The sequence below is a fragment of the Sylvia atricapilla genome, chromosome 3 (assembly GCF_009819655.1).
Source record: "Sylvia atricapilla isolate bSylAtr1 chromosome 3, bSylAtr1.pri, whole genome shotgun sequence".
Taxonomy (NCBI): Eukaryota; Metazoa; Chordata; class Aves; order Passeriformes; family Sylviidae; genus Sylvia; species Sylvia atricapilla.
In genome coordinates, this window is record NC_089142.1 from 6,124,984 (window position 1) to 6,269,162 (window position 144,179).

General features: G+C 40.6%; 1 protein-coding gene across 3 annotated transcripts; it reads right to left on the reverse strand.

Moving 5' to 3' along the window:
* Positions 1-2,647: 2,647 nt before the first annotated feature.
* PTCHD4 (patched domain containing 4) lies at positions 2,648-84,028 on the reverse strand. 3 transcript variants are annotated; one of them, XM_066314295.1, is made up of 4 exons: positions 84,018-84,028; positions 83,039-83,588; positions 58,602-59,082; positions 2,648-4,281 (listed from the first exon to the last, which is right to left on the reverse strand). In XM_066314295.1, the coding sequence occupies exons 2-4, from the start codon at positions 83,585-83,587 to the stop codon at positions 2,648-2,650; spliced, it is 2,664 nt and encodes an 887-aa protein (XP_066170392.1). In that variant the 5' UTR covers position 83,588; positions 84,018-84,028. The 3 variants fall into 3 exon arrangements, with proteins under 3 accessions (XP_066170392.1, XP_066170391.1, XP_066170390.1); XM_066314294.1 differs by lacking the exon at positions 84,018-84,028 and having other exon boundaries at positions 83,213-83,684; XM_066314293.1 differs by lacking the exon at positions 84,018-84,028 and having other exon boundaries at positions 83,039-83,684.
* Between the last annotated feature and the right edge of the window lie 60,151 nt (positions 84,029-144,179).

Consider the following 144,179-nt stretch of genomic DNA (forward strand, 5'->3'; position numbering starts at 1 on the left):
TCTCTCATGGCCATAAAGGAAGTTCAGATAAAAATATCTACATTGCTAATATCTGCTAATATCTGAAGTTAGATGAGATGAATCCTGGCTTTGATGGCTTTGGAAAGTGCTATTTCCCTCAACAAAATGCATGACTGACATCCCTGGGATATATCTGGGCAGTAAAAGAGAAGACCAGGAATTTCCCGGGTGACACCTCCAGAAGTGATAACCAAGGGTCATAGTGCTACAATGATCCAGGTTTTGTGTGGGCAGTGGAGGAAATCTAAAAAGAGGCTTGGGAAGCTTGATATTCACAATGGACTGTTAAAAATAAGATGGATATTGCACTATGTCATCATGATGCAAATCAAGGTCGATAAAAGCTTCCCAACTAGAGACACATCTGAGCCATAACTCAACATTAAAACATCTTCTGGTTCCAAACCTTAGTGAACTATTTAGATCTCAGTTCTGTGTCTGGCCCTTGAATATTTTGGGTCAAACCAGTAACCTTGATCAAGCTACCCCTGAAGTTTAGATCGAGATTCAAACTTAGGAAATTTTGGCTGTCTAGAAAATTTCTCTTTCTCTATGACATGCTGCACTCAAAAGTTTCCTCAAACAACCAAGAGCTTTGACCACTCCTAAAACACAGAGGTCATTTTTGGCAAATGATAATGGCAAAGTACAGAAAAATATAAAGAGGTGAAATCGCATTCCTTGGAAACAGAAGCAGCCCATGAATATTAGAACTGGCATTCAAATGGCTTTTTTTTTTTTTTTTTTTTTTTTTTTTTGTACTGCAGGTGATTTTTTTCTGGCTCTCCCTAACCATGAAAGAGTAGGGAGAGGTGAGACATGTCACACAGCAAAGAATTAACATCTTGCAGAGAGCTCTTTAGTAAAACATATGTACACACCCACGTCAGCAAACTCTGCAGGTTTGAGACTGAGTTATCAGCCACAAATAGACACGTATACACATTTTGGAAGGCAAACAGCTTCCAGATTATCTTTTAAAGGTACCCACAAGTAATACAAAGTAGACATAGACACTTCATATAGTGATATCTTTACATAGTGTCCTCATGGATACTATAGGTTCAGGAAGACATTGCTCATGGAGGTGATGCTATACCATATTCCAGGAAGTAGAAAGCAAGCCCTTTTAAAATGCTGAAAGGAGAGATCAACATGGCAAGTTCCAGTGCAGAACTGGGCTGAGAGCAAACTGAAATGGCTGATGTGTTTTCATCCCTTCCCTTGGGCTACTAAGCTGAATAGTTTACAAAGCAGAGAAAGTAATTCATAGTCCTTTACAGTACAATTTCTAGTGCCACATAGTAACGGAGGATTTACTGCACTCTCCTGTGAAATTTCAACTGCCATAACAAAGCTTTATGTTGCAGATGATCAACACGCAAATATTTAGGAATAATAATAACAGTAAAAAAGACATTTCACCCTCCCCTCCCCTTCCCACAGGGGACCAATCTGTCTTCTTACAACTAGGGGTTGATCTGGCCCCATGCAAACCTTTGCAAGGTGTTTTTTTTTAGTGTGTGGCAAGTTTTTTGAACAATGTTTTGCTTAAAGAAGGGGAAATTCCCACTTCCTGCAGCATATTGCAGGGACCAGCAAACATATCCCTCGGTCCCTTGGACCAAATATATAATGATAATACTGTGCAGGTGCTCCAGAGCTGACTCAGCTGCTCCACGGTCACATTGTGCCTGTGAAATGCAATCCATCATTACGTTCAATGCGCCTGCTTGATTAATATTCAGTATTTAATGTCAACACCGATAAATTAGAATTCAGAAGTGTTACACTGCAGGAACTACAAACAGTGCTGCAGTGACAATGGCCTGGGTTAGTTTTGTGAGATCTCCTAATTCAAGGGGAAATTCATAATTCATAAATATATGTATGGTATTAACTACCAGCTGTGACCTTCTGGAAAAACAGTGATACGTCACATTTAAAGGAACTAAGTGTTAGTTTTCCAAATGGCTATGTTTATTTCTTCTCCCATATAAATAGTACCTCTATCCTTTTGCCATCCATATTTGCAATAATGCTCTAATTGTGGTGTTATGGATATACAAGGTATACTAGATTTGGGAAGTACTTTGGCTTACATTGTTTTAAACATTTACTTCCCAAGTGCATAGGTTTCATCTTGACTAACTTGCTCAAGAAAATAAAAAATTACCATGGCATTTTCAATTTCTCTTGGTCTTATAACATTTTCTCATTTGAAATATTGTTTAGTTCTCTTCCATAGAATTTTTTTTCAAACAAATCTGCCTTTTTCCCTAGTGCTTACTTAACGGTAACTCTTTTTTTCACCTTAGCTTTAGTCCTACATGTTAAGCAATTCCCATTAGAGCTACAGCTTGAGACTCAGGAACACTTAATGGCCAACAGATTCTTCCCTGGTGGAGAATGAGGATTCAAAGGAAACATTTGAGATTATTTCACTTTCATTATTTTTGTTAAAAAAAGTTTGCACCTGGAGGTGTCATGAATACCCCTTCTTGATCTTCTTTGCCTTGTCAGACTTGGCCAGCACAAGCAGCTGAGATCTTTGCTCTATTTTCCCTGCATCTCTGTGCAACGCTTTTTTAAAAAGAGAATATACTATTATATTTTTCTAAGCCTTTCAGACTGCTGTAACATGATCAGGATTCTCCTGAATCTCTATGCACTCGATCTCTTCTCGTTCCTTCCTTTTGGCCCGTTTCTTTTTCTTGTGGTGCTTTTTGGAAGGTGGGAAAAAGGTTAGAAAGACGGGCAAAATAACAAAACAGTGCAGAAGTGTGCAACTGCCGGCAAGCAGCAAGCATTTGAACAGTGTGAAGGTCAAGTTTGAAGGCACAAAGAGAAGGGGGACCAACCCGATAAGAAAGGAAGAAACGTTCTGCAAAATGGCTGTCCCATGCTCTTGGAGGGAGTTCTTTATACACTGAGTTCGGGTGTGCTCAGTAGCTAATACAAATGTATAAAGCAGGGGTGCACAGTGATCTATGGCAAAATTCAAGGTGTAGATAAGGCACAGTATAGAAATGCAATCCATGTCTACATTCCATAAGGTCATCAAGCCAAGGACACCCAGCTCTATTGAGGTGACACTGAGAATTAACCAGAAATTTCCCAGAGGGTGGATAACCAGGAAAAAGGTCAGTATTAACACCAGCAGGATGCCAAAACCAGAAATCAGGACAGGCATAGTTACTGATAAACCATAGTGGTCCATGAAAACAAAAGTAGGGTTGAACACAATGAACTTGATGCTCTGTATAAGAGAAAGTGGCCTCAGCTTCTCCAGCAATTCCACCGCTTCCCTCTGTGTGTTTTCACTAGTCCTGGCCACAAGGTACAAACGAGAAGCAATTATATTGTTCTCATCTCCAGCTTTGGAGAAAATGATGTCATTTTTGAAGTGCTGGAACTCTGGCTTTTTTAAAAAGGAGCTCTGGAGGATGCTGATAAAGTCACTTTTGTTGGTTGCACTGATGTTACCCACTCGAAGGTATTGGTAATACTGTTCAATCCAGGACACGGTGTTGAACCCCTGACTGAGTGTTTTTAGGTCTTCCTGCACAGTACCATTCCAGTACTCCAGAGGCTCATAGATGTAGAAGCCTATGACAGGGCTGTAGTTGCTGAAATACTTTTGCTGTATGAGGGCATAGGAGACACTTGGGGACTCACTGGCAAGAAGGTTGATGATGTTGGCTCCGTCGTTAATCTGTAAGCACCCCATAAAGGAGAAAGAGGCATAGATGAGATACAGTATCACCACAAATGGCTTGACGTAGATGTTGGTAATCCACTCATTGTAGTGCTCTCGGAGGAAATGCTGGATAAAGTGGTGCTGGTACGGGTTGGTCTCGTGGTGGGAAGTGTGCTTATGGCCATCGTTCATCATGGTCTGGAACCACACGGGTTTCCTGTCCAGGTATTCTGCCGAGGGGATTTTACAGCAGAAGATGCTGTGGTACCGGTTCTGCTCCAGCTGGCCAGCGAAGACCAGGCAGGAGCCAAAGAAAGAGAAGATGTAGAAGTAGTTCAACAGGATGGAGACACACATGTTCTGGCAGAAGACTTTCACAGCTTCGATGTTGGTGAAAGGGCTTGCCCCCATGCCAAAGGCAATGAAGTACAAGGAGCTTGTCATCGTGTAGGAGACCATGACATCTGAGTAGGCATCTGCTACCCGGTCCTTGAATGGCAGATTCTCCCTGGTCCGGCGCCATCCTGAAAGAAGTTCGAACACTCCTTTGGTTCCATGACCTGGAATGAGGAAACAAAGTTTATACGTGTGCATATACATATGGGGTCCAGTCATCCCCCAGGTGTTTCATCCTCCAGCAGTGCAAAAAAAATTGTCAGCTAAATTTTTGTTATGTTTTTTTTCACCATTTAAACAAATGGAAACTCTTAAATGTCTGTCTAAATCTAAATGCCACATTCACCTGCAGGTGCTTAAATTAACAGCATTGATATACTAAGACTCTCCATGCTCAAAAAAAAAAAAAATGAAGACACTAGTTGATTTTAATGGACATTGAATTAGTTCCCAAATGGACGGCAAATACAGAACATGAAGCTTGGTTCAAGTGTGAGGTTCATTCTAAAAATTCTTTTTGTCATCCTACTACATCTTTCAATGTTTAAGGGATTCAACTTGAAACACTTAAAAATGTAAGTAATATTTTCTTCAAAAGAGTATAAATAAGAGGGATTATTTGAGAAATAAGTGGTTGTGACCAAGAATGGGACACCTGGATTCTTCGTACATGATAAAGAAAAAATCATGCTGTAATTTGTAATTTGTAATCTTGATTCTCTGCCTACTGAGTGAAATTGGAACTTTTCAATGATAGAACACAAGTTTGCACACTATGAAAATTGACATGCTGGTAGTAACGATGGAGAGGAGAATACTGGCTAAGCCATTGATCCACATTAGTTGCTTAGAAAATGTATGGGTTTATTTTCTATGATTATATCTGTGTCTCTTTCCCGAGCTTCTCTTGGTGACAAGGAGTTCTCTTAGCTCATGTGGGAGCACATTCAGAAATGCCAGATGTGGTCAATGTTCTGTGATAGGTTCTGACTTTGAATTCCATTCCTAAGTGTTTTAGGGGTATGATATATTAATAACTAAAATTTAATACAGACTTATTTTCATTTTACTTGTCATAATTGCAGTCTAGGAAGTCTACAGCTATTACATTTTTTAATTTAATGGTAAAATTGAAGCTGATCTTAATGGATGACAAATAACAAATAAAAGTTATGTATCATGCATGCATATTCATATTATGTGCATTTTGAAAAGAATATATGCACACATATGCATTCTCTTCTTTTACCATTAGAAAATTTCAACTTGCAGGAAAATAAAAAAGCTAACATTAAAAAGAAATTTAAAAAAGCTAACATTTAAAAAAACCAAAGCCATTTTTTTGGCTTTCAAATAATTATTAAAACAATTAAAACAATTAAAATCACAAATTTGAATTTGATTTAGAAAGTGTTAAGTTCTCTGCACTTTGGATCTAGCCCTGAGAAAATTCTGGCCAATGTAAGCAGACAAACTATTGAGCAGAAAAAGAAGTAAGAGTAGATTGCAGATGTTTCTGCCTCTGTTTGTGGGCCTTCACTCTCTATAGGAGAAGAATTGCATGAACCAAAGCAGGCACAAAGCAAATTTTCTCAGATCAAACCCAGAAATATGACAACAGGAGATTCACAAATAATCAAGTGTGTGCAACGAGAGATCTGTTGAGTTTGTCTTTAGATTTGTTTGGATTCATACAGCTGCTTATGTTGCCCAAAGCAGACTCCAGACAGCCGTTCCAGACAGGGAAAATTACAGCATAAACTGTCAGGTTCTGTGAATGTTACCTGCTCTACTGCAGATTAGTGTCCCCGGTGAAAGATAAACATGCCGTAGTACAGAAGTCTTGCAGTTAGCAAAAAGACTGTGTGGAAATGCTGCTCTCTTTTGAACCAACATCTCAGTTCAGGAGGGACCTTGAATTCCCTGGTAAGTTTAGGGTAAGTTGTTCAAATCCTCACGGCACAGCTGTCTTGCACACTGTCATTTTTGGGCCATCAAGCAGAAAGGATTGTCTCTTTCAGCTGAGTAAATCTGCAGAATCAAGTGACTTGAATGCAATTTTTATGTGTTTAGAGCAAGTGTTTAAGTCTCCTGCAGAGTGTGGACCAGGCTGGTTGATCACCACTTCAAGGGCCCATGGCCTGGCATAGCTTAATTTATTGGTACAGACATCACAATACCATTTATGTTGGAAGTGACCTTTAAGATCATGGAGTCCAACCATTAATCCAGCACTGCGAAGCCCACCACTAAAATATTGCCCTCAGTCCTACATTTACACTTCTTTTAAATGCCTTCAGAGATGATGACTCCACCACTGCTCCAGAACCAGTCAGTTGCAGTGACTGACAAACTTTTCTGTGAAGAAAATTTTCCTAATATCCAATCTAAACCTTCCCTGGAGCAACTTGAGGCCATTTCCTCTGGTTCTATTGCTTGTTACCTGAGGGAAGAGCCCAACCCCATCTGGCTGTCCCCTCCTGTGTCAGGGAGTTGTAGAGAGCCAGAAGGTTCCTCCTGAGACTCCTTTTCTCCAGGCTGAGCCCCCCCAGCTCCCTCAGCTGCTCCTCCTCAGACTTGTGCTCCAGACCCTTCCCCAGATCCATTTCCTTCTCTGGATGTGCTCCAGCACTGGAATGGGTGAAGCAATGCTCTACCAGCTCTGTCAACAATTAACAATAACATGGACAATTCTCGCCTTATTCCAAAATCTCACTTATCTGCCCTCCTGTGATTTTATGCTCACAGTTGTACCTTTGCCATGTTTCTATTGTTATTAATTTATAGCTGTTAATATATCACATTCTCAGTGATGAATACCTGGGTGCATTTAATCTTGGGTTAGCTACACACTAATTAATAGATAGGGTTTTTTTTGTCAAACATATGTGTGAAGAGCTACGCAAGAGAATGCACTAATGTGTGTGCCCAAACTTGTGATGATGTTCAAAATTAATATACTCTAATTAAATTCAAAGTTTTTTTGCAAATGGAACAAATACTCTCTTAAGGAAAATATTGAAATTTGCAGCTTCTTTGAGTATCAAACTTGGCAGTGATTTTCCTATGATTGTTATTATATAAAAGTAAAATTTCCACTTATTCCCCTTTTACAAGCAACTTCAGTTCTATCACACAAACACAGGTATTGAGGAATACAGTGCAGTAATTCCCTTGTTGACACAAGAGAAAATCTTTGCCTGACTGGTGTTCCCATGTCATTACTCTGATACCAAGTTTTCCAGTCATCCTCTGTTGCTCTCCCCAGATAGCAGGTATTCCCTTCTCCCAACAAGGATAAAAATCCATCTTTCCTGAACATTTTCTGACAGTTCTCAAGATTCAGACAGCATAGTCGCTCTATAAAATTCCGTTTCTTCAGCTTCATTCCCAATGCCACAACAACACTGACAGTGGAGTTAAGTTCACTGAGCAGTTCCAGAAGGATCAGAAGGTCTTTGGCTTTGGGTCAAAACTGCCAAGTTTCTCTGGTACTAACATGACATGAATGAAGTACAGCAATTTTTTATTTGCTGGACAGGAAATGGCCTATGACTACTTTAAAGGAAAGGAGACAAGAAATTTTTATTCCATTATTTGTAAGGGTAGGAGAGCAAGTAAGGTAGGCTGCAGTGAAGATGGAAATAAATAATATACTTCCTGCCTCAAATCTCAAAAAAATTAATTGTGTGGAGATATTTAAAATCGGAAGAGGATAGTGGATAGAAACAAAAAAGAGTGAAATGAGAGATTAAAGACCACTTGATTGAGTTAAATTCAATCAGCCTTGGAGAAATTAATCAATTAAAAGTTAAGCCACAGCAATCTCTGAACAATTAGACATCATCTCAGGGGATAAATGTAGGTGGCATGGTCCAAGAAGAATGGAAAGAAGCAGCAAAGTATCTATCTTCAAAAAGAAGGACTGGAGCACTGTTTTGAAATGAGGCATGATTTTTTTATTGAATCATAGAAAGTTTTGGTTCAGAAAGGACCTTTAAAATCACCTAGTTCTAGACCTCTGCTGTGGATGGCATTTTAAAAAAATGAAAAAATAGGCTGAATGCCCTGGAGAACATATCCAGCAAACAATAGCCTCTTATTAGTACAAGAAAATCAAAGAGCAGCCAAGTGAGTTGGATTTTTTCCCCCTCACAGGCTGGAATGCCAGTGAGAATTCAAGAACATTTAATATAAAAAAGGTATAATAAAGACAGCTATCAAGTCTTTATCATTTCTACTTGGAGAAGGAGAAGAAGCCATTGATTTCATTTGGAAAAATGTCCCCAAATCCCATTACATTAGATATTAGAAAAAAACAAAGCTTGCTTTCTTTCTTTGAGCTTCATTAAACTCTGAAAAACATAATCTAAGGAGGTGATAAAGCCTTCTTTATTGCAAGTCTAAAGGTTAGATTAATAAATGTTAATGTAGGTGCTGGGTACATCCTGTCAGTGCTGGGAGACAGATTATATTCACATTCCAGAGATCTCTTACTTTTGTACCATCATACCTTCCTCTCTCTTGTGGTGCTTAAGATATTTTTTAAGCATGAAAAACTGTCTTCAGTGTTTTCTTAACCAAAGCACGCCCATTCAGCATTTAGCTGTGGCTTCTGCCACAGTCAGTCAGCTCCTTTGGACAGGAGTTTGGTCTGCATTTATCACTCCTCATAGCAGCCACTGCTACCCAAGTCTGAAGCCATGAGGCTCTGCTGGAAGGGGAGCTGCTGGCTGCTGCCAGCTTTTGTAAACTTTCTAGGAAGGAAGATCAGGATGACTCTGCACATTCTTTTTTTTTTTTTTCACCAAGACATGAAGAAGATTATTTGCTGCAATAGGTGATAGCAGTCAATGTGGTGATAACCTTGGTGCCTACATCATATTTCAAACAAAGAAACAAACAAACAAAAAAATCTTAGAAGTGCCATAGCACAAATTACTCAGCATTTCTGCTCTGAGAAATCCAGGTATTGTACTCAGTTTTCACTAATAGCCAGACATGTAACTTGTAATGTGTACAAAGGATGAGGAAGCAGCTTTCTTTCAAATCATAGTGGTGGACAGGAAGTATATTTTTACATTATAATTCTTTGCTGTGAGTCTAATGGAAATGAACTTTATTTTATCTAGGGGAAAACACCTTTTTTTTTTTTTTTCTTCTTCTTTTTCTCTGGGCAATAGGTAATTCATGTTCTAGAAAAACTTGTCTAGTTTTATCTAATAAATGCCCCATAATAGCATTAATAATGATCATTAGGAGCATATTGAAGCCCAGAATCATGGAATCATAGAACACCTTGTGTTAAAGGGTACATTAAAGACCATTTAATTAGAACTCTATGCCATGGACAGGGACACTTTCCACTAGACCAGGTTGCTGGCTCTTTGGACTCTCTTACCCAGGTTTATTGATCTGAAAATACACCCTATTTTGGAGAGTTTAGTTTCACATCATAACTTTTTTTTTTTTTTTACAGAGAAACAACTTTATATCTCAACACACACTGCAGTGTAGGATGCATTTGTTCTTCTGCAAAATCACTAATATTAGTATCATTAATATTGGTATCCCCACTTACATTTAAAAACCTAAGCACAGAGATTAAGCAAATTGATCACAGTCACCAAGGACTCTGCATCTCAGGGAGCGAAGAAGCAATAGAAAAAATTATTAAACCACTTCTTTATGAAGAGTCAGTAAATACTTAGGGATTTTGTTGCAGAAGGCAAAGAAAATTTGAAGCTTGGTCATACTTTAGGTAGCAGTAGGAAATGTGTACCTTAATCCAGATCCCATTCCATAAAAGTAAATCTCAGAATAATGCAAGTGGACCCTAACCACAACGCTAAGCAAAGTAATTTCCAGCTTGATTAAGGAGAAGGAAAAGATAGAGAACATTTTTTTTCAAACCTATCTAAAATGTAGGTAGGAAAAAATGCTTTTAATTTTACATTTCTCTAGATACTTGTAAAGTGATTGTAATTGAATTGGTCACATAGTTGGGTTGTTGACCATTTCTTCTTTACTTAGTTTTGCCTTGGCTATTGTTCTGCTTTAGTGGTAACTGGGAGGGTCTGATAAAGCAGCTGAGGAACTAAACCACTTACTGTGGTTACTGGTTTACGCTTTCTCCAGAATCTCAGTACTAGAGGTGAAGTCAGACCTCATCCTGCCAGTGAAATGCCTGGGATGGTTCAGACCTTGGGGATAAAGGGTCTAACTGTGGCAGTGATGCACTGATGAGTAGCATTGTCCAAAGGGAGAAATGTCCTTGAGCCATAGGAATTTTCAGTGGTATCACAGTATTTACATCTTCTGAATGTCACAGAGATTACAGCAACAGCAGCAAAAAATGAAGCCCAGTCAAGATCTTCTGCTGAAGCTCCTGCAGAAATTTTGTTTTCACTAACCCTATACTTCTTTATTTCATTTGGTACATGACATTTGATGATATTTAAAAGCATTTAAACAGAGAAGCTAAATCTTTTCTACGCCCATTCTCCTGTAAGGTGACTACATGCACAATTTCTTCTCTAACCAGGTTATGTAGAAATGCTGACAGAAGGGTTCACATCCTGCTGTGCCTTTCTGTCTTGAAAAGTATTCAGGGTAGAATTCTCCTTCTAAGTAACAGATCTCTATCATAATACATTGTATAATTTAAAAAGCTGGGGTTTATAGAAAGAATATTTAACCAAGTGCAATGAAACTTCAGCCAGCTGAGCCATCATCCTTAGTGACAGGGACCTCAGGGAAATCTCCAGTGCTGCACCAGAGATTTCATAATTGCTAGATTTTAGCACTTCTGATAAACACAGAAAATGCACTTAAATCCATCACAAATACCATATTAAAAATCTATTATATATAATAGATATTTTGATTTCCTTATAAAGGCTTCTGTTAGACTATGGCCACTTTGCCATAGGCCTGAACACGTCAATATTTCCAGTTTCCAAGTTTTGGTGTATCCCCATTAGAACATGAACCTCATTTAAAAAGTAGCAATGCAGCATGGGGCACTCCTGTTAAATATACAGACTATTCCTTCATGTGTACTCTGAGTAATTGCATTTATTTCTGCTTACATGAGCACTTCTGAAAGCCTTTTAAATAATTCTGGGAATTTCCAATGAGACCAAAACATAAAAGCATTGGTCTCCTCACAGGCATTTCAGTGGAGCCTGGCAGAGAGCAACCCCAGATTTTTTGAGTCTGAGGAGCAGTGAGGAGAGAGGCAAACATTTGATTCTGTCTGGAGTTGGCTGGATAACTGCATTTCAGAAAATCTCAGTATCAGCTTAATGCTGCGCCCATGAAATTCTGCCAACTCCTCAACCACAGCCACAGCTGCACACACCTGTACAAGAAGAAAATGGTGTAAGGATGTAACACTCACAGGTGTAGCTCCTCCCTTGCCTTCCAGGCTCCTAAGAAACACCGGCCTATAAATTAGATTAACACTAATCTGTCGGGAACACAGATTAAAAGTGGTGGTTCATGATCTTTGAGTCTCCTTTCTGATATGTTCCCTCTTCAGGTAATTTGTTCCACAGACCTTGACAGCCCCCTCATTCTACCCTTTCCAATCGACCTCAAAATAAATGTTCCAGACTACACACAGAAGTCCAAACATAAGCAAGCAACTAAGAGAACTGAGCTAAATCACATGGAGATCATTTACTTACACATCACATCCCTTTGGCACATCCCTGATCTTTCATCAGTTTCTGTCTCTCATTTTGCAGGTTCCCAAGGCAAACACTGCTATCCTTGTTTATACAGAGACCACCATAGTGGGACCTTGATCTTGATTTAAATTAAAAATAATTAATGCTAACAAGATTTTGGCATCTCTGATTTTGAATCTTATCCAGTTTTGGATCTTTCATATTGAAAAGACCTTTCCAGAGCTTCCCCATAAGCATCCCTGGGTAGAAGCCCAGAATGAGCCCTGGAGATGAGCCAATGACCTAGCTAGCCCAGACACAAACATGCTCCTTACTGAACTGTAATGACACCTCCTTATATTCAAAGTTCACTTGCTACAGTTCACTTTAAGGTCGAACTTTACAATTTTTCATGCCTAGAAACTCTTCTTCTTGTTTGTAAGGAACAGAAATATTACATAGCAACCCCCCCTGTATTGAAATAGAGCTGAACATGGAGAATGTTTCAATGGATGTGATTAATAACCAGGCTGCATACCTCATTAAAGGAGATTTATGTTTAAGCTAATGTATATGGCTTGCAAATTGTACATAAAGTTGGAATCCTGCTTAGTTTTCTGCTGTGCCTAGCAACGAATTAAAATGCTTTTCACTGTTTCTCATTTAAGCCTTTTAATGAACAATGTAAGCAAGAACTGCACATATGGAAACTGTTATTTATTGAAGACAGTTTAAGTGACATATAGAAGAAAAGATAATGAATTTAGATCAAGTCTTAAATGTATTTATTATATACTCATTCATGCTAAAAGCATGGGATGGATTTGTGACACTGATCAGAGGGTTTTATCACCTGCATTTGATAATCTACTAACATGCAAAAGAATAGGGTACTAGAGAAACTTAAGGAAGGAAAATGTTTCAATCAAATGTAGATTCTGGTATCCAGCAAAAATAATCTGTACTTGAATCATTATAGAAACAGTACATTTGGTCATTTGCAGCTTTCTGGCAAAGATGGAGCAATAATAAATTCTTCAAAGAAAAGCAAAGAATGGTTAAACAGTTAGGGAAGGAAATAGGTGTGAAAGAATTCATGTCAAAAGCTGACCAACGCATCTGTACGTTTGAGGGAAGGAAGAGAATGTTTGAAGGGAGTGGGACAAATTTCTGGAGTTTTATGTACGAGATAAGTATAAAATGTTATCAGTGGTGGGACCCAATTGTGAGAGGAGAAATTTTTTTACCTTTCAGTGAAAAGATATATCTTTCTGCATAATCTGAAGTTTCTGAAGTCTAAGATTGCAGACATATCAAGCAATAAGCAGAAAAAGTTCATTTGTCACTTTTCCCAGTGAAATTATTCATTGTAACAACAAACATCCCCTTTCTGGAACAGATGGAAAATCACCTGAGAAAGGCTTTGTGGGGATTAATCTCCCTTTGAAAGGGATATAGTCACTCTGATCATGAATATTTTTCATACACCTCCAAAGTCTAATGGGGCACCATTTTCTCACTGTGTCTGCAGAGCTGCTGCTGGGGTTAACTTGGTTTGAAACACCAGAGAGTAAGTGCTGCATCTTGGCTGAAGAAGCTCATTTTCAGTTGCTACTCCAGGGACAAATTCCAGCTGAGTAAAGCAGGGCTAGCCTCTACCTTGATAGTTACCGGGTCAAATCCTGTCAAATTCCTACACTGATAATTCCTATTTGGAAATTCCTCCTGCTGGTGACACTGTGGTGCAGAGCACAGCGCCTCTGTTCTTCCCCTGGGCACTGAGATTTCCACCTAGACTGCTTATCTTGATGTAGCAGCACACCTTTACTGCAATGAGGAGAGAGCTTCAGAGCAAAGGGAATGAACCTGTCTGCTGACAGGGTGATATTTTTAACAGTGTTGTTAGTGCAGGATTTGCTGACATTTGTTTACTTCAGGAAAGGGATGGGAAGGCAGAGAGGGAGGCGACATTGGCCTTTTGCTTCTCTTTGCTGGGAGTGAAGGAAATACAGGGACTGACTCAGCAATTTGAGAAATAGGTATTAAATCTCCCTTTCCCTCCCCAAAAATCCCCATTCCTGCACTGCACAGGAACGTGGAGGAGGGCTGCTCCAATGCCCTTGCCAAGCCTGGGACAGCATTGGGATCACTGCAGCACCAGGGCTCTGGCTTAGGCTATCCCACCAGTGGGGCTGCTCAGGCTAGGAAACATCCTCACATCCCCACATCCCCACATCCCCACATCCTCACATCTGACTGCTCCAGATCACAGAGACCTGCCATGCAGCAGATGCAGCCCCGTGGCTGCTGCCCTGCTCTGTGAAACACAAACTGAGCTGCTCACACAGCAATGCTCCAGGGCAGCAGCAGCCCTCTCCCATATTTCCCTATACACGTGTCCCTATAAATTTAGCCAGGCTGCCAACTCAGGATGTGTAGATTACTTATATATTATTTGTCAGACAGCAGTGACAGAATGCTGTGGATGAAGGAATTCATTCAGAAAAACTATAAATGATTATGAAGGTGCTCAGCACGCCTCTTCACAGCCAAAAACCTTTCCTTGAACCTGAGGGTTTCCTCTCATTAGACAAGGGGTTAAAAGCAAAACGAACCAAAGAGAGAAGGAATGACTTGTCTGATGACTGGAATAAAATAATTCTCCTTAAATTTCTTCATGCAGTTTTATTGAGAAATGAAAACTGCAAAACATATTGATGTTCTGCCTGCTGCTCCACAGCTTGCAGCTACACTTGTATCAAATTGGTTCAAAACCCTGTAACACTAATATGGACCATTCAGCAAGCTAAAAGAACTTGCATGCATTCATGGAGGAAAATTGCATGGAAATGGTCATTAAGGTCAGAGATAATGTATTTGGACACACAGGTCAATGAGCCAAGAAGCAGCAGGAGCCTGGGGGAGTGTTTTGGGAGAGACTTGACTTGATGCTTGACGTATTGAAATCCCCATTTTTAAAGCACTTGCCATTGGTTGCTATCAGAAATAGGATGCTGAGCTAGATAAACCCTTTGGCCTGAGTCGGTCTGAATGCTTTTATGTTCCTCTGTATCCATGAGGCTGACTGCATTAAAATTCAAATGCACAAGAAGTATGAATTAAAGTTGTGCAGCTCTTCACGCCCTTAAATCTGACTATTAAGTTTTTTACTTTACTAATTTTTAGTATTGTAGCAATACAATTTAGAAACCTAGCTTTGAATTGATACAAATACTTGCCACTTTCACTGCCTGGTCTCAGATCCCATTTACCCTTGGCATCTGTGCATGGGAGTGATTAAAAATTGATTATTTTGCCCTGGGATGATATAGCAGTGCATGCATCAATTCCCTTATGCACTATATATATGAATGAATATCATGACCTCTGTGAGAGTGTTGCAGGTATTACACCAATTTTATGGCAGGGAAATTGAGGCAAAAAGAAATCTAGTTTTAATCTATCTAGCTTTAAATTGTCTAGTTTTGAACTATCAGAAAGATCCACCAGAAAGCCTGTGGCATTGACCAGCCTTGCTGTTCTCATGTAGCACAGGATTTTTATTGCTATTTATATGCTCAAAACCTGATATCTATCAATCAATCGATCAATCAATATATGTATATGTCTTACTTTGGAAATTCATACCTTGGATGTTGGACCAAGACACAGAAAAAGTAGGCCATGCAAACTCATAGACATTTATTAAAATATGTTGCTTTGACTTCTGCTTTTCCTGCAAGCCCTTGACTCCTTCCCACATTGTTTTTCACCCTTTCCAAGAGTCAGGGCTGTCACCAATGAAGGACTCCTGCCCCACATGGCTCTGATTCACTCCCCAAATCACTGACCAGAGGACTCCATGATGAGATGGAATTAGACCAAAAAGCTCTTTCTCAGTTTTGTAGGACATGGCCTCACCTTCAAGCTGCTTCTCATAAACTCTGCTGAAATGGTTGTAAATAAAGCTCAAGAGGAGCTTTTGTTTCATGGCAAAACTCCCACAGCCATCTGATATGCCCAGTGTTGCCACCAAAAACATGAGTGGGTTGGCATGTGCAGGACTTAAAAAAAGCCTCTTCCAGTCAGCAGCATTTAGCAGCTCATTAACGTATCTGTAACCTGACCTTTAACAGTCCATCCCACGGGAAGAAGAGCTCTTCACTTAATTATTATTTCGGCTAAACCCAGCCTGAAAATTTAAGGCTAGAACTGTAGCTTGGAACAATATATGAGACACATTTTGTTTTGGGGAGAGTTGTTTTTGCTTGGAATACTAGGAGCAGTGAGTCAGCTGTCTGCCCTCCCTTTTCCCGTTATTATTTTGAATATCTATATTTTCAGATGGGAAAAATTTTAAACATGAAAATAGTTTGAACATGTGTTCTCCTGGCACATCAAGGAGTCTGGAGAAGTTGTGCTTTCTCTGATGAATCTTTTGTTGTGCATACATCCCTATAGAGGTCATTGGAGATTCCTAATCTGCATCCATTCTAATGAATTAATTATTTCTAGGGTTAATTTTCTGTCACAGAGGCCAGCTGGTGCAATCTATGCATATAAACTATGATATGTTACTGCTTTAGCCTTTAGAACAGAGTGATCATGCACAAACCTTAATTTGCACTTGGGAATTATTTGGGAAAGTGCCATGGACAAAATAAAAGCATGCCAGGGAGCACTCAAAAATTTTAATATTGTATAGAAAGTCACAGCCCTGGCTCTGTTTTGTTTTCTAGTAAAGGCTGCTTTCCTTTATAGGGTGACTGACACAACCATGTGTCCCTATTGCTTTAGGACCAAACCCTCTGCTGTTTTGAGCCCATCACTCCCACTTGCCTTTCCTGCATGAATTCATTAATTTCACTGACCATTAAAACCAGCATGGTAACAGGAACTGGGGAGATGATCTCTGCCTCTCTTTCCATCTGATACACTGCTCCGGCTATCCTTCCTCCTAAAAAGGTCTGATTATCCCTAATAAGAAGCCCAACACTGTGAAAGAAAAAGGGGGAAATGAAGAAACTGCTGGAACAAAGTACTTCAAACCCTTAGTTTTTACTGCTCTTGATAGACTTTAAAATGTTGCATTGTCAGTTGTTGCAATGAGGGTAAGGCAGAGATAACCCAAACCAAGACCAGAGATCTCACTTAATAGCTTGATGCATGTAACTGAGAGATGTATAAAATCTGTAAAGAAGCAGCCTCCTAAGTTTTTTACCAAAAGAAGGTTTTGCTTGTGAAGCTCAGAAGAAAGAAAATTATAATCTATGCCAGGAGCAAGGTGCTGACTGTTCCCAATGAATCACTGATCTCATGGAATGCTTCGTTTTATTACTTTTATGTCAGCAGAGCTTTGTGAGAAGCACTTCACAATGTGCTCTCAGTACCCTGAATTTACTCAGAAAGGCAAATAACAATAAATATAAATGAACTATATTTGTAAATCACTGCAATTTAAGTGTGGGACAGAATGCAAAGTTAGGCTTTGTTTTAGAACGAGATTTTAAGATTGCTTGCCTCCTACAGGAACCTATATAACAGTTTATTTTAGTTGATTGCTTCTGAGAACGTTGCCCATTCATCCCAGAGGTGACATAGCAAATTGCTCTTTCCCTTCAGTTTTAAAGAAGTAAAAATGATTTTAGATATTGTCATGAGTTATCATTATAAGACCGAGCCAGAAATTTGTACTGTTTCAGTCTATATCTCTCAAGCTGATAAATGGTTGTATAATGGTGTTTTCATTCATAAGGCTCCAACTGCACAGTACAAGATTGAAAGATTGCTAAATACAAACCAGAACACTGGCAAAATATAAAAATGTTTCAGCAAGGAATATTAAAATTCTTTTTCTTACAACAGTTCATCTGTCCATGAAATATCCCTTGTGTGGAAAATGGAAGGTGCCCCTGCCAACGGCAGGGGGTTAGAACTAGGTGATCTTTAAGGTCTCTTCCAACCCAAACTATTCTATGTTTCAATGATTTTGAAATTTATTCTTTCAAGAAAAGCAGTAATGAAAACAGAAATGTTCCCATTAAAAAATTGCTACATAATCTGCATGTTTGTAACCTCATTTTAGATTTAATGTTGCTATTTCGTATGAAATGCTAATGATAAGTGTCTTTTCACTTTAAATGTGAAGATGAAAGCTTCACATAGCCATGGACGTGAAGATCTGCTGCTCTAGCAGCACTGCAGTCCTGTGCTGTTTTCTCAGGCAGAAATGTTGCTGAACACCTCAGCCTGCTCCAGGCCTGGTATTACCAGTTTGCCAGTACTTTTTATCAGGGGTTATACCTTCCCTGACCTTCCTTTTCTGGCCAACAGGTCTGTAGAAGCCCTTCCTCTTAGTCTTTGTGTCTCTAGCCAAGTTCACCTCAGGTGTGCCTTCATTCACCCAATCCTCATATAACTGAGTGTGTCCTTTTATCTTTCCAGGATACCTGTCCCTGCTTCCGCTGCCTGTACGTTTTCTTCTTGCCTTTTAGTTTGACCCTACTTGGCCATGCTGGTTTCCTGCCTTCCTTTCCTGATTTCTTGCTCCTGGGCATTGTTAGGTCTTGTGCTCTGTGGAAGATATCTTTAAAGAGCCTCTAGTTCTGTTCTGCTTCCTAAGAACTGTTTTCTGTGGGGTTGTATGGACTATCTCCTCCAAGAGCTGGAAGTTTATTTTCCTAAACTTCAGGGGCTTATCTTGACTCTTCATCTGACTTACATCCCCTCCATCTCTGCTTCCTCCTCTGTCTCTTCTGTGCAGCCTTTGGCCATTGATAGCCATGCTCTGGTCATGAGATTCACCCCACCAAGTTTCAGGAATGGCTTCTAGGCCACAGTGTTCTGACAGCACGGTGGCTTCCAATTTCTCCATTTTATTGCTTGTGGTGGGTGTAGAGGCACTTCAGCTGGGCTTCCTAAAGGAACACCTCTTAATTCCCTAGAGATATTTCCCTGATGTTCCCCTTTTGGCTTCTGTTACCTTTTGGCTTGCTTCTGTAAGATTTCAGATTTCCTGTAAGTGGTCTCTGGTGTTCTCAGCTTATGTCAGAGCAACAAGCTGAGGGTCTTGGATAGCTCTGAATCCCTCTACCCCTGGTGTGCCATCCTACAGCTTGCCACGTGCAGGGCAGATTTTATCCCCTTGCCCTTCAAATCTCTTCTGGAAATCTACAGGTGTCTCTCTCCTTCCTTCGACCCAGAGGAAGCTCAAGGAGACAGAGCTTCAGATGTCAACAGCTCAGTTATGCCAGGTGGTATCAGTCCAGGTGCATGTGAATAAAGGCCACAATTATCTCTGAGGAACTGGCTCCTTTGGTGAGGTAGAGATTTGTACTGGATCCAAGGAGGTGGCTGGCAAAGCTGAATTTCCACATCATGAAGTGATCAAGCAGATGCTCACATTTTGGCTCGGTTTGTTGGGGTTGTTTCCATGGAGTATTGTGAGACAATATGTGCCCATATAGATGGAAAGATGTTGTGGAATTATTACTGTTACGAAGTCTGCCTTCTGCATGCCAACAACAGCTACAAGAGATGCCCTTGCACAGTAAAGGGAGCAATATCTGATTAGCAGGGAATGAAACTGTGGCATCAGCAGATCATACAAATGTTATGGATGCAAACTGCCAAGAAGCCTGCTGTCAATTAATTTTCTCATAAACAATCCTGCAGAACATTTTTCTTTGCCTTTGTCACTAACAGAACGATGATGATGGCAGATTTCATTACTTCTGGAACAGCAGACTGGGAGGTGGTGTGTCCAGGCAGACTTGTCAGCAGCCCATAGGAAGGCAGGATGGGTTCACATATTTCCCCTTTGTCTGTTTTCTGAGCTCTTCGGTATGAACTCAATAGAACAAGACCCAAAATATTAATTTTCCTATACTGACTTTTTTTTTTTTTTTTTTTTTTTTCTTTCAGCATAGGTGGTTGACACTCTTTTCTTGATTTAGTTTTTCAGATTTGTTTGTTCGGGTGTAATTGTCTTCTTCTCCAGGGTCCAATCCCTAGTTGAAGGGTGTCCCTTGACACTTGATAACTTCCCCTGATTCTTGCAGCTTGTAAGAAAACCCAAACCTTGTTGTGAATGATCTCACTTCTGTGATTCCTATTTGTCTCTAAGAGCAAAATAATTAATGCTGGTCAGTTAGCCCAGAGCTTGCCTTAAACAGAAGGCAAACTTCTGGTGGAAATCACAAATTTTCATCCAAAGAAATCAGGAACTTTAAGCTCTTGCACCACAAGAATGAAGAATCTAAAGTAAAAAATTATGGTATAGAAGATAGTTAAGGGTCCTGTTTAGCCTATATTCTCAGGTTTCCTAGCCAGAGTACTTGTTCAGACTTTCAAACCACAAACACTATCCCTTGAAAAAGGACTTTGGAGAGAGTCTAACCTGCACAGGTACAATTTGACTTGAATATTGACTTAAAGAAGAAGGTAATTAAAATTATGTAACTGCAAATTTTTATTGTGGTTGTAAGCATCAGTTTTTACCATTGCTCTTCATATCACCTTCCCACCTACCTCTCATTTTATTTTAAAGTGAAAGAATTTCTTTAGCCTTGTTGCTAAGTATTCAGCATTGAAAAGAATGTCTTAGTCTTATTTGAGAGTAGGTAACAGAACAATGAGGAATCTTGGTGGGATTTTCTTTTATCTTTGTTTCAGGACTCAATTGTTGCCATTACATTTCAGTCTAGAATAACAGAATTGTTAAGGTTGAGAAAGACTTCTCAGATGGTCCAACTACCACATCAGCACTGCAATGTCTACCACTAAACTGCCTCTAATACCACATCCACACACTTTTGTATGCTTTTGGGGATTGTGACCCCATCATTTCCTTTGGCAGCCTGTTTCAATGCCTGACAATCCTTTCACTGAAGAAATTTTTTCCTAATATCCAATCCAAACTTTCCCAGATGAAACTTGAAGCTGTTTTATCTTGCCTTATTTCTGACCCCCACCTGGCTGTCCCCTCCTGTCAGGAGTTGTGCAGAGCCAGAAGGTTCCCCTGAGCCTCCTTTTCTCCAGGCTGAGCCCCCCCAGCTCCCTCAGCTGCTCCTCCTCAGACTTGTGCTCCAGACCCTTCCCCAGCTCCGTGCCCTTCTCTGGACACGCTCCAGCCCCTCAATGTCCTTCCTGACCTGAGGGGCCCAGAACTGAACACAGGATTTAAGGTGTGGCCTCACCAGTGCCCAGTACAGGGGACAGTCACAGTCCTCGTCATGCTGGCCTTGCAATTGCTGGTACAAGTTGCTGTCTTGCACCATAAAGTTTGGTTTTGGTTTGCAATAAATTTACAGAGTCCGAATGTGCCAGGTAGATGTTTTGTTTTGAAGGAACACATAATTCTTTCCTTTCTTGTTCTTAAGAGTTGGCTTTAAATGCCTAAATCAAGTGAGATGAGACAAAGCGAGAGAGCAGAGAATGTCTTATTTGAGGATTATGTCACTCCTCTGGGACTAAATCCAGTGACATCTCAAATCAATCACTGATTTAAGGAATATTGCCAGGATAGAATAACAGTGCCTGGATAGGCACTGCCTCCCCCAGAATGCTTCTGCTGCATGGTGATGAAGGAACTGTGCTGGACTGTGAATCAAGTGGGCACTAATTCTCCGAGGTAGACAGGGAATTAACCCTGGAACTGGATCTAAGCAAGGGTAGGTCCTCTTTCCATTGATCTACTGACAGGAAGGAGATACTTTTCATAATTTGTTAATGTAGGGCTTTTTTTCATTTCCTTCGTTGTCTTTTTTGCTAAGACTCTAAAAAGGGGATTTGGGCCAAATGGAACATTTTAAGTCAAAGCCATTCTCTTTTTTTTCTTGTCTTTTTCTGGCAAGAAAAAAAATGGAGAGTTGAGTGCAAGTTTTTCAAACTTGAGATGCTCCAAACTGAGCCTGAATTTTACAAATGGATGAAGAACTTCTATAGAAAATCCCATGATGATTAAATGCAAGTTGGTAGACTTCATAAAATGAAAACAACTCCAAAGAAACATATAGAGAACTGTGAGAAGAACCTGGATTTTTTTTTGTAAGAGAATATCCTCAATAAACTCTTCCAAATGAATTCTAGGTGCTTTATTACACACACTCCTACTCCAGCATCATGCTCACCTTTTTCATGTTCATTTTTCAGTTCATAATGAAGTAAAACAGGAAGGAACCAGCTCGATGGTCCCTCAGTTCCTACCACCAGCTGATTTCTCTGCAGGGCTGAACATGGAATCCTGATATTTGTTGTTTAGTCTTCAAAGGCACTGAGACAAGGATAGGCACCCGAGCTTCTTCTTTATACAAAGAAATGAATAATTGGATCTTAAAAGAGGTGGGATGGATTGTTCTCTGGGGAGATGTGAAATTCCATTTCACATCACTAACTATTGAGGGAGTCTAGCAGTTTAATTTTCAGGCTGATAACTCTAGGTTAGATGACATTTTAGTCACTATTAACTTTAAAGAGGTAATTAAAAATGTATGTAGACGTCTAAACTGACTGATAGACATCTAAGTAATTTCTCCTTCTACCTCAAAGACAATTTTGAAAATTCCACTATGTAAGCATGTGCAGACATATTTGACAGCTTTCCCTTAGAAACTTTTGAAAATTTATTACACTCAACTTCACAAATGTCACCTTAACAATTTTCTTGAGAATTTTTTTCAACCAAAACTGCTGAAGAAGCACTGACAGGCCATATGCAGAGAAAGATGAGTGCACCAAGCTAATTTAGTACTGAAGCATCTTTTTATCTGCTTAAAAGTTTACTGCAAGCCATCCTATAATTTCCTGCAGGTTTCATGTAATAGAATATGATGAGAAGTCCAGACCGAAAAGTCCACCATGATAATTCTGTGGTGAGAAAATACATTGAACATTGTAGGCATTTATCTTATAATAATACCTTTAACAGAAAAGCACTAAGAGTGAGGTTTTGGGCTTCCATGAATTCTAGTCAATAACTTTCATATTAAATCCTCAAGATTTTGGTTCCATATGGATCATTTTTCTGAACAGTCCTTTTTGCTCTAAATGGGGCTTTTGAATGTTGTTGATTTTTTCTGTAAATCAAGAAATTTTGTGGGTTTTTTCCCTACATTTTTGACATCAGTGTAGTTTAATGACCACAGCATTCTGAATACCAGTGTAGACACTGGGGAAATCAGGCTGATAACATCAGTGATTGACTGCAGCAGTTTATTATTAATTGGGAAATATTACCCATGAGAGACACAGGTGTAGAACTGTGATTCAAAAAGGGGGAATGCCTCAAGGACATGAGCAATTTCTCACGGTGGCAATACTTCCATCACTAGTTCTGGTATGACTGTTTAATTTTGTTCTTGCCAAGGTATGGCAATTACTGCAGGGTGTCAATTAAAAATATGACATTTTCCTGGGAAATGTGCCACACATTAAATAGAGTCATATGACACATGCAAGACATAAAAAGCACATGAAGATGGACTACTGATCTGGCATCTATTATTTATGGGAAAATGAAAATATAAGAATCACTTAAATAATTCACCTTGTATGTCTTTACAGTCAACTTTGTGTTTCTTCATCAGGGAAGGATATCAAACTTATCTGGTGTGACCTGTTCTTGACAAATTCATGTTAACTCTTTCTTATCACTTGATTATCCTGCCAGTGCCTGCAAACTGATTGTTCAACAGCCTTCTTCTCTGTCTTTGTGGCTTTCACAGCTAGGATGGCCAGTCTATAAGTTTCTGTATCCTTCTGCTTATGCTGCTATTTAAAGCTAAATATTATGTTTCCTTAGTCCCATCCTCTGGGCCTTGTCTCCAAAGTTCTAAGGGAATAATTGATAAAGTTTAGAAGATCATCTGAGGTAGTCTCTCAAATTTTTGGAAATAATTTTCATCAGCCTCTGCTGGGTTGGAGACATTTTCTTACTTGACAACGTACAGTTACACAAAATCAGCAGGGATTCCATTCAGATGCTCAGTCATAGGTGTGCAGGACTGCAGTATTCAAGGTAGCCAAACACAACTCTTAGATTCACATTCTTAGAAAATTCTTGGAAAATTGTACTGAGTCCTGAAAGTGGATTGCATTTGTGGAAAAGTGGAATACATTTGATCGACCTTAAAGCTGTGTTTGACTGTGTTTGTTTACTAGTGATGAAATCCATTGGTGGAAATGCAGATGTTCACTAATATTTTAGATACTTTGATGTATGTTTCTTCATGTCCTTTTTTTTTGGCAGCTGGAGGCCAGACAGAATATATCCCAGGGCTTCTTAAACTGCACAAGATACCTGCAATAGCAGCTGAATCCCAGCTTTGACCTCTGCTGATACAAGGGGAACCAAAAAAGCCTTAGCTTGAATCAAGTTTAAGGAGCTGAATCAAATTCTGCCACACAAGATATACATACACCTACAGTTCCAGAGTAAAACTAATTTTCCTTTTTCTTTCATTTTCAATTCTAATTTCTACTCTAATGCTATTTCTCTATAAAGCAAGCTTATATTTTGCAATAATCCTACTGTATGATTAAAAATCATGGTGATGTCAGGGTGGTAACAATGCAGGTCTTGTTCATTGTTCCCCAATCTGGATTTTAATCTCCTTGGCACTCTCCTTGAAAGTCTGTATCTCCAGATTGATCAAGATATTTAGTTTGTGCTATGGTTGGTGACATTCTTATTCCACCTATTTCCAGCGAGACTGGGCCTGAGTTGTCAGGACACACCCCTTGCTAGACTGGACCCTTCACTGCTCATCTACCCATGTGCAATACTGTATAACTCCAGATTTATCCTCTTCTTGACTTCAAAAATAAACTATAAATGTAGGTCTGTGTTGTGATTGATTCATGTCTTATATAAAGAGATCAGAAATATATCATATAGTCATTTTCTGTTCTCCCATCCTGCTCTGATTTCAGTTTTTTGACAGTAATCACTTTAATGCCTGTTTCCCACTGATTGTATCTCCTATATTCATATATACTTGGGTTATCCAGCAATATTCCCCTTTATCAGCACCAGCTGTCAGTCATTCTCCCCATATTATCACCTTCCTTTGTAGCTCCCAACTATCTTCTTATATTTTATTGAAAATGGAGACAAGATAACTCAGAGCTGAATCCAACATGCACCAAAGTATTTTTTTGCCTCTGTCTCTAGTGAAATCTGCTGCAGGTTATTGTGACCCGGGTTCTCAAAGCTGTTCTATGCAGTCATTTTCAGTGGGTTCCTCTATATCATTACATTAAAAAATGTCCTGGAATGAACACCCTAAAATTGTTTGCCACATTTCTGATTGGCAGAGAGGTTTCATCTGGGCCAAGTACCATTCTCTTAAATCATTCCCAGGCACAGCTGATGATGTATTATAGGCGAGGAACTGCTCCCAATAGGAAATTTGGATATGGCCACACTCTTTTGAAGGCTAGGAGAATTGAAACATATGGATGTTGTCAGATAATGCCAGCTGGCTTCCAGGATAAAGAATAAACAGTGGCACAGTCTTGCTAACTGCTATGGATACAGCCATTGCTTCCAGAGATGGAAGATAAATAAAACTACAAATTATTGGGGTTTGGTGGGGATTTTTCTGGTTGTGGTTTTGGTTTTTTTTTTTTGTTTGTTTTGTTTTGGGTTTTGTTGTTGTTGTTGTTTTGGGGTTTGTTTTTGTTTTTTTTCTTCCTTGTTACATATAGATTCTACTTAGGTTTTAATGGACTCTATTACTCTGTTTTCTTCCCTGGAATTTCATTCATTTACAAAACATGTAGAGTGAGGTCATCTGAACACAGGTAACTGTGAGCTATTTAGACACTTTTTTATCCACAAAAGAGAAATGCTTTCATTTCAGTCGGGTAAGGTTCCTAAATCAGGACAGATGAATTATGAGTTAACAGTGCATATTTCATCCCATTGACTACAAAGAGGACCTGCAATGACCTGCTGAGGGAACCATCTCAGACTGCTGCACTGTGTATAGCTCGCCCTTTTTTTCTTCAGGCTTCTGTAAATTTCAGATTTTCAATTTTTCCTACTAATTTTTTTTAAAAGCTTTTGCTGCTCAGCAAGAGTTAGTTGACATCATAATACTGAAACCAAGAGACGAAAGCAGAATTAAAGAAGCCCAGGATAAGTCTGCTGTCTTTCAGGTTTTCTGTGATAATAAATTAGTTATGCTGTGTAATAATTTTTTAGTCTTCATTAAAAAATTCCTTTACCCAGTTGTCTTATTTCCTTCCTGTTTTTTCTAGTTTGCACTTTGTATAGGAATTATGATCAATGTACATCTTGTCTATTCCCATTCAGGAGCTTCCCATTAACTTCTTACTATCTTAATATTTTTATGTTTCAGAGCCTGCCTAACAATTATAAGGCTTTCCCAAATTATTCTTTTCTGTAGATGAGAACCAAAGAGCTATAACATAACCTTCTCCTTGGAGTAGTAAATTCAATCATGTATTAATAAACATTTACTCTCAATTCACTCCTTGCCTTTAAACTCTGGAATATTTCTCCCCTATTAGTCAACAGAGACACCCAAGCTATCTCAACTCAATTGTATGTTCAGACTGTCAGAATAAATAATTAAGGCAGTTCAGTAATCCTATGCTTTTTTCTCCCCGTAACTGATTGCTAGAGGTGTCTTAGGAATAAAAAAACCCCTCTGATTTTTCCTAAACCTTCTAAGTGCAGAGAAACTTAACCCTCACCTATCAGTAGGCTAAGATATTCAAAAACATTTGAGGTTTTGTGTTTTTCTTATATCCAATTACCTTTCCTGGGCTGAGAGTCGTTTCCTCTCTGAGTTGAAGGTTTAGAGATGTTTGTTTTATTCATGGGGTTTGATTTCATGTTGCTGGATGGGCAAACCATAAATGTCTTTGCTGATACACTACCCCTTGGCAGAATAAAAAAATAAAGAAAAATGAAATCTTCTTCTGGGAAGCTTCAATATCCTGCAATGGATGGAGTTGTCTGTTACCCTTTTTAACAGAGAGGAGAGATGCAATTCCCATTTAATACCACACTTTCTTTCCTCTAGTTCATTAATCAAATTTTCTCATGTTTTTCTCCTCCCTTGTCAGTCGTGATTCGTTCTCATTGCTTGCAAATGGACTCTGTCAATTGTTTCGTACAGATATCATGGTCTGGCAATGATGTCCTGGGTAACTATTGCGTGAGGTGCCAGACAGTCCCACAGGCCCTCTCCAGTTCTCCTGCATCAGGTACTCTTCTGGAGCAGAAGCCCTATATGAAGTTCTGTCCCTGTCAGGTGAAATTTCCAATTTATGCTCATGTGTTCCAACTCTTATCAGCTCTGCATTGAGAGTCATGGAATGTTTTCATTCCCAGACCTGGCACCAGGCTGAATAGTTTCAAATTGTTGAAAACTGTTTGGATTGTTCAACCATTGGAAACCATTCATAGAAATGAAAGCCTTCCTCCTGGAAGAGCCTACCCGGAGTTTGAGCTTCTTTGTCAGGGCCATTGTGGCAGATTTGACATAGGACAGAGACTTAGGTGCTCTCCATGTGTAGATTCGGAAGAGGAAAATATACAAGATGAATATTTGACAATGACTAGGGAAAGTTCCAGGAGCAGAAACAGATAAAGTAGATAAGAAGTTAATATTGACAGCCGGAGCTGTTAAGAAGGAAATATAAGTAACTGTGGTTGGGTTTTTCATCTTGTCGTGTTCTCTTTTGTGCCACATTACAAAGTTGTGGAAGCAAGAACTGAATCTTCTGTTCTCGAAGACTGGAATGATCCAAAGGTTCACAAGTTTGTAGAACTACCTGGACACGTTTGGAAGTCACTCTTAGCAGCATGAGAAGGCACCCGGTTCCATAAGAGGTGTTTCTTCAGCCTATCCACTCATGGATGATGTTTCCCTCTGCTGCCTGCCTCTCTCCACAGCTGCAGTCCAGAGAAAATTAATATATTCAGCCTTTGCCTTGAAAGGCAAGAAGGTTCTCCACCTCCTTCCTCCTGCATCTTGCACATCACATTCCCTAATTTATTTTCTTACTGCAACACATTCTTAGGAAGAACAAGCTGTCATTGCAATAGAAAGTTCTTGGTTCAAGATGGCAGTGCCCCAAGGTGAATTTTTTTTCTAAAGTAGTACTTTATAATAAAAACAGCATTCATCTTAACAAAAATGTCTGGAAGTCAAGTTTTCAATCAGTATTCAGTAAAGCATTTCTGCCAGGTCAGCAAACATTGACAGAGTCTTGTATATATCAGGAAGAACAAAAAAAGTAAATATAAATTGAAAAGTTTAATTCAGAAAACTCAGACTTTGCCTGATTTATAGCCATGGAAAAGAAGAGATCAAAGAATGTTTTTTTTTTTTTCTCCTTTCAATCTTTCCAAGGATGAGGAGGAGATGTGAAGGAACATATTTTTTTCATATTTTCTTCAAGTGTTCACTTTGATCTAAATCTGAAATTTCATCTTGGAGATGAATATACAGCATCTTAGAGTGGTTGTGTGCTTAAACGAGTTCAAATCACAAAAGGTCATACATTTACTAGAGGGGTTGGCATCTGAGAGAAGCAGAGATGACAAAGGACATCCTGCCAATACCAAGGTACAAGTCCTGTATGCCTGGTGTCACATGAGGGAAGGCGACCTCTGTGGCTTCTCCTGTGCTTTTCCCTTTTCCCACTCTATCGGGTCAGATTCCCAACATTTGTTTTTAAAAGAGGAGACAGAGAAACCTTGAAGCTTTTCTCTTTCAGTTATAATGCCAATAAAACATATTGCCAGTTTTAATAAAAATTAATAAAAATGGGTTTGGGAAACACTCAGATTTAATCAACTTTTTTGTTTTACTGTATGTTTCTCCTACAAAACAGATCAAGCTGTATTGTGCAAGAAGGTGGAAAATGGAAACTACAGCAGGATACCACTCATAACAATTCATTTTTCATTCTGATGAGGTTATATTCTTGCACGGTGAAGTGTCCTAAATTCAGAAAGAATTCAAATTACCATGAAATACCATTTTTAAAAACGGACCATTACCTTTGAAAAGCCATTTGGCAGTAAACATATTTTACTAAAATATTGTCCAAAGACATCTGTCAGGATTAGAGATACATTAACATAGGTTCTTTATAGCTTGAAGACTATAATGTCTGTTTTCTGAAGAGATTCAAATGCAGGAGAAGGAAGAAATTCTCTTCTCTGACATTTAGCTAAACAAAAATCTAATTTGCAAAAATAGCCAGGAGTATTGAGCTGCAGTGTTGTGGTAGTGGCACCAGCAGTGCCATCAGTTCAGAAATGTGAGGGTGTAGAAGAGCCTGAAGCATGAAGAAATATCATCCCACTTTCTTTTCTTATGCAACTTATCTCTAAACTCGTGTAGGTGAACACAGTAGACGTGTTTCCACAAAATCAGCTGCACGCCCACAGCAAATCTCATTCAGAATAAAACTGAACAGTATTTCAAGAAGCTGTGCTTAAAAATAACAGCTCAGACTATCAGAGTCAATGAGAAAAAACAAGTTATTTTCCATCAGAAAATTCATATTTTGGTTTAAGTTTTTCAAGGGAAGCCTTACCTTTATTATGGTTTCCAGTTTCAGGGAGCTGTAACTTTTAACTAATATCGACTTGGTTAAAATTTCAGATGTCTAGCAACCAAAATGGGGGTTTTGTTTGCTTGTTTGTTTGTTTGCCTGAAAACAAGTGTTTGCTGAAAACAGAGTCAATTGTTTTCTTTAGTTTTTGTCAAACAAGCATTACCCTCGGGGGGGACAAGCATGTGCTCTCATGTAGAAATTCTTTGGCTGAGAATGCTTTGAACAAATTATTTTCTGATCTGTGAGGCTTTTGAAAGAAAAAAAGTGAAGAAACATAAGTGCAAATCCCCCAAACTGCCTTGAATAAATGCTGTAATGAAGCCTGACTTCATGTCACACTTACTCAGCTTGTGGTCCCAGGAGATCTGAATTTCCTGGAGATGGGGAAATTACTCTACTGCAGTAATGGATCAGTCCACAGCAAAGATAACATCAGGGATGGTTGGTAATCATCTTCCCTATATTCAGTCAAGGAAAGAGGAATGTAGTTCCAAATGATCACCTCTTCTCTCTCTTTGGGCACTGGAGAAAAAGGGAGACCCTCCAAATTGCTGATATAAGGATACCTTATTTTTATTGAGAGGTGTTAGGAAGTGATTTTATAATTATTATGGCATAGTTACTTCAAAATAATATCCAAAGCCTTAATCATGCTACACAGGACATAGTGTATAGATTATTTTTCCACATTGTCTTCCCTGTAATGGGTGATCTTCTTAAAGAGATTAATCTTTTAAGAGAGTTTTTGTGGACACTGATGTGTAGGCAAGATCTGAAATTTAAAGTATCAAAAATCTTGTTCAGAGTCTGAGAAAAAATAAATTGACATAGTGTCTGTTTCAAGAAAGAGCTTTATAAATGTTTGGATGTGGAAAAAAGTGGCTAATCTCAATAGATAACACTTTGGACTTGACGAGGTATTCCAACAGAGCTTTGAAATTCCATGTACGTTGTTTGCTGTGCAGCATCATTTGGGTTGGATGGGACCTTTAAGGGTTGTCTAATCCACCCCCCTGCCATGAGCAGGGATATCTTCAACTCAATCAAGTTTTTCAGAGCCCCATCCAACCTGACCTTGAATGACAGAATGGAATGGAATGGAATGGAATGGAATGGAATGGAATGGAATGGAATGGAATGGAATGGAACGGAACGGTCCATGCACCATATTTCTGTGCAACCAGTTCTAGTGTTTTACCAGCCTCATTGTAAAAAACTCCTTCATTATTTCTAATCTAAATCTGCCCTCTTTCAGCTCAAAGCCATTGCTCCTTTCCCAGTCATAAAACATCTGTACCCATCATTTTTATAGGCCCCAATTTCCTCATCATCTTTCATGGTGCTGTCCAGACCTATTGACTTAAGAGATCAAAACACAGTGGTGAAGTAACTGAGAGAAAACAAGGAATTTCAATTATATATTTAGTAGAAAAGTTAAAATTGTTCTAATCACAGAGACACAAGCCAAGTCTGCATAATAAACAGGAAGGTTGTTCTAAAATATCACTAACCAGTTAAAGTTTCCCATTCTGAATGTCTGTGAAGTGTTACATTACTTAAATATACTGCACATCATAAACCATGAACATTGCTTCAGAGTCTAGGATGTGATTCAAGAAAGAATTCTGTAGGGAAATATCTAGGCATGTATTTAGGTGATTGGATTTTAAGGCATGTTTAAAGCTAAGCATGAGCAGAGATGGAGTTATGTCTGTTCTTAAATACTTTTCTGAATTGTCATTTCAATTATACTGTCTTAAACCTAAGTACATCTGCTACAATTTCTTAAATTACTTTGGATTCACTCCTGTGAAAAAGACCTCCATTGGTTCAGCTTCATTTTATTCAAAGTTGTTCTGTAATCATATAAGAAGTTGCACCAAGGATGAGTCTGTCCTGAAGGAAATTAGAAAAGGGGTGATTTTTTTCCTGTCACATCCCCTAGGCAATATAAATACACTGTCATTTTTAGTAATTCTGTACAGAATTCGTCAAGCATGTCTATGGTGGAAACCAGAGGTAAAAAAATTGATGAAAAACAACACAGAGAGCAATAAGATTTTCAAGCACATTTAAAATGGTTGGGATTTGTTTCGTTTTAAAACCCTTGAGAATAAAAGCATTCACATAGGTTGGTTACTGGAAAAAGTCCTCCTTTGTTTTCAAATGTATTGAATTTGGCTTCCTTATGAAATGTTTGTTATGTTCTCAGTTCTTCTTTTGAGCCCGTAGGGATTTTTCAACCTCGTTAAAATGTGCCATCTGCCAGAGACACCCGTTATAAAATTACAACAGCATAAATTTGTGTGCCTGCTTCATTCTTAGGAGAAACACCAACACCTTGAAGTTAAAAGAAGGTAGCAGGTTTTTACAGGCCAGTTTTCTTAAATTAGGTTTCCTCAATTAGCACCATACAATCAAATAAGGCAAGTTCTCACTAGCACTAAATAGAGGGAAGATAATTTCCCTTGTGAGGCCAGCTAAGGTTATATGATTACTCCCATTAGAATTTTCAGCTCAAAAAAAAGTAAAGTTTTTGCTTATTCCCTCAAAGTACGGCATAAATTTTTTTAAAAAAAGGAAAAAGTGAAAAGAAAAAAGAAATTGCATATAAATATTACCAAATACATGAAGGATTGTATCTTTGCTAATATTGTTATTTGACTATATGGCAGTCAAAAATTTGTGTTGTTTAGAAGACCACAGATGTATTGAGGTATTTTTTTGTCCATTGTATTTACACATTCTTCCAGGAGAGATAAACAGCACCAGATCCCCCACAAGATGTCAGGGAACTGAACCCTACAGAGCTGGCTAGAAGTATTCCCATTTAAGCAAGTCAAATAGATAATCCAGGTTGGTTTTTTTTTTTTTTTTTTTTTTTCCCTTTTGGCAAAAACTGCCAACAAAGAAATAGAATTAAGTGGTAAATTGTTGGATATTCTCTGGTTGTGGTAAATGATACTGAATGCATTTATCAAAGAATTCTACAGAAAAGCTTAGATAAAACTTTTCTCCCATATTTTAATCTCCCAGGTTCCAGCTTCATTGCTCAGAGTGGTACACAATCCATTAATTCAAAAGTAGAGGGAAAAACATTTTAGAGAGACCAAAGAAAAAGAGATCTCCTTCAGTTTGCCAGGAGTGGCAGGGGCTCTGTCTCACTGTGAAGATCATCTCTTTTCTGTCTGTTTTCTCCTAGCCAGAGCTGACTGTCTCAGAAATCCCACCAGCAAAACTCTTTTCATGGACACAAGAAGTCACAGTGGAAATTGGTATGAAAATAGCAATCCAACAGCAAAAAGGAATAGAAGATCCAGATACTTGTGTGACTAGAGATGGAGTAACTAGTGATGATTAAGAGACCAGATTTAGCAGGTGACTGTTGTATTTAGGTCAGCACCAGCCCAGAGATGGGGAGGGAGGAATATCTATATAAATTCTGCATGGAGTGTGACATTCAGTTTACATGCTGCTTCCTGGCTTCACCCCACACAGTTTTAGGCAATTAAGAGGCACCTATAATAGTATTTTTTGCACTGGTCTTCTCTTTAATCAGTGGGAAGAGTGGTTAATGAGATCAGGAACACCTGCTGGGGATCCCTCTTTGCCTTTGGCTGTAGAGAGCCTTGGGCAAGCAGGAATCTCAGATGAGTGTTTGAAGGTAGGAGAGACCAGGTGGAGCCTCAGGGTGCACCAGAGGAAGGTGCTGAACACGTGTGATACATTCCCATCTCATGGAAACCAGCCACGAGCTGAAAAAATGGTCTGACTCAGAGGTTGTTCCTGATGACTTTCTGTCTTCAAAACCCAGTGAAGAAAGAAGTTACTGTATCATGCTCTGAGGAAAATAAAAAATGAGGCAAAGGGAATGCAATATCAAATACCAGAAGAGTACGTGCCTAAGGGAAGGAGCATTATTTGGTCACACCAACTTTATCCTCTTTTTTTCCCCTGTTCAAGGCTGGAGTACTTAAGAGTTGCCTTTCTGTTTGAGTGAGGACTGTGTAATCATTAGAGAGATGGGGTGTAATCCTGTGCAAGTAGGAATGAATGAGAAATAAACTCGGAGCAGAAGGAAAAATGCATTTCCCAGCAATGACAGGGGTGTCCTGCAGCCTCAGCCACGCTCTGCAGCCCAAGGTCTGCAGGTTGTACCAACAGGTGCTGGAAGTGCAGAAGCATCCAAGCAGTGATGACAATAGTGGGATTTTGGTTTTCAGCATGTGTCAGTTGATTGTCAGTGTTACAGGCTCCAAAGTGGTGAGAAGCTTGGAATGTGTTTTCCTCATTGTCATCACCTCCACCTCTATCTGTTCAAGCATCATAGCCTCTTCTTAAATAAACTCATCTTCCTTCCCCTTTGGCTTAGTCCTTCTCCTCTTTATGCAAGTTCTTTCTCTATTTTGTTTTGCTTTGTTTTTTTTTTTTTTTTTTCTCCTCTTTCAAGAGCCAGGTTTCTTTCGGAGTGTTGTCTCTGACAAACTCACAGGAACTCTACCTGCTGCCAGGGCTTCTCCTTGTTCCCATCCTCTCCTCATGAATGTGTTTATTCTTTGTGGTCACACTCCTTCCTAGCTCCTATCTGCCTATTTACTGTTTTCCTTCTCTTGGACCCAATGGAGTGGGAATTCCCCAATTCCTTGGGGAATAATAAGATTGCAGTCTACGTTTCCAGACATTTTCACTTATTTTTGGGTACCATCTTGAAAAAAGTCTTTGCCAGTGTTTTTGAAAAGGGCTGTGAATTGAGGGCTCACACCAAATTGAATGGAGTTTAAGGTAAGAAATGGCACAAGGAGGATGAGAATATTCTTTCTTTCTTTTCCTGCTTTATTCACTTAGTTCCAGAAATGAAAGAATTTCTATTGTCACTCCTTGTAGGGAGCTCACATCAGAAAAACACAATGGCGCTGTTGGTATTTGCTCTACAAAGAGTTTTGCGTGAAAACTGCCAGTGTCAGCTGCTTTTCCTCTGGAGGAAGGATCTCTCAGCACACAACAATGCAACGTGGCATTAAAAACCTTCATAAAGCACCCAGCTTCCAGCAAACCTGAAATAACACTCTTCCACCTCTTGGGAGTGGAATCAGCACCATTACTGCATCAGGAGACCTTCTGCCCCACTCTTCCAATGCTATGAAATTTGCTGGGTTTAATCAGCCCAGAGAGCAAGTTCCTACTTTGTCAGAGCTCAAATTCAGCTGCAGAAAAAAAATGCAAAGCTCTCACAAATGAAACAAAACTATTTAATTCTATGCTCAGCAATATAAACATGTATTTAGATAGTTAGTTCTATTTTAAGCTAGTTTTTCTATCTCATTGGATAAAGTAACTAAATGCCAGTCTGATTAGGGAATTCAAAATCTCAACATCTAGTATCACTAAGGCTGCTGTCCATGGCAAATAAAGATGAATCCCATTATTTTGCTCTTGGGCAGAGATTAATCTCTGGAATGTTATTCCTGGAGGTGATTTTTACAGTGATTTCTAAGACAACAAAGAAAGATGTCTGGGGAAAAAAGAGGGAGAGGAGAGGAGAGGAGAGGAGAGGAGAGGAGAGGAGAGGAGAGGAGAGGAGAGGAGAGGAGAGGAGAGGAGAGGAGAGGAGAGGAGAGGAGAGGAGAGGAGAGGAGAGGAGAGGAGAGGAGAGGAGAGGAGAGGAGAGGAGAGGAGAGGAGAGGAGAGGAGAGGAGAGGAGAGGAGAGGAGAGGAGAGGAGAGGAGAGGAGAGGAGAGGAGAGGAGAGGAGAGGAGAGGAGAGGAGAGGAGAGGAGAGGAGAGGTTTTAAGGGATTATTTCCTGTTCGTATATATCTGTTTCCTGAAAGTAAGTTCCTTAAATCACCAGCTGATTCCTTATTAAATCCTAGAAGAGACAGTTTTTCTATGACCTGTTTCTTTCAGTGTAATTTTCCAGCATTTTGGTTAGAAAACTGAGCTCACCATACTTGGCAGTGATGCTATCCTGGTGCATATGTGGACAGTGCTGATACATGTGCTTAGATCCATGGGCCTCTGCTTTGTGAGTCAATGAGATCCATCACATCATCACCCAGGGCTGAAAGTAATGCTGAGGGAAAAATACTTGGGTAAAACAGCAGAGATGAATTCATAGTAAGCTTCATCAAACCAAGAGTGATTGATGCAAACTCCCCCACACATTTGTTTGCTACTTTGAGCTGGAAATTCCAGCCTAATAGAACTGGAAATTTTTGTATTGCTCATCAAAAGCATCAGAGTTTAAAATAAGAAGGGCAGTATGGAAGCATTTCTGCAGAATTTTATGTCTCGTGTTGTGTTATTCATTCTATGTTATTATAATAGTAGTTAAGCTGATAGTGAAATCCTTTGGATTACATTTTTCTTTTTGTCATGATCTAGTCCTGCTTCATTGTCTGTCTGGCAAATAGGAAAATTGGATCAAAATATCAAAAGTCCCCACAGATGATAATTGGAATAAGATCAAGAAGGCATTTAGGAAATAGAGAAAGTTTGCAATTACTCTTAGAATTGAGTTGAGACTTTTATCATCTTGTTTTCTTTATTTTTTATCAGCTGGCATTTGTCCTTCCTTGCAAATTGCAAGGGAGACCAAAGCTGCCAGGACATTTTTCTGTGCAGCCAAGATATATTTAAAGCCTGTATTTGGAAATATCTTTACCTCTTAACGAGTTTACATGGCACGGCATGAGAGGATTGTATCCTGAGCATGAAAGCTACACAGATCTCACATTATTCTCAAAGAGGTTTTAGAAGAACAACGACCTGGTTATTCAGGCTACACGCTGCTGGAGGTAAAACCCAGAAAAGATGCCCAGGTAAAAATATTGAGGGAGGATCTCTCCATCCAAACAGGAAAGTGGGACCACGTGTTTATGAAAAGGATGTCAGCACAAACACTTGCTGCTGGAGGTGCCACTCTGTCCCCTCAGGTACCCTGGGTGAGATGTCCAAGCTGAGGACAGTCTTCTCCTTTGCAGCAAAGGAGCAGCAGATGCTCTGTGTCCTCTTGAAACCATCAGAGGGATGTCTGACCTTTGTAGCTGTGTCCTTCTTCCCCCTGACTGTAAAAGCAAGTCTGCATGGGAACAGCTCAGGCATATCCTCAGTCTGTTATATGAGCTTTTCATGAAAATGATCGTTTCTTTGTTCTGTCCTCTGCTGTTGTCCAAAACAGCTTAATTTAGCACAACCACTAAATGTGTGCTGAGCCCATTCTTCTTCAGGAGACTTTTGTCATATTTAACATGAGTATTAAAGATTTCATTAAGGGAGGCATTTCACTGAACTGTGGGTGTCCTGAGGTAAATACTAATTGAAGTTAATGGGTTTTCTGCTTGCTTCCACTGGTATTAAACAACACCATTTGCAAGCCTTTTCAGGCAGGTGTTATCTTTAAATGACATTCATGTTTAATGTCAACAAGCTACAAATGTCAATGTCTTGACAACCTGTGATTTCATAACTCCTCCTCTACAATATTTCAAACAAATCATGCCTTCCCCTCCCACCCCAGTTTTGAAGGGAGTGCTTTAGAATTTTGGAGGGAAAATATATCCTTTGCCTGCTTTAAACACAATGAAGTTTTAAATTTAGGAGCGTGTGGAAATTTATCTACTGCATCAGTCTAGGTGGGATTAATTTCACTGATTTTAGAGATCTGAAAGTTGTGCATCTGGTCTAGATCTGTTGTCAGAGTCTAGGTATGGTCAGTTGCTAGAGACAGGCACCTCACCATAACACTGAGCAGCTAAAATATGTGGGATTTATCACTTTCTAGAGCAACTGCTTGTCACTGGCAATTATAAAAAGAGATAAGAAATTAATTTGTCTGTAAAACTAAGTTTTGAATAGCTAAGATGAACTTTTATGAAGGCATTTACCACTCTCTACTGGACCTAAAATCTTTCTGCCCTGGATAATAAGGAGCTCAAATTGCTCTTTGAGCTTCAATCCTCATGTTAGTTGATAAAATTCACCTTAGACACAGAGATAAAAAAAATTTGAGTATTTTAAAATACTACAAGAGTGCTTTAAAAATGGTGGATTAAAATCAAGCAAAATTGCGTTAATTAGATCAAAAGCCAATGTCTTTTTGTTTATCTTATTCCCAATGATGGCTTTAAAACCAGAAAACACAGACTTCACCGATTTTTTTTAATAGTAAAAACTTCTTTTTCCTCAGCAGTCTTGGTGACTCAGCACTCAAATTACCATATTCAATATATGACCCTGTGTAATTAGGACAATATTTTTTTTAGCTGGTTGTAACTTTTATGCTGTAGCTGAGTCTCCAGAATGAGCAATTTATCTCATGGAGCATGTGAGAGTATTTCAGAAACCCTGAGGATGAAATTAATCTCTCTCAACTTTAGTCATGCAGAGTTTAGTTTATACACTAAACTTGTTGTCCTTAGCTCCCTTTTGTGTCCCAAACAGAGAGATTGGAATACCAATGGGGATTCAAAACTGTTTCCTACTCTCACCTGGGTGTGGGAAGAAGCACTCCCTGGGAGCACTGCTCTGCCTGGCCGTGGCAAGCTCAGCCTGGACAACCAGCTGGTTCAGAACCAAATGCTTTGGTTTTAAATAGTTAATGCCAGAGAAGATGCTTTCTTGTACCAATCTGCTTTACGTGGCAAGTCAGACCCTCTGCTGCACAGGGCTTGGGAAGGCCTCAGGGAAAATTGTGTAAGTCTCTTTTTCCTTGAGGCAGCAGCAGCTCCTGACAGAGACATGGAATGCAGCAACAGCGAGCTCAGGATCATGGGGGGACAGAGAGGCTGAGAAAGAGCAGGGGCAAACAAAGAGTGGGAAGAAACACCCCAGATCATGAAGGTGGGATGTAAAAAGGGTGCAAAAGCAGCAGTAGACCTGCCATTTTGTACCTTGATTTAAGTGACTCTGGCTGGCAGTTTCCAGGGTCCTGTCCTGCCTCAGAGCAATGGGGCAGAGGAGCAGGCAGGGAAGAAGATGGGAGACAGGAATCCACAAGCTACAACATCCCCCACACTCAAGGCCGTGGGACAAGAGTGTGGGACATCAAACAGGTTCCTGAGTCACAGATCCAGTGCAGGAACAGGATCTTGGCAGTGGAGGAGGGAAGGTTCTTGCCTTCCTCAGCTCACAACCTCGTTTGATCTGTACCTTGATCACAAATTCTCAGTCCAGCAGAAGGAAAACATCCAGTGGTTGGATCTGCAGTGTCAGCCCAGCCAAATTCATTAGCTTATTAAAAATGGATTGATGCAAAACCTCTCCCCAGTGCTCATCCCAGCATATATGTGGATACAAAATATCATGCAAATTAGGTAATTAACTGGGTTTTGCTTCATTAATAGATAAATCAGAGCAATAAGAGTCTTCCTAAATACTAGCTATGCATTTTTCCAAAAATAGGACATCCAATGTAATTATTTATATTAGATGTTTTGTATGTGATCACAGAGCATAAAAAGAAATTAGAGTTCCGTGTTTATTGTTATTAAAGGACCCCCCTAGCCTCTTTATTTTATTTGGCTTAAAATAGACAGCAATGTTTCTATTGTAATTCATTAATTATCGGACTCGCATTTTAAATCATAAGTCAAAGATTCCTACTTTCTGCTTGTTCCTTTTTATACTGGAGTTAAGGGTAGGTTGGAAGGACAGAAAGCTAAAGCTGAAATTATAATAAACCCTCAGATGAGCAAAGCAGCAAGATGCCATATACTAATCTGTGTTTTTGAATATTTTGGTTAGAATTAAGAATGAAGGAACTGCAGCTTTAGAGCACAAGCTCTTCCATGGAGCTGAAATACCATCTGAAGAAGACCCACTAATATTTAAGACATCTGGCTTTGCTTTCCCACAAAATCTGCCAGTATATGTGACCAATCCATAACCATATATGATCACTTCAAAAGTTTCCAAATATACATTCATGGATGTATACTTCATTATATAAAACTGCTTGTAGAGGGTAATAGCATTTCAATTATGTTGTAATTTTTAAACTGTTTCCAAACACCCGTATTTTTGACTAAAATGCTTTTGTTACTTCTTCTATGCAACAAACTGGGCTTATTAAGCAAGAAATAAATAATTAAAAATGTGATAAATCCATCATGTGGGTGAACTGCCAGTTATGTGAAAAATGGGCATGAAAATTGTCTCAAAGTTAACTGCAATCTTATTAGCTCATAATAACTACAGCGTCATCATAGTAGCTGCTCCTGAGAATGTATTACTTTTGCCTTTTCTTCTGCCAGAGTAGGTATTTATTTTTTATATAAAGATATTTATAATATTTTAGCTAACACAAAGAAATTTAGGACATTAAAACTACATCAGAAAAAATAAAAGTTTCAAGTTGTCTCTTTTGGGGTGGTTTGTTTTCCTTTCTTTTTTTTTTTTTCCTATCCTGAGCTTCATCTTGAGTATCTTCACCCATTCAAGGACACAGTTTCAGCTAAACTTTTTCTCACAACACATTCTCTCTGTTAGGTAGGTGCTTCATTTTCATACAAGGAGGTGCTACTGGCAGAGGAGCATAAAGGGCCTTTTAGTTTCTTGCTCTGTGTCTCAGGCTTAGTTCTCAGATCAAAAGCGCAGAAGTTTTAACCTCCTTATCTACTCAAAAAAACATGCTTAAAGCAGCAAATCTGGATTTAATCCATATTTAAGTGGCAACTTTGGAGGTTTTTTTTTACTTAAATACATTGCAATGCTGGAGGATGAAACAGGATAAAGCCTTATCAATAGTCTTGCTATAACGGCTGCTGTTTGCCTGTCCCAGATGTTCTGGAAGCCACTAAGCCAAAAAAGGAGAGTCTCTTCATAAAATCACTCCATGAGGCAGCAGCAGCTGTGCAAAACTGCCTGCTGGTGTTTCCTGGGGGAACAGTGCCTTGCCTGGTGTGAAGGCCCATGGCAGTGGAATTGTGTATTTTCAGGTAAAATACAACAAATCCGTGGTACCTGGACAGACACAGTTCCATAGGATGCTACTCCCTTAGGAACCTCATCCCGCTGGTGATTCTGGATGCATTTTGCACCTATCCCTGAGATGAAAAAGAGAGTTCTCTTACAAAGGCTCAGCCCTTATATCTCACCTCTAGCATATTCCTTTCCTCATGGCTCTAAATGCTCGTTTATCTGTGAAATGCCATATGTCAACCTTCTAGTAAGAATTTGATGTGATTTTCCTACCCACATATGTGACAGTAAATATTCTTTCAGTGCAAGTCTCTTCAGGACATTGCTGATCTTATAACCCAGCCAAGGTCAATTATTCTGTGACTTCAGTTAGAGGCTGGAACAGAAGGATGCTGATATTAGCTAGGGATTATTAAACTATTTGCCATTGCTGTTGATACTTTTCTAGTGAAGCTGGTCCCTGTAGCAGTTCTGCTGGCACCAGGGCTGATCTCTTGCTTATTTATCTTTTCATTGAGCAAAAGAATTCTCCTCTACTCCCCTTTATCAGCCAATATTAGTGTCTGAGGTATTTCCATCAAGACTTTGAATTTCCCAATATCATTATGGCTCTCCAAAGTGGATATGGTTATTCTTTCCTGCTTGTAGCTCTTTGGGTGAGCCTGTCTGGATGTAGACCAGCAGATGAGCCAGCTGCTACCCTTCGTTATCCTCTTTAAATGCTAATCTGCCCTTGAATGGAGGTCCCAGAGTGCATAGTACAGACATATATAGCGTTAGAGCAGCTGTCTCAGTCCTCCTGACAGAGTTTTGGTGGTGGCTTACAGCCAGACGTGAAGGAAACAGCTCTACCTCAGTGGTGCAATGCACCTCCACCTCTGCAGCAACACCCTCCTCAGCCAAGTAACCCATGGCCTCATTACAGCCCAATTCAGCTGCATCTATCTCAAACAAATGCCTTGTAGTGAGAGAGAATATTTCAAACACGTGTAAATCAAACTAGAATGTAGATTTAGTGGCTTCTCCTCTCATATTATGCAGTGGTGGCAGGCCCTGGGCTCGTTCCCAAGCAGACATCTGGTTTGGTTACTCCCACCTGGGTTCTGGAACACTTGGGTGGCATGGTCCCAAACCAGATCATGCAAGGGAACCACAAGGGACACAAAAAATTTCCAAAGCCTGGTCTCCTCTGTGGCATTGATGAAATCTTTCCATTTTCCTTTCTCTCAGTCTCTGGAATGATTTTGTGTTGCATGGTCCTCAGAGCCTGGAAAAGATCTCACACAAACAGGCCCATGCTGCAAGCACAGCAATTATAAAAGCAGAAGCCAACAGCACATCTGCTGTAAGATATTCCAGAAAAAATAATTTTTGAGGCAATCCCATCGACTTTGAGGGATGTATCCTGTGAATTCAACCATAACAACGAAAAGCCAGAGTGAAAAGGGCATGATTTCTGCCTATTCCACTGAGAAGAGTTTGGGGAAGGTGGAAGACTGATGAAGGGTGAAGTAGAGAAGACCCTTTTCTGGTACACCACATACATATTTTGCCTGCAATATATTTTTTTCCTAACACAAAAAATTCATTTTAACCAAGTATTTTAAAGTCTCTTCTACAAAAAGCTCTCTTATTTAATGATGGTCCCGTTTCTCTGTTTTTACCAGGACCAAACTAGCAAGTCTTTCCTGGCACAGGCATCATGGGGCTCTCCAGAGCTCAGTCCAGCCAACGGAGTACCTTCGTCTACACATTTGTTTACATGTTGTTGGGGATTAGGTTTGTCCCTTTTTCACTCTAAAGAATTTTCTCCTGTGAGTTACCAAGGAGAACAAGTGTTGGATACTTGAGTATTTAACTCAAACAAAGAGGTGGCCAGACCTGGTTGAGGAGGGGTTAACTGCCTTCTCTGATAAGAAGCCAGCTGTTGAAAACCGGGTGGAGCAGTGTTGCTTATCAGATGGGGCAGTGTTGCTTATCTCTGTCCACCCTCCCATTGCCTCCATGGAGATATCTTCTGATAATGGGCCATGAAAGCTCACCAATGACATGACACATTACATCACACTGTTGTAAGATGCTCTACCCAGGGAGAAGGAGCCAAACCATCTTCACCTAGATAAAATGAGCCACAAGTGTCACCAGACACCCAGTGTTTCCACGGTACTCCCAAAGGAAGACTGGACCCATCTCTGGACTCTTGGCTCCACAGGATCATCTCTGCCTCCAACAGGACCACATCTGCCACTCCAGGAGGGTTTACTTTTGGACTTCTTCCAACACCTTGACCAACAGGATGTCAGGTTGTATTTCTGACTCTTTCAGACTTTTCTAGGATTTCTTATTTGTTTGTTTGCTTGCTTATTCTTCTATATTACAACATTTGTATTTTTTACATCTCTAGTAAAGAACTGCTATACCTATTCCCAAAATCTTTGCCAGACAGCCTTTTAATTGCAAATTTATAATAATTTGGAAAAGAGGAGGAGGGTGCTTATGGTCCAAAAGAAATTCCAATCTTCCCTGGCAGATACCTGTCTATCTAAACCAAGACACCTGTGAGCAGATGAGATGGGGGTCTGAGAGACAGGTAAAACCTACGAGCTGGACTTTGCCTGAAGAAGCAGGAACAGACTCCACTTGGGCAATCAGACCTACAACTACTGCAGCCCATGGCAGGTTTTCATCCCTCAAGACCCAAGAACTAAAGTACAGGCTCATTTTACCAATTAGAACATCTGAAGAACAATAAGGAAATTTCAAAAAATGTAGGAAATGGAGTCAGGATGTTGAGAGCCAAGTACCTTCTAGCCAAGTCAGGTCCTTTAGTGCTCCTCACAATGGTCCTACTCCCACTCCTCACACAAAATCATGTTTTCCCAGATCCTGGGAACTGGTGTGGGCAGACACTACAAACCAGCCCCTGGGTGAGGAACCTGCACCTATCCCAGGATTGCTGGGACGGGCCTGGAGGCAAATTCCCCTTCTAGCCTTGCTGATTGCTAAGATCCCCTACTGCTCCACACAGATAAGCTGAGGCCTTAGTTGTCACTTGGAAGATTATTGTGTTTGACTATTAAAAGAACAGTGTTAGCAAATAGGAAGAGGCAACAAGGAGACTGTGGATTACGGTTTGACAATGTCACCTCGTGTGGGGATTACCAGTGCAGGCAGCAGGCATCTGGCACAGAGGGATTTACAGGGAAGCTGCCTGTAAGAAGTGGGGAAACACTGTTATCCTGAATTCCTTAGAAACCAAAGGAGAGATTTGCAGAGCAATTCGAGCAGGCTCGTGGTCACATACCATAAACTTGATGCAAATAGGAATCAAATGCTGTAGCTAAAAACAGAGATAAAAGAAAGACCACGGTTTCATTCTGAAGAGCCAAGGGCATATAAGGTTGTGGAAAGAAAGGATAAAGGAAAAATATTTGATGAACTACATTGACCAGTGGAAGCCTGGAGTACAGAAGGCAAAAACAAAATGTGGAAAAAAAGGTATGACTAGCGGAATCTGTGGAAGAGGGAAAATAATGTGACCATATCTCTAGGAGGTGATCAACAGCCCGTAAAATTGCCATAACAGGGATAAAAAGTTAAAAAAATGTATATAACTGCTTTATTTCCACTTCCCTTCAAAATTGCTCCCTGCTGCTAGTAGTTCTAAAGATAGACTGCCCTAAGAAGCAGTTTCTGATTTCCAGAAAGTACTGGGTTCCCAAATGGTTTGGACATTGACTTAATCTCTTATACTGTAAATCCAGTACCCAGCATTGATCTGAGGAATGCAAGCTACCAAAATAAAGCTATATAAAGGGAGAGAGCTGTGATGAGAGAAAACTTTCAGCAGCATATTCCTGCCCTGTGTTAAAATCTGAGTCTGTGTATAGGGGCTCTAATCTGTTGTGAAATCCAGGTCGTGGTGATCATAGAAGCAGCGTGTTGAGAAGAAAGTGCTACAATTGTGATGAAGAAGAGTTTGAATTTGAACTCTTACTGAGACTTATTCCTTCACTGTGCTTCATAAATCTGAAATACTCAGCTTTCTTATGTACCATACCAATGTGAAGGGAATATTGTGACCAGCTTCACTGAATCCCTGCCAGTTTGTACTGGAAAGACATAAAAAGGGTGACAAAGAACTAAAGATGTGAAGAACTAATCCTGCTGCTGACCCTAAGAGGTAGAATGCACCAATTACTAACCACAAAAACCAGCTTTCATGTCTAGGAAAAAGCAAACATCAGCATTAAAGGGCAATACCATTAATGAGGTACCGGTTAAGGGAAGTAGCTGAAATCAATCTCTGTGTTGGGAGGTAACACGTGGTTTATTCAACACATGGGCACTCATCAGCTCTCTGTTGGGACAGCCACAAGGTAGAAACACTGGAAGGGTTTATGAGGGAGCAAAGTTTTTGAGACCAGTGTGTAGCAGGAAGTGATATGAAAACACTAACCAGTAGAAGAGATGCAGTATGCCTTCATTGGAGAAAATCCTTGTGATGCAACTTCTCATAGAGTCCTGCTGTTGTATTTCAGGCAAAATGTGATCAAAAGTCAGTGAGCCATAAGAACAATAACAGCTTTCCAGTGTTTGCTGCACATGTTGAATTTATACGAGCAAAAAACATGTAGGTCTGGAAAAAGTTTGTTGTGTGAGTCACAGCTGCTCTAAGGGGCCTAAAAGTTAGAAATTTTTGAGAACAAATGAAGCAAAACACCAAAATATTTTTGTATATCAAGTGGTCAGATGACCTTGTGCACTTACCAAAATTTTCTAAGAAAGATTTTGGAAGTTAATTTTGATTTTGGTTGTAACATGACAGTCTTATTAAACAGCAGAGTATTGTTTAATATCAGTCTTGCAAAACAATGGATATGCAACAGAGATAAGAGCATAAGATTATTCTGAAAGAATATTTGTAGGAGTCTGGTGAGTGAAGACAATTATCCAAAGTTCCCTAAAGGCGGGCATAAAATGAGAATAGTGTGATAAAGTTGAGAAGCTGAAAATTTATGTTGAGCATAAGCAAATCTGATTTGTTACACAGACAGAAGAAAAAATTTATGTTCTTCCGTAGCAGAAACTTCATGGGTTTTAAGACTAGGGAAAAAACCTCCTATTTCCAACATATGCCAAATCACTGCAACCATTAGTTTCTGCATCAAAACCAGAGTTATGGGGTCTAACCTGTAACCTAAAAAATGAAGCTGTAGTCTTAATTATTTTAATCACAGGGTCCATCAAGCCCTGAAGAACTGTCCTGGAGATTAATTATGCTCAGTGTAAAAGAATTGTGCCCTTATTCTCGTATCAAATGATTTTCCTTCAGATTCCAGACATGGAGGTCCTGCTATGTCATCTATAGCTGCCCTGCAACAGCTGTTGGGTGTGACATGGACATCCCATTCCTCCCAGTGGACTCCAGTTTTCCAGCCTGATTGGAAATGTAGTCTAGGAATGGCTCAGCAGTGCCACAGAGATGCTGCATACACGACAGACATCTGCATTTTATCAGGTGAGTCCACGCAACATGTCAACCAACATCTTCCTAAAAACTAACTGGTAACTATTTCTACTATTACTATTACTACTGTTTCTACTAGTACTACTATTACTACTATTTCTACTAGTACTATTAGTTACTACTGGTAACTAATTCTGCTAACTATTCTGCTAACTAACTATTCTGCTAACTGGTGTCAGCTTCCCATTCTTTTCCTAACAGACTTTTCCCATTTCTTCCTCCCGTGTTAACAGCAGCAGCACACTGGGAATTCATATTCATTGTGTTATCTACTGTGATCTCATTGTTTTTTGTTCTGGGGATGCAATTGCTCCTCTTGCAAATGTGAATATATTCTTTGTTTCTAGATACATAATCCTGCACTTAAGTGTGATGGAGCACATGTTGACAAAATGAGCTACTTAACGATGTGCTTGGGCTGTGTTTTCATTATTTTTTATCTGCCAAACCTTGCATTATCCAAGTTTACTGCTATTGATTTCTTTTTCATTCCAGAACATCGGGAAAGATGTTGAATACCACAGAAGATTTTTTTTTCCTGGTTATTTATGTCTTTCCAGCAGGAAGAGTGTGCATTTACAATTTAATATTTCATTACTATATTTAATATATGCTATAATGATTTAATGTAGTAGAAATATGTGCATGTATCAAAATGTTGTGCAAGAGTGAATCAAATTGCCATTATTTAAATAGACTCTACCAGCATGGTTTCTTTTCTCCTGTAAGCATGGAGATTAATTTTTAAAAATCAGGTTTATCTAATAAGACATATTTCCCATAATATCATGCACATTTAAAAATCATTATATGGTGTAAAATGTACAGATTTTTTTTGAGATAGATGCTTGATTTATGGCTTTAAAACATCCTTTGCCATCATATTTTAAATTAAGTTTTTTGAAAATAAAGTAGTTGGAACTTTTATTCTTAAATCTTTTGTCAATAATATGGGTTTTTTGTCTTTGTGTTTATAATTTAAAAAGTGGAAGGAGCTACCAGGTGTTTTCCTTTCCTCACACCCTGATTTTTTTTCTTGTCCTTTTTTCTCAGTTTTGTTTCTTTCCCCCAGAGGAAAAGTAAAATGAGGTTTTAGATTGGAAAGTAAATAATTCAAAAATTATTAAAACCAGAAAGTTATCCCTTTTTTCCCTCAGGAAATAAAATATTTCTTACTCATAAACTACTGACATAATTCGTGACCATTTCTTTTCAATGGAATTTGTGAGAAATAATTAATTTTGCTGGAACTTGGTGATATTTGAATTGAAAACTTTAAGGCACTTGAATTAATTCATAGGAGATGGTGGGAAAATGCTCGTGGAAGCCACCACTTTTGAGGAGCACCTGGGGGCTGAGGGTTCTCCAATATGAGCAGTGTACTCCATTTGCCTATTTAAGCTAATGGGGGATCAGTTCACAGTTCCACACACTGTCGAGGGAAAAATGAAAGAGCTTGATCTGCAGGTTAAAATCAGTCTCTATTTTTCAACAATTTCCATGATACTTTCACTTTTCCTTACTCATGTCAGGTAAAACAATCCCCTCTGTGAATTAAAAACCTTGCAATGTGCTCCAGGAAAAGACACTGAAAGTGATATTTGTGTCACTAATTGAAGAAATTAAAAGTATGTTTGTCTTTTCAAATAAACTTTGAATGAAGTCCGTGGAGAGTTTCTCAATAAATAAATATAAGATTTCCTGAGGAATGCATTATTTGCTGTGCATTGGCAATACAGTGGGAGGTCCTAGGGAAGTGGAATGCAAACATGACAGGGTCAGGTAAAGGAGGTCACAAAAGGCAAGATAAGGTCCCCTGGAGCACAGACAATGTTCTAGAAATTTAAGAGCTGAGAAGTGTCTTTGTCAGCTTGTGAACAAAAATCCCAAGTGGTTATCAATTTCATTGTTATAAAACTGAACTATACATACAGTTTTTTACTTAAAAAAATAAAACCAAAACATTTTTTACTTGTTTTGCCTAGTTTATGCATTTGGTCTTGTTTGTCTGTCCTTGACCACCAATTACTTTAACACCTCCTGATCAATTTTAAAATCATAAAAATTTTCTACACTTTTTTTTTTTTTTTTTTTAATAGTCCATAAAGGGATTCTATTACTTTCCCTTCAGGGAAAGAATCAGTATATTAGAGGTCAAAATCCACTAAGAGAGATCTTTTGAAACTTGCTTCATTAACTGCATTGTCTGACTCCAAATAACCTAAGAAAGTGTTAGAACATCTCCATCTATGATTAGTAAATCCTTCCCCACTTCAATATCCTACCAAGGTTATTCATTTAAAAGCAGGCTAACTGCACGATAAAGTTCTTACTGTTTCTCAGCTCCTGTGGAAGAGACATTGAAAGTCCACATAAAGGAATACAAAAGGCACTGAGCTGCTCAGAGAGGGACTTTGACAAGGGCATGCATTGTCCTTTGACAGGACAAGGGGGAATGGATTTAAACTGAAAGAGGGTGGAGTTAGATTAGATGTTAGAAAGAAATTCTTCCCTGTGAGGGTGGTGAGACTTTGGCACTCAGTTATCCAGAGAAGCTGTGGATGCCCCATCCCTGGAAGTTAAGGCTGCATTGGACAGGGCTTGAAATAGCCAGGTCTAGTGGAAGATGTCCTTGGCCATGGCAGAAGAATTTGAACTGGATAATGCTTCCTTCCAATCCAAACCATTCTGTGATTCTATGATTTTACTTTTGCAGTAGAAGATGAGGTGAGCCCAGCAGTTCCCACTTCATAAAATAGTGTCTTGAAGTTGACTGGGAGAGTGATGGGAGGGATTTGCACTGCTGGGTTGTTTTCCAAAATATTGAGCTTTTTACAGCTTCAACATGGCATTTTCTGGTAATGCTTTCAAGAGAGCAGCCAGCATCTCTGCTTTGGAGCCTTCTCTTTGACCTGCTCCTGTAAGAAGACTGTGCTTTAGATGGGTTTGGGTTTTGCTCTTTGCACAGTTTCCTTTTGGAGTGATATCTACTCTAAGCAGAAACAGGCTTTTTGTTTCCAAGTCTCCCAGTCTAGTTTTAGAAGGTTTAAATTGCATTAACAGAGATCTTTGTATTAAACATTTTCCAGTTATGGTAGAAGGACAGAAGGTTTCATTGCTCTGCACTCAGTATGCAGAGCATCTCCCCACCTTCAGCTTCTCACAACTCTACTTCTTCCCTGCAGGATAATAATTTCTCAAGAGCAACAGCAAAAATATCAGCTAGAAACTTAAAGAAATACAGAATTTTTCACCCTCTAGGGCATCACCAGGTGCACTATTCTGCCATTAGGTCCCCCGTTAAAAAACAATGCAAGTGCTCCCTCTAGTAGGTTGTAGCTGCAGATTCTGAGTTTCTGCAAAGTTTGCAAAATGGTATAGTACTGTCTGGTTTCATGGAAATATTTGCATAATAATTTTCTTTAAAAGCAGGATATCAACAGCAATGGAGTTCATAACACCATGAAAAGCTGTAGTATTTAATATTTCCAGGGCAAATTTGCATTTGAATAGAGATTGGGATATGTGGGTAGGGCAGGTCTAAGTGTCATATCAGGCTGTAAAAGAATGCTTTTTGTCCTTGTGGACTTTAGGAATATAGAGTATGAGCGAAATATTTCCTAGTGCTGAAATGCCAGGGATGAGTGCAGGAAAATGCAAGAACAACATGCCAAGGCACAGCTACAAGTTCTCAGGGAACTCAGAATGATTTTAGAGGCTGCTGAGCCACATAATGTGGCCATTGCATCCACCAGTGAAATTCAGCCACGTCTGGGTAAGAACCAGCATCTGCTTCCCAGAGCAGCACCTGCACAGTGCTTGGAGCCAGGCAGTGCTCACCAGCACTGCATCTGACCTGCACAGCAGGGGGAATTGGAGGAAGAGACAAATGCAATTATCCTCACTGAAAACCAGCCAAGACAGTGAGGACAGTGTGCTCACTCCTGCAGAATGAAAATTAAAGGGTATTTTTGGTGATCCACAGCTGCAAAGGGCTGAGGTTTTCACCCCGTTCAATCCTGTGCCTGCATCTTCAGCTGCTGCAACTCTCCCTGCCACTTTGGGCATCCAAAATAGCATCTCCTTCCTCATCTCACCATCAGATGAGTGTGGATGAAACATGACCTGTTTGTACATATCCAGCAGGACTAACACATGGAAAGTCAGCTGTCATACTTGTGAATACCTGTCCCTGAAGGCCAGGAACACAGGAACATGAAGGTGACATGGATAACATGGGCTGCTGCTGCTCATGGAGCAATGAGCCCTGAGCCAGTTTGGGTATGCTGGATGTTGCTGCAGGCAGTTTTCCCACCAGAGAGGAGAAGTCACTTCACAGGAAGGAAATGGAGTGAAAAAGGATCAGGAATGGAAAGATAAAACTGAATTATTAAAATCTCAACAAGCTAGTGGCTGCACAAAGGACATATAAATGATACAATACTGAGTAAAGTCTTTTTAGTTCGTTTGGTATTTGCAATAGATTCCTAAGCCTTGATTCTATGCAAAGTTTTTAACATTGCAGATGAATATAGCAGATAAATATTGATTTAGAACATTTGGCAAATGGTCTATTGAGTTCTGTATCCTTTTTCGAACTCTTCAGGGGAAAATTATCAGACTAAAAGTAGACAGCTATGGGAAAATTTCTTCACAAGTGAAAATTTTTTGTACCAATTTTTGAACCAGGTTTTTAGCATGGTCATTAATTTTTATGCTTCTTTCTTATGGTTATGGTTTAGTGTTGGAATATTATTCAAAATAATGAAGATGTTTTAGCTAGCTGTGTAAAAAGCCAACCTTTTCTTCATCGTGCTGAATTTTGAGCCACAACCACATCTCACAACAGTGAAGTTCAGGGATGACTTGCACACAAAACGTATTCCAGGAGAAAAACAAATACATTTCCTAGCTTTAGTTTTTTGCCCAAAACCCAGAGGCACAATTTTGGATTTCCCTGCAGAGGATCACAGTAACTAAAACAAGCAGACAGCCTGCTTGATGGAGCATAGAACATTCAGTCTGTACTTCCTTGAGTAACAGAGCCTACCTTTCCTTCCCAGCTCAAAAGAAACAGCGGGGCAAGGCTGAATATTTCCACAACACACCAAAGAACACAGAAAACATCTCAGCCTACCCCACACCTGCTCTTTCCTACAGATCCACGGTGCTCCTGCAGAGACCAGAAGCCACCATCAATCTTCCTGTGTGTATAGAGCTCACAGGAAAGTGTGAACTAATAGTAAAATATCTGTGAGAAAAAGATGTGGCAGGAAATTATATCCAAACTGAAGTAAGCACAGCCCTACATATAATATATCATAAAAAGTATTTGCATATGCATAGGTACTGTGAAAAATTACACTCCACAGTTGAACCAGACAGACCCTGGAGTTTATAGGTGCAAACTGCAGCAGTGAAAATGTTAAGAAATACCTTTATAAATGTATGGCTTTTTAAGCCCTGGAACAAGCTGTCGAGGCAGGTTGTGGAATTGTTATTGGTACTATTCAAGGCTGGATTTGTCAGTGCTCTATTAGGGATGATATACATGGAGCTAAATAATTTTCACCATGAGGCAGCTCTTTTCCAGCCCAAATTAGCCAAAGGTGAATGTGGTGTGCATCGATACATACTAAGCACAAGGAATGAAACTCCTGCTTTAATGAGACCAACACACAGAAAAGGTGCATCCAATAAAGAACCTTAAATAACCCAGTGTCAGGAATGAGCATTGCCATGAAAAGGTAGAAAAATGAAAGCAAGAAGTGTTTAGACAAATCTGTGAGGCATCTGAAGAGGAAATATGCTTTTCTATCAGGACTGAATTGGTGTATTGATTGAGAAGTAGTCATACATCTGAAGTGCAGAAGCAAATCATTCTTTTCAGCCTTTGAATTTGTAGCTTAAATCGTGGTCTCTTCTCTTATCAATTCACTTTTTCCAAAAGATTTTAGAAATGCTTGCAGCAGATTAGAAGCAGTTCAAATGACAGATACTAGCCTGTTAGCTGCAGGTTGAGAGCCGAGGAAGATGTTTTAATAATACTAACAACAATAACAGACTGCACTATTTGGAGACTTCTCTTGGGACAAATGGGTTAATTGAATCCCAACTAGAGAGAGAAGGAGCTAGACTTTACCTGTCTTTTCTCAAACAACAAACACAGAGAATGAGTTTTGTATTTGCTCTGTCATTACAGATCTGGCAGCGATGGTCAGTGTTTGGGCAGTGGTCCATGGATGGATGCTTCCACCTGTGTTGAGCCTCAGGGCCACTGACCTGGAGCTCTGCAACCCCACCATCCTTGGAGGATGACATTTGGGTTGATAAGAGACCTTCTGAAGAGTCTCCACAGGAAAAGAAGGGCTAGAATTCCATCTCTAAGGGGTTCAAGGCAGTCTGTGCATATCTGCTGTAAATGCCTCCACGTGTTTATGTCTTAGAACTTATGCATATAACAGAATCACAAAATCATAGAATCACAGAGTCAATTAGGTTGGAAAAGATGATTATGGAGAGATTATTGAGTCCAGCCTGTGACTCAATACCACCATGTCAAGTAGACCTGAGTGCCTCATCCTTACTCCTCAAACACCTCCAGGATGATGACCCTACCACCTCCTTGTGCAGCCTGTTCTAGTTTTTAATCACCCTTTCTGTGAAGAAATTCTTTCTTATGTCCAAACTAAATGTTCAACCTAAATGAGATCAACAAGCAGAAAAAGTGCATCCAATAAAGAACCTTAAATAACCAAGTCTAGGAATGAGCCTATTTTAACACCGGAAAAACAAAAACCTCAGGTGTTGAAGTCTAAGAAGTCACCCTTTTTCAGAGATGGATAAAATTTTCCAGAGATTAACACAGCTTATCCCAAACATCTATTAAGCAATTTTCCAGATAGCTCTGGACTTTCCTGTTTGCCTCTATTGCCTACAAAGGAAATTGAGATTGTGTCACTCAGTTAAGTGGGGGAATATTTTGGACAACTGGATTGGGTGCTACAAACCCTGCTGGGACTGAGGCTGGCTGGGCTGCTTCATGCATCCCTTTCTGCTGAGTGTGAGAAGGCAGAGGACTTCAGACATAACCTTCCCTCAGCTGTGTTTGAGGAGAGGACAGCCCCAGTCCAGCTGCCTCTCCCCAACTATCACCACTTCAGGACATTGTTGCAGGACCAGGCTGCATGGTGCAAGTGCAGCAGATTACCCCAGAAAGGCTTTAGTCTTCTGCTCAAATTCCAGGAAAGACTGATTTGAGGTGAAATTTATTTCCTATAGAAATGAAAAAGTCCCACCTACTGCAATAGGAAATAGTCTTTTCAGGAAATGCACCCGTGTTATGGGGAAATCAACTCTACGAATATACAAATATGGCAAATTTCCAAACACATTCATATGAGTTATTTGTGATAGATGCCCATCCAAATAAGTAATCTTAAATGTTTTAAAATCTTCTGGTTGTTTGGAGTTTTTTGGGGGGGTTTTGTGGTTTTTTTGGTGTTGGGTTTTTTTTTAATTATTATTACCATTTTTCTCTGTCAAAGTCAATAACAGAAATGTTGCAATTAAGGACAAGGTACTTCCAAGCCCTTAGAGATCTGCTGAATGAGTGGAGACATGAACTGCTGTTATATCTAAACAACAGACTCACTACCCCTCTAAGGCACGGAGGGGTGGGGATTAGTGTCAGGTCTCTTTTCTCTAAAGAGTCATTCTCTTGCTCCTCATACAGGTAGGAGGTGATGGTGTAACATAAGATTCATATGGGATTTGCTTTACTGCTGCATCAAAAAGAAAAACCCAAAGTCTGAGTCACACATGAAATGTTTCTGTCACATTTGTAATCAGAAAGTCCATTGCTTGAAGCAAAGGTTAAAACACTGTGATACTTCATGTTCAGGTAAACTAGTGACAGCCTGTATTTTGGCTCTCACATTTGTCTTCTGAAGTTTGAAAAAAATAATTTCTCATCTGAACTAGGACTCTTTTTCTGCAATTTTCCATGACTCTGCTGCTAATACAATACTGTGACATCTCAAATTTACTGAAAGGTGATCACCAGTCATTATTTCAACAACTGCCATCTGAAAGAGGTTAGATGGCTTTTCTCTGAAATGCTAATAACTGCCTGGAGTCTTGTCTGCTTTTGCCTTGATTCCTCCTTCCATCTGAACAACTCCAGGGGATGAATAATGGGAAATTTTAACAGAAAAGTCTGCACTGAACGTACAATCTCTGCCATCCCTCCTGAGCTCTTACATCAGGCATGGGGCTTCTGCTGGATACAGGCAGCCTATTGGTTCTTAAAGTTTTTGTGTGTCTTTACTACATCTCTGCTAGCAGTGTGGCTACTGGCAGGAGTGGCAGCAGCCCTGCAATGTATGATGGGGCACTCAGTGAGATTAATGTTCTCTAAAGAGTCAGTTACAAACAGCTGTTCCCACAAACATCTTGTGGACTTCATTTCCTTATAGATGATAACAAATATTTCTCATGTCCACTGTGAATCCAGCCTTCTAAGAAACAAGTACCCTTTATAGAACAAAAACCATAATTATACTATAATTATATTGTAGGTGGGTTTTTTTATCATAAGATCTCTGCTAATCTGTATAATGATCTATTTCATGGACTGGCCGAAAATAATTGCAATGTAAAATGATGTAATTGGTACACCTGCATTGAAAAATACACGGTTGGGACCTCAGCTGAGTTAAATCATTATCTCCCTGATGATATCAGTCTGGTTCCTGTGCATTAAAAAGCAGATCATGGGAGCAATAATATCTCAATTATGTAGTTAACCTTCTGGTTGTATTAATTAGTGATGATTAGGCATGGGAAACCATAATTATGTTCACGTACATAACACCCCTTTGAAATTGCATATGAATCTAAACACAAAAGGCAGATGTGAACATCCAACCAGGGCTAGAACAAATCTGAAACCTAATTATATGACCCTCTCTCCTCTGTCTGAAGCACAGTCAGTCATGACAGTTCTGCTGATGTAAAATTTGTAGAAGAAACTGCGAGTTTTATTTGTCCCAGAAGAGAAATGCAAGGTAGAACAGTCTCATATTCTGATTTCACATGCAGGTTAATAAATTTTGACTAAAAAATAGACAAATAAAACATTTAGGCCGAGTTAATAAACAAGGAAGCTCTGAAACTAAAGAAGCACCTTTGCTTTAACTCACAACATTTATCCATTTGTCTGGGGTATGAACAGCTAAAAAATCAGCCTCCCTTACTCCTGTTTGCAAGAGATCCTGGCAGCCAGAGAATTATTTGCAGGGGACCTTCCCAAAGAGTTTCTCCTGAATGGCTACAAAAAGGAGGTGGTAGACACTGTACTGAGAAAACTTTTTCCAAGGCAGCTGTCTGAGGAGACTGTGCTTGGGAAGAGGGAGTCAGAGCAAACAGGATTTTCCACCACTGTCCTCATGCCTAAGTTAAGACTGAAAATTTTCACCTTCAAGGATAGAGAAAAGCCAGTCTGAGCTAACACACTTCCCTCAGTACAGCAGAGATGTGCTTTATCCCAGCAGACCGTTCCCTCACAGCAGGACTAGAGTAAATAATTATGGTGGAGGTCACTCAGCCTAAATTTAGAAAAATATTAAACCTTCCACTTTTCTATAGGCTTCTATCACCTACTGAAACCTACAGAAGCTCTGCACTTCAAGAGGAATTGTGGATCTAAACAGCCAGGGTTATTCCTGTCATTCAGATGGCAGCAGGGAAAAGGACAAGCCCAAAATATCACAAAATTTCCGTTAAAATTAAACCTTTGAAAAGTGACTGCTAAAAGAAATTGCATATTTTTTACCAAACAAATATACTTCAAATGGATGGTTTGCACATGTCAAGTTGAAGGGTTCCAAAGTTGGGAGCTGCCAGAATTAATGCTGCCTGTGTACTCTGCATTGTACTTGCAGGGTCTTTGTCACTATTACTGCCTGGTTTCATTTTTTTTAAATCTAAGTAACTTGACTTTGAAAGTTTGACTTGCAAATCTGGCATTTGCAGTTCAGGGAAACTCCACCTTGCCCACTTTTTTTTTCTATATTCACTCAATTATTATTTGATGTGCTGTTTGCTTTTTGCTGTGCCAGCAGCAAGGGACACTGGTACAGCATGGCCAGGGTTATTTAATCACCCACAGAATCAACAGTCCTGGGTCTTCACTGTTTCTGCTCTGGGTTGTCAGATCAGCCCACGACAGCCAGGTCCAGCAGAAAACCCTGTCCAGTAAGGGCCCCGGGTGTATTCTGGACAGAGCAAGGTCTCATTAGGTGGCAGTGTCCCTTAAGGGACTAAAGGCACACGGCACTCGGCAGAATGTAACTCAGTTAGACTTTGGTAAGGCATTCTGCCTGTCTTTTCCTCCACTAAACTGTTAAAGTGTTTCCTAATATTTATAAGCAGAAGATCCCAAGCATTGCAAGCTGGTCTCAAATGATATTTTCAATTCAGTCTGAGACTCCTGAAGGAAATTTCTGAATAAGTTACATAAATGCTTTCTTTTTCAACCTGAATTGCATTCAATATAATATTATAGAAACAATCCTTGCAAACATCTCACTTCGAGAGGTCGTTTTTTCCTTTCTTTTTGCTCTTGGCAGTGGCTGTGACAGGAATGACAGAGCAAAACACAACAGAAAGTTATAAATGTCACTTTCCCTAAGACAGCAAACAAAGCTATGGACTACCAAGGTGGGAAACTGAGGCACTCTGCTTTCAGAAACTCTGACCTTTGTCTCACCCTGGGGCTGCAGAGAAGGTTTAAATTGAGGAGCCTCTTGGGAGTAACAAGTCTGGGACCTGTCAAGCAGAGATTGTGCTGCCCAACTCTCTAAAAAGAGGAATGCACGATTTAGGGAAGGTGCTTTTCATCACTTCAGGGTTTCTTCACCTTTACTTCAACTTTTTGCACAAACAAGGCAGTGCCTTTTGGTTCCTCCTCTGATATGCGCCTCCTGACACACAAGGAAAGGGTTGTCAAAATCTGGCAACAAGCATGACCCCTTCTTCACTTCATCCCTTTTCTCCATTCTTTGTTTCCTAAACCCACACTCCTCACACAGGTCGGGATCCTTCCCTCACAACCTGGAATGTTCTCTGCTGGATTTCTTCCCCCATCTCAGCACTTTCTTTCCATCAGCTCCTCTGACACCACAGACCATGCACAACATCTGAAGAGCTGCCACAGGGCAGTCCATGTCAGGGGCCATTGCTACAATTTAGCAGAGCAGTTGACAATTAGAGGCTTTGGCACAGCCTTGTTTATCACTATTAATGAGGCTGAACCCAGTGTGCAATTCCTTGGGTCTTTTGCCTCACTCCTCTCTTTCACTTCTGGAATCTTGACCAATCCCTCCATTCCACTCCATCCCACCTCAAGGAGCTGCTCCAGAGATTCTGAGAGCAGAACTGATGAGGCCACAGCTCAGCCCTCTTGTTTAGTGACAGAGGTGTATTATTAGGGGCTAGATTAAATAGGAGGCTGGGATTGGACATGCATACACCCACAGGAGTTTTCTTAGGGGAAGATATGAAAATATGGTCTTTTGGGAGACTGAGGTGTTAAGAAAAGTAGAAGACCATTTTTTAAACCTTGACTCTGGCTTGTGACTTTGCATATTTAGTTGACTCTTACCATAACACAGTACTTGGTCTTAAGGACCTGAAGAATAAATGGCACTTAAGAAATTAGCTGTAAAAATGCAAAGTTCTGGCTACAGGTAAGATTCTCTGCCATCAGAAATCGAACATGAAAATGTTTAGTTCTGGGCTGCCACCACTGAGATTTTGCACAGAGTTGTCACTGGGGTTCAGACTCGTGGTATGGCAAAACTCTGTCATGGAGGCAACATTGTTTGGTGCTCTCACATCCAAATTTGTCAGAGCTGGGCACCTTTCCCTCTGCCTCTCCAATGCAACTTCCCAGCAAACTCATCAACCACATGGATGCACTGGAAGTGCTTCGAACCAAACAGTAACAGAAGGATTGAAAGCAATCCTGCCTAAAGAGCTGGGTTTTACATTTGTTCTTCTTCCCCACCTTCCCCTGTCTGGGTGCAATGCAAAGGAAATCTGTGCAGCTGATCTGGGATTTCACAAACCAAGGGATTGTGCACCACAGGTCCTGACAGGCCCCTGTGCTCACAGCCTGGCAAACACCACAACTGTAATCTCCTCTCTGAGATAAAGTCCATCAATCTTGTTCTTACACCATCCTGTCCCACTCTGCCCTTCAGGCAGAGCTCGAAGAAAAGCCCTTCTTGGGAAGGATGTTAAAATCTGCCCTTCCTTGGTACCCTCCTGTGTAACTTACACTTTTGGCTGGCCTCCCATCAAAGGTGGGTCAACATATATCCATTTTGTCTGCTGAGCTGACTACTTTTCAATAACAATTTCTCCTTCATTCTGTAACAGAGATCAATAAAATTGCCCCTCTCTCATGTTGGCCAAGATTCCAGGAATGTCATTTGCTTTTTATTGTCGCTACTGTTTTTGTTTTGATTCCATTTTTCTTTCTTCCTTTTTTTTTTTTTTCTTTCATTTCTCTCTCTCTTATTTTTTTTTTTTTTTTTTTTTTTTTTTTTTTGGCAAGGCACAGATCAATTTAGAGAGATGAAAATTACTTAGACTTTCACTCAAAGTAAAATCTGCACTTTATAACCCAGGATGTAATTTACAATTCTGTCATTAAACTCTGTTAATCCTATTATTATGAAGATAAATAATTACCCATAGCGAAGAAAGGGATTCCCAACAGAGTAGAATTATATTTTCCATCAGTAATGAAAAATATCCCTGCCGCAGTGACACTGGAAATACAGATAGTGAGTACTCCCAGGAGTCCCAGGAAAGGTTTGCTACGCAGGCAGTCCTTCATGGAGCTCGAGAGGGTAGCAGTCAGGAGAATCAGCATCAGGCTCACCAAAATCTTGCCCCTGGCCAAGAGACTGGTCTGGTGGAAGTCCTTCCAGAGGCTAAAGGATGCTAGTGAGTAGAGCTGCAGATCCTGGTGATCCAGCTGCATCTTGTGCATCAGTTTACAGAATTCGCTCTCCCACTTCTCCCCAATGAGGTCCTGGGTGGCAGAGCCATACGTTTGGAGGTAGTAAGTGATTTGGATGGCTCTGGCTGATTTGACTCTCTGGTCCTTGCTGTTTGGCACTTCCATGACCCCTCCAAGCTGGTGGCCAATGAAACTGCTCCTTCCATCCTGGGAGAGAAAGGAGAAAAGATGAGCGTGTGGTTATCATGCTTATGACATGATAAACTCTGTCTCCTCTCACAGACATGCCAAGGGCTCTGTCAGACACCACTGCACTCAACAGGAGCCTTGCCACTCACCTCGCTGGGCTTTGGGATCTGTCCCTGCTCCCTGCCACAACTCTGCCTTACTCATTATAGGCTCATTTGCATTTCTGTGCTGCAGTTCAGGGACTGCTCAGATACTCAGTGCAGTCTCTGGGATTCCCAGATATCCAGGACCAAAATGCTGAATGCAAGCTCCTAATCCCATGGGGGAGGACAGCCTTCCACATTTCACTGATGGACAATGACAAATCTCCAGTTACTACAAAAAGTTTGAGATGAAGATTAATTTCAGGAAGATTTGTGATTTCTTGACACTTTGGAAATGATTTTTAGAAGTTGGAAATGTACGGAAAATGAAGCCTGATTCCTCAGGAGACAGACAGATGCACAAATTTTAATAGCTACTCTGTCTCTAGAAAAATATAATTAAAATCAGACTTTTTTGAATTGTTAATTTGAGATTTCATGGATTTATATCAGTGTTACAGAGAAAAGAACCTACTTTAAATCCAGGATTGTCTTTTGAACACCAAATAATATTTTGCTTTCTTCCCAACATAAATTGGATTGTAAGTTTTCAGATTTATTCCTCCTAAAATTATCTTCCTCTATAAAATTATCAAGTTGATGTCTAAACTACCTTGTAGCAGTGAGTTCATACGAGAGAACATTCTTTGCCTAGGCACACTACTGGAATGAGCTTACAAATTAAATTTGGGAGAGGCTCTGCCCTCCACACACACACACACATGGAAGCAGTCATCTGCAAAAGGCCAGAACTATTTGGGGGAGACACTTTAACATGTATTGCATTCAGCATTACCCCCTTCTAGAATCACCTGTGCTGCATGCAGGTCATTATCTGAAATTGCCAGACCTGCTCATAGCAATGATTCCCATCCTAAGGAAAAATCAGTGAAATGAGGATTTATAAAACATAGATGTCTTCCAGCATGTTGACTCATAGAGCAAATTAATATCAGAAATTGGGAGACACTGTTGAAAATGTTTTATTACTCACCTTGCTTTCAATCAGATATGTAAAGGAGGTAATCCTCCCACTGAGAAATTTCTGCCTATGCCTACTTTTATGGCAGGAGCTCACACTGTTCCCAGCATTTGCCTGCCACAGCCCAGGGAACGTGACAAAGTGCTTTTCAGAAGTTAATTTTTTTCCCTATTCCCAGTTGTTATTTCCCACCAAAGTAGTGGCTTCTGGCAAGGGTATCCTGGCACGAGCTGACACAAAAGGTGAACTGCAGTCTAGTGCCAGCTTTCCAAATCACCTGGAGCCTCATTGCAAATGTCACACAAGCAGAGACAGCTATCACAGAGAGGCAGCTGCTGCAGTTCAGACTCCAAAAAATCTTCGTCCCCAGGATTTCATGCTTGAATCCTGTTTGGATTTTTTATTACTACTCTTTCTAAGGAGAGGTCACACCTAACACTCAAATGCTCACAAGAAGTGCATTTCCAAGCTGGTAATTAAGGCTTGAGCAATGCAGTCCTGGCTCACATTGCATGCAACTCTGCAGCTAAAAATCCCCACTTGGCACCGCTTTGGAATTTTGGAGAGAAATTTCCCATTTCCTCAGTGTCGGGGCAGTGCTGACATTCAGAGGCTTGCGGGCGCTGCAGGATTCTGTAGCAGCCCAGCTCCCAGCCCAGGCAGAGCACTGTAATTCAGGTTTCATTGATTCACTGTGCAGCAGGCACGGCAAGGTTATGGGAAACTTTGTGATGACCATCTGCCTTCCCCTGCGAAGGGTGCAGCGAGCGACGGCAACATTTCAAAGGAGGCAGCAGAGCAGGCAGGAATAAATCATGTTCTGCCGTATCTCGCATGAAACAGCAGATAACAGCTATTTTTTTACACTGATGTACAATAGGGCACCCAGCTCATATGTCAGCAGAATGGAGAGTAAGCTTTCAGATGGAATCGAGGAATCACAGACAGCACATTGCTGTGAGGATATTTTTTGTCTGTTCCCTTCTTTCTGGGGGCAAACTGTTTCCTATCTAAGCAAGGGTTTTGTCTTTGCTGCAGTTAGAGTGTGCAAACATGAACGTGGCACCACAGCACTTGGGAAAATTGGGCTTTTCTCTGATATGGCTCTTGGAGAATAATGGAATCATAGAACAGCTTGGATTGGAAGAGATCTTAAAAATTATCTCATTCCAAGCCCCCTGCTGTGGGCAGGGACACCTTCCACTAGTCCAGATTGGTCCAGACCTGTCCAGCCTGGTCTTGAACACGTCCAGGGTGGGGCAGCCACAGCTTTTCTGCAGTGGTTACAATCTTAGCAAGGAAAACAGAAGAAATATCGGGAAAAAGAGTCTTTTGTTCATCCCATTTTATGAATGACAACTGATGTGTAGGAAAAATGAGACCCAGTGCTGCCAACGTGACTTCCAGCACCTCCCAGAGTCCAAGACAGGGACCTACCTATTCTTGGAGTCCCATGGGAGCTTCAGGGGAGTTATTCACTGCCCTGTTCTCTGTTGTCCTCCAGGACCAACTTAGTGAAAGAACAAGGAATGAAGGGCTAAACTCCTGAACAAAGCCTAAGGTCTGGGAAAAAAAATTTGTCCCCAATGACTTGTATAAGTGATGCCTGAAGAGCCAGGCAGGTTTTGAATAAAATTCCACATAATTCTTCATGAAAAAAGGTGCTTTCTGCTCATAATTACTGTGTCCTTCCTGGTGTATGCCTATATATTACTATTTTTAATTTCATAACATAGTTTGATGTTTCAGGCTACACACCCCTTACACTTTTTGCCTACATCTGCTGCTACTCTCTGATACTATACCAGAATACTGTATATTACTAATATATACTATTAAAAATAAGTAATAGTAGCAGTTACTTGTTGTACATCATTTTATACCCATGTATCTCAGAGGATCTACAACAGAAGATACTAATTAACTTTAGCAAGGTCACTTGCATGTTTGGAATCTTGTCTCCGATTCCCAGGCTGTGTCTACGTGTCTTTCTCTTTGTTTTCTAATTTTTTAAAATGTCTGATGAAATCTTAACAGTGTCTGTTCTTCCAGATTCTGATGGCAGGTAATTCTCTCCAGATCTGAACATCTTTAAAGATGCAATGAAATATAGATCACCTGCTGAGACATGTAATATTTCATCTAAAACAGGGGGCAAGCAGAATTCTTTGCTTCAATGGACATTATTAAATTGTTTTTTGTGTTCTCCCTTTTGTTTTTCTAGTTGCCCCAAAGCCATTTGATATATTTAGCCTCTGAAAGGGAGGAGAATGAGAACTAAGATGATAGGCATGAACAGCTTCACCTTCCTTTTCCCCCAGCCTGATGGACTTTGCTACCTGTGTCTATGCAGACCTGACCTTGCTTGTGGTTTAAAATCCAGACTCCTTGTTCATTCAACAGTAAGATTCACTAATTGTGAATTGAAGGGTACAGGATAAACCCCTACCACGTTTCAGGCTGGAAACCTGTCTGTAAAGGATGGCAGGACCCTTAGTTTCCTAAGATGTGTAAGTGGCATGGGAAGTTTGACTTGCTCCAGAGCTGTGGGCTTCTTAGGTTAAAGGAAACCAGCTGCTCCTACTGAGCTAAATATCTTTTGCTAGTGATAATAGTAGTAGGCACAGATCCTCTCAGCATGTAGCCCAGAGGGACACTAGAAATACTCCCTCACCACTAAAATTACCTATGGCCTTTATTTTTTGTTTTTGTTTTCTTAATATTTTCAGTGTAGCTGCTGCATGTGTGGTTCTGTGTGGTCACTGCAGCCCTCAGCAAGGCCTTATCATCAGCTGGGATATTTCCTTTGTTCCATATCACATTAAGTTAGAAAGAAAGTAGGACTGTAGTCAGTGCAGCAAATGGTAGGGAGGGCCAGAAGTGGGACAGGGCCATTAGTGAGGGACAGGATTTAGTGGTCAGCCTGGCAGTGGTTGGACTCAGTGATTTTAAAGGTCTTTTCCAATGTAAGGTATTCTATAATCTATCTCTGCTCTGAATGGCATCAGGCTCCACTGGCTTTCCTCTCACAGAAAAAAGGGAGGGTGTGAGGTATTTTTGAGAGGGCATGGCTCCTGCCTTCTTAGCACCTGGCTCAGCAGAGTTTTGGCTGGCAAGGGCTTTAAAACTCTTTTCAGATCCCTTGTTGAGGAAAGGAGCCCTTGTTCCCTACTGCTTGATCACTCTTATTCAAGTACACCTACAGGACCTTAGGCAACAAATTTATTTCTATTTTTATTTTTCTTTAGCTGCTACCTCTCATCAGCTGGAGTGATAGATGATTATCAACCTATATTATAGAAACATTAGGATAAAGCATGCCACCCTGCTTGCATGTTATTTTATCTTAAAAGCTTAAACTGTTCAACAGAGGGCAACCAGGAATGTCTGCTGAAATGCATTGTGTGATAAACATCCTAATGAAATCAATGCAGTTGTTCCTCCCTCTGATAAGGACATTCCTACTCTACTGTAGGTCACAGAAAGTATTATGCTAAAAACCACAGAAGTTAGGATAAAATTGCTTTTCAGCCAGCTTTCAGTTTTCAAGCTAAAAAAAAAATTAAAAATTTAAATCCCATTTCATTTAAGGTTTAACATATTGGGCTGTTCCCTTCAACCTCACTGTAAAACTTTAGAGGAAGGTTTTTTCTCCTCAATCAAACTGATTTTTCTGTCCTTGTCCCCAGTAGTTATGCATGGAGACCTTGTACCAGTCGATCCCTGTTACACAGCCACCCATTACCAAACATTCTTGCAGCATTCCTTTCCAGAGCAAAGCACACAATGCTGATTCATGTCAGCATTTTCTCAAACATTTTTATGTAGCAGTTTTCCTGCCCTTGCAGCTGTGTAGGTGCTCCTGCACGGTTTGCTGTGCAGCTGTTCTGTATGGATGAAGGATGGAGGGAGCATCCAGAGCAGGTGGACACTGAGGGCAGCACATTTGAGGTAGAGCTGTACCTTGGCTGGCTGGGAACAGGGACAGAGTGATGGCCAAGGTGTCCCTTCACATAGCAAAAATGAATTGTATGAAAGTGGCCATGAGAAATTATCCAGGAAATAATTGTCTCTCTGCTGCAATAAAGAAGAGTTCAGTTATTTCCGGCTAGCAATGATGGAGCTCAGCTCACCAGCTGGCTGAGCAAATTTGGTTTATTGTGACTGTGAAGAGTCAGACACATCCAAAGGATGATCTGCTCCATCCTGAGGTACAGGTCAAAAGCAGATTTGTTCTCTGCAGCTGCCTTTCTCTCTCCACTTAACGCAGAGGCATGACATTACTTAAGACTTGACCTCAAATTTTATCATGCTAAAAACTGCCTGACCTGCCTTGTCATTCCTGGCTCACACCTGCCCCTTCACAGACACATCCTGCTGCTCAACAAACCCACAGCCCTTCAGCCCCTTCCCAGGGATGTCATAAACTTCTAGGGTGATTTTTAAGTGAGAGAAGTACACAGAGCACCCAAAAGGGAACCAGAACCCTCTGACACTTCTTTCTGATGACTCTGGGCCTGTGCCCCTATGCTTAACAGGTTTGGGTTTCTAGTTTTTGATAAAGAAACAAGAACAGATGAAAAGTGTTTCAAGACACTTACATAATGTAGTATTAATAGCAGAGAATAAGAGAAATGTCCCTAGAAGTAAATCAAATTATGGAAGAATTCACAAGGGTGCAGTAGCAAAGTGTGACTCCTCTTAGAGAACTCTTCTCTTCGGAGGAGCTTCTGGGAGTGCACTGGCTGTTTCTGAGTGGTGTTCCTCACTTTGTTCCTTCAATGCCACCCTGTCAGGTTTTCTGAGAATCAGCGTGGTCAGGGTTGGAAGGGACCTTTGAAGGTCACCTAGTCCAACCCCCTCCAATGAGCAGGAACATCTTCAGCTACATCAGGTTGCTCAGCCACATCCAACCTGGACATAGATGTTTCCAGGGGTGGGGCTGGACCATCTCTTTGGACAAGCTGTCCCTGTGTCCCACCACCTGCAGTGGGCATCTCTGTCAAGGTAAGGGAAAGACAGAAGGGAAGGAAAAAAGGGTCTGACTTCATCTTCTTCTTCCTCTCCACATCCCTCTGGAAGCAAGTACAAGATAAGCCCTCTCCCTCCTATACCAGCTTCACTTCTCTCCTAGACTCTATTTCATCTTTACATCCTTTGCAGCCCTCCTTCATTCTTTGTCCTATCCTCCAGCTCTTTGCTGCTCAACTGATCCCTTCACTCACAAGGTCAGATACCCATTCAGTCCATCTCAGATCCCCTCCCACTTCCTTTTAGAAAAGAGGAATAGATTAACTGCAGAGCTTTGTCCCCAGCTGTCCTGAGCAGCACCCGTGCACCCAAGGACACAGTGGTGTCCTCAGAGCTGATGAGCAATACCCACATGGGCTGTGATCACTCATCTCCCTAGGTGGGAAGGGTGCTGGGAGATGGGAGGGTCACAGACAGCACAAAGAGAACTGCAAGCACTGAGAGATAATTTTGGGGTACAGCTGGTCTCTCTGTCTTTTTCTTCTCTGCTCTCCATGGGGAGCAGGACACAGGCACAGCAGGGAAACAGCTTTGGCACAGACTGTTCAGGCAGGTGAGCTGGGGTCTGCACCCCAGCCCCATGAGATGGGTGCAGGGGTGAAGGGCACAGCTTTTTTTTTTTTTGATACCCAGCTGCCTGGAGGAAAGTGGGTGGCTTAGCACAGGTTGTTGTAGGTGACACAAGTTCACCTTCCACAGGAGATCCGTGTCAGCAGGACCTGTGAAGTCGTAGGTAACCCAGGCGTTTAAATCTACCAGGACAAGTATTAAAACACGACTGTCCTCTTGTTTTCAGCAGGCACAGAGCCCCTGCTCCCTCCTCACTCTTCATTGTCCTTGGAGTTTGTGCTCTGCCCTGCCCAGGATCACAAGCCCTCGAGGCAGCACCGTGGGGCCAGCCTCTGCTTTCCACAGCCTGTCTCTGCCAGCTGAGGAATCACAGAGGAAAGGGTATGGCTGCATCTGGCCCCCAAATCCTCCAGGATGAAGTACGATGGTAAAAGTAGCCAGTGCAGATCAGAACTTTTGCAAGGAGATACCAAGTGGGGGGAAATCCAAGCCCCTGTATTGCATGGTAGAGCTGTGACTCTCCACCTGTGCAAACTGGGAAAACATTTAAGCCTCTGCCAGTTGCTAAGTCATGAAAACTGCCTAGGTACAATTAAAAAAAGAGAAAAGTTTTTGTCTCTGTGGTCTTGCCCACAGTTACTCTTCATCCCAAAAGATTTTGTTTGTGCCAAGGAGAAACACAGGAATGAATCACTGACAGCAGTGCCTCGAGGGAATTGCATAAAACACCAATATTTGGATAGATACAGTTAAACACTCTCACTGACATGTGCAGGAATGCGTTTGAAGAATGCAATTACCATCTCTCGTGTTTGGCAGTCTCTATGAATCTACATCGTGAGTACCTTTAATCAATGAATACTCCGTATTGATTCTGATTTCCTCCACAGCTTAAGGGCAATATTAAAAATGTTCAAAGGAAAGGAAGAAAATCACAATGAGTGTTAAAAACATAAGAAGTGATTTTTCAGTGCAGACCAGTGGTACATCTAGCTCAATTTTCAGTCTCTGTCTATTTCTAAACTATGATGCACCAAGACAGTGTATTCTACAACACAGATGGAAGATGCCTTTGGGAGTCTCAGAGTATTGTTGATTTTCCAACTCTTCAACCAAAAAAAAAAAAAATTTAAATAAGCTGCTTGGAAGGATGAGGAAGAATGGAACTGTTCAGTTTTTTTAATAAATAAATCCTTCTCCTAAATGCAGTTGTTTGAATTATATTAGCAACAAAAAGTGAATTAATGAATTAAAGCTACTTTGTACCCCAGTGAAATTCAACAGTAGTGTTATCTCAAGAGGGTCATAGATTTCTCCAAAAGCAGTAAACAGGACAACATGCAACCAAAATTCCTTCTATCTCTGGAGAATTTTTAATCTTAAGATTTCTTGAGGTCCGTGGATATATAGGTTAAACAAGATCAGAATTATTAAATTAAAAAAGACAGCAGAATACACCAAAAATATAGAAAATCACCTTTCTTGTCTTCTTTCCCTATCAGCAGAAGAAAAAGACCTAAAACTCCTTGAAAAACTTATACTCCATGAGCCTGACCTAAAGAGATTTGTGTGGATGAGAGTGGGATCCAGTGACTGTCCTTAACAGGAGATTCTAAAGGGAAGACACAGGTTTTCACTGGAATATTTGTGGGCCCTCTTGCTTTGTGAGCATCCCACTGTGTGCCTCTTCTAATCGCTTTCCCTACACCACTTGAAGTCCAATACACAGAAGAAATAGGAAGGAAAACTGCCAGAAAGTGAAAGGGATTGGATTTGCCTGGTTTTATTACTTCATTTAAAGGAAATGTTAAAAAACAAACAGCAGAGAATAAAAAGTGAGCGGTAAAGCCGATCCACAGGAATCGTTTAAGCTCTTACAATCTGAAGTTTCAATAATGACACAGAAAAGGGTGCTTTTTTCTTTTTAAATTACGTTTTATGTTGGCAAATATCTCTTTAATTTTATCTGTCTCTGCTCATCCTGTTTTCTCCAGGGACCAGTAGCCAAAGTACTGAAGCACTGCAAAAAATGTTCTATCAAAGGCAGGAAGAAAAGTAGTAATTGAGAATCAGACAGAGCTAAGGGTGATGTGGCAAGATTTTGAGGCTAGAATGGTTTTGAGGTTAATTTACAGGTAACTGGATTAGCTAACCCCAGCCTTTGAATACAAGATGCTGCTGTGCTCTTATCCAAGTCCTAGCGGGGACTTCTACTCTCACAATGCTCAGTAGGATATAACAAGGCACTGCACAATGCAGGTACAGTTGAGGACACTTAACACTTGTAGTTGAAAATTCCTTTTTTCTGAGAGATAATTAATCAGTTTTCCCTCTTTTTTATTATTCTCAAATTTGGCATTGTGAAACAATTTCTCTACCGTGAAGCATCCCTCCCTTCTCTCCAGCACACACTGGTTTTTAATGAGTTTGGCCATTTGTTAGTTGGAGGGAGCCAAAAAAATGTCTAGTTTCAGACATTTTCCTTTTTTATTCTTTTTTATTTTTTTTCATGGTGCTGGACGAGGATCTGGGAAGGGGAAGTGGGAATGAGGCATTTAAGTAGGCCTGTGTTTATGCATGAAAATCTAACTAAACTGGGGTTCTGCTGACTCCCACCCAGGGCACCTTTGAATTCAGTATATTCATAAAGATTTTCGACACCCACATTTGAACATCAGCAGGTAGCTTTTATATTTGTAAATTCTGTCTCGCGGTCACCTTGTAATGTGTTCCTCTCATGGAAAAATCTTGTGTTCTTTGTAGCCCATAGAGATGAAGTGTTATCATGTGAGATTCTCTAACAAGTCTTCTTTAATTCATATCCCAGTTAAAGAAGTAAAGCCCATATCATCATGTGGAATTGCTCAAAAACATGTAGGTGTGGTGTCTGGGGACATGGTTTAGTGGTGGACTTGGCAGTGTTGGGTTGATTGTTGGACTGGATATTCTTTCCAACCTGAATGATTCTATCATTCTCCACTTTGTACTTCCCATTTCCTCTCATCACTGCAGAGCTCTTACACTGGAAGTTTACTAACACTACGAGGGTTGGATTTCTGTATTTTCTCACTCATACTCTGTGGGAGAGGGTCTTGTATTGTCTCAGCACAGGGCACATTGCAGTGATAAACAAGTGTTACACAACACGGTGAGACAACTGGGAAATTTTACATCCCAAACCCTTCACCTAGAGATTGCAGGGGGTGCCACTGAACAAGGTCTGCGTGCCTGGAAAATCACCTCAGTGCAGCCTCTGTGCTGTGGAGGACTGGCAAGATACAAACAAAGTCCAGCAGATGTTGAGCTCTCGGCTCAGACAATAATCACTGGTCACCAGCGAGGTTCTGGCAGGGCCCAGGACCCTGCTGTGAAAGGTGCTGTGCAAACACATAGCTGGAGAAGCTGCCCATGCTCCACAAATCTTCCCATTCTGGTTCTGGGCTTTCTTTAGTCACTGTATTTCTCAGTGTGAACTGGTGATACTGCCAAAGGAGAGATCCTTTTCCTCTCTGTCCTAAACTTGCATCTCCTCCCTGCCAAGTTGGGCAGCAGCTGCTCCTATGGTGTGTGGTGAAATGGATTGGAGAAATAATCCAGGTTTATGCAAACTGAGCAGGGGGAAAGGAAAATAAAAGGAAAAACAAAGATTTAATCCCCTCATCCCCTCCTTGCTGCCATCTGGCAGAAAGTTTCTTTTTCTCTGCTCAGACCCTTAGCCTGGTGGTAATGTCAGCTATGCCACACCTGAATGGCTCCAGCCTAAAGGTGGCTGTATTTCACAGCTGAGTATTTGTCCTTACTCTGGGTACACATTCCTGATTATCTTCAAGGATAGTTTCTGATTTGGATGTGCCTCTTCAGCCAGAACAAAGCTCAAAACATGAGAAGCCACAATTGAAGCTCTGAGGTCCTGAGTCAGGCTGCCTAACCAAGGCATCAGGTTGGAAATGTCAGGACTACTTCACTGCCTGCTACAGGAAAAGAGGAAAAGAGGGCACCTCTGGAGGGCAATTTTTATCTTAAATGGACTGAATCTCATTCTTAAGGATTTTAGTCCTCCTAAAGCCGACAATACCCTAAAGCCTAGTTTATGTACCTTCATAAAATGCTTGAAGTTAGGTTATATGTGCTCCAAGATGTATACGTTAATGTAGTGCTGCTGTTAAGAATGAGCTCAAGATACAAAGCAAGATAAATATTTAATTACTGTGTATTAGCACTTCTGGAGAAATGCAGAAATTCTCTGTAAATAATATTAGTAATAAAAAGCCATCTTTTAAACTTATTTAAGATGTTTCCTTGCAATACATCAAAGCTTTTCTCCCCAGATTTTACCATTACTATAATTCAATAGGTGTTAAAAAACAAAAAGGGTTTTTCAAAATCACCTGCTGTGCAAAGTGATTTTTCAATTTTATATTAGTATAGTCTATTTGGAAAGGTTTTGGTTCTGGCAGAACAGGAAAGATTGGACTTTTAATTCTAAAACAAAAATGTTGCAGATGGTGGGACCTTGTGGTATCTAGCCACCTTTGGATTTCAAGCAAATATTTAGGGAAAAATTCTGATAGAGTAAGCCAAAAAGTAATCAGATGGTAAAGCACTTCCAGATGATGGAATTTCAGCATTTGTCTTCTGAGCACTCTGCAAAATCTCTGTCTCCCTGCTGCAATAAACTGCCAATATCTGGCAATCTATTTTGGACGAGGATGGCATTTAATTCCAGTTCCTTCAGTGGGAGCTAATTCCTTATTCAGATTAATGTGTTTTAGTTCTTTTGCAACTGTCTAATAATAATTTCCAAAAAGAGTTTTTCAAAGCCCTGTCAGAAATTTGGAGTGAGAAAAAGTTGCAATGGACTTGAGAAGGAACCTGGATTTTCCCTGTGAAATTATTCTGGGAGGTTTTTTCTCATGTCAGTGCAAACACAGATTATTCCCTAGGATTTTTGAAAACCTTCATCTGGCATGAGCCTTTTCTGTAAAGATCTCCAGATTTAGCCTATCTTCATGCTTAGAGAAATTTCATGGAGCTTTTTTTTTTGGGTGATTTGAAATAAAAGTATAATGGCATTAATCTCACACAATTTTAACCATCTGAAAGGTTTAATCCATAACATGAATACTGTTTCTCTGGTCCATGATGTCTCTGAATGGTGAGTTTCTCTTGTCCTAATGTAGATATTTAGAAAAACTGAAATTAATTATTCCTGGATGTTCACCCTTCTATCCTCTGGTTGCACATTGGAATAGATGCTGAATAGAAAAGGGCTCATAATTAGAGGAAACAGAAATGCTGCTGACTCTCTGCATGAGCACCTAGAAATTTCTGCACCACAGACCCTCACTGGGAGGATCACCTGAAGACCAAATCAGGTCCCATCCACTGCAGCAAAGGCCCTGATGTTGTGGACAAAAAAAGAAGAAATGGCTTGACTCCACAGTTGCTTTCACAAGCATCACCAGCAATTTCCTAGACAATTGGTCTGTAATCATACTCAAGTTGGACAAGAAACAGAAGAATATGATCCAGCTGAATATTTCATAACTACCCTTTTCAGCTAAGTTTTAGGACCCTCTGCTACCACAAATTTTCCCTGGCACAACCAGAATACAATTAAGAAATAACAAAATTCAACAATTCAACAAGGGACAAAATGGAGCCAATTTGTGACATTAGATGTATCAGGATTTTTAAATTTGAAATGCTGGGCAACAATCAAACAATGCACAACATGGCAAAAGGACTTTTAAAAATCATCCAAATCCAAATCAAATCCCCCATCAAAAATCCACAGTCAGAACAGAACTCTGGAAGAAGACTTCTTTCATTCTAGAAAGATAACAAAAGGAACAAAGAAAGGCAACATTCCATCAAGGCTTCCATGACAATTTAGCATATGCTCTGCAGCCTCCAAAGCACTGCTCAAGCTCTACACAGGGAACTCTGTGTGTCCTGCTGAGTCTGATCTGCAGGAAGGTGAAGGAGGAAGGAGAACATTGAGTACTGAAATCCAGCACTTTGCAAGTACACACTTGCAAAGCAGTGTCAGAGTCAGAGGTAAAAGTAAGTGACCTTTTTCTGGAGGCTGCAAAACTCCAACTTCAACATCAACTTTTTTCTTTGACCTTGGTGATGTCATTTAAGAGCTGCACCTTCACTTTGAGATTGGCAGAACTCAGCTAACAGGAATCCCTTCCAAGGACCCTTCATTGCTCTTTGGGCACCAGAATGCAAACAAAGCTCTCCAGAAAATGGTATTATTTTCTGTTCAGTTTTCTAACTGCTCTGGATCTGTCTGTGTAAATTCTGTGACTCAGCTGCTGCTGACATGTCCTCCTTGCTTAATATTATCTGTGAACTTCACTCCTGTGCAATTCAATTCTGTTTCCTGATAATTAATAGAGATGTTAGATGAGACCAGACCTAACACAAATTCTCCAGATACCCTGCAAGATACCTTCCATAAACTTGTTACATTATCATTTATCATGATTCCTCGTTTACAATCTTTCAGCCAGTTTCCAACCCACATGGCTGATTTCCCATCCAAGCCAATCTGAATTAATTTCTCCATTAGTGTTTCCTCATAATCCTGCACAGGCCAGGGAATGGGTTAGAATGACCTTCTAAACCTTTTATGTGTTTGACCTCTTGATGTTACATGGAAAAGGCTCATAAAACTCCAACAGCTCTTTGAATTTCTCCAGCAGCACCACAGCCCTCCTTTATGATGGGAAAAATCAATGTAAAAAAGTCACAGCAGAATATGAATTTTGAATGCCTGGCCCTTCACCAAAACCACCATTCCACACCCCAAACTGCTCCTTGTACCAAAAAACATCTGGAATGTTGTCCTTTGTGTTCACTGTATCTTCAGCGAGGAGGTTGTGGGAAAAGCCAATTCAAATGGTTTAGGCATGAACCTGAGTTTTTTGAGCTTCATCCTGGGCTATTTCCTATCCTGGTTATCTTTTTTTTAGCTGCTCTAAAAGAACTGAAAACACATCCCATTCTGCCTTATTTTTCTTTGTTATTTTTACTACTTTAAAATGTAATTGGGTTTTCTGCAATGAAAGTATCAGAATAGAGCTAAAGGAGCTTTGTTCAAATCTGTTAAGCAGTGACAAATGATCTGATTTAACTTGCCTTTTGAGGTGAATGTTGTGATGAAAAGACCATGAATCTAAGGCAATTGCAGCATTTGGCATTTATATAAGACAAATTTCCCTTCAAGGATGCCCTCTTTCTCTCACTTCCAAAATTTTGAGGCAAGAAGATGGTAGAAGTTGTAAGGATATAAGGTTTATTCTTCTAGGAATGAAAAAACCCTCACCTTTTTCTATAAAATTAATTTTCCAAAACCAAAAATGAAATGCTTTATGATGGTAGGGGACCTCTTAAGCTTGTCAAGCTTGTGAAATTTATTTTTGGGTATATACCTAAAGCCTAATACTTGTGCTAATCTTGAAGCCTGGGGAAAGAAAAGAGTGGAGAGACATTTGTAAATCTTCAGAAATATTCACTTTTCTCTGCTGGTGTCCCAAATTTCTATGCCATTACAATGACAAATCTGTTGTGCACCAACTGGGTGACCAGTGTTTTCTACATGTAGTTGGGAAATTAGTTATGGACGGGAAAATTAAGGTTAGTTAACAAAGAACCACCACTGTTAGAATACTTATTACCACATATTCCAGCCACTCTTGAAGAAAAGCAGGTTTGTCATCTGGATGCAAAAGTCTACATGGTGAAAGATCATTTGGGGGATATTTTGTGTTTATCTGCAAATAAAACCTCACTCAAAGAGTCAAGAACATGAACAAAATGAACCGTGAATTTTAGGGGGAAAATCCACACGAATTTTTCCATGTTACATCAACTCATCCCTGAATTTGTTAATGTATTTGTTTAATGTATTAAAATTTGCACTAAGAAATCATTCTGGAAAATTATTAGGGAAAAGGTGATTTATATTTAAGTCACAGATTCTGTCAAAGAGATGGAATTGCATAGTGAAATACTGCTAACAGCATCTTTCTTCTTAATGAACCGCACAATTTTTTACAAACTAAACTGACTTGGAAAACTGGAAGCCAGGATCATTTGTCCCATCAATTCAGTGCCTTGGTCTTCAGTGTAAAACTGCATTAATGAGAGCCAGAGCACCCTCCTGGTGGGTAAATCTGTGTGCAGGGGCACTAGGCTCTCTTCAGTCAGCTGGGTGAGTTTATTTTGCTGCGATTTTCCTTCCCTAAAGTTTGAACATGGGAAAAAATTTCTCTTAAAGTGACTTGGTGTTTTTCCCCTCCTTTATTTTTTAATCTAAAGTATAATGTGAAAGAAAAATATGTTTTGAATAATTTTGAAAAACTACCTAAAATGAAGCATTTTAATGAAAAAAAAAAAAAAAAAAAGTGTGTGTGTGTGGGGGGGAACGTTTTATTAAGGACTTGTCAAAATGAAATTATGAGAACTTGACCTTATCCTTCCATTCTCCAAAATGAAATTAGGGGCAAGGTGGATGTTTCAAGAATTCATTTGGTTTCAAGAGTACTGTAACTTCAGAGAGAAAAAGATGCAGCTGAAGATTTTTTAGGCCAGCCAGGCCATGCATGATTTAGTTCAGGTAATTCAGCATTTAGAACAGAAGCAGCAAAACCCTCCACGGCCACCCCTGAATCGTAGCACCCTTTAGGAAGCTGTTGACACCTGTGCAAAAATGCACCACACATGTGATAAGAATAACCTCTCTCCATCAGGCTGACAACACTCCTGTAACACTGGAAACAATTACACCAAGTGAAAGAGAAGCAAGACCTTGTCTTACACAGGGGCAGCTTTTCTGTCATGATTCGGTGCCAGACTTGGGCACCAGGGTTAGGTGTCCCAGAGCTGCCCCTGTAGGTGGTGTTTATCCTACAATATTGTGAGAGGATACATGTCAGATGTTTGGGCTTCCCTCTGGAAGTATTTAATGGGGGCTCCCAGGTCTCCCACCATTAGCACAAGGAAATAACTGTGGCAGATTGCAGATGGATCTTTAATCCCCCTGGCATCCCCCTGCTTGCTCTGCATTGCACTAAGAGACTCAGTGGCATGTGCTGCCTTCAAAGGTATGGGGCAGGAAAGCAGGACTGCTCTTTGCCTTCTCAGATGCCCTCAGCACATACAAGCAGGCTTTAGGGCTTGTGTAATTTTTAAAGAAGAATTGTTCTACAAGACACCAAAATATTTGCCATCATATGTATGCAGGAAATGTTACACATGTGTAGTGCCAACTAATTTTTTAGTTATAGACCGTTATCAGACCAAAACATTCTGCAAATTAGCCAGCTAGTGACATGCCAGCCTCACAGCCCATGACCACCCAGCAGTCCCCTGGCTGTGATGCCAGTTTGCTGGCAAGTGTTGCCTGGAGGAGGGTGTGTTTGGTGGCAAAACATAAACCTGGGAAGAAAAGCTGATCTGGCCAACTCACAGCTGTGAAGGCTGTCTGGTGTCTTGCAGAGCTGCTGCTGGGCATGCAGGAATGCTGTCGTGTAGAAATTCCCTACCAATGTATGAGTGGTGCTAAGGAGAAAAAAAAAAAAATCACAAAATTTCATACCAGAGCTGCCACCAGAAAATTAATAGCCAGTTTTCCCTTGAGCAGATTCCATAGTAAATCTTTTTAGATAGAAATTTTCCTGCTGCCACCAGCTCACACTTGCTAGTGTCATCAAAGATCTCCAGCACTTCACCTTAAGCTCCTGCTCTCAAGTGTCCTGACCAGTGAAAAAGGGAGGCCAATTCACACCCAGTGAGTCCAGGGCTAGGGCAATGACATGTGCCACTGCATGTGGTCATCTCCGCCATGCTCAGGAGCTCCCTCACTGCTCTCTCTCTTTGTAAGATGCTTCACAGCCTCACTTCCAAAAGCTTCCTTTACTGCCTGTTCCCAACATGAGCACCTTGCCTCTTGGTAGGCAGGAAAAGAGAGAATAGGACAAATCCAGGGAGAAAATGAGATATGAAAGACTTCATAGCATGTTCCTCTGGCCTCTCATTGTCTTGCCTTCTCCTTTCCATCACACACAGTGTCTGCTTTCCTACATTGTTGAAGGCATTAATTTGTATTTAAAACTGTTTTACAGCTCAAGTCCCAGCCACATCTCACTGTTTACATTATGAAGGGGCACTGGATGTGGGGCCTGCATAAATTAAAAGCTTTCAATACCAGTATGAGATCCACAGTTTCCTCAACTCACTTCATTTCTCTTGGAAAACCAGTCAGTAGGTTTTTTACTCTGACCTCTGTAATAACCACTGCATAGAAGCTTTCTCTCAATGTCTGAAGAGGTTTAATACAGGTTTTGCCCTTAGATTACTGTTTTCCAAACACCTACCCCAGCCTTACCTGCATCCTTTGCCAAATAAGATATGGATGTAAATGCATACTCACATATGCATAAAGGATGTTAAATAATTTAAGAACTTCTCACTTCTACCATAGAATAGACATAAGGAGCTCCTTATATCCTCTCCTCTCCTCTCCTCTCCTCTCCTCTCCTCTCCTCTCCTCTCCTCTCCTCTCCTCTCCTCTCCTCTCCTCTCCTCTCCTCTCCTCTCCTCTCCTCTCCTCTCCTCTCCTCTCCTCTCCTCTCCTCTCCTCTCCTCTCCTCTCCTCTCCTCTCCTCTCCTCTCCTCTCCTCTCCTCTCCTCTCCTCTCCTCTCCTCTCCTCTCCTCTCCTCTCCTCTCCTCTCCTCTCCTCTCCTCTCCTCTCCTCTCCTCTCCTCTCCCTTTCTCTGGGAATATGTCATGTCTTCTTTACTAATGCTAATCAATTTTATTCCCCTGCCTCGCTAGCTGGTACCTGAATTTGTTTTAATTCTTGTTACAGATACCAAGAATACCCATCTGTAGTAAATCTGAAGACAGAAGTTCAGAGCCCTCCAAAAGCTCACACAGCCAGCACAGTAAGGGGCTACAAAGACATTTTGGGAAAACACAGGGGTGACTGCTCCAAGAAAATACCCTGTGATTGTAGAAACATTGGCAAACATTAACCAAATATTTAGTAAAGGAACTAAATGTTTTTTTATGTCCACAGAGGACTATTGTTTTTAGGAAAATGGCAAAGTTCTGCTAGGCTTTCTTCCTTTGGCAAGCAGATGCCATCCATCCCAGATCCACAGGGATGAGCCATTATTACCAGCAGAAGGGGTTTGTAATTGCATCTTGCTCCTCTTTCCTCCTAAACAACCTTCCAATTGCTTCTTTATTATTATTCACATCAAGGCCTGGCACTGCACAAAAGGCCATGTCCCCCTGCAAATGCTGACAAAACTAAAAAGTGGAATAGCTGGGAGGGAAAGGCACAAAGCAGACAACCAAGGTCATCCAAAAGGTCAGTGGAGAATATTTTCTTTGCAGTCTTCTACATGGCCAGAGCTCTCAGCTGCTGGATGGGAAGGAATGAGTCTCACCCCAAAGAACTGGTTCTCTACACCCCTGCTCAGCTGAAGGTGAGATGTCCCTCAGAGATTGCCAAGGAGTGTTACATTCTGAACAGAAGAATGGCAATTCAAAAAGAACACCCAAACACTTGTTCTTGCTTTGCTAAGTCTCTGCTGCCTTGCTGCTGTTTGTTTACCTTGGAATAGCTTATCCTGGTACGTGTTAACCCAGTTTCATATTCCCGATGCAATCAGGGCTCATAGTCTGGCCTTGCTTTTACAGAGGAGAGTTATCTTAATGCTTGGTCTATCAAAGACAAGGAAGAGACCTTTCCTGATGAACTAAGCAAAGTAAGGAGTGGAGAATTCTCCTAAAAATTAAAGGAAACACCTGATTTCTTACCCAAACTGTGCAGACCAGCTGTCTGATCACATCCCCAAAAGCTGATATCTGCAAAGACATCTCCCAGCAAAGGCACAGCTCCACCTGCCCACCCAGGTGAGGAAGGTCAGGAGCCCTCCCCAGTGCTGCTGGACAGTATGGAAACACAGTTGGAAGAGCGAAAATGTGTTTTTCCCCCCAAATTATTTTCCCAATCTGTGAGCCAGAAGATGCTCCTAGGCTTCAAACATTTTCCACTTGCTTTCATGCTTCTGAGCAGCTATTCTGAGCTCAGCCTGCCCAATCCTGTCTTCCTCTGTGAGGCTGAGATGAAAATGATCTGTGGCCTCCAGCCTCCCTTTTCTGATTTCTCCCTGCACCTTTTATTATTTTGCTTTGACTTAGTAGCTTTTTTCCAGCCATAGAGAACTTCACAGAATCCTGAGCCACATGCTTGGATTGGGACAGGTGGTATCACAAATAGGTACAGAGCCACACTGCCTCTAAGGAAATATCTGCTCATTGGAGTTAGGGCAGTCTTACACTCTAACTGATTTTACTGAGGGGATAATCAGTTTGTGTATATTCTTGGTGCATAGATGCCTACTCTGATGTAGGTGAGCTCTGCTTTCATATCTTTGTCCCATAGAGGGGTCCCCCCTCAGGGACATCTGAGGAGGGACTAATCTTAGAGCAGTCAGAAAGACTCCACAAATGCAAATGGAGCAAGACTCATTTAAAGTACAGCTGCTAATGTGAGAAAAATTGAGAATCTGGCCAGTAGCAAAACTGCAATTAGAAGTTTCAGGATGTTAAATGAATGCAAGGAACGCTTCAGCTTAAGCAAGAGCAGATTCAATATCCAGCTGATGTGTTTATCACAAATGTGGTAATAGAGATTTCTGGTTTATTGGCTGCTATTTCGCCTAGTGTTCATAAATGTCTGATACTTAATTAATTGAAGGCAGTATTACAGGAACCAATCTGCTGACAAAGGTTTCTTTAAACTAGCAGTTGTCATATTTATTTTGATCTCAGACACGCAAGTTCTCAGTTATTATATTTTCTCAGACAAACTAGCAAATAAACATAAAAAGAAACTAAGAAACAGTAAAGATGAAATACCTGAATGTTTTTATGCTTTTATCTCCCCTTCCATATAAACACTGTCTTCAGAAATAACTTTCATTATTTTTGGGGGGTTGTTTGTTTGTTTTGGTTTTTGTTTTGTTTTGTTTTGTTTTGGTTTTTTTTTTTTTTTTTTTTTGTTGTTGTTTGTTTGTTTGTTTGTTTGTTTGTTTTCTTCTTCCTGGAATAGGACAGCAAATTTTCTGTGGTTATAGGCGAATCTGGGTCAAAAAGCAATCTCTTCCCTTGTATTTCATGGTACACAAGAAGTAATCCTCATGGAATCAATAATTCTGTTTATAACAACAAATAAACTGTGCCTCAGACCACATTCTGGCCCTGGAGGCAGGGGCACAGTGTGCTCATTTCTAAGAACACCACACACCATTATCAGCAGGGTGGAGTGGATTTACCAACCCAGAGTGGGCTCTTTCCCACATTGTCTCTCAAGTCATGCCCAGTCAGTGTTCTGGAAGCCTCAACTGACAAAAACAATGCTGATATTTGCCAAAACTTGAGATTTAACAATTTGATGACTGACAGTGAGTGCTCAGTGTAGATTTGCCCAGTCTGTGCAAGTTAGGACACAGTCCAGACCCCAATCATGAGAACATCATTTTTGTGTCCTGAACTGAGGAAAGCATGAACAATGTTTCTCCAAGAAGTATCTCAAAAGTTTTAACCAAGACTTCATATATCCAGCTTTGTTTTCCTGCTCTGCCACAGTCTATCTGTGTGACCTTGGGCAAGTCACTCTCTGGCTGGGCTGCAGACTGCAGTGAACAGGCTACAGTGTCCCCAGAGCAACGGGAGCTGGCATTTTCCTTCAGCCTGGTTCACCTGCACTTGCCTACTCTGACCCCTGAGTACCCAGAGTGGATTTTAAACCCATCTAAGACATTTGAAAGCACCCTGCAGTCTGTGCTCTGAATGTGAGTGCTGTGTCTTTGCTCCTTCCCTGGTGAATGGAGAGACCAAGTTCCCGACTTACAGAGGGATAGTAAAAGTAGAAGTATTTAGGGCTATAAGTTCTTCCAACACTAGAGCAAGTAACAGTTAAACAATTATCCTTCATATCCAGATTTCCTCAGGAAAAGCCGAGCAGTTTCATCAGATTTTGCAGGCTGGTAACAGCTGCTTCAAAACCGGAGCAGTTTGCTGAAACCTGCTTGAGTGGTTCCCACAAAGTTCCTGTGGGAAACCTGCCAAGACCTCACCCCCTGCCAGCCTTCAGCCAGCCTCACCTGAGAGGTTTGAACTGATTTGGCCTCCATCAGGACATGAACAGAGAGACAAAGTGAGACCTTCTCGCAAGGGTTGAGGGAAATAAAAAACTACAAGATTTCTTTTTTGCAGCTCCCAGATGGGGCAGGAGTGGAACAGCTCAAAGCTGTCATTGTCATTCCCAGACCAGCACAGTCTGACACTGACCCACATCAGCTGTAAACTAAACACACATGGGGCAACTTCATTGTATGTAAATCCCCCTATTGCTTTTAGAATAATTTTTTTTCAATCTGAGGGCATTATTAAAAGAACAAAACAGAGCAAAACCTACCAGTATTAACCAAGCAACATGACCTTTGGGAAAATGAGGCAACCTAGAAAATCCTGGTGGATCCTAATGGTGCAGGAAAGTTTAGCTGAGAGGAATCCCAGGGGCATGGACTAGTGAATGTGATGAACACTGGCCCATACTGAATAAGACGAGGCAGATTTTCCCTCTTGTTTGCAGTCCCATGAGGTTTAGCCACAACTTTTCCTTAATGTCACAACTCGAGTATGAAGAAACATAAAACCTCACAGATACAGTCACAGGAGTTGTTTCTCTTTGCTGAATATCCAGAAACTCATTTACCTGAGTGGGTGCAGCATCCAAGATGTTTCTGGTTAAACACTATGAGACACCTCAAAACAAGAAATATAGGCCTGAGTTTCCACAGCCTTTGCTCAGAGGTGCAAAGAGAGGGAGGTCAGTAAACAGCCCAAGAGCCCACATTAAAACAAGATTTTTCCCATGGTTTGAAGGAGATCACGAGATGTCACCCGCAACTTCCTAACTCTTGGTAGATGGGACAACAGAAATGACAGAGATAAACTAGTGAATTAATTTATACAAAACAGTAATTTAATCCCAGCAGCTGGAGCCAAAGAGACCAGAGGAAGTGAGTCTCTGCAGACACACCATTGCTGAGGACCAGCCCAGGTTCAGGGCTGATCACAACTCCATAATAGAGTCCTTGCCCTATAAGAAGAAGGAAAATTTACTTTTTCTCAGTAAAAGCAGGAACTCTCCCTACCCACAGAAATGTGTTGTAATTGCTGGCTTTTCTCTGGAGTGCCGTCACAGGCTTTGGCGGCTTTACCTTTTTTCACTGGGAAGAGGACAGAAAGCTCCCTGCTCTGTCCAGCTTTAAACTGAGTTACTTAAGGGCATTTATTTCCTCATCCAGAAGATTAAACACAACTCCTTGGAGGATTGAAGGTGCGGGATGGTGTTCAGCAGGCTCAGTTAGACTTCTGTGTTTTGGAAAAGCCTTTCTCTCTATGTGAGTTATCTGGCAATCCAATAAGCAGCTAATCCAGACCACATTATCTTTTCCTTTGCCTTTATCTTTAAAAAAAGGAGGAGCTGTAGACAATCTTCTAATGGAAAAAACCACATTGCAAGTGACTGCATCCTAGTTTTGATAAGATCAGTTTGGGTTTGTCTAGAGAAGAAAATTAACCTGGACTGAGAGAGCAGGGTCACTATTTCTATAAAAAGCTGGTTTATAACACTATTAGTCCAGATTATCAGTGTTCTCCACTGAATTACCTTAATTTTAATTCTAAAAACAAGCAAAATGTAAAGGATACGCTTTAATTCTGCAATAGCGGAATTGTCTGTGCAGTACAATAGAAGATAAAATTTGTTCAGAGATATTTAATCCAGAATAACTTGTTTTGCTGTGCCCTCTTTGCACTCAGGACTTTCCAGCAGTAGCAAGGACACCTTTTCATTTCCCCACACTCAACTCAGGCAGCCACAACTCTGTACAAAGCAATTACTGTAACATCTACAGCCACGGGACCAAATCCAAGCCGTTCCACCTGGCACTTTTACTGAAGAAGAAAAGACAATAAAATAAAATCAATCTATGTCTCTGCTTCAGATTTTTGCAACAGGGATCTTTTTCTGGTAAATGTACAGTAAGAAACAAATGATAAGTTCGGGATCTTAGTGCTGACACTTGGAGGAGCATTCCTTACCCTCAAAGAACTCTGATAAAGGGGGAGAGGAGCCCCAGAGATCTTTGGTTTACAAGAAGGAGCATATCCTCTCCCCTATGACCTGAGCCATGAGTAAATAGTGTTTTAGGCAGTTTGTTACACTCTGTTAAAAAAATCCTGCCTCTGGTTGGATGCCCAGGGGAGCATGCAGATATACTGTAAACCACAAAAACTTCTTTCATGAGCTACCTGCAAACTTTGTACCTTATTTACTCACAGAAGGTTAGTCCTGGTGAGCGGAATTGCTCCAGATGGGAGGGAAAGCAGATGGGTGCTTGTGTGCCAGGGAAAGAGTCCTGAGATAATTTGTGCTGAATTATTTATTCTTTTAATTGGGAGGATTGAAACTTCTTTCACCTTTTACCTTGTTTCAACTTTGCTGGAAGCCTCCAGCTGGTGGGATCCATCCCAAAACTCCAGCCCATCCATCAGCGACAGAGTTAATAATTTTTACACTGAGAGAAAAAAAAAAAAAAAAAAAAAACAAAAAAAACCCCAACACCAACCCACTTCCCTTCACCTTCTTTGCATGCAGCCAAAGAAGGCAGGACACCTGAAATTGCTTCTGGCCAAAACCTCCTGCTGCTCCTACAGCACTGGCAGGGGCAGGGCGATACAGGACTTCACTGTGCCTTTGAGGAAAGCTTTTTCTGGCCACATTAAAGACAAATTATCCCACCACAGCAGTGAAGCTGGAAAAGGTGATAGTGCAAACCAGCTTTCAACCCCCCACCGACCTCCTGTCCCATTCCCCCCCACGTATTGAACCTTCAAGGCATTGCAAGGTCTCCGGTGCTCAGGCTCTTCACCGCTCCCTTCTTCTCCTGCTCCGGCAGCTTCCAGTCCCCCGCCCTCCCTCACCCAGAATAAAAGCAAGGCACCGGCTTCAGCTGCTTCACGAGGAAAGCCCAGATCACACACATTTCGATAGAGAGAGATAGATATGATTATATTTCTCTTTGCTGTTTAGGACAAGAAATGAAGTGCTGCCTCTTTAATTGGCAAAAGCATGCAGTAAGAGCATACCTTTAATTTAGTGTTGGGATAGCTCACTTGCACCCTGGCTGTTGTCTTATTGGAGAGGGCAGCCTGCCTCAGATCCTCTAGCACTGAAATAATATCATCCAGCACGCATTTCTTATCCTGATTTCTCAACACACACAGATGGGAAAAAGTATAATTATAGCCTTTGTAGTTCACCTTCATTTCCAGCACGGCTCGGTGGATCTGCAGGATCACATCAGCCTGATGCAAAATATTGCCTCCGGGTTTGGAGAGGAGAATCACCCTGCCATACCTCCCTGGGGTGTGCAAGTCCGAATACAGCTGGCTTTTGGATTGATCGAGGGAGAAAAGGCTGCTGGCTAAGCTCCTCTCGATCTTGGCCAGGCTGTGGCTGGGGGCTACCAGGCTCTCCAGGTCAGTGTCAGGCTGGAAGCGGTTGAGCAGGCTGAAGCCGAAGATGATGGTCAGGACTGCGGGCACAGTGAGGAAAAACACCGGATGCCTGCTCACGAATAAGCCCAGCTTGTAGAAAAACGACTGGAGCCCTCTGTGTATCACCTGCCGCAGCATCCTCCACCAGATCCAGCCTGCAGATGCTCCTGGCCGTCTTAGAAAGCACATGTGACATGTGTAGCTCCTTACCCCTTCCTGCCAGTTTCCCTTTCTCTCTCCCTCTCTCTCTACTACTCCTTTAAAAGACTGCAGCAAGTTGCAGCAAGACAGCCAAATATTGATCAATGGGGTGTGTGTGTGCGTGCGGGTGTGTGTGTGTGCCGGAGATGGAAGGGACCGGGCAGGGGAGGGGGGGTGGGGGGGTGTTCTTGCCTTTTTTTCCCTCATTCTCTCCTTTTTTTTTTTTTTTTTTTTTCCTCCTGCTCTCCTCCCTCCCCTCAAGCCAGGCAGCATCGCCACCCCCCTTCCCCTCCCTCTCCTCCGTCCCCTCCCGCCCGGTGCCCCCCTTTTCCCCGGCGATGCTGGGGCGTTGCGCCGGGAGCGCTGCCGGCTCCGCAGTGCCCGCTCCGCTCCGCGCCCCGCGCAGCCCCGCGCAGCCCCGCTGCTCCGGGAGGTGCCGCGGCGTTCCCCCTCCGCCCCTTCGCACACACACACACACACACACACACAAGGAATTCGCCGGGGCCGGAGGATGATGCTGCATTTTAACGTCCCCCGACCCCTCCGTGCCCCTCCCTCGCTCCCCCTCCCCATCCCGCTGGTTGCCGGAGGAGGGAGAGCTCGGCTCGGAGACTTGGCGATCCGCTTTCCCACAGCAGCAGCAGCAGCCACCGAGCTCCACTCTGGTCCCGCGGTCCCACGGCTGCAGCATCCCCACGCCGCACCGAGCTCCTCTCTCCATCCCGCGGTCCCGCGGCTGCTGCATCTCCTGGCCTCGCTCCGCTCTCATCCCGCTGTCCCACCGCATCCCCCCCGCACTCGGCTCTGCCCCATCCTCGCTGTGGCTCTCGAGGGGCGGGGGACACGCTACCCAGGGTACACACTGCTCCAGGTAAAGCCCCCAGCCCAAATTTCCCCATTCCCCCATTTGTTGACCGGGGTCACCCAGACAGAGCTGCCCCGTGCTCCAGTGAGGAGGAGGGTGACCGTGGGAAACGCTGCACACCAGGGGAGGAAAGGGAGAGGAGCTGCTCCTTTCTGCTGCCCCACACCCCGGCACATCTGCCTCGGCCAGCTGCTCTCTCAGCAGTGACTCGAGAGAGGTAGGACACAGCTCCTGACACCCTCCAGCTGAAAAAGAGGTTTTCCAAGCAAAGACACCAACAGACCATTACATAAGAGGAGGAAAATTCTGCAGCTCCTTCGGACCAAAGCAGAGCAGCAGAGAAATGCATGTGCAGCAGGCGAGCTTCCCACCAACTCTCCAGAGAGCAGCAACCTCTGCTCCTCTGGGAGCCTAAGGCAGGACTGCCCGGGACAGCAGGTCCAGCCCCAGCAGAGCTGGCAGCCCCTTGCAGGAAAGGCAGGAGGAAAAGCAGGCTGGCTTTGCAGGAGCTTTCTACTTAACTTGTAAGTCTAAATCACAGAAGAGTGATTAAAAAGCAAAACCCAAAAAATGCAGCCCTCTGCTTGGTGTCTCCCCTTTCACCAATTTTCATTATGTTTTAGTGAGTTTTGTCAAGCAGAAATTATTTATTTTGAGGTGGGACCAAGGACACTGCAAAGTCCGAGAGAACGAGGCTCTTCCATAATAAACCCCTACAGAAACAAGAGGGTGAGTGGAAACTGGGGAGCTCAAAAATGTCAGTTGGCAGTCTCTGTCTGATCCAGTACAAGACAAACTGCAGACTGCACTCAGATTGAAGAATTTATCAGTGTTTTGGAGAAGAAACAGCATATTCAGCAATCCCTTTCATGCTGACACCCTTTCTACACATGCTTCTACTGATACTAGCAGTCAGACTTGATGACCTTTGGGGTCTTTTCCGACTTAATCATCCTATGACTCTATGGCTCTGTGTGGATGAGCAGGACTGGTGGAGAAGGAGCCAAACTGAGATGGCTTTGGGGGGCCTGTGTTAGGTTGCAGAGGCACTGATTCAGACTGGGAGCCTGAAACCTTTCAGAAGTGTGGAAACAACTGCATTGGTAAAGCTGGCTTAATGTTTAGGTATTTGATTGGGTGCTGCAAGCGCATCATGACTTTCAAATTCAGGCTGTTTTTATTTACTGGCCTAGATGCAGTTGGTCTCCAAATGTGGATTGTTGCTCTTACAGGCAACAAGGAGAATTCTAAGGTGGGATGTTCTGCAGAAAAGACCCTGTCAACCATCTATCTGCACATTTTAAGGTGCTGCCTTCCTCAATAACCCCAGGAAATGCTAAGCTCCATTGGTGCATATTACAGCTCTTTGTCTATTTTATGATGTACTTATGCCAGTGGTTGAGTGCTCCCAGAGAATAAAGTATAAATGCAAAGGCTTTATCGAGCCTTGTACTTAGACACAGAAGTGAGACCTTGAGTGGGAAGCCAGAGCCTGATTCCTAATTTCTACATGTGCAGGCTTGTAACAGCGCTTGGCAAAGAATTGTGACCATGTCTAAACTGTGAGTGGCAGAGATACCTGGGTGCTGTGGGCCTGGAGCCGTTGGATTCTTGGCACTTATTGCTCCTGTGACTGAAGTGGTGCTGGGAGCTGGTTTGGCAGGGAGAAGAAACCTGGAATCACTTCTCTTGGTTGCTGTGGCCTTACCCAGTGGGTCCTTCACAGAGCTGAGGAGCTCAGGAGCTTGGCCAGATCATAAAATGACAGAATAATTTGAGTTCTAAAGGACCTGAAAGAACATCCAGTTCCAACCCATTGCCATGGGCAGGGACACCTTCCTCTAGACCAGATTGCTCAAAGCCCCATCCAACCCAGCCTTGAACACTTCCAGGGATGGGGATCCACAACGTCTCTGAACAACTTGATCCAGTGACTCATCACCCTCACAGCAAATTCCTTCTTAATATCTAGTCTAAATCTACACTTTTTAAAGCTTAAAACCCATTGATCTGTTAGGCTGCAGACAGTAATTGAGATGATTCATTAGAGCCAGTGACCACAAGAATGGTTCAGAAACACAGCACAAATTGACTGGACCACCCCGGGACAGGCACATCCCTCTAGTGCCTGAATAGGATATGGCAAAGGATGAATTTTTTTGTGCTGCTTCTCGAGGTCTTGGATGGCACCAGGGCAGCACCAGGACAGCTGCCAGGATGCTGCAGTGGAACATTCTGACATGGCATGGCTGAAACACGCAGCAAAGAGAGGGAAAGAAATCTGTGCAGTGAAAGGTGTGACTGAGTAGGTGCTGCCTCCTTCCTGAGCAGGAAGATAAAGAATAGTGCCAAAGGCACTACCAGCTGGTCCTGCCTGTCCCTGGGAGCACACAGTAACAACGTGTAATCCAGCATTAGTGCCGGCAAAACTGGCTTAATTTTCAGATCCTTGAATGGGTGCCGCAAGCACATTGTGCCTTTCAAATTCAGGCTGGTTTTGTGTAGTGGCCCAGATAGTGCTGATCTGAAGGTGCCTGCAAGTGCTACCCCGCAGGTAACACAGATGATAAAGTGAGCAGTGCATTATATTGGTCATCCCAAATGGCAAAATCCATGGAGGATCTAAAAAGTCGGCTTGAAGTACGTCTCAGAAACAAGCAGGGCATCAGCACCTTTTCTGAGAACAGTGCTGGGATATGCTGATATTTATATCCTCCCTGGTGTCATCCAATGAATCCTCTTTAAAGTGGAATAACAGGCATGTCAGGGATGTTAGCTGGGGGAGCTGAGTGATGGTTCACAGAGTCTGGAGCTCAGAGAAATAGCAAACCACAGAGAGAAACTAAAAACATTCCAAAATATTTGAGATGATTCGGCTTGGAAAAAGTGCAGATCTGTCTAAGGAAAATAATTGAAGTTGCCTATTCCCAGAAAGAAGAGAACTTTGGAAACAAATGATTCAGCACGAAGAAAATAATGGGATTACAGCACAGGGCAAAGTAGACATGGTTATGGAAAAGACTTTGGAAAAGAGCAGAAAGTCAAAGCAAACCAAATTTACTTGCAGAGTAACCTAAAGCAAGGAAAACTGGAGTAGTCCTTCTGATTCTCTGATGAGGCTGCACTGGTGGACTGTGTTCAGCTCAAAGAGCTACTGAGACACAAGTTTAAATAAGAATTATTGACAGGCTTGAGGGGTTGGCATAGGTGCACCGATTAGATACTGAAAAAGGTGTATAGGGTGCCCAGGAGACAGATTGCCATATGGAGATTCAAAAACAAGTAAAGGCACAAACTGTCCTATTGACATGGTGATTTTAAGCTGTTATGGTTTAATAGCTGGGTGGATATAGTAAAAATTAATGGTATAAAAAGACATTAAATAGTGCAAAAGAGTGCAGAGGGATAACTCAGAATAGCAACAGAGGCTGTGTACATTCGAGCAAGCAAAACAAACTTCAGACCAACTAGCAGTTCATGCTCATATACTTTTATGATTTTCTACCTCCAACTGGAAAAGTAAAACTCTAATGTGCTATAGTTTTAGAAATGTGGATCATGAGTAAAAAAATCCCTCAGGAATCCTTATTTCAGTTTTAAACTTCATGCAACAGCAGGGCCAGCACTCCACAGGGAGAGCAGAGATGGGAAGGGAGAGATAGAGGAGGTTTATTTATCCTACTGGGGCATGAGAGCAATAGAGAAAAGATGTAAGAACTGCAGTGACCCTTTAGGGAAAAAAAATACAACCCAAAACCTGTGGTTACTGTGGTTGAATTGGCTATTTTGTTTCTATGTTATGTGGTGGTCTTGAAAATAGCTGAGAAAATCCTTCCAGTTGAAGAAGGGGATAAAATGAAACACTGAGGTGCTTTTTAGAGAGGATGTCAGGCCCTGCAGGACCAGAAACCTGCACCCATTGGCACTGGAGATTTTATACAGAAAAAACTGACACTGTTAAAAATTCTGGACAGCCAGGCTGTCAGAAGGGGCACAGGAGGCTTTTATGGTGATAGGAAAAGAGCAAAAGCTAAAGAGCCTTTGAATCTCTGGTAAGGAAGAAACAACTATTGCATTATCTATTGATAGATTTTCAAGTATTCTGCTTTATTTTAGAAGTTTTATTCCTCCAGTCAGGTTTTAGTTCCTTAAGTAGCTGCAGAGTAGTTGGAGCAGTTGCTAAAATACTGCTCACACAAGTAAAGAATGCCAAACCAGGGTTTTCAAATGGTTAATATCTGTTGAATAAACTTGGCCAATTCTTTCCCATATGAAAAACAGATTTTGAAAACCATTGTAAGTAAAGACAGTGCTTTACTCTATATTGATAGGATTGTTTTGTCTCTCCTACAACAAGTTTAGTTTTGAAATGAAAAACTTGTCAATCCAGCTTTTGGGAGCACGTTTCAAGGAATTTTTGTCCCTGATTAATTCTGAAAATCTTTTTAAATTTCACAGTCTTTAACAAAAAATTAGAAGCTTTCTTGGAAATTAATTAGAAAGATACAGATAGGTTTTTCTCCTATTTAGGTTTTTTTTTTCTTTGGTTGCAAATCCATCCTTGCCATTTTCTAGACTAATTCACACTGTAACCTGATAAAAGCTCCCAGTGTTAGAATAGAACTGCAAGATCTGTAACAAGTAAGAGCATCATAAAATGCATAATGTTAATGTTATTGTATTTCTTGAGAGGGCTGAAAATTTAAAATGCTGCAAGAACACAGCTTGTGAAGATAGCTGGGAACAGCAGGCAGTTAAGTAATATGTTCTGTGTGGGTGGGGAGGTTAAGTTGTGGTTTTGTTTTCTTTTGTTAGAGAGAAAATATTGATTCATCTGGAGAAAATGGAAATGACTGAGGAAGCTTCCTCATATGAGTGAAAAAAATCAAAGAAATGTGTTCCCACGTGTGTTCCTTATCACTTCTGCAACAATTAAACTCCTTCTTTTCAGCTCTTGCTGCCGTGCTTCCTACTATCATAAAAGGCAAACAATGAATATTCATTTCTTCTGTCACTATATGACTTGATTCTCATGTCTCTGCCTATTTGGAAAAGTACTTTGAAAACAAAGGTGTCTGCTACAACCATCCCTAGATGGAGATCTGTGGCACTGTCAATTATACCTGCTCCCCACGTCCCCCGTGAGGGCTTTATACAGACACCAAATCTGTGCTGTGAGTTTTCAAACTGGCTGGGGAAAGTACTGCAATGTATTTTTAATGTTGCAGTTCCAGAGGAAGGCGGAAATCCTCTCCTAAGCACAGGAACCCCAGTAAGAAAATAGATGGTATTTATTCTTGGTCTGACAACATCTTGGATGCTTGTCTTGTGCTATTTCACCTCCTTCTGGAGGATGGAGGGCAGTGTTGTCCTTTAGCCCAGATCAGAGGGTGATGCCCTGATCACAGCAGTGTTATTTTCACTTTACAGGGGTGGATTCAGGATTGAAAGGCAATGCTACAGATCTTGTAGAAGAGACTACCTTCATAAAACATCCTCCTAAGAGGCTTCTTACCTCTCCTTTATTGAAGCTGCATCTGCTATTTCAGTCTCCCTTAGTCTGCTTCTTTTGGAGGTGGCCTGAGATGGCCTTTGCTGTGAGTCCTGTGAGGGCAGAGTGTGGTGAGAGAAGCTGCTACAGGAACCAATGAGGAGGAGCAAAGAGCACCCAGATGCAGGACTTTACTCCTTTAGACTGACACAAAGTCAAAAGATATGCAATAAATCTCCTAGTGTTTGTTGGCTGTTAAACATCATGGGGGCATGGTGGTTTCAATAAGACGCAAAAAGGAATATGAAAACTAATTAATTTATTACCTAGGAAAAGATGCCAAAGATAAAATACCTTATTACTCCTAAAAGGTGCATTGCTTTAAGATGTTTATAACAGGGAGCGAGAGAACTTGTTTGGTGAATAGCAAACCTACGTGGTCATGAGTCCATGCAAAATGCATCAGCACAGCTTTTCTCTTTCTGTCTTTTCTCTTTCTGCATTACAGAGTAATGCAATATTTGAAAAAAAACCCAGATAAACAAACCCATACCAAAACAAAAACCACAAATCCAAAGAAACTAACAAAAAACAAACAGATAAATAATCCTAAAGCAACAACCGAAATCCTGGGAACACAAACAGGAGAAAAAAACTATCAAAAAACTGAACCAAACCCAGTGTGACTGTGGTTGCAGGCACATGAAGCATTTGAAAGCTGCCTTCAGGGAATACGGTCTTGTTCCTGCCTTTGCCACATTGTTCCCATGGAGTGGTGCTGAAAAGGATCTGATCCATCAGATCTGTAAATGTCAACTTGGGACATCAGGACGCGTTTTTGTGAACCACTGAAGGTTCTAGTCACAGCTGTGATGGGTGTTGAGCTGTGGGTACGACTGTCCTGGTAAACCAAGTAGTGTCAGGGTCCAGTTTGTAGCTCTGGGTCCAGCTGGCAGAGCCTGTCAGTGCCTATAGCCATGAAATATCCCTGTCTCTGGAATAGGGTAGCTGCATCCAAACCAACCATTCGGAATGGGCCCTGGTGCTGTATCCTAAGCCACTCTCAGGAATGCTTTGGGAAAGTGCTCGTTGTTTCAGGCCAGAATAATTCCAGGCACCATTCTAAAACTGAAAACTATAGATGATTGCATTCCAGTGCTTGGGAATGTTCCCTGGCAGTGTTTAATCTACTGACAGAGGTAATTACAGGATGGGATTTGCCTAATCAAATGTAGATGCCAGCATCTGGGACAGTTGTCTGGGTCTGCCCCAGACAATGTATAGTTGATGACAAGAAACACTTGGCCGTAATTTGTCTCATCATGTGAGATCTACTTGTTACTGAGTGGATGCCTAACCACAGTCACGAGGATTGCTTCATAAAAGCTGTATGAGATTACACTGACTGCAAGGGGAGCCCAGAAAGACCAGGTCACTACATTATGAACAACACAATTGAGTATAGGCAACACAGTGTAATAATATTCCAAAAGCAGGTATTGAGGACAGTGCTGGGAGCAAAATGGAGCAAAAATCTGTGACAGAACAGTGATTCAGTCTTGCACTCATAAACAATCCCTGAACGACCTTTTCCTATATTTTATTAAACTTCTGTCCTCTTATGCTTCCTCAGCTTGTATCTTCGGGCTGCTTTGACTAGATGTGACTAAGTCTGTGTATATCTGAATATATGGGGACCTGGTTCTGTTTGCAGATCCCTTGGCAGCAATGTAAGAGCAATCATAACAATTCGCATTTATACACTTCCTTCCACTTGATAGCCTCAAAGTGCTTTACAAATACTGATTGGTTATATTTCACATTACCCCTATGGGATGGCTATAAAATAGAAAAATAGAAGAGCGGATTATGAATGACTGGAACTAAGATATAGGCAAAGAGAAAAGAAAAACTGAGTGTAAGAAAAAGGAAAGATTGTTATTTCTTCATAAAACCAGGAATGCAGTGATTTTGTCTCCACTTACACCAGTTGGAAATTCAATTTTCATGCCCTAAATTCCCAGCAAAGCAAGAATTTAATTCAGGTCATATTTTGTCCTTAATGAAAACTCTGGATGCTCTTAACTCTTGACAGAGCACATGCACTACAGAGAGTAAAGGTGATTCCCATGGGTGGTGTCAGGCTTTTGTTGCACTGGACTAATTTAATGAATTTAAAAGCAAGAAAGACTGAGTGAACAATACAGATTTCCCTATCAGTTGAGACTGTAGATTTATATAGGCCAAGTGATCCAAGGGGACGTGATCTAGTTTATCTGACTCAGTGTCAAGATCCTCCCAAAAGAAGAGCTGAAATTCCCCACATGGTCAGTGGAGATAGTCAGGGTGCTCCAGAGGCCTCCAAGGAGATATCTTGCTTGCCTAAATTCAATCACCTAAATAAGATAAGGTGGATCTTTACAAGGGTTTCAAGTCACCTGTCATCACAACTTGCTTGGGAACTTGGGTGCTTACTATAGGACTGCTCTGATAGGAACCAAAAATACAGCTATTGTTTAGAGAGATAACCCAGGAGAACTGGATCCCTCCCAAGGAAAAGATATGTATGAACAATCAGAGAATCATTAAGATTGGAAAAAAGCATTAAGATCATTGAGTCCAAGCAATGGCAATTGCAACCAGTCTTCCAGAAACATGGACCAGACCCAGCAACAGTCCATGCAGAGCCCTACTAAGAGCATCTTCTCTTCATCAGAGTTTCCCATTTTGACAAACTCTCTTGCAGGTTTGTGCATTACCCTCTTCTTAATCTCCTATCATTTGCCTTATTAATATGACATGGAGCCAATTTTTTAATCAAAATGTTATGCAGCAAAAAGTCAAACACCAGACTGAACTCTAAATAGATTATAGCTTTGTTATTACCTTAATTAGCCACCCTTGGAAAATCATCAAAAATTTAAATTGCATTTGTTTTATGAGATGTTTTATGTAAAATTTTGGTGACTACTATTAATTAATTACATTCCCTCTTACTTATTTAGTCTTTATTAATTTTTCCTTTGAGCTCCCCCACCCCTAATCAGTTCAGTCACTGATTCTACTGTGGCTTTCCCAGGAGATATCATTTGTTGTTTATTATTGACACACATTATTGACAAGGCTTCCCACCTTTTGGAACATCCCCTAGATTCTGATTTTTTGGAAAACATTCCTCTAGAAACTCATGGGCATGCAAAATATTTTGGCCTCTATGTAAATTTTTCTGTGTCTTACAGAGCCTCTCTTTTTTGTGATTGTGTTCAGCAACTGTGCCAGGGGTGTCATTCAGACAACTTTGATAGGAATGGGAGGAATACAGAGGAAAGGAGAGAGGTAGCAGCTGCAGAATAAAAAAGCTCCAGTCCCAAATGAACCTGTTAGTTTTGAGATGTCAGAATTAGTACAGAATGAAGAGATCAACAGGCAATTCTGACCTGACACAAACGCCACCTATTCATTGAAAGTTTGACATTGTCACTACAGCCTCCCTCATTACAGAAATGCACCTCCCTCTGCTTTCCTCTCTCCTTCTCCATTTGCATTTAGTGGTTCTCTAAAACTGTCTCCTTTAAGCAATTTCTTCTTCCTTTGATGGATCATAGCCCCCACCAAAGACCTCAGGTGTGTAGTGGTTTAGATCATGGGACATTGTGGTATATCACATTAATTAACATTTTCTTAGACTGGATCCCCTTGACTCTTCATCAAGGTGTTATAAATATTTGATAACATTTTTGCTTCTTTTTTCAACAAAAGGGTGAGGTGTGATCAAATCAGATGGCTAAAACAGTGATGCCAGAAATGGAGGAATACAAATTAAAGCAGAACAAAAGAAGAAAAGGTTCTGAGAACATTGTGATGAGTTTAAATTGGATTCTCAGATAACAAATCAAAAATATCTTGGAATTTTTGTCTGATGTCTATGAACTCCTAGACATCAGGTAAGGTCCTATAAGATAGGATAAAGAAAATAAAGTGGAAGTTTTTAAAAAGAAAGAGGAAGAATAGTAAACCAAAAGGTACTGACCAGTCAACCAGAGGTAATGATGCAATAACTATCTGAAAGCTCAGAGAAGGAAATAAGCAGAAATGTGGTTTTGTAAAGAAAAAAATGTGTCAGTTGCTTCAACAGCAAGCTTCGGGATAGCCAAAACAGTTGCTAAATATTATACTGTAGGATGTCTATTAATAGTGTTTAATGTTATTTTATCACAAATAACAAAATTAAGAAAGATTGTAATGTTAGTTCTAAAGGAAGATGGGTGGGAAACTGGCTAAAAAGTGGCTGCCTGAAAGTTCATGCCTGGGTTCATTTTCCAAATGGATGTACTGTGGCAGATTTGTCAAGACTCTTTGGTCTACTATTGCCAAGAGGTTTGAATGATGATGATGATGATCAAATACGAAGAATGAGTTTTTACTTCATCACAACCTGAGCACGTTTCAAAATAAAATAGGGTGTTTTCCAAAAATAGTTCAGCATCCCATGAAATGTGTCTCTAAGTCATGTCACTTAATCCTGCTGCTCACACGTTAAGGCCTCATGTGGTTTAACATCAGTATTGCTGAAAGTTATGAAGAGATGAGCCAGAAATAGACTTGATTTGTGCAAGTGCAGTCCAAAGTTGAAATTTTAATTCTGAGTGAACAGCTCAAGGATATGTTGCTGCTTGAAAGATCCTGTCTCAATGCTGGGTTATAGTGTACTCTAAACTTTGATTTCTACTTTTTGGATGAAAAAGGTCACCTCTTCTTCATTTGTTGAAGGACAATTTCCATTGCTTATACATGAGAAACCATAAAGAGACAAGATAAGTCAGGGTTGAAATAATGTGACTGTCATCTTCTGCTCCCATCCCAAAGGTGGCATAAATCATCACAGCCTGTGCACTTTCCCCAAGCTGTAGAGAGCTCTGTCGTTTCAGTCCTTGTTCTATCTCCTTGCAAATTCATATCTACATGACAGCAAGTTTTAGGAATCAGTGCCCACTTTTCTCATGCCATTTATCCAAGAAACAGCCTCAAAATGCATCAGACTCCACAACAAGCAGATTCTGCTACATGGCATGAGACGTCATACTTCAACAAACCATGAATTGATGCTTCAGTAAATAATTTTCCTCTGATATTCTTTGCTGAGTTTAATTACTGGGTTTGACTTCAATATTCTTTTATCATCAGCACGAAAACGATTGCCTGAGCAACTTGCTGCAGCAGAAACCTCATCTTTCGCTATCAATGGTTTTTAATTAAATTGCAATAAAAGATAAACAAAACTTTTCAAAAGCAAATTTACCTCTGTTTAAATATTTCTGTTTCTATCTCACATGAAGTCAAGTGGCCCTGCTGAATTGGTTATGAAACCCATGAAGAACCTCTTTCATCTTTGCTGAGCTGATTTCAGTGACACACTGTCCCATGGGGAGGGATTATGAAGTAGAATTTCAGTAAACTAATTGCACAGAGCTCTGCTATAATTCAACCTGATTGCCCTGTCGTTTTTGTGAATGGCTCTGTCTTGCCAAAAGGAGATGAACTAATTTGACTTTCAGGAGTGCCATGCCAAGATCATGAAGCACTTTGGGTATTAAGACCTTTTGAATATGATGTGATACTCTGAGAATCACGGAATCATCTCAGAACCATAGAATGGTTTAGGTTGCAAGCAACTTTAAAGATTCCAGTTTCACCTTCCTGCCATGGGCAGGGCACCTTCCATTATCCCAGGCTGCTTCAAGCCCTGCTCAGCCTGGCTTTGATGAGGCAACCCCAGCCTCTCTGGGCAACCTCTGCCAGTGTGTTGTGGTTTGAAAACAAACTGAGAGGGAGGCTCCATGTCAGAAATACAATTTAATGAGAAGAAAAGGAAAAAATAAAATAAAATAAATGCAATAATATAAAAAAACCCCACTGACAGAGTCAGAATACAACCTGATCAGGGTGATGATGAGGTGGTCTTCCTGAAACAGAAATCTCGTAGAAAGGTCTGGTAGCTCCAGTCCTCTGGAAATCCAATGGGTGAGGGCTGCTTCTACTGTCCCAAATCCCAGCTTATATCCAGGTGAGAATGCTTGGGTCTTCCCCATGGGCGGAGCATCTCACAATGGGATGATGAGTCATGCAGTAGGTCCTTGATGGCCCATTAAAGAGAGATAGCTCTTGGAGGGAGTTATCTGTGAGTCATGGCAAGGCATTGATGGGCCATTAACTGAAGATGGTGATAGAATACATCTAAACTACAACCCAGGACACAGTGTCTCACCACCAATATCACACTCCTTCCCAAGTGTTTATGAGATTTGTCCGTAATCCAAAACAATCTCCCCTCTGCAAACTTCTCAGTTCTTGCTTTACCATTTTTCCATCCTCTTGGGACAGCACCGATCCCTCTGAGGACATTCCCTGCAGAATGTGTATGCAAAGGCGAGGAACAAAGGGAACAAATATATGGGAAGCAGATATAAAAGAAGAAAGAATTAGTGTGTTTTGCATGACCTTGGTGACTGGGATAACATGAAATAAACTTGAGTAAACAGGTTTCTGAATATTGCAACAAGACCTTCTAACACAGAGAACAGGCACCAACTGCCTGGAGAAGAGGCCCAGCCTCTGTCATCAGAGGGTTTTAGGAGTCTGTTATGACTTTCCTAATGTTTCTTGTCTTGAACTTTGGATGCAAAACTCCTCAGCTTTGGAGTAGATCATATTTCTCCAACCTTACTTTCCCAAGGATGAAAAAAAAAGTGAAAACATGGTCAGTGGTTTTTTTTCTAAAACACAAAGAGAAAGGAAAAAATGCGTTTCACATATACATATATATATGTATATATATATTCTTATGTTTGCCTTCAGTGATCAGCAGAATCTGGGACACACTTTTGCAAATACTGGATATTTTTTATCTGTCTGCATTTACATAACAAAATATACAGAATAATACAGAATACCCTTATTTGGCCTCTCTATTTTTTTGTGTCTATTTTGCTGAAAAAGTGTGAATGACAAATTTCTTATTTTCTAAAGATGTAATTAACTTCCCCTCCTCCTGCATGGTAGGTGCCAAATGACTTTCACATGGATCCAGGAATTTAATTAAAGTACAGAAACCAAGGGTTTTAAAAATAATTTTTATTAGTTAAATAAAATTATCTTAAATGTCCTAGATGCATAAGCAGGGTTGGAGAGCTTTTAATGACATGATTTGCATCTCTGATGAAGCTAAACTATAATATGTACAAATAAATTGAACAGATAGTTTCAGAACTCCATAAGAATTTATCACAGCATTGCCATAGCAAATGTCATCCTTCCAGACAGAAATAAAGAATTTTCCCACCTTTTTGACTCCTAAATTCCAACTTCCTGCTACTTGCTCAGTGCTTTTCAGAGTTTAAATGATTTCACATTTTTATAACTTTGGTAAGAACCCTAAACTTCTTGAAATTAATTTAAATTATTTATATAAATGGAAGTAATATCTCAGTCTCAGCTTGTTCTAAGTAGGTGTCAGAATTTAAAATTAAATATTAAGGACAGTTAATATTGAAATAAAAACATAATTGAAAATCCTATCATTTCATCTGATATAATTAACTTTCATTATTTTATCACCTACCAATTTTTCCTCTGATTTTCGTTTGCAGAGCATATTTTGTATTTCAATATTGAAATAATATGCAATAGGAAGTAATGAAATTCATTCATGGGATGGGCTACAGCTCACATAACTTTGACTGTTGGAAATATGTGCTTAGTCTTATCAGTTTAGGTAGGTCCTTTATTAGTCATCAAAAAGACATCTTCCCCAGGGGGGTCATCTTAGACTTTTAACTCTTTTCAGATGGGGATGAAACAGCCTTTGGACGTGACTGTCAGCCTCCAGGTACCATTGATGGCTCCTTGATGGTTTGTTTAGACCAGACCCCTGAGCTTCAGATCAGAGAATCACAGAATGGTTTGGGTTGGAAAGGACCATAGAGTCCATCTCATTCCACCCCCTGCCCTGGGCAGACAACTTGCTCTATCCCAGGTTGCTCTGAGCCCCATCCAATCTGTCCTTGGACACTTCCAGGGATGGGGCAGCCACAGCTGCTCTGGGCAACCTGTGCCAGGGCCTCACCATCCTCTACAGTAAAAGATGTTTTCTAAAATCTAATTTAAATCTGCCCTCTTAGCTTAAAACTGCTCCCTCTTGCCCTGTCACTGCCTGCCCATGTAAAGGTGGTTGGATCAGCTGAGATGACCTCACTCTTAGAGAGTGTAAATGTCACTTGTGCTGTCAGGTGTCATCATTCGTCCAGGTTGTTTACCAAAGACATCACTCCCTGCAACTGGGAAGAAAAACCCAGCCAGAAAGGGCGTGGAAGGATCCCTAGGGGCAGAAATTGTGGAATGTTTCAGTAAATCTGTTTCCTTTCTGTATCAATGTTAATCAACAAGCCTCTGTGGACAGATGCAATTAAGAGTCACAGCAAGCACAAAGAACTGCAGCCGTCTACCATGAGATAATCCTGAAACAGCCTTATCATGACACTCGGGGCTTTCCCTTGGAGCCCAGCTCCATCTTCCCCCTGGAATTGCTGTTTTCAAATGCTGATCCTTGGCTGTTCAGTCATTCCTAGGCAATACATGTGCTGAAGTCCAGACTGCTGTCCATGGAATATTAGGGCTCATGTCCAAATCACTCCTCTGTGGAGGTATTTTGTCTTGGATGTTTTTCCTTCAGTCATAAAGAAAGAAGGAAAGCAAAAAAATTCTCAGTGCAGTGCCATTGCCCCAAGAGAAGGTGGAGTAATCTCAGGGAAACCGGTGAAGGAAGAAAAAGGGACCAGAGTGAAGTCTGAAGGTTAATATTGTGCCCTTGGCATTCTCTGCACAGGAAAGCTGCCAAGAGTTCCTTTAGTCATGCTGCTTTTTTTCTGGTGGCCTTTTGACTTTACTTCGATGGTGAATGGAAAGCTGCACACAAAATAAATAATGTGTGTGAGATCAAAAGTCACCACAGCATTCTTCTCACATGATGGTTTTTACTTCAGTGTATTTTCCATTAGAAACACCCTTTTCACCCCATTTCAGATACTGCTGCTTGCTTCCCTTTATATCCACTCTCCAGACCCACGCTGGCATGGCCTGTTCATGACATCCTGCCCACTGCAGCAGCTCTGAGTTTTGTTATATGCAGCAGCAAATAAAAGCACAACCAGCTCCTTTTCTACTTCCTTTTTTTGTTCAGCAACAGACTGTGCCATCTTTTGGGGCATGGATTGTTTTTGCAAGTACCATACTTATTGTTTAATACTAATAAAAAATAATAGTAATGTAGTGATTATTTAATAGTTAAACACCAATATAAAATATGAATGTGTAGATAATTAAAAATTAATAAATACCATCACCACCAATAAAAACAACAACAAAAAAGGAGTAAAGAGGGCAAAATGCTCATCTGAGGGAACATATGTCAAAAAAATTTCTTTACTATGAGTGTGGCGAAGCACTGGCACAGGTTGCCCAGAATCGTGGATGCCTCATCCTTGGAACTATTCAAGGTCAGGTTGGATGGTGCTTGGAGCAACCTGGGGCAGTGGAAGGTGTCCCTGCCCACGGGAGGGGATTTGGAGCTTTAAGATTTCTTCCAACTCAAACCATTCTGTGATTTCTGTGATTCTGTGATAAGAGATGACATTGAATTTACTCAACCCACTTCTATTTGCAATATGGACATAAATGGAGATACCCTTTATCCATTTCTAGAAACTGAGGGGGATCATACCCACACAAGCATGTCCTGCTTGACTCTGCCCACAGCCCTCTTCCAGCTCTAAAGACCATTTAATGCTCATCTCTGCCAAGCTGATTTGGATGCCAGCAGTGTGACACGGGACAAACATTTTCTCCTTGTTTCTCCTCCATGTGCCCCCCTTCACTGGAATGAAAATCCACAGGACTAAAAGGTTTAACAGCAGCAAAAACTACAAGACTGGAACACAAACACCTACTGGAATAGGTGGAGGGATTTCTGTCTGACTGGAGATCATGTGTCAGTGAACCAGAGCAAGGCAGCTGCTCAATAAAACGTATGTTGAAATAAACTAATTCCTTACTGGAGCCTTCAGGCTGAACAAGTTTGTGATTGGCCTGCAGGACACCTCATTCCTTATTTTTCTTTATTCATTTACCATAATGGAAATAAAGAAATCGAAACAGGGGGGTCTGACAGGATAACAGGCGTGTGATATTTTGAAAATAAACATCTACCTCTGTTTGACATTTATTATCCATAAACTGCTTGGCTTCTTTTTTGGCAGTTTTATTGTGCCAGGAGACCATTATCCTGTCACAGCACAGTGTTGCATTGACATTATCCCTTAGGCAAATTTTGGTACTGAATTTACAGTTCTGTGGGTATTCCCAGCCTCACACCACAGAAGGCTCCAAGCAGAGTAGAGTAGGTCTTAGAACACACAGGTCAGGGGGCTGCATGAAGATTCATGGATGGATCAGAGTGGGGAAAGAGCTGGGAAAAGTCCTGGCAGCTGGATAGACAGGGGACCTATTTCCTTCTTTGCTCTGCAGCAGAGCTTCCCACATGCATGAAGGGCATGGAGCAAGATGTCACTGAGGAATTACAGCCTCTCCATGGATGCTAATAATTCATCTCCTGTGCCTGGGAACAAAGAGAGCAACCTGGTAGTACCAGGTATCTTATGGGGAATTATCACCTTAACCATATGCCCAGTAATGAAATTTTAAAATAGAATGTAAACAAAACAAGTTGTTAATTTGCATCAATTTACTTCTGCATGAAGATACAAGATTCTGAGGTTGGGCAGATACAGTTCCTGACAAAACCAACACAGTGCAACAGGAAAATTATGCTCATTCTTGCCATAATGTTCTGTAGTGTTTCCAATAAAAAAAAAAAAAAAAAAAAAAAAAAAAAAACTCTTTAGCAAGCATTTATGAAATTGTGGATCTAGTGAAAAGTCGCTATCTCTAGTTTGCTAATGCCTTAAGAAAAATGTGCTTCCTGGAAGAAACTACAGAGACATTTTCCAGAATCTCAAGGGTGTGTTGTTTTAGAAGGATTGACATTTTCTCTATCCAGAGACCCCTGAAGACCATCCCTCTCATTAGCCTGACTGATGATTTCTCATGTGGTAATAAACAGGATTCCAGGAAAAGCAGAGACCATAGCCTTTTGTAGCCAATTAATAAAACTCACAGACTCAGTTCCCAGGATAGAAAGCTGACAAATTTTCCAGTGCTGAGAGTCTGTAGCAGCATTTTGACCATCTAGATAAATTTCATTTATGAAGTACACAGTAGTGCCTGTACAGAAATTCCTGCCTCCTTCATCATCTGACACCAACCCTTGCGAAGCTGCTCCTTCCCGTTTGACCACTTTCTCTTAGATTTTGCCTTCAGCCTAAGTTTCCTTCTTCTGTTACCCCTCATAGAGGCTTCCTGTGAGCCTTCACCCAGAGAATATAAGCTCTACCATTAAGATTTTGATGTTCATTAGAAGCAGAGGCAATATTTTCAGTTTTAACAAGAAGACTCCACTTCCCACTGAGGGACTGAATTTCTAGTGTAAGATGTGCAGCCCTGGTAAGGAGGTTGTGGATATTAATTTGGCAGATTTACAGTCTCTTCTCTTTCATGTTCCTTCCTGCTTTCAGGGATGTCCATCTTGCCATGTTACCTCCATAATTTCTACTTTCCAGTACCTCAGGGTGTTTGACAACTTCCAGATTGCTGAACTGTACCTTCAGAAGGGGAAAATCTGGCACTAAGGGCATTGTGGTCCTGCCTGACTCTGGCAAGTGTGCACAGCTCCTGATGGATATCAGACAACACTTATGTAGAGCCACCAAAAGAGACATAAACATCTGTCCTGTTTTCCAGTGGCAAGGCAAGCATTATCTAATTTACATTTTGTCCTTATGGCCAGTTCTAAATGCAGAGTTTTTCTACACGACATCCCTGTCATTTTCTAGTTCATGAATGCTAGACTCCTGGACCTGCCTTTCTCACAATAGCCTTTAATATAAAAACATGTTTTTTTCAAGCTGCAGTGTCCTATTTTTAATAGCTTTCCTATTTTTTAAACAGCATTAACTCTATATTTAGCCACCTTCCCTTCTGAAGCACACTAAAGATTCACACCTAAGTAAGGGTCATATGTCAAAAAAAAGTCTCATACCAAGAGGGGTAAATGGTCTAAGACATATTTTTTATACAGAAGGTATAATGTTACATGATTAGGTGAAGATAAGGTGATGATGCTGCTCAAGGCTGGTACAAACACTCATATGTATTTCCTTCACAGAAATTTCAAGCACCATATTGTTCCCAAAGTTTCATTGCCAGTAGTTTTCTGATTTTTATTTTTTTTCCTTGCCAGAAATTTTTCCCTGGACCATTATCCCATCACCATCCTCTGTCTGCTGAGAAGATACTGAAGTCAAGTAAATGTCTGTAATGATTAGGGATCAATTTGATTGACACTCCAGCCTGCCACAAACATTTGCACAAGCCCTCCTGTTACAAGATCCTTTCATTTGAAAGGTAATTCAGTGGTCTAGGCTCAATTATTTTTCATTTTCTGGGCTCCCTCTGTGGTCAATAAGGAGCCAAATGGCCTATAGGGGAGCAGAGTCCATCTTGTCTGAAAAGCAGTGGGATAAATTTCCCTGCAGAGGAGCAGCTTTCCTCCCTAAGTGACTGGGAACAGCATCATGACCCTGAGTGCAGCATGTGTCAAACTGCAGGTTGCTTGGCCAGCTTCCCTCTGGTCCTAACAGCAATTTAAACACTTTCAGGGATTCACCTAGATGTGGGTGCCAGCATGGAGATTTTTGAGGCTGGAGCTGAATCTCAGCCTTGACAAGCTCAGAGAAAAGGCCTGTGTTAGAAGAAAAAAATGTTGGGTGAGTCTAATTTTGTTCCTTGCAGTAAACCCTGCCTGACTTGATATTTGGTATCTTTCAGGATAAGACTTTTTTCTTCAGTGGGCTGCTGAACCTTGTGACATCTCTCATCATTTAATTGATTGTTCCTTGTCCAAATTAGTTCATCTGCAATTACTTCCATCAGCCAAAATCTTCCAAGATCAGAGAGTTTATAACAAATACCTTTGTCTCATTGAAATAGTTGGAGTTTTGCCAGGGATTTCAATGAAGTCAGGATTTCACTCCTAAAATTTTTAGTGTTTTTTAATATGCTAAGGCAATTCAATTTTCTTTTTTCTGGTAAAGATCTCTCTTTAAAGGAGGTTTCTGAATACTTCGCTGTTTCTTTTTTCACTCAGACTTGCCAAAGAAGGTTTGGCAGGAATACAACATTGAAACACACTCCCTTTTCTCCCTCCCTAACTTTTCAGTAACATTAAAGAGTGTGTGCATTAAAAAAAAAAAAAAAAAAAAAAAAAAGCCTCATACATAATACAAGATATATCTGGTGGAGGAGGATAGGGAAGAAAGAAATGTAGTTTTCAGTCACCAGTCTTGGTTTTCTTTCAAGTGTTTTGGCATAATTGCATTAACATGAAGTTTCACAGATCAGTATATGTCAAAAAACATCAGATGCAAATTTTTTGGGCACTTTAGCCAAAAATGTAGACATGATTTGTTCTCATAACTTGGTGCTGAGCATAACTGTAAGAAATCCCATGAGTTTGTCTTGTGAGAGCAGGTGAAGAGCAGAAAGATGTAAGACAGAAAGAAAACTGAGGAAAGGGAAAATGACTGCTTGAAATAAGTGCTGGAGAATGGCTCAAAGAGTGTAAAATGTAACTTTTCTTTACATCTTCTAAAAAATTAGCTTATTAAGCTACCACTAAAATGAAAGGAAATTAAAGCAAGAAGAAAATAGCTGTTGGTTATTTTGGGAGGGGAGGAGGTTGCTTGTTTGGGTTATTTTAATAACTCAGCATCAACATGTGTTGATATTCTTGGAGACTACAGCTACTCTTCCTAGATTCAATGTGATTGGGTGGTAGGAAGAATGAACAATGGGACCTTAAAGCTATTCAGAAATCAGAAAGAAAGATAGATTTCCTTTGGAATATGTGGCTTTGTTAAAAAAAATTATATGATCAAATGGAATTAGTCTTAGTGCAGACTGTCCCAGGAAACCATTTCTGTGAAGAAAAGAATTCTTTATTGAAAATAGCAGGGCTTCAAAATTTCTGAGGAAAACCCAAGTTTTCTCTACAGGAGGAAACTTCATCCAAAGTTAATCAGCTTTACAGGGTCTACACTTATCTCTATAGAAAAAAGAAAGAACCAATGGAGCCTGTAAATTCTTCAGCAGCAGCTGATGACAGAGATGGCTGAGCAAAAACCCTCTGCACTCCTCTCAGAATAAAGCTGATATGGATTTCTCAAGTGCTTTAATTTGGAGGTTCAATCTCATGGAAAAAATCTCTCTGAAATGACAAGAAAAGCATAGTTACGTATATTTATTCTTCATGATTAGGATGCTACCAGAAAACTGCATTCCAAGGTTTGATTGTAATGATCAGGATTAATGCCACTACAGGCTCACAAAGCAGCTCATGGGTGAGACTCCTCAGGGTTACAGCACAAGAATCATGGCCATGGGTCATTACAGGAAGAAACAAGAAATCCTGGGAAACTGGATATCTGTGGCAGGCATTCACTAAATGTGGGAGAAGACCTTGAGCCAGGTGAGAATATTTTCTTTTTTTCTCCAATGGAAGACATAGTCTTTGCCAGAATTTGTACATAATATTTGTGGAGTCTGCAGGACAATAGCAAACGTGAAATTCAGTCCTGAGGGAAACACTGAGATTAGCAGAATTGGAAACAATTTTCCAAAATGTTTCCATTCTAAACCAGAATGAAAAATTTAAGAAATTTATTAAATAACTCATAACTTTTTCAATTTGGAATTGTAATTTTGTTGAGAAATGTTCAATCTAAATTATTTTATCTTCTTTTTATTCTTTTTTTTTAATTTAATTTTTCTGAGTTGTAAATTTCATTTCCTTTTCCACGGCAATAAACCATGTACATCTCTGTCTTCACAAATTTTTAAATTTTATTTTAATGTTTTTAACAATACCTTCTTCAGGCAGGCATGAGGGAAAGCTTGAATCCTGTGTCAGTGTATTATGCAGGCAAATTTCATCCAGCAGATTCAGCTCCCATATATAGCCATCTTAATATGTTTTCATGATGAAATATTAAGGAATAATGGTAATATATGTATGCTAATGCATTCAAATAAAGTTCATATTAAATCTTGTTTTAATGAGGGATAAGCAAGGGCACAGTTTCTGAGCATCTTGAGTCCATCTAATGTGCTAATCCTGATGTGCTGTGCCTGCATAAGAACTCCAACAGGAAAGGTTTTGTGCTTCTAACAGGGCCAAGGATCTGATCTATTTACAAATTCATGGAATTTTCTGAGTTGGAAGGGACACACAAGGATCATTGTGTCCAGCTCTTAAGTAAATGGCCCATATGGGGATTAAAGCCAGAGCCTTGGTGTTTTTGGCACCAGGCTGTGACCAGCTGAGCCCAGCTCAGGGTCTGTGTGCACACCTGAGCTCCTCCAGTGCCCACACTCCCAGCTGAGGGGCTGCAGAGTCACAGTTGGTGAAAATCCAGCTCTGATGCTGCACAGGGAAAAGGGATTTCATAATTCAAAGTCAGTGTCATGCTGCCATTATTAATGGCTTCTAGCCATTGCAGACTGTGGGTTGAGTGAACTCATACCAGGATGGAAAAGGCCATGAAATCAGCAGATTAAAAGCGGATTAATCAGGTGTATCTCCAATCCAATGTATTTAAAGTAAAGCTCCTAACAACTCCGGTGATATTTGGATTAATCCCTAAAGAGTGTATCACTTTTCTAACAATGGTTACTGATAATATTTCAGATGCAACTTAGAACCTAATATTTGGAATATCATGGACTATTTAAGGTAGATGAGCCCTGACATATTAAGATGTGAGTTCTGCTCTGATACAAAAAGTCTCGATAAGCCTGACAAATCCAGACATCATCATTTAATTGTCCTCTGCCTGCTTTCCCCTGAAGCACAGATCCCTTTGGGGCTGGTGATTTGAACAGTGCTTTGTGCTTCAGAAATGTTCCTGAAATCCAAACTTTGCAGTCAGAACTTAAACCAAAGGCAAACAAAGTCATCAGGAAAGTTTGGATTGTGTCCTGTGGACTGAACAAAGCAGCCACATAAGATGTTGCTTTAATTTTTTTGATTTTTTTCTTTATTTTTTTCAGCTCCTTTAGAGAGTAATTGAGCTTTGTGGAAGAAATTTTACTTGGAAGAAAAAAGTAAAAAAATGAAGGAAATAGAAAATATTTCCAATAACAAATTTACAAACCTGGAAGCATAAAAATCCACTTAAGAAAATCTAAGAGACAGTGTGGAAGATCCATCTCACTGGATTGTATCTACCTAGGAGGTATAACAAGTCCATTCTGTGTAACAGTGGTACAACTCCAGTTCAAGATTAAAAAGTCTGGAGTCAGGATCAGTTTTGCAAAGACAAAGCTGTATCAAGGAGTCATTTACTTATTAAGAGTGATCAGTACCATGTATCATACAGATAAAAAACCCCAGAACACTCTTGCCTTAAAATTGATTTTTTTAATCAGAAAACTCAGATGAGGGGACACCAACTAATACTTTCACTTTCTGTGAAATTATGAAACAGCCGTTGAGATCAAGGTTGTGTTTGAGAAGCAACTGTCCTAAGAAGAAACACAAACTTTGTGAATGTCATAAATAAAATAAATTAAATAAAGAAAAATGAGTAAGACTTGAGTGCTACGATCCAGAAATACACAGAATATTTCCTGAAACTCCCAAGAGATGTGAGCTCGCCAAACTTTCTCCATTTATTATTCCCCATGAGAAGAGAGAAACAATCTCCTTTTACCAAAAGCCCCCCAAACACCATTAAATGGCCTCATCCCATGTTTCCTCCACTAGGCACCTTGAAATCTCCTCTCAGGTCTTTTTACTCACTCCAGGTCTTTGGAACCTCATAAATTCCTCTAAAGTCCTCCAAGTCCTCAACATCAGATCTCACAAACCTTTACTGACCACTTCCAGCCCACCCTGCAGGCCCTGGGACCCCCTACCACTGCCAAGATCACAGTTACAGCCAGGCATTAGCTTGAATTGTTCTCCAAAAAGCCTTGTAACTGCCTCATCCACCCACACTTCGTTATTCCTTTTCTTTTTTGTGTATCCTGAAACTGGGCTCATTTGTCCTCAAAAAAGGGAACAGAGAATGTCACTGCTGTGTGAGGACTGGAGGGTGCTGCTGGACTGAGGGAGACAAGAAAAGGACAGAGAGGATGTGTGGGGAGAAGATTGGTGCAGTAACCTTAAAGACAAGTCAGGAATATTAGAGGGAATATACAAAAAATATGAACCTACTTACAGGAAATTAATTATTGAAAAATGCAAAGCAATAACTGTATGAATGAATTCTCCAGTGAAATTAATTATACAATGAGGCAGTTATTACAGCAAAAATATCAGCGATCAAGAAAGGTTAAGAGACTAAGAAAAGGGAGCTTGCAAAAAAAGTATTTTCAGGACATGATGGGCTTCAAGGCCTTGACATGAAAGTGCTAGTTTTTGGGTTTTTTTCCCCCTTTCATTAACATCAGATCATTTCATAAGTTGTTCAGCCTGGAAAGGAGAAGGTTCCAGAGAAACTTTATCACAGTCTTTTTGACATTCAGGGGGAAAGGTTTTATCAGATTGTATCAAGATTTGCAATAAAAGAAGGGGTAGTGGTTTTAAACTTGAAGATATTTGATTTAGATTAGGCATAAAATAGAATTTTTAGAGAATGAGGGTGGTAAAATGTTGGAACAGGTGCCCAGAGAGGTGGTGGATGCCCCATCCCTGGAAACATCCAAGGGGGTGTGAGCGCTGTCCAAACTGGTCTGGCTGAAGATTATCCTGCTCATTGCAGGGAGTTGAGCTTTATTATACCTTTAAGCATCCCTTCCAACACAGATTATTGTGTAATTCTGTGATAAGACCAGATGATGTGGGACCATTTTTTTTTTTTTTATCAGGGGAGAGAGTAAATATTTCAGTTTGAAAAGAAGCAGTTCCAAGTAAATGTCAATATTTGTTGTCAAAAACTGTTCTGCAAACTATATGCTAACTTTCAAACTGCTCTGGAGCCTTTGTGGAATGAGTTTACAGATCACTGAAAAATTATACCCTGCTCTTCTACAGCACAAATGTGTGATGCTGAGAAGGTAAGGAATCATTGGTGAAAGGAACAAATAAAGTCAGGTTGGACAGGGTCTTGAGCAGCCCAGTGTAGCTGAAGATGTCCCTGGTCATGACTGCAGGACCTTTCAGGGTCCCTTCCACCCAAACCTCTGTGTGATTCAGCGAACAGGGAAATGGTGCACAGAGGGCTTCTGGCTGCACAATCACAGCTACAGCCCCAAAACCATCACTTGAAAGATGCAGCTGAAAATCTGTTCTGGTCACTGAAATACTTTGCATGTCACTTTTTCTAAGCAGAAGAGAGAAGAACAGCTATTCAATGCCAGTGATGCAAACTCCTTTGACCTGAACATCTCTCACAGTGGTCAGATTCAGCTGTTTCAGGGTTCCAAGGCTCTCTCCGGACCCCATCCAGAAACATCTCCTGTCAAACAACCTTCCCATCACCTGGAAGTACCTACTGCCTTGAACATGTGTGAACTTAAATCTGTTCTGCAGTATCTGTGCAATCCTTAATGATATCAGTAGAGCAGAATTTGCATCAGGAAACTGGGGTAAATGGAAATGTGTGAAAGAATAATGGAAGAAACCAAAACATGTCTGAGTTTGTCTTCACTGTAGGGTATTTTTTCAAATTTTATTTGAGATTTATTCTTCTGACTTAAGGAAAGAAAAAATACCTAGTGGAAGGTTGCATCTGACGCATGGGTATGGGCTGAGAAACTGCAACTGCTTCCCTGAAAAAATCACTAGCCCAGTGAAGAAAATCATCAATATTTAATCCCTTGCCTTCCACCTGATACATAGCTTAATTGGGAAGCAACATTCAAGCTTTTGAATGTGACCTTGTATGTTGATTAGGTTACTCCCCCAGCAGTTGAATCTCATCATTTATCCCAGCCCTTTATAGAGAACACTCTGCATAATGTGGAACATCCAGGTGTTTAAGGGAGTGCAGCTGCCTGAGGGATCACTGAGAAAAATATAGATATTGCAATCCTGCTCCTTGTGGATTAGAAGTCAGAGAATCACAAATAGGATATTTCCTGTGTTATCCAGAGAGAAAATCATACCCAAAATGCAATCCCTGGGGAAAGGAACTGCTGCACACTGCAGTGCAGGCCATACACCTTGTGAAGATTGCACCTACACCCACATGGTTGTCCCTCCAGGAACAGAGCACACAGGAAGTGTGTACGTAAGTTGATAAAAAAGCTGGTGAAGACATTATTTGCATTTCATTAGATACACAGCAAGACCTGATTTAGTACTTACCTATGCATGAAAGAGCATAAGGTATGATTTTTATTTATATGCTCATAGCTTGTTCTCTTTCTTGCACAGATAAAATCATACATGTAATACAGCTATATTGTACATTTATAATTATATATTGTAGTGCATTTAATTGATATGTAATGTTAAATTTATATAATTATGACTACATTACAGCTATAATTATATATATAATCTGAGCACTGAGGCAGAGGAGTGCCTGCCACCTTGATTGCTGGTGTTTGTGTGGATCCCCTTCACTTCATGGAGGAGGAGCTCTGGTAGGTTTTATATGCAGCACAGTGGCCATGATAAGCACTAGGGAGTGTTAGTCTTGATTTAAACTCAGGGGTGTGATAAACTGTATAATGAAATCTCAGCTCTGCATGTTGAATGTGATCTCTCAGCTAAAATAACTTGGGACAGATCACTTTGAATGCAAGGGAAAATAAAAAGAGTCTTTTGATGGGTCAATCCTTTTTAGCATCTCCTCTTCTCTTTGGAGAATTGTGGCCAACCTAGATCCTTCTCCAGGCACATTCTATGTGTGAACTGAAGCTAGAGCTCAAAAACCTTCCAGTCAGGATGATTCTGTCCATAAGTAAGAAGTGATACTGTGAAATCTATTTATATGAGGGAATCATCTGCTAAAACCTCAAAAGTCAAAATCTTAGGATGACTTAAGCTCTGAATGGATGCAAGCATCTTCTCAGTGGCCAGCTGAGAACAGCTCAGCATCCAGTGTGGCACTGACTTGCACCCAGAGTGGCTCCAGTTCAGGCAGCCACAAGGAATTGCTCCCAGGCATCAGTCACCACAATCTGCTCAGATAAGGCTGGTTTCAAACACTTCTTCTGTTCTCCTAACTAACTGAGTTAATACTGGAAGTAGCTGGGGTAGGGTAGAACTTGGGCCAAGCTCCAATACAATATCCACTCCAGGGCTGACAACCCACGACAATCGTTCTGGTGTTTGACAACTCAGAACTAAATTAGCAAAAAGTACTGAAAAATTATTATGTAAGTTCCCCCACTCCCATGATCCTTACTTCAATCAATGCTGATAATTAAGCCAATTTAAATCTGAGCAATAAGGCTGGATGCTGCTGTAGGGATGTTGCACAGGGTGTTGGAAATGTGAAAGATAACAAAAATAAAAGGACTTTCTTCCTCTCATAAGGCTGGAATCCAACACCTTGCACTTGGCAAATATGTCAAAGGAAATCTTATTCCTGTGAATCTGTCCATATTCCTATGAACCATGTCCTGAAACACTCTGGGGTCTGGGGAATGTGCCACCTCTCTTACACTGGCTACAAAGCAGCAACAGGGAAACTGAAAATAAAGAAACAAAAAGCTGTGGATAGTTGGCTATCCTTAGTAAGAACATTTTCCTCTGGAGTGAGTTTAACTGCCTTCCTAGAGCTTGAGTTTGGTTCAGCTGCCAATTCTTGTCACCTCTTGCTGGGCTCATCCTGGTACTGTGCTCATCCTCGAATTCTGCACATGTAGATTCAGAAATAAACTCCTTAAGGTTGATTTTTCAGTCTGTCGGGACCGGGTTGTGAGGTGATTCTGATTTCTTTTCAACCTCAGTCCCAGTTGTGAGGGACTATCTGCAAGTACATGGTAACAATAAGAGCTAAATACAGGAATATCATGTTGGGGTTTGGCACATGAAGGGATGTTTCTAAAACACAAGCTCAGATTATTCAGATTGATCTGTACCAACCCTTAGGAGCTATTTCTGCAGCTCCTATGACAGGCTCAAGTGCTTTCAGTGCTGATGAACCACCCCTTCAATGCATTTTGTATGTCAGCAGACAGATTTACATTGAGTAAAAATCCTGATCTCCATTTCCTTGTTATTTCCTTCTTTTTCATTTTGGGACAGGAACCATTTCCACAAACTTTATAAGTCTGACTGTTATGACATTTCTTTAGCTTGGTCAGTTGGATGAAATTATCTTCAAGGCATATTCAGGGATCATTTAATTCTCTGTGTCTTAAGCTGAGTTGATTGACTTTCAGGGAATGCCCCTCTCCCCTCTGTCTGTCTGTCAGTCAGTGCCTGCTAACACAGACATCTCAAATGGTATCTCAGTCTCGATTCACAGCTGTTGCAGGTATCTACATGAAGGTTTATATGTGACCCAAGGACTTATGACAATTCACACATCAGACTTTAATCCTTTAGAGATGCACCAGAACATCTGAAACACCCACTTGGCTCTGGCAGAGGTGACAGGGATCCTGTGGGACACCTGTGCCTGCACCTCCCTCCAGGAGGTCTCCAAAAGTCCCCATTCAGTTGTACCTGTCTGACAGGGGCTGGCACAGGACTGCAGTAACTCAGCCCTAAAGAGCAGTGAGTCTGCAGGTGGCTTACACTGACACAGCTCTGTTTTGCTGACAGCTGAATCACAGCTAATACAGCTGGCCACTAGGTTGCAGCTAAAGCTAAAATCACAGAAAAAAATGTGTTTGCTGGAGCAACCTGTGCAGATTCTCACTGGTAACAAGCCACGGCCTTTAAACAGTGCACCTGCAATTCAGTAAGTAATGATAAATATTGCACTGACAGACACCATTACTTTACTTATTCATTTATGTAAAATTCATGTAAACATGTCTAAGTAGCACAGCATTCTGTGCCAACCATTATTAGAAGGCATTAGCTTCATTTTGTAGAGTAACCAGGCTGGAATAAAGTAAATTATCAATTCAGTAAAGATGAGAGGTAAACACTGATCCCATTTAAATGTGTGCCTTGGAGTCTTATAGAGAAGAATAGCTCTGAATGTTTTCAGATTTACCTTTATTTCAGGTCATTATTTTCAATAAAGATGGGGATGACTCTCACAAGATTATTCGGATATTTGGCTGGAATTGAGCTAGCTGTTTCAATGTATTTTTCTAAAGCCATTCACTTTTAGAAATGATTTGAATAATTGCATTTAAAGGTAATAGCCATCTTTTTTTAATCTTACTGAAGTTTTTACAGCTACTGTACACATATGAAAGAAAAAGTTATTCCTTCAAAACTCTTTAGGTAGGTAATTTCTAATAGATAAGTAAAAAAGGCAGCTGTAAAGAAACTGAGGATGTTACAGGGAGCAGTTTGCAGAACCCACCTAATCTGAATGTTTCGAGTTTTATAGACATTGCAAAAGAGATGAGAAAAGGAAATGGGAAAAACTGTGTTTATTGAGGCTTGAGAAATCAGGTGGTAAGAGCCTGGATACAATTTAACTCCTTACATGGATTAGAATTCTTGCAGCTTTTTTCAGGAGGTGTCAGTGAGACTCAGAAACAGCTTGATGCAGTGGAGTGAAATCCATCCATGTAAATATCATGCCCACATGATAGGCTTGATTGATGAGTATGATAGTGTTATTTTTCAGAATGACTGAAACAGAGAGAAGAATGCAAGTTCAGGGAAGGGGTGGAGATTAGGAATGTTGTTTCAGAAACATCAAGTTTGAACGGAGACATAAGTCAGGCAAGAGATGTATTGACTTCTTAATTTGGCATGGGAGATGGATTATGGCTCATTTATAGAGGAGTGTTTCATTTTTCTTCGCTTTGCATCAATGGAATTCCTTCTCTCCTAAATGTCACAAACTTCCAAAGTTGTCTCTGATTTTCAGATTGTTAAAAAAACCCAACACATCACAAGAAAAGGAAGACACATGACTCAACTGTGAATTGTCAAGAATGGATCTAAGAGGATTTTCCTTCTCTTTTGGAAACTTAATTACTTTGAAAATTAGGCCCCTCAAAACTCCCACTCTCCTTTAGAGATGTAGACCATGATCTTCTTCCCGTGTGATAGATTTTTGTAGAGCTAGTAATAGATACCAAATAATAGATGGGTATTCTTCACTCATGGGTTGGTTTTCCTATGGCAGCTTTTATGTGAAAGATCTCCTCACCCTGCTGGGAAGCAGGAGACAAATACATGCACTAAAGTCTAAACTTCTGGGGAGAAAAAAATTGCAGTTCTGGGTTTTGATTTAGATTTATCCATCACAGAACTTCTTCACTTCCACACACATGAACAGAGCAAAAGAGCAAACAATCTTTAGTGTTGATTTTAGAAGATTTTCGGGGTCAACACCAGGCATCAGTTGCACTCCTTTTATTTAAATGCCTGATTTTAGGGAGTGCAAGAAAAATCCTCCTGCCAGTCCTCTCAGAAAACTGCCATCTGCTGCAAGACCTGGAATCACTGCCATGAGTTCCAGCATCCACTGAAAAAAAGATGAAGATCAAGAAAAAAAAGAAAAATGTGCTCCTAGCTAAGGTTGTTATATAAAAGGAAAGAATATGAAGAGATCTCAATAGTCAGCAAAGGAAGAAACAAGGTAAACACTAACTTAGAATATTTTATTCATTTACCCCTATCACTTGCTGCAAATTCTGACAAAATACAGTTCCCATCTTTCCTCTCTATCTAATCAGAAAAGAGACACTCTATTTTTCATGTAATGTAATAGAACACAGTGTAACCAGCAGACAATAAAAGAAGATACTGTAATGGCTACACTTTCAAGAGAACACTTTTTTGTTGTTGTCAGACACCCCTCGTATGGGAACAAATTAAATAGAGCTGAAGGTAATACATAATTCTGAAGAATCACCCAGCAGGCAGCACAAAAAGGACACAGGCTTTGGGAAATGTTGGAAAATTGTGGCTGTATCAGCCCTACAGCACCAATCCACTCCAATTCAACACAAAGGTTTAATCAAGATATTTCTTTAGATTAATCCTCAGACCTTTTTCTTCTGGGATTTCCTAAATGTGATATTAAACCATGAAATAAATTTACCATTTCCAAATACTTTATATATCAACATTACCAGTATAAGCAATTGAACAGCTGGCACATATGAAATGTGCCCAACTCCCCCATAAAAATGGTGGTTATAGGGATAAAAACATAGGAAACATCTACTGCAAGGACTATCCTGGTATTGCATTTCATGCACAGGAATTAGGAATTTCTCCATCAGACAAAAGGTGCCTGATTTTCAGAACAGTTGATCACTCAGAAATCGGAATGAAGGTGCTGACATCTGAAAGTGGCCATCACTAAGCAGTCAACCACCTACCTCAAGTCAGAAAAGATTTTCTGGAAATGTGGGACAAATCTGGAAATTGCTTCCGATGGGTGAATGAATCTCTACAGAAAACCAGAAATTAATTATTGTACAAAATTAGTGATTTTTTAATCAACTTGTTTTTAGAAAGGACAGGGTTAAAGTAACCAGCATCTTGTTCACAAATATAATTTGCTGATGTATGTAGAAACAAACCATATGTGCCTTTCAGTTAGGACCAAGTAATCAAGACATAACAAGTGCAGTATTTTGGTCTCAGGGACTGTGTCTGTGCCCTCCAAGGGGCCAGCAAAAAAGTCTTCATTTCCTGTCCTGCTTGCACACCTTCAGGGCAGCCCAGAGCCTTTCCCTGCAAGGACAGAGACATGGGGGGATTCAGATGACCAGATATGAAGGTGGGATTCAGCTTGAGCTGAAGACAAATACATCCAATAGTTTATATGTAGGGGTTCAGTGTTTTGGGGGATCAGCTCATTTGTCAGTACAGAAGTGCCTGGTGGTATAAGAGATGCAATAGAACACCTAAAACACTGACACATGGCTGAGGTGTATTTTAGGGTATTTTTTCCACACAGAAGACTTTCCTAACTTCATCAGATGGCTCTTCCTGCTGATATGTGAAATACCAACTCGCAGAGCACTCAGCAAAGCAGATAAGGGAGGGAGGATGGATCCTGCATTTAATGGTTCATCTTTCTGGATAGCTGCATCAGCATTTTGTGGAAGCGAGGTTTCAACTTTTGCTTAAAATATGGATCCAGTAAATGTGTGCCAACACACATTTATCTCTGTCATTGAGCTTGTTGGCCACAGCAGGAGAGGACACAATTCAACAGCTACTTCTCTTCACTGGTCTTCAAACCACAGATACCTTTATTTGAACACAGGATTGCAGTTTATTCCAGCAAATGGCAACAGTCAGACTCAGTGGTTGGACTCAATGATCTTATGGGTCTTTTTTAACCTCCATGCCTTTATGATGAAAGCCACAATAGCAAAATTTGAGAGACATTTCGTGGAGTGAAATAATTCTATGAATTTCCTGATGTCCATTTTCCTACCCGTTAAGGATTAGTATCCATTTAGAAGGATTTCTTATTAATGGCCCTGCAGAAAGGCTCTGTAAAGGACTTATATCTAATACTGTCCTGGCTGTGCATCACCAAGGAAGAGAAATTATTAAGGTCTACAAGGAAGATCACAGGAAAAAGGTTTTGCTGTTAAAAGAGGAGTAAATGATCTTGGTCTACACAGTGTAATAAAACAAACTGCAAAAAGAGAGAGAGAGATTCCACCAGTCAAAAAATAAACCTGGGGAGCAAGAAGAGCTAATAAACATAAAGGTCCTGATAATCACAAAAAAAAATGTTGTAAAATCAGCTGTGGAAAGTGTAAATGATGGACATGAGGAGGTTTTCTCCTAGTCACTGTAGGTCCAGGCACAAATTGTGTGAGTTTCCAAGTCACACAAAAGTCGACTGCTGCCCCTGAGAGCACAGAGGCCAAAATCCAGGGTGTCTTTTGGATGGGGGGTGGTCTGGTGCAAACCACAGAGCCTTGCTCAGCAAGGGTGAGAGGGACTCACTGGGGAAGGGAAAATGGGGTAGAAACAAGACATGGAGCCTAACAGTTTTATTTGTGTTTGGGATGCAGTTTGTGTTGTTGTAAGGGTTACTGGTCTTTACACTCAGTGAAGAGAAATAGACATTTAAGGTTTGATTCACCTGAAACAGTTTCAAGCACTAATATTGGGATAAGAAACTAAAGACTGGAGAACTACACAATGTCAGTGAAATCTTCCTTGGGAAGTTTGGAAGGAAATTAGGTACAATGTGTTTCTTCCTGGGACAGGGAGTGGGAGGTTGTAAGATTTTACTTTATTAATATTAGGCACATAACATAGATATGAAAGCCGAGCTGAGATTAAGGGAAGATTATATATATCTAATGAAGCAAGCAGTTTTTGAGAACATTTCAGGAAGGCATGAGGTAGCTAGTAAATTTTGCTTTCACTGAGGAACAGTTAGGGATTTTTATATAAATATGGGCTGGTTTCAAGGTTGGTGGGTACAAGTAATTATATTTTATGGAGATAACAGATTAAACTTCCAACACCCATATCCAGTCAGCTGCAATGGAAGAGCTAATAATAAATGTCCTTGGGAAGATTCAAAGTAGCATCCAGAAAAATCAAAAAAGACCAGCACTTACATTCCTGAAATAGCCAAGAAAAATAATTGCTATGAATAAACAAACAAAAAGAAAGAATATGTTTGTACTCCAGAAAGAGACAAAGTGTAAGTCCAATTAAAAAAAATCCTTTGTAGGTCACCTTAGAAATGAAAAGCTCACAAACACCAAAAATAAAATAAGAAGTGCAGTAAGTAGGAAAAAAGTTTGGGAAGAAACAAGTTTGAAAGGAAAGTACTGTGAAACCACAAATAAAGGCTGCCAAGTTAGAAAAAGAGCAATAATTGCCTTGCATGAGCTACCAGGTTTAATATCCAAAAGAGGGAAATAACGATGGCAGATACTGATAGGAAAAGACAGATTGCTTGAATATGTTTGAAGATGAAGATCTGAAGTGATAGAGAAGTTTCTGGCACAGGAATTAGACAAAGAAATAAATGACATTGACAATACTCTGCCGAGGATGGCACTTAGTTAGAGGTGAAGATCTTGGCAAGAAAGCATAGAATGTATTTGACTGATTACTTCTTACTTTTTCACAAGTAAACAATCTTAAATGAGATCAGAAACTAGTACTAGCTGGTGTCTGCGACAAGTCAGGCACTTAATGTGCTCAAATTCATGGATTTTTCATCTTGGGATAAGTTGCAAAACTTTATTCAGCATCACAGCTCAAGGAGACTCTCACTTGAAGAGAAACTGTCACAGACTCACAGAATGGTTTGGGTTAGAGGAGTCTCACAGACCATCTCATTCCAACCCCTGCCATGGGCAGGGACATCTTCCACTGGAGCAGGTCACTCAGAGCCCCATCCAACCTGGTCTTGAGCACTTCCCACAGCTTCTCTGGGCAACCTGTGCCAGGGCCTCACCACACTCTGAGTAAATATTTTGTTTCTAATACTTAGTCTAAATCATTCCACTTTTAGTTTAATGCCATTCCCCCTTGTCCTATCACTATCTACCCGTGTAAAAAATTTCTCTAGCTCTTTTTCACATGCTCCCTTTGAGAACTGGAAGGCAGTGAGGTGTACCCAGAGCTTTCTCTTCTGGCTGAACAAAGCAAAGCTCAGCCTGTCTTTGTAGGAGAGATGCTCCATCCCCCTTATCATCTCTGGGGCCTCCTCTGGACTTTAAAGAAATTAATCATGTAACATCTGTCTTAGGATAAAATGCATTTCAGCTTAGAAGCATCTCATCCTTTCTCCATTATTATAAAGGGAACCTGGACAGCTCTGCCACATATTAAAATCATCAACTGTCAGCTATATTTGTCTTAATATCCCACAAGAGACCTGACCACAAGATTGTATAGATTATCTTGTCTGAGTTCAAGAAACTGCATGTTCTCCCCCTTATGCACAAAGGCAAATTAAAAAATACCATTTCCTTAGTATCCTGAGACCCCAAAGCTTCCAGTAAAGAATGCAGAGAAGTGTTTTTCTGTTGCCTCCTATGTTACATCTAGGGCAAGCACATCAAGGAGAGCTTGATAGCTCTGAGGTGCCTGCAAATTTAGGCAGAATTGCTGTTTGCATCCAGCATCACCTCAGGATGGGAGATTAGCACATCACTCCATGCTGACACCTTGTTTGCTCTTTGTATTAGTAGTTAGACAAGTTTCAGGGCTCTAACACGGTGGTCTACCAGTAATTAAGATTAAGGTACATTCTTTGCTGACAATTCACTGATAAATTAACTTGTCTCTGCGTTCAGCCCCAGATTCAGAGTTTGCTTCATTCTTTGGTTGGGACAGAATCCTTGTTATGATTTATTGCAATCCTTATTATGATTAATAGAGATCTGCATTGTTCATCTCCTGAGCGATGAAAGCAGGATGCATATTCAGCCCAGGCAGGACCACGTGTTCTCCCATCAACCAGCCTCAAGGCAGGCCTCTACTTAAAGTGGTTTTGAAACCCTGTTTCTCACTGACAGAGAAGAGCTGACTAGTTTTGTGCTTTAGTTCTCTGTTTTTTAAATGTGCTTAACTACATGCTACATGTAAATTTTGTGATGCATCTGCAGCATATCAAGCCTATCATTTAAACATTTTCATTTAGTATGGTTCAGTATTTCAGCTGCATAACATCTAATAAAACAGTATGAAAACTGCTTGATAAAATGTCAAGGAAGAGCTGCTAGTAATTAGGAAATAAAGAGCCTGAGAAAATGTAGGAAGTAAGAATATTTAAAAATAAGTAAAGGATTGGGTTCTTTCCCACACTGATCAGAAAGCCAGCTTGAATGAGATGTGCTTGTTTACACTGTTTAGAAAACCAATGTTTGCAATTACTTACTTTATATGAATTAAAATAATTTAATCCAAAACTCACCTGACACTTGTCCAAAGAGTCAGAAGATTGTGTACTAGGTGATACACTAATAACAAGGTTTCTGTGGTGAGTTCCCATTCCCTGGTACTGAGCTTGTGATTAGGCTGAGACTCCTATTCCCAGGTATCCTGAAAGCTCCCAAAATTAGTCTCTGAACACAGTTACACTAGCTAAGATTTCTTCCCAGTGCATTAACTGCCTGCTCAGGTAAATATGGAATTGTGAATGTAAACTGTCTAAAACTAATTATCCTCGTAAATATTGATTAAAAAAATGCCATATGACAAATAATGAATGCCTACTAATACTGTAATGTATCCTATTTAAACACAGGCGATGCCCATTTATATTTCTAACTAACAGCATTTCCTGACTTCCTTCTGAAAGTCATTGTGCACAGCCTAAAAAGCTGCACTAATTTTACTGAAGCTGCAGTAAATATAAATAATTAATATTTGCCTATGCAAAAGCTAACTGTCATGAAACTGCCCTGTAAGGGGCAGCTGCCAGCAGTAATCTCAGTTCCTGAGGTACATCTCTCAGATGGCTCTGTGTGAGCAGTAAATGAGGTGACTGTCATCACTCACCCCCTTCAGCCTCTGGAGCTGTTTCCTACCCTGTGCTGAAAAATGGTTCTTAATTGACTTGAGTGATACACGGACTGAAAAGACAGAGAGGTTTTCTTTATGAAACCTGTTTCACTTTGCACTGGCATGGATTTAGGACTGCTTTAATGATCACTTATCATTCTCAGCTAGAATAGGTAGCAGAGAGCTCGAGGTTCAGTGACCTCTTTAACTATTCTTAGATCCCCCCCAAAAAAGACAGATTTCACACCAAAAATCTGCCTTTTAGAGTGGGTATCAGTGCACAGATGTGGCCTGAGGACCCTGCAGTAGGGCCTCAGGATGACCATGGTGCTGTGGTGGCAGGGGTCCTGGATCCATGCTTCCAATGCCATCAGTGCCTCTTTCAACAGTTATTCAGTGAGTCTGAAAAGAGGAAAAAATTGATTACAGAGCAGTCCTTTGAACGGGGTTGTGGTTCTTATTTCTTGATGTGATTCCTTTTTATCTGCACTGATGGCACCAATAGAATGCAATATCTAAGTTTTAAAAGGGTCTAATTTAAGGAGTATTGTGTTCCTGTTTATTTTATTCCTTCATCACATCATCTTTTCATGTTCTTTTTATAGTTTTGGTAAATACTGCCACTATCCTAATATCACATCCAAAAATGAATGCCAAAGTGTAATGAAAAGGAATTTTATTTTCAGACTGGTGGAAGCAGAAGAGACCTGCAAAAGGCAGAGTAGCACCATAGGATAAGCATTTTTCTGTCTCTTGAGAGACGGAATCAAATATTTCAAACATCACAGAGACATCATGAAATGGAAGGAATAGAGGAAAAGCCAAGGGAAAGTAATAAAGGTCAACATAGACTAAATGAATAATGAAAAAAGCTCTCTATCAAACTCTCCAAGATATTTGGATGTCTAGAATATCTTGAAACTAATAATGTCTCCTGGATTTCTCTGGGAATTTAGGTACCTATTGACACTTAATACTTCAGACACTTGCTGTGGTTGTCCAGGCATTACTATCCCATGAATGGTGGGTGAACAACAACCTCTCCCCTCAGAGATGGAATGGAAATGTTCAAGGTCAAACAAGAATATTCATAAACCAGCCTGGCAACGGGAGCATGGCTCCAGGGAATCCTCTGTGGAAATTGTGGCAGACACAGTTATTGAAAACCAAATACTGAAAAACCAATATTGAAAACCAAATTGTCCCAAATTGTTTTGTCCAATAACATTTTAAGGGTGCCACTGAGAGTTTGCAAATGTTGTTGTGGTAAGTTTTGAGGTTTCGTTAAGATGGGGAGAGGCACTCCTGTGGATGAGGTTGGTTGTTTTGATTACATCTCTTGGCTCTTTTATGCTATAGAAAGGTGATTATTTGATTACTGTTCAACGTGGCTTAGGCCAAGTTTTGGCAGATCAGTTGCCCAAACCTGAATAAAAACCAACCCCTGCTCACTGCACAAACATAGATCTCCCGAAGGCATGGGAATAAAATAAATTTTCTAGCCAATGCATCAATGACTACAAAAGGGCATGAAGCTTCAAATTCAGAGCACCCTGAAGAACAACCCCCACTCATTTTTTCGGAACACAGCCCAGGCCTTTTGCCAAAGGTGTTAGGGCAGGTCTTCCCGATCTTTGCAAAATCATGTTTTTGGCTCTTAAAAAAGTTCCAAGATCAACAAAAGCACTCCAATGATCTCATGCTGAAGAAGAAAAACAGAAGCCTGTCCCTTCCAAACATCCAATTTTGAGTGTTAGCTTAGTTTGGTCATGCTGTCCAAAGTATAATAGATAATATATTTTAATTGGACAAATCCTCACCTGAAGAGTTCAATGAGAGAAATAAATCTTTTTCTGGCTCTACTGTGTTTGACATAGGCTCAATTCTAATCTCATTTACAGAAGTCTGACCACAACTGCTGGATTGAAATCGACTGCATTTTCTAGTGTGAAAATAGGATCAGGCCCCATAGCTACAATTATGAATAAAAATGGTTCTATAAAATAAGGGTTTAGGTTCAAAAGAATCCCACTGACAGACATAGACACAAAGACCTTTTTTCTGCGAGGGTAAGAAAAAGGCACATTTTTTTAAAATATAGATAAGGAATAAATGTCTAGCAAACTTCTGTGCTTGCTCTATGGATATAACCATCCTTAAACTTCACAATATAACTGGAAGAATGGAATTTGATGCCTCTGCAGACCCCTTTATTTGAATTACTTTCATGCCACACTGGGAAGTTATGACCAAAACATAAAACCAAATTAAAGTGCTTACACTAATAGATGTGTGGATACAGGAGGATATAACTTTGTTTATCCATGAATAGAATTTATGAAACTTTTTTCTTTTGTTCTTTTTTCCCCCCAATGTTTTTCTTTTGATTCTGATTAGGTGTCTGGGAACACTGGGATCATCTGGCTTCTGAAAGTGAAATGAAGGAAGCAAAAACCTTTTGCACTTTGTACCATGTTCAAGTCACAATGGTTTGCTCACAGCTCTTTGCCCAGTACCCTCTCTTCTGAACGCAGTCCACTTCATGAAGTGCTGAGTTTTTTCCCTTCTTCTCTTCATTCTTCTCCTCCCCATCCCTGCTCACCCCTTAGCACTGGTTCCATCATCTTCCATCTCACTGATCAACCACATCACCTGGCCACTGGTAGTGACTCCAGAATCCTTCCATCTCAAACCACCTGAGTCTTGATTTTTCCTACCCTGCCAGATCTCCTTTCCAGAAATATCTGTGGAATTTACACTGAACTTTTTTTTCACTGAAATTGGATTGCTGATTAAAGCTGTTTCTCTCAGAAAAGGTTTCTTTTAAAGCTATAAAAAAAGCTGAAAACCCAAATGCTCTGGAAGTCAGCGATTTAACTTTTATGGTGTCCCATGGGAATAATGGTTCAGGAGGCCCGTGTTCCTCTTCCCAAGCTCAGCCACATGGCTGGCTTACAATTCCTTGGAGGTATAACCTGTGCAAGAAGGAGCATTGTGGTAGATCACGGGGATGAAGCCTAAACAAAAGCTCTCCCTACAAAGGAGAGAAGGATTTAAATCATTCACGTTATTACTTCTGTGAGGAAGCATAACATTATTTCTCAGACAGAAGACAACTTGGAGGCAAACATCTGTTGGTATTAGAATTTGTGCTAAACCTTATTTTTTATGGAAAATATAAAACAATGTAGTGTTCTTACATCAAAACTATTGTAAGACCAAAACCCACAAATCTTTCTAATAATTTAATTTAGGCCATCCCCAATGAGCTCTGTTCTCGCCCCATTTTTTGTAGACTTACAGCTTTCTGATAGACTTTTCCCACACCTCCCAACCTCTTCAGAGCACAATTTCTCTGTTCATTCTTCTGAGAGGCTTTTTGACCACATACACATCCAGTCTTCTCCTACTTCATCAAACCACATCTCAGCCCTCCCTGATTATTTACTGGTTTATGCTGTCATGATGACTCTCACATGGCCTTCTTTCCTCACTAGCTGCCAAATTCAGCTGCTAATTTTTCTACTCTTTTGACATGCCTTTGTACCTTCTTCTATTCAGAGCAGTCACATACATTAAACAATCTCCATAATTCATGGCATTTAATTTTTTCACTGGCAAAATATTCTCAGCAGCAGAATCAACTCTTCTGATAAATGCGCAGTCTTCAGCTTTTTCTCCTCTCTTTGGTTGTGAGAATGATCCACTTTATCTCTGTTCCTTCTGTAATGTTGTAATTTCCATAATTCATTAACAATTCAAGCAAAATCCCTTTGCTGGTTGCTCATGCTCTTTGAATCTTGCTGATGCTACAGGATACTGCTGTTCTTCTTTCACCAACAACACAGAGCAGGCTGTTGTTAACTGAGCTGTCTTTAAACAGACAAGCTGGCTGCTGAATTAAGTCAAGCTATGCTGTGTCGTAGTGGTCTAGGCATCCATCAAACCTCCTGAGTTTTTCATCTTGCTCCATGAAACTGCATCACAGTGTCATTGACTTTCATAAGTCATTTGGAGCACCTCATGTTCTGAGCTCTGGTCCTAATTAATTTGTGCCAAAGTTTGTAAAGCTGTGTGAGCACTCCTGAAATTGGTGGAATCATGCAAATATGGAAAAACATAGAGAAGTATGCAAAATTATTTGCAGATATCATCCAAGTGATTTTTTTTCCCAAATGCTCAGTCAGGTTTGAATTGAAATCACAGGGAGGTGACAGGAAATCAGGCCATTAGAGCTGTCAGAAATGGTGCATTAAGAGAAAGTTTAAAGTCTTAAAGTCTTACAGCTTTCTCATTTCTCATAAATTTGTGAGGTGATGAGCTCAAATCAGTAAAGAACCTATAGCAACTCATATTCATTATATTTTTCAATCTGTATTTACTAATAGAGGTGAACATGCATTTTGTGTTCTCTGTATCAATGGGTGTCAGGTGAAGGAATTATGAGTGAAATTGTATCAAATCATTCAACTCACCTCCAACCTTCTCATTTCATCATGCCTCAAATGTAAAATCAATATTTCACCTCAGGAATATTTGACAGATGATTCTCCCAAAGCATACAAGCCTGATCCATGTCTTTCACTGCATTATGCAAGAGGATGGAAAAGAAGGACCTTTGTCCAAGCAAGAAAGAAAACTATGGCCTTGTGAGGAGTCATAATCCTGTGCCACTACTCCCATACCCTAACTTGAGCAAATGCCAAATTCCTACATTTTGTCAAAGCTATTTGGGCTTTTTTCTTCTGAAGTATTCAGCAAAACTTTCCAACATTTTGGGATGAAATACCTGCATTTATATTACTCAATAAAATTAGCCAAGGATCTTTTCCTAGTGCTGAGGTCCAAGAGGATGAATCAACTCCCATCTCCACATCCCCAGTCCAAACTGCTTACTGGGAACAGTCCCTGGCGGATGCTGCTCCCTGCTCCAGGCCTGCGCAATGTCTGGGAGAGTTTTGTTTCCATGGGCCATGCTTGGCCTGGATATTGCACTAAACAACATGGGCACTCACAGGCAGGACTTGATCCCATATCTCAGTCCCAATTTATTTACTAATACAGTCAAAGTCTTCCAGAATTCTTAACTATAGCAAAATATTAAAAACAAACAAACAAACGAAAAACCCAGCAAAATATTTAAAGATTAAAAAAACTCCTTAAAAACAAGAAAGGAAAATATGTATTTATTTTGGACAAAGTGTTCGTGATTATTTACAGCACAGTACTAGGCTTTAGCAGTTGTTCTTCAAAGAACATTTATCTGACAAAATTGGTTGTCTGCAATGCCTGCCTTTGCCCCTCATCGAAGAAAAGTCTCACCTTTTTGGATGAGTCCATTTCATCCTAAAATTAATGTTTAAAGGATGTCAGAGACATTGCAAATACATTGAAAGTGTCTGGTTTTAAATATAGGTGCGTAGACAATGAAAGGGTATTGCATATCTGAAACTAATAACTCCAAGGGCAAGTGCAAAATTAACTATGCCCTATAATATATGTTCTTGCAACAGCTGGAACTCCAATTTCCTCAACAATCCAGCAGTTATGTATTTAGGAAACATCTACAAGGTGTGTAATGGCTGAGCCAATGCATCACTGGCTTTTTGTCTAACAATCTTCTCTACTGTGATTTGGGAAGTGTCTATAAGCAGAATTTTATTGCATAAATCTCTCTGGTTTTGAATGAATATTAGCTGCATGCCTTGTGGATGAAAAGCATTATGTGCTACAAGAACTACCCAGTATCATTTATCTTCTCTGAGGTCCTGGAAAACCTGGCAGCCCCAGTGATTTAGTCAGTGCTTCCATGTCTGCAAGTGTTGCCTGGGAAGAACTGGGCAGACAGGAGAAGATGGGTGAGGCACAGATGGACACCCAAATGTCCTCCAGTATCTTGGGGTATTTTTAAATAACATTTACAGTCAATCAATGGGTTTGGAAAGATGCAGGTATAATTTAATAGCATGTAGATAGAGGCAGGTATTTAAATTCAAAGTCCCATCCCTGGAAGTGTCCAAGGCCAGGCTGGATGGGGATTTCTTTGAGCAACTTGGTCTAGCTGAAGGTGTCCCTGCCTGTGGCAGGGGGTTTGGAACAAGAAGTCTTTAAGGTCCTTTCCAATCCAAAACATTCTGCAATTCAATGAAAAGCTACATCCAAAAAAACTCCCTTCACCAGAGAAGACACTTGGACTTAGAAGAAATCACTCTGTTTGCCAGGCAGGTTCACTAGGTTATCTTTCTAAGAGCAAAATGGATCCAGTTCCTGCCCTCAGACAATTGGATTGATTTGGCTCAGTGAGCATTAAGAATTTGACATTGTTTTCTGTTGGTCAATAAAACATCAAAATGAACAAGTCTGCTCACAGCTCTAAGATTAAGACGTTCACAAAAGCCAAGGGGTGATTCTTTATATATTTTTTAATTCTACCTCCTCTACCTTCTACCTGAAAGCTAAATAAAGACTTCCTCCAGAAGTGGAAAACTTAGAAGCAAGCTAGCCCTGTCTTAATTTCTCCCATCAAACAGGTTTCAGGAGGACCATAACTTCAGAAAATAGGGTAGAACATTCAAAATCTCTGAGACATAATTTCCTACCAGGTGGGAAAAGGGGAGTTCTAAATCCTTGAAGAATTTCACAGGAGAAAAAAAAAGTCACTACCTTAAAAATATATAAAAATAATACAATAATGAATTAAAAGTCAAAAATAATTCTGGGTATCTAAATCTAGGGCAGTTTTTCACCTCATCTGTATGGGCAGAATAATAAGAATCACCTACACATGATTATTATAACTAAAGCAGCCTTTGCTGCATATTTCTTTGAAGAGAAAATCTGAAGTTTTCTTTGAGATTAATTCTTTTATATCATGGATACAATTTTCACCTCCGGCAGAGAGTTCCAGGTGTGGGATCCCATGGACCTGTTTTCCTGCCTTGAGCTTCTAAAAACTGGAACAATCTGGGAGTTCAAAAACAATTCTCCATGTGGTATAATATAATGATTAACTGGAGGCATCTCCCCACTCATACAGATGGTTCTTCTGGATCTTGCTCCCTGGGGAATCAATACCAGATTCTGAACAAAACATGTCTAAGATTCTACCTCTCTTCTTCTTTCATTCTCTGTGACTTTTTTTGGCATTCTTTGGCTCTAGAAAAAACCAATATCCCTGCCATTTGTCAATGACAGTGACTGGATATCTGTATTAATAGCAGAGATGAGTGAAAGAAATTAATAGAAATTAGCAAGAAAACAGTAAGAAATTAGTCTCTTCTTGTTTTGATTCAAACCAAAAATGTCCATCAGAGGGAGGCAGCTTCCATGAAGCTGAGCCTTATTTAAATTCACATCCAGTTTTTAAATGAGCTAGATAGCTTAATTGCATTTGGTCAGTCAGTGGAATTTCCATTCGCTAATTAAATATTTGTAACCTTGCAATGTAGACACCTCTGAAGAGCAAAAAAAAAAATCCCAATACAACTAGAAAACAAAACCAAAATTCATGCTCTTTTCTTTGGTTGAGGACATGGTATAATAATAGTAATCTATAGAGGTGAAACAGACAAACAGGATTAATGAATTTTAGAAAACACAAGCCTGTTTGGTTTGACTTTGATTGGGAAATTGTGCTTAGGCTAAATTGAGCTAACATGTAATTTGTCAGCTGGACTAAAAATGCTGTAATTGTTCTTTGCTCCTGTCACCCTAACAGAAGAAAAATGAAAAGCAAACTCTTCAAAGCCTGGCTGGGTGTCTGGCTTGTTTGAGTGTCTCTGCTGAGGGCTCTGAGGGGCAGAGCAGAGCCATGCCCTGTAGCCATGGAGTTGTCCCATCCTGCCAGGAGACCTTTCTCCAGGGTGGAGGCACCACCTTGGAAAGCGCTGCACTTCAGCTCTGAGATATCACAAGAGGCAAGGACTTGCTTCACTGAGGGATTTCAGTTATTTTGTGCTTAAATGATGTATAAAATAGTTTTCAAGGGTTCAAAGGAGAAGGAGTGAGAGTGGAAAAGAAGAGTCTATTGGTATGTCCTGCCTATTGGTACAGAACAGGCGGGTTTCTTAGAACCATGGAACGGGTTGGGTTGGAAGGGGCCTTAAGACCATCCAGTTCCAACTCCCCTGCCATGAGCAGGGACTCCTCCCACCAGTGCAGTTTGCCCAGAGCCCATCCAACCCTTAAACACCACCAGGGAAAGTTTGGCTGACTTTCACTAAGCCATATGAGCTGTTCCCTTGCTAAAGCCTGGCGAGTGACACATTTGTGGCAGCACAGATAAACTGTGACTGCAATCTCCACTGCTGATTTGCAGTTTATAAAACAGCTTTCTGCTTGTGGGAGAGATGGCAAGCTCAAAGGAGTCCAGGAGGGCTCCTGCTGCTGGCAGAGAGGTTTGAGTGGCTCACGTGGGAGGGAGCATCATGCCTTGCACACAAGCCATGGGTGTCACCTGCCAGGTGAGCTGTTGGCTGAGGCTCTTGGGCTCTGTAGGTGCACCTGCATTAATGAATTAAAAGTGCCAAGGCCCAAGCACCACCTCAGCTGCCAATGCTGCCATGCTCCAGGACTCACCAATGCAGAGAGGTCTTTTAGGTGAGTTCTGCTTAGCAGATGCACTCAGATGTCCCGTGGTGGTAGACACTCTGTAGGAAGAACAAAAGGAATCACCAAGAAAAACACCCACAAAAGAAGTCAGGATCCCAAATCTTCAGGGACCAAATTAAAACTGAAATAAGAAAAGTGTTGTGCATGTAACTTTGAAAAAGGAATGCCTTGGTTTGTCAAGATTTATTCAGAGACTGGACCACCCCTAAGCTCAGGAACAGCTGCACAGCTTTTGGTGCTATTTCTTCAAGAAGACAAAGATGTTTTGTTACTGCTCCCCTGCTGCTCTTTGCATGTAGGAGGAAAGCAAGGAACAGAATAACTGCACATTTCTATTTTTCCGCACTCTGTTCTTTTTCCTACTTATTCCTCCTCCTTCATTCAGCTATCATCTGCATAGCAGCAGTCAGCTAGCATACATTCTTCAAAACAAGAACAAGGTCAGTCCCATCCCAGACTGGAAGCTGGAAGCACAGGGATATCTTGCAAGAACTGCAGCTGCCATTCCATTTGACCTTCACTCACAAATACTCTTAGCCCATCGCATGTGATACTCTGAAATTGTTATAGACTAAAATATTTACATCTTATATGTTTACATCTGATATATTTACATTTATTTGGTCTTTGACTTCAAATTAGATGGCTTTTTGATATTTCGAAGGTGAAAGATACGAATTCATAAAGCTCCTATGAGCTGCTAAGATTAGTTACATTGTTTAGATAACCAGAACAAATTATAAAATTACATGAAAATTTATTTTCTGAACATGGCCTCAGTTACACACCAATCATCTGCAGGATTTGGAGTCTCCTAGCAAACCCTCTCATTAAACCCTACTGTTTCAGAATTCCTGTTATTTCTGTCATCTTTCAGCAAATTCTATTCAGATTCAAATTCCCTGTACTGGATTTTAACATGAAGTCCAAGGTTTTCTTGAAGGAACAAAACAGCTTGACAGCAATCCTGAGAATTTAGATTCTGACTGCAATTTCACTGTATCACAGAATCACAGAATGGATGTGGCTGGATGGGAGCACAGTGGATATGTTCCAATCTCCCTGCTCAAGTAGGGTCATCCTGGAGCTCTGGTAAAGTTCTGGCAGTTTCCCTACAGTTTTCCTACAAGATATGGCAGGAAATTTTAAGCTCAAAACTATATTTTTTTTTAAAAAAAAAGAAGTCTCAAAATTGAATGTTACAATCTTATACCTTTTTTTTCCTCTTTTTTCCTTTATTTTTTCTTGTATGCATGAAGGATTTTTAGGTCATAGAACCACAGAATTACAAAATTACAGAATGATTGGAAAGGACATTAGAGGTCATTTAGTTCCAACCCATCTACTATGGGGAGGGACCTCTTCCACCAGATGCAGAGATTTATGTGACACAATTATTTTACTGATCTCAGGCTTCTTTTATTGTACCTACAAGATAGACCTCTTTCAGGTGAGACACTAATGGATTCAAGAATTTTAAGCAGTATTCACCATGTTTCTAATAATTTTCTTCTAATCACTTTACTCTGGGGTTATTGTTTGACAAGAGACTCCAGCCAAATGATGTGGAAACACAGAATAAGTGAATTTTTCCAATGACCTTGAACAATGCCATGAGTAGTGCACACATGTGCCTGTTTCAGTCATGAGCCTATAGGAGGTTTAAATCACTCTGAACATTTAAAGCAGGCTGAGCTATATGAGGCTCTAAGAATTTAAACAAAACCACTTCCAAGATTTTAAGTAGTTTGAGCATTATCTTTGCCTGACTGAGCTTTGCCCTAATGGAAGCCAGATTAAAAAAAAAAAAAAAAAGGTCCTTTTTTTATAGCATCTTGTTTTAAAGAATAAAAAACCCTTAGCTGCGAACAATGTATTTAGGAGATAAGTAGGTTAGAGAGGGTAGGGATAGCTGATTATAAATTTCACGGCCCTGATGGCTTTGGATCAAGGAATTTAACTGATGTTGAAGCACCAGGCCTAGATAAAGTGTTGAAATAAATAAAATGGTCCTGCCAGCAATATCACCTCTCTATAGTGATCAAGTATTTTTTAAAAGGTGGTGTGGGTACAAATGCCTAATGAATAAAAAATCCCTAGGTCTAATGATTCAGGCAATAAATCCACCTTTGCATTTCCTGATTAAATTCATCAAATATTGACACTGCACACACGTCCAAACATATTTCAAAAACCAAACATTAGCTGAGCACAAATTAATGTGTATTCTTGAAAGGTAACTACACCAGGACAGTGAATGAAAAGGAATTGGATTGAAAGCTGGTGGCCTTTACAGATGAATGAGCTGATACAAGCAATTTGGGTTGATACCAATTAATGACATTGTGCAGTTAAGAAAACAAAGAACAAGTGGAAAAAAAAAAAAGATTAATTTAAATGCTAAAAGTGAAAATCTAGCCTTTCCCTGGACTACACAGTAATAATGGAGAATAAGCTCTCAGTTATGAGACATGTAGACCTGTCACAAAATCCTCAGCTTGTTTGCATTTTCCTGGCCTTTTTTCCCTCCCTGAAAGTATATAAATATCCCATTCTGGTTGGGTTGGGTTTTTGGTGGTTTTTTTGTGGGGTTTTTTGGTTGGTTGGTTGGTTTTGGTTTTGGGGGGTTTTTTGGGGTTTTTTTCTTTTTTTTTTTTTGGTTGGTTGGGGTGTTTTTTTTGTTTGTTTGTTTGTGTGGTTTTTTTGTTTTGTTTTGTTTTTTTTTTTTTTTTTATTTTGGTTTTTTTTCCACTCTGTATTTCTGCTTTTTTTGCTCTGACAGTATCCGGATATCTAATAATCTATTAAAGGATGGCTCTAAACCATAATTGCTTGTTTTGACATGTGATAATGACACTGTTCCTCTAATTGTCCTTGTCTCTTTCCTAAGGGTAGAGCACATCAGGCATCTGACATCATGATGGGGGTGCACCATATTTACAAGAGAAAACAACTAAAAGCCAGTAGCAGTATTCTCCTAAGATTTTGCTGGTTTATTACTGGCTACTCACCTTTTTAGTGAACATTGACTTTCTTGTTAGAACAAAAGCATCATTTAGAATCTGCACTGTCTTCTAAAAATCCTATGCAATTTAGGTGTTATTTCATCTGCAAATAATTCAACCCTGTCTAGAAGTTAATGTTTAAATTGGCTGAATTAAGGTGCTGTTGCAGAAAATCGAGTCATATAAATGCTGTGGAAAAAGAAAGTGTAAGGCCTTTTTGTAAGACAAAAATTACTATCTGAGAGCATCAGATCAGTCAATGACACTTTCAGCACTTATGGCAACATCAAAATTGCTCACAGAATTGTTTACATTTTTCTATATTCACCCTCTGGAGTCGGGGCTCCTGGAGCCAGCATGGAAAGGGGAGGGAGCAGGGAGGTGTCTCAGCAGATGCAGTTTTATCAGCAGTTCAGTGTTGTACTCAGTGACTGTGCCTGGGCTTTCCCTGGGAGCTTTGGGGGGTTGTGGAGGAGCACATCTGAGCACACCTGAGCTCACCTGAGCACACCTGAGCACACCTGAGCTCACCTGAGCCCACCTGAGCACACAGAGCAGGGAAACAGCCATGCCCAGGCAGAGTGTCTGAGCCTGGCTGCTGCCCTGATGGGATGTGATCTGTGTTATTGCTGGGCTGCCCTGAAGGTCTGTGAGCCAGCAGCAAGGAAGGAGTTTGCCCCTTGGCCTTTTCTTCAGTGCTGAACATCGAATAAAGGGCAAAACCAGCAGGAAAAGGAAAAAGAGATTGCATTTTCCTTAGGAGCCACTGAAGGTGCTCAGGGGATGGTGCTGGGTGGGTCGGGAGAACATGAGGAGCAGGAGGGGCAGGAGAAGGAGGAGAAGGAGGAGACAGCCTGCAGTAGGACAGACACTGCAGGGCATGAAGTGAACTGTTCCTGATCCTGCCCCTCCACCGAGGCTGAACAGATTAAAGAGGCAAACCCGTCTTTAACCTCTGGCTGCCTCCCAGCCTGCTCCCACCCACTGAGTCATAACAAAATGGATTTTGCTTCCGCTGGTTTGCCACTTGCCTTCACTCCTGCATAATGTGCAAGTGCATTAGGAATTACTTCTTGTTCTGTGATTTCTGTGAGGGAACACGAGTTTCTTTTTAACCCATCAAGCTCAACCCACAGAGCAGTCCCACAATAACATACTGAGGGTAAGAGAATGCACTGCCTTCACCCACTGGTCCAGAGGTTTTCACTCCATATTTCTCAGCAACTGAGAGTTATCCTGTCATTTGACTTGCATGGAGTTGGTTTTGTTTGACCTGGAGAAATTTTTGCTCATAAAATCATAGAAACATAGAATGGGTTTGAGTTGGAAAGGACCTTAAAGATCATCCATTTCCAATTTCACTGCCATGGGCAGAGATACCTTCTACCATCCCAGCTTGCTCAGAGCTCCATCCAACCCAGTCTTGAATACATCCAGGGATGGGGACCTTCCAGGGTCAGCTTCTCTAGAAAACCTGCTTCAGTGTCTTACCATGCCCTGGGTGGAAAATTTCTTCCTAATATCCTGATATTGGAGTGGCCACCACGTTTTCCAAAGCCAATATCCAACTCACCAATACCACAATTCTGTTCCCACCACATCTTTGTCAGGGAGGGGATCTGCTTTTGCAAGGACTGCTTTAAACTCACAGCCTGCCTTATGTGTCTTATTCCATTCAGTCAGCTGGTGGTGCCGGGAGGGAGAGGTGGGTTTACTGCCAGGTGACAGGATTGCAGTGCTCAGAGAGGTCTGTTTAGTGGCAGGAGCCTGAGCAGGAAGCTCTTTGCTGCAATTAGCAGTAATTCTCTGAAGGGTGGCTGGCAGGAGGGTCCTGCTGGGCAGGGAGGAGGTAGCCAGCCTTTCCTTGTGCCAGGTGTCACAATGTCTTTGCTGGACCTGCTGGGAAGACCTGGAAGGAAGCAGGGTGGGAGGGATGTTAAATTTCTGCTCTAACTGTGGGGGATCGGATGCAGGGGATTTGTAGGGGATTTTCCTGGCGGGAAGGACTTGCACAGAGCTTTTTGGCAAATGTCCTTTTGTTGTTGGCAGGTTGCAGGCTGGGGCTGCAGCTGAGGCAGAGAGGGCACTTCAGGGGCTTCTGCTGCTGACCAGCTGACCTTTAAGGAGAAACAGAAAGGCATTTGAGACACCTTATCAGGGGAGAGGGTGGAAGAAAGGAGAAGGGTGCACATGCCAGGGCTATCCACAGCTTCTGGAAATTCTGCTCCAGTGTGAGTAAGCATTGCTTCCTGGCAGCTGGATTCAGAATCTATCTCAAAGTTTAAACACCTCCTTTAATCATGGCAGAATCCTATCACTGTGTGTTTGCTGGATCCTGCTCATAAGATATTTATCTTGCTGTCTCTGCATGTCTAAAGCACACTGAAACAGGAAACAGAGATTTGGCTTTAATAGGATAATATTTTTCATCATTCATGAACCACCATTTTCCCTGCTGCATAAAAAAAAAAGTCTGCTGTTTTGCAAGACAATCAGATATAGAAGATAGGGGGCACCCACAGAAAAAAGATATTATTTGTCATAATTTAAGATTTACTATAGGAGGTGTGTGCAATGATGACCCAAAGGAATGTCCTAAATGCTGCAAGATCTTGTGATAGATTGGACTAATAATAGGTATTTATTTCCACTGGAGATGCTGGATAATGGCCATAATAAAACTCTATTATGATATTAGATTATTGTTTCTCAATTACATAAGGTTCAGTCTTCAGAGGAAGAGAGTGCAGCAAGATGATTTAAATATCAAAGTTATGCAGTCAAAGGAACGTGATGCTATTTCAACTGTCCCCAACTATTTCTGTTTCAGAACATTGCAATTCCCAGAATTTTTCTGTTGTCCTTTCTGCAGTCCCAGCTCCTGGAACTTGAGAAACTCAGCTTCTCCTTTTTAATGCATGAGAAATTTCTTTTCTAGCTCTTACTGATGCATGGAAAAGCTTGCAAATGTGAGCACCTAAGAAAATAGGACAGATGAAAATAACTCTTTTTTTGTTATGTTTTGGTTCTTTGTTGTTATTTAACCTCACCATTTTCAGCAAATCTTCCAATTTCAGTCACTACTCAAAATTACCAATACTGGTTGTGGTGCTACCGGCAGATATTCACCTAACCCCTGCCTCAGTGTGGCTGACAATGTAGAATGGTAAAACTCAAGCTTAAAAATGGCTACAGAACAAAATTAATAACTTACCTGAACTTTTATATAAGTGAAACTGAATTCCTCTAGTGTGCTTTGATCCAAAAAGCATTTAAATGTAAACACAGTGACAAATCACATTCAAATGTTCAAAAATATGAAAGATTGTGTATTTCTGTTGCACTTCATTCTTACATAATCTTGTTTTTTTCCTTAAAGGCCTGAAAATAATGTTTTTGTAATTGTAATTATTTAGCTTTTTAAAGTGAACTTGGTACAATTTGCAAGAAAAGTATTATTACATGTGCAGTTCCTTTTTCCTGTTGAACTGAAAATACAGAGTGACATCTTTGCAAGCTCTGAATTTCCTCATTCTAAGAAGAAAAAATTTCTTTTAATGCATTTTTTTTCTCCATGACTAATATATTGGGCAGAGACGAAGCATCGCCTGATTTTTTTAGTAGAAAACTATGTTTCTCCCCTTGGGCTTATGATATCCAGAAGCCAAGAAAAGCTGTGATTGGGATTTTAATTGAGATATTTGCCAAGGGTGAGAGCAGGTTTTAAATTATATGATGTGGGACAAAACCATCACATTCCACCGCTGACTAGTACTGTAACTGTGTTTGCCATTTACAGTGTGCAGCCAGGCTTGGAGAGATAAACCTGGAAAAATAATGAGACGGAAAAGAGTTATCTATCATCTGTGTTTCACTGATTGCTCAGAAACACCAAACCTATAGTTAGGTTGAACATATGGGGAAGGAGTATGTATTACTCTCCATCAGTGTAAGGGATCAGCAGTGTGGATGGGTGATTTCTGATGTGACAGCCTCAGAGTCACAGCAGTTACCCTGACAGCAGGCAGAATCAAACGCATTCTGAATTTGGCTTTAGATGAAGTAAGCAGATACAAGACTTTCCCATTTAAGTGGAAAACAAAGCCCAGGATAAGCTGGAGCAAAGGCTTCTGCAGGCAGCAGCCTCCACACTGCACTTCTGTGCAGGGTGCAGGTGTGGCTTGCCCCAGGCAGACATGGAACAAACACTGCTGGGGGCTGGTTTGCATACTGCTGTTGGGGGGAATTGAACAAAAGGCAAAACCTGTGAATGCCCCATCCCTGGAGGTGTTTAAGGCTGGGTTGGAGGGGGCTTGGAGCAACCCAGTCTAGTGGAAGTTGTCCTTGCCCATGGTAGGGGATTGGAACTAAATGTTCTTTAACATCCCTTCCAACACAAACAATTCTATGGGTTTTTAAATTAACATAAAGAATGTCACACAGTCCAGGAGTCATCTTTCCCATTGAAAATCCAGATGCATCTGTGTTCCAGTTTATCAGTCTAAACTCATATAACCCATCAACTTTATTCTCCCCATGACTAGTTGTTAGGTCTTACAGAAAGGTTATATTTTTCCCTATTTGCTACCATAGCATCAAAATACAATTTCAAGTTTTTGAGCGCTTTTGCACAGAAAACCTGCCAACAAAGAATAAAATGAGGGGAATCAGAAGAGTGAAGCTCATTCCTGATCCCAAGCGTTTCATGAGTGTTCACAAGAATTCCCTACCTTAACCTTAGGGTCAAACATTTGCTGTTACAATGCTCAGAGCGTAATTCACTTGTAGCCAATACTACAGATACCAAAATCAGCAGAAATATATTGATTTTAATGGGGTTTAGATTCAGACCATGCCAAAGGAAGTTTATTCCTCCGAGACATACACTTCTTTGGACTCCTGTAAGAGCAGGCAAACATCTTTGTAAACTGTTTGGTTTTTTCCCACAGTGACCCAACAATCCCACATGCCTTAGATTGGGTGGGTCAATTTATTTAAAACAAGTTGAGATCTACAGAAAGTCAATATCATTTGAGTCCTTCAGACAAACTGCAGCATAAGAAACTGCAGTGATTTCATTTCTTTATATTTTTCTTCATATTGCATTAAATGACCCATGACTTTGATTAAATTGAAAATTTAATGTATTGGCATTTTCAATGCCTTCAGATTTATATTTTTTCATGGTTCCTATTTATGTTCCAGTTTTACTTTATTATATTTCTAAGAAAAACTCATTTCAGAGGACTCTACCAGCTGCCACATAATGAAATCCAAATATCAGAGACATTACAATTTCTTTTTTCTCCTCCAAATCAGGTGGGACCAGCTATGGTACCTGTCTACTCCAAAGGGGCTCAGAATGTTTGGGCGCATCTTCTTTGAGCTACGCTTTTCTCATTTCCCTATATGTGCAAGCTAGAGATACCAATTTAATTCTTAGAAAATGTTGTTTGTATGTGAGGAGTCAGATGCTTTCAGAGAAATCAGGGTTTCATTGTACCTTGTGGCAAGGCACACAGGGAGCCACAGCCACTGCCTGCTTTTCCAGTGTTAAAGGGATTCCCAAAATTTCTGGTTTCTGCTGATATTTACCCATGTCTGAAAAAGTGTAACCATTGAGCTGATTTTTCTACAGAAGGCTCAGTGAAAATAATTCAAGTTTTTCCAAAGTAAAGAGAAATACAGGATTTTTTTCCTACCAAAAAAAAAGAAGCAAAAAAATTTAAACCTGAGCAAATGTAACAACAGTTGCACTGAGAATTCTTGCAGGATTCAAAGTTTGGTGTGTGTGTGGTTTTCGGAGGGATCCTGTCTAACACTGAGAGCATACTTTTTATCCTTCCTATGAAAACCCAAGCTAAATCAGCCATGGTTTAAACTTCCAGTTCTTATTAAGATGATCTCCTTCATTAGGGTTGATTTAAAACTGAATTATTTTTGTGGTAAAGGATGTTTGGGCCTACTGCAGTGGTTGTCCCCACCTGCTGATTGAACCTACTCTGTACAGAATATCTTAGAGCAAAGCACCACTTTCACCTGTGGTTGTTACCCTTTCAGGGGCTCTGCACTGATGAGCTCCAGCACCGAGAGGATGAAGTTGCCTCTCCTGTGCTTTTAGTGCTTCCTGCAGCCTGACAGAGAGGAGAGTGGAGAAGGCAGCCTGGGTCCAACACAGAATGGGGAGAATGGGAGTGAGGTGCAAAATAGCAGCAAAGTAAGGAGCAGGTGAAGAGAACAGAAGGGCAGGTGAAGGCTTGGGAGAAAGAGGATGAACAGAAATAGAAAAAGTGCTGGAAAATAAGCCAGAAATTAGAAACTCTACTAAAGATGGTGAAGAGCATGCAGAAGAGAAAGAAGGAAGAGGCTGAAGAAAAAGGACTGTAATTTCCCACCAGAAAAACTATGTCCTTTGTAATTCAAAGCTGGTGTCAAATTTTGGCATCCTTTTACTTCCCAGGAAACTGCTGTGAGGAGGGAAGGCTCCTGAATATCCATGTCCATGTAAATTTTCCTTCTGTATTGTAACACTCTGTGTATGTGGATGCATCTACTGCCTCTAAAGGGGACTGGAGAACTGGGCTCCGTATGTTCCTTGTTTTTCAAGCACTTGGCAGTACAGCCCTAAAGCTAAACCTCTTTATTTTGGAGTACCAAAAGAAAGCGTCCTTGGCTTCCTATTGGGAAAGACAATGAGGTGTGTTTCCATTGCAAGCACAAATGGGGCACTAAACAGGTAGACCACAAATAAAAATAGCTGTTCAGTGCTGCAGAAGGAAGAGAATGGAGTTGGAACCTTAATTAACTCCTTCCTTAAGTATCAGACAGCAATCAGCACAAATTATGGAGTAGGAGCTTTTGGCTCTTGAAAACATGGAGTCTTTGCTTCCCTGCTTCCTCCTCTCCCCACAGCTGCAAGAATCCAGCTGAGACTAAGAATGTTGGGTTTTTTAATAGCACTTTTAAAAATCAAGTCCACAATCAAGTAGACAAAGAAAGCCATCATGAAAGGCAGCAAACATCCGGCCTCGGTGTGTGCGTGGAGCTCTGGCTGGAATGGAGCCTCTTCAGCACAGCTGAGAGCCTGCTCAGCAGTCTGAGCTGGCAGCCTTCAACCAGCCCCTAATGAGCCTCATCAAACAAACAAACAGAGAAAGAGGCTTCACAAATTAGTGCCAAAGACAAGTGCTGGATGATTCCTAAGGCTTTGTGCGGTGCCTACATCCCCCTGGCCTCTGGGAGTGAGGGGAGCCTGTCCTAATGTCACCCCTTGGAGTGTAGGGCAGCTGCATTCACCCTTCTCATTGGGCTTCTACTGCAAACCTGGGGGTGAGCCCCTTGACTCTCTGTAAAAGATAAATCACATCTTGAGGTGGCCCCACCATTGAAGACAGTGACCTGTTCAAAGTCTTTGCACAGTTGTTTCCTCGTGGACAGTGAGAAGGCTTCAGCTCAGGGGGCCATTGCCAGGATGAGGAGCACAGCCCACCAAAGTGGGCTTTGAGAACATCACCCCACTTTCTTGTGCTTCACTGGCTTATTGAGGAGCAGCTTTGTCCTGCCTGAGATGTTCTTCTTTCTCCTAATACAGAATCTCATGTCAGAAATTTTTCAACGCAACTAGGGGTGTCTATTTCTCACTCAGCACAGGACCATATTCTTCAGTAAAATTTGCATGTGTATGAAAATATGTAAGGAACAGTGTATGCTTTCCTATGCCAAAGTTTCCTTCCTGTGGCAGGAACTGCAGAAACTGCTTAATAAATTCCCTTTTTCGCCCTCAAAGAGCTCTGATTTGTAATAAGAATAGAGAATGACTCTTGCATAAAGCCCAACTGCACAATTCTGCCTAATTATTTACCCTTGAAAGGAGACCTTGTATCTATCTTCTGATGCATTTTTTTTCCTCACTGTGAATCTTTGCACAACTGTCCTCATGACAAATATCATTTGATCTGGGGACAGCCCTGTCTGGAGTGGTTTTATCAAGAGCCTATTCCAATAAGCTACAGCTCCTACCTTAATGAGAACAGGAGCCTTATGACAAATACAGGGCTTTTAATAGCAAACACAGCTTCTGTACAGCACACTCAGGTCTCTCCTTACTAAGGAATAAACTGACAAATTTTTCTTCCCTCTAGTTAAAAAAATAGCACAAACACTGCAGTGTTTGCATAGAGAAACAAGGTTTTGTTTCAGTCTTGATTGCTCTCGCAGAAAGCAGTGTTGAGAAGGCTTCTAGGGAAGTATCTACCCCAGCATCTTAGTTTATCTGCACTGAAAAGAAGAGATGAGAGAGCCCAAATGGGATTTTTAACGTTAAAACTGAACAAGAAAATACAATTCCAAGACACTGCTAACATGCTCCAAACACTTGCAGTCCCTTGGACCAGGCTGGACCTGGAGCAAAGCAAAACCCTCTGAAATGTGGAGGTTGTTGCGTCCTCAGCACCAACTCTGTCACTCCATGGATCTGCTTCTGCTGGTCTGCACTGCCTGCTCATGCAGGGCATAACCCAGGTGTGTAAGAGCAGGGATGAGGATGAGGAGCTCTGGGGTCCCAGGTGTTGCCAAAAGGAGATTTCATGAACAGGGTGACATGGGGGATGTGTCTGCAAAGGAGACTACCAAGGAAAAATAACAGGAGAAGGCTGTAGGGCTGGAGGTGTCAGAGCAAATCAACACTGTTGCAGCTGCAGCCATGCCAGACACCAAAATGAGTCTGGGAGCTGTGGAAGGAGAGGAGATGCTGACATGGGACATGTAGAACTTAGAGAAATCAGCAGCTTACAGAGATGAGTCTGCAGCACGTTGGATATTTGAGGTGAGCACTTGGACGGAAAAGACAGAATTCACAGAAATCAAGTGAATTTCCAACTGATTTTAGCTTTTACAAACTCAAGCCTGGGCAGAGGAGGCTGCAAAAGACCCAGGATGGTCCCAGTTCCTTCAGTCTATTTCCATCCTGCTTGCAGGCTGAGCTCAGCAGCACTTTCCTGGACACCCACCATGAGCTGGTTTCACGTACTGAAAGCACAGCCAGAATCATGGCTACAGGTGATGGCAAAGCCCAGCTTTATTCAGTGAGTCCTTATCCAGCCAGAATTAGCATCATCTTTTCTAAAATAAATCTGAGGAACAAAACACAGTGTCTAAAGGCAGCGACCAATGAATCAAAGCGAATTGCTGATGAAAATGTAGCTTTGGGACTGTTTGGCATTGCACCCCCAGTGATGTCAGCCGAGGGCAGTGAAATGGAAATAATCCATCTTATCCTGCCTTGCTTGCTGAAGCACTGACTTGGCATCAAGTTGTATAAAGCAAAACTTTTGCTTTTACTTTTTGTTGCTTGTTTTCACTTTTCTAAAGACTCCTGAAAATGTTGAAATGAAAACTGAGATTTTTGGTAAAAAATTTCCCTTTTCAGAAAAATTTATGTTAGATTGCATATGATTTCATGAGCTATGTTGGTCAGTCTCACTTCGTGCATTCTGGCGATGAGAAAAAAAAAGAATCCAACTTTATTGGTAAACTGGGTCTTCCAGCTCCATCCCTGACTGACCCATAAATTTTGAAGACTGATTCATGTCTTTGGTGGGATGTAGCCACTCTGCTAAGCACTGAGGGCAGCATCAGGGCTGGGTTCAGTTCCTAGGGGTGGGTATTAAACACTACCCTGAGCCTGCACTTAAAAATGTGGAAAACCTAAAGTCTCTGCACAGACAGTGAGTGATAAGTCTTTGCTTCAGACTCTTAAAAGTAGAGTATCATCCTGAGGGAAGAGAGAAAATGAAGAGAAGGAAATAAAAATTACAAATTACCTGGATGCTCTCAGGTGACTGGTCCATATCCCACACTGGGATAAACAGCATCCTTGGTGCTCCATCTGCCTCAGTGTAGTGCTGCAGCTCTCCACTCCTTCCTCACAGCCTCCTTCCTTCACCTGACACTTCTTCTGGCTCATCTTTTCTTCCTTTTGCCTTGGCACCTTGTGTTCTGCAGCCAACACCACACCACTCTGAAAGGCAGCTGCTCTTTTCACCCAGTAGAAACTTCTCACATAATCTTAAGGTATTTTACCAAAAACTTCCCCACAGCTAGACTTGAAGCAATTTCTCTCCATCAGGCAGCTAACTCACCTCAGTGTGTAAAGCCACAGCTGGGGACTCCAGGCTTTCCTTGTTTATTACAGCCATATGTTTAACTCCAACTCATGATACAATTTTTTTATTGCTTTACCATAAAATCCTCAATTTTTTGATAAAATAAAGAATGAAAATTGAGCCTTGTCCAAGGAAGATGAAGTTTTTATTTTTCTTGGGACTTTCACCCCTCCTTTGGAAACATTTCTTCCTTGAGTCCACACCAGCAGGACTGAGAGCATTTTCCTTCACTAACATTTCCAGTTTCATCATGAACCCATTGCAGCTTCCTTAAGACTCAGCAAATATTGCAAGTAGTTGCCAAATATTTGTTTATCTCCAGAGTTCTCCACTTGTGGCTGAAGCTGGGTGAGTGCAAGGTGCCATGTGGCATTATGGGTGGGTTTTTTATCAGGGAATTCACTCAGTTATGTTGTTTTGTCATTTGCACCCCCTTAATTCCACAGCACATGAGAACCAGAGCAAAATCCGAATGTTTTTAACTGAATAGAGCAGTTATACAGGGCATATCAGCCTCACCGGTTAATGACACTGGTTAATAATTCATTAATTCATTGACCATTTCTTATTCTGTCTTTGCCTTTTATTTATTCTGTAGGAAAATATTCAGCTCTTGAGAACAGCATCTCTGCAGGGAAGCACCAGCATGGGAAGCTATGCTTAGAGTGCCTTCTCTTACAGAAGTGTTAAAATTCACCCATTTTTTTCCACTGAAATGTAAGGAAAAAGCTTTTACTGTGAGGGTAATCAGTGTTACCCAGAGATCCTGTGGAGTCTCCATCCTTGGAGCACCCAAAACCCCACTGAACCCAGCCCTAAGCAGTGCTTGGAGCTGAGCATACACTGAGCAGGGCCTGGATATGGTGAACTCCAGAGGTGTTTTCCAGCCTCAGTCATTCTGTAATTCTGTGAATCCTACACAATATGTAAACAATGGACAGAGTAAGTGTTTTAATTTGTTTTCTGGGGGCTGGAAGCAGCAAGCGAAGACCTCTGACCTGAATGAGGATGTATCCACAGCACAAAATCATTTAGCAGAGACCACTCAGGATGGGCATTCTGTGTCGAATGTAACAGTGCAGAGTTTACAGTGGGGCATTCTAGAAATGGCAGGTAGTACTAATTTAGGTGATGGAGCTAGGAAAGACAATACAGGGACACATTGCACTCCCAGAAAGGTGGGGAAATGGAGGAGCATTATTCTGCAGCTGTAAACCACAGCTATGGATCAATGCTGTGCCTGCACTAGCACCTGTGTGTACAGGTTACCTGGTACCCAGGGCTGGGCTCTTCTCTAGGTGACCTTAAGTGTTTGCATAATACACTTCTCTTTGTAAGAGGAACTCTGCTGTCTGTCCCAGGATTTAGTAATTCAGCAATTTTGGAAAGGTCAGATCTGGAATTTAGCCTATTAATAAAAACGTAGGCAATTCATCCCAGGCTAAGTGGTAATTTCAATTTAGCATCAACCTGAAGGCACATACCTCATCCTTTTAGCTGGCTAAATTTATCATTAATAGAAGCACTGAAGTAACCGATGTCATTGCTGGCAGTGCACGGATCTGCCATCAGGATCAGATGATGGATATAATTCCTGAGCTGCACAGAGGAAGGGCAATCAGTTTAACATGGATGTGTAAATAAATGCAAAGTGTTGGCTTTCCAGACTAAAAAGAATGGAGAGTGTTAGATTTGCCTTAGGCAGCCAATGGTTCCAACTGAACATTTTTGAGGTTTCTCTTAGTAATTCTAATGGCATAACACAGAGGTTAATGTTACTCAAATGAACATGCCCTTTTCTTGTTTTCAGGTATTACCATAAGGCAAATTGCTGTCTGCATTCAGAGACTTGTATTGACTTACAAAAAACCTGGGAAACAGCCTATAATACCAGAACACATGAAAGAATGCAAATTCTTTCTTTCCACATGTGAAAAATCAACATATAATGGGCTAGATCTGCTCTTTTTAAATAGAGAGCTGAGGAGGCAACAGAGAGATGCAAGCACATGCCAAAATCAGACCTTGGCTGGGTTCAGGTTCCTCCTGAATCCCCTTTGTCTCTCACTGTTGCCTATAGGGATGACACAGAATATCAAATCTTCCATCACAGACACCTCAGGAAGATCCTAAAATGAGGTGGAGAAAAAGTCCCACATAAATAATTTGCTCCAGCTTGGGATAGGTGAGTGATTAAACGAGGTTTTCCAGAATCCTAGTTGACATGTCTGCCATAAAAGAAGATTCTTGACCCTGCAATGAACAGCCTTGTTTATTCTTCTCTGTAGCAAGTACAAAGTCATCACACCTCATGCCTGTCAGCCATTTCAGATTGTATTGTCACCATTTCTCCCTCAAATTTGAAACAAAACAACCAACAGCAGTCTTTAACACTAAGATATAAGCAACTACTGTGGGTAAAAATAGTATTTTGCTTCTGAAATCCACTCTGCAGCATATAATCAAGACCTGGACCTTTTTATTATATTGATAGTGAAGTATTTCATGAAAAAAGAATCCCTTGACTGCAAATGTTTTGGTATTTTTTGTCATCCTGAAAGAGAAAAAAAAATAATCTAAGTATCAATCACATTTGCAAACAGAAAGTTTCCCCAACAA

Excerpts from the sequence above, each read along its gene's own strand:
- PTCHD4 (XM_066314293.1), bottom strand. The coding sequence starts at position 83,638 with ATGTGCTTTCTAAGACGGCCAGGAGCATCTGCAGGCTGGATCTGGTGG. Across the intron at positions 59,083-83,038 it reads ATCCCAACACTAAATTAAAG|GATGGAAGGAGCAGTTTCAT; the intron begins GTATGCTCTTAC and ends TTTCTCTCCCAG. Across the intron at positions 4,282-58,601 it reads AATCCCTTTCTTCGCTATGG|GTCATGGAACCAAAGGAGTG; the intron begins GTAATTATTTAT and ends TCCTCATTCCAG.